This window comes from Muntiacus reevesi, chromosome X (genome assembly GCF_963930625.1).
Source record: "Muntiacus reevesi chromosome X, mMunRee1.1, whole genome shotgun sequence".
Classification (NCBI taxonomy): domain Eukaryota; kingdom Metazoa; phylum Chordata; class Mammalia; order Artiodactyla; family Cervidae; genus Muntiacus; species Muntiacus reevesi.
Genome location: NC_089271.1, coordinates 54,567,983 through 54,684,240, shown reverse-complemented (window position 1 = coordinate 54,684,240; position 116,258 = coordinate 54,567,983). Strand labels below are relative to the sequence as shown.

General features: G+C 39.6%; 1 protein-coding gene across 3 annotated transcripts; it reads right to left on the bottom strand.

The window, feature by feature from the left end:
• Positions 1-30,620: 30,620 nt before the first annotated feature.
• On the bottom strand, positions 30,621-106,022 carry MAGED1 (MAGE family member D1). 3 transcript variants are annotated; one of them, XM_065916043.1, is made up of 13 exons: positions 105,973-106,022; positions 36,691-36,764; positions 35,251-35,979; positions 33,933-34,601; positions 33,734-33,797; positions 33,438-33,517; positions 33,149-33,240; positions 32,824-32,903; positions 32,690-32,732; positions 32,347-32,409; positions 31,668-31,782; positions 31,039-31,424; positions 30,621-30,831 (listed from the first exon to the last, which is right to left on the bottom strand). In XM_065916043.1, the coding sequence occupies exons 2-12, from the start codon at positions 36,733-36,735 to the stop codon at positions 31,047-31,049; spliced, it is 2,358 nt and encodes a 785-aa protein (XP_065772115.1). In that variant the 5' UTR covers positions 36,736-36,764; positions 105,973-106,022; the 3' UTR covers positions 30,621-30,831; positions 31,039-31,046. The 3 variants fall into 3 exon arrangements, with proteins under 3 accessions (XP_065772115.1, XP_065772117.1, XP_065772116.1); XM_065916045.1 differs by lacking the exon at positions 105,973-106,022 and adding an exon at positions 71,225-71,248; XM_065916044.1 differs by lacking the exon at positions 105,973-106,022 and adding an exon at positions 37,287-37,435.
• Between the last annotated feature and the right edge of the window lie 10,236 nt (positions 106,023-116,258).

Here is a 116,258-nt window from a genome sequence, read left to right as displayed (position 1 = left end):
TTGCAACAAAGAGAATAAATACCTAGGAATAAACCTACCTAAAGTGACAAAAGACCTGTATGCTGAAAACCATAAGAAACTGATTAAAGAAATCAAAGATGACACAAAGAGATGGAGAGATAATATTCTTGGACTGGAAGAATCAATACTGTGAAAATGACTACACTACACAGGGCAAAGGCTAACAGAGTTTTGCCAAGAGAATCCACTGGTAATAGCAAACACCCTCTTCCAACAACATAAGAGACGACTCTATGCATGGATATCACCAAATGGTCAATATTTAAATCACACTGATTACATTCTTTGCAGCCGAAGATGGAGAAGCTCTTTATAGACAACAAAAATAAGACCAGGGGCTGACTGTGGCTCAGATAATGACATCTTTGTTGCAAAATTAAGACTTAAATTGAAGAAAGTAGGGAAAAACACTAGGCGATTCAGGTACAATCAAAATCAAATCTCTTACGATTATACAGTGGAAGTGACAAATAGATTCAAGGGGTTAGATCTGATAGAGTCATTTAAGAGCTATGGATGGAGGCTTGTAACAGTGTACAAGAGGTGGTAATCAAAACCATTCCCAAGGGGAAAAAAAGTACAAGAAGGCAAATGGTTGTCTGAGGAAACCTTACAAAATAGCTGAGAAAAGAAGAGAAGCAAAAGGCAAAGAAAAAAGGAAAGATATACACAGCTGAATGCGGAGTTCCAAAGAATAGCAAGGAGAGATAAGAAAGCCTACCTAAGTGAAAAATGCAGAAATAGAGGAAGACAATAGAATGGGAAAGACTAGAGATTGCTTCAAGAAAATTAAGAGATGCCAAGGGAACATTTCGTGCAAAGATGGGCAAAATAAAGGACAGAAATAGTATGGACCTAACAGAAGCAGAAGATATTAAGAAGAGGTGACAAGAATACACAGAAGAACTGTACCAAAAATATCTTAATAACCCAGATAACCATGATGATCTGATCACTCACCTAGAGCCAGATATCCTGGAATGTGAAGTCAAGTGGGCCTTAGGAAGCATCACTATGAACAAAGCTAGTGGAGGTGATAGGATTCCAGTTGAGCTATTTCAAATACTAAAAGGTGATGCTATCAAAGTGCTCTACTCAATACACCAGCAAATTTAGAAAACTCAGCAGTGGCCACAATACTCAAAAAGATCACTTTTCATTCCAGTCTCCAAGAAAGGCAATACCAAAGAACGTTCAAACTACCATACAATTGCACTGATTTCACATGCTAGCAAAGTAATGCTCAAAATTCTCCAAGCTAGTCTTTGACAATACATGAACCGTGAACTTCCAGACATTCAAGCTGGATTTAGAAAAGGCAGAGGAACCAGAGATCAAATTGCCAACAGCCATTGGATCATTTCAGAAAAAAAAAAATCTCCTTCTGCTTCATTGACTAAGCCGAAGCCTTTGTATGGATCACAACAAACTATGGAAAATTCTTAAAGAGATGGAAATACCAGACCACCTTACCTGCCTCCTGAAAAACCTGTATGCAGGTCAAGAAGCAACAGTTAGAATCAAACATGGAAGAATGGACTGGTTCCAAATCAGGAAAGGAGAACATCAATGCTGTATATTGTCACCTTGCTTATTTAACTTATATGCAGAGTATATCATGCAAAATACTGGGCTGGATGAAGCACAAGCTGGAATCAAGATTGTTGGGAGAAATGTCAAAAATCTCAGATATGCAAATGACATCAGCCTTATGGCAGAAAGTGAAGAGGAACTAAAGAGCCTCCTAATGAAGTTGAAAAGGAGAGTGAAAAAAACTGGCTTAAAACTCAACATTAAAAAGCTAAGAACATTGCATCTGATCCCATCACTTCATGGGAAATAGATGGGGAAACTATGGAAACCATGACAGACTTTATTTTCTTGGGCTCCAAAATCACTGCAGATTGTGGCTGCAGCCATGAAATTAAGACACCTGTTCCTTGGAAGAAAAGCTATGATCAGCCTAGACAGCATATTAAAAAGCAGAAACATTACTTTGCCAACAAAGGTTTGCCTAGTCAAAGCTATGGTTTTTCCAGTAGTCATGTATGGACGTTAGAGTTGGACCATAAAGAAAGCTGAGTGCTAAAGAATTGTTGCTTTTGAACTGTGGTTTTGAAGAAGACTCCTGAGAATCCCTTGGACGGCAAGGAAATCAAACCAGTCAACTCTAAAGGAAATCAATCCTAAGTATTCATTGGATGGACGGATGCTGAAGCTGAAGCTCCAAAACTTTGGCCACCTGATGCAAAGAGCCAACTCATTAGAAAAGACCCTGATGCTGGGAAAGATTGTAGGCAGGGGGTAAAGTGATGACAGAAATGAGATTTTTGGATGGCATCACTGACTCAATGGACATGAGTTTGAGCAAGCTCCGGGAGATGGTAAAGGACAAGGAAGCCTGGTGTCCATGAGGTTGCAAAGAGTCAGACACAACTGAGCAACTGAACAACAACCCAGAGGAACCTGTGCTTCTCTAGTGACTCAGATGAATCTGCTTGTAATGGGGAAGACCCAAGTTCAATCCCTGGGTCGGGAAGATCCCCTGGTTAAGGGAATTCTTACGCACTCTGGTATTCTTGCTTTGAGAATTCCAATGACAGAGGAGCCTGGCAGGCTACAGTCCTTGGGTTCCAAAGAGTCGGACATGACTGAATGACTAACATACACACACACCCAAAGCAATCTACAGATTCAATGCAATCCCTATCAAAATACCAATAGGATTTTTCAGAGAACTAGGGCAAAAAATTTAACAATTTGTATGGAAACACAAAAGACCTTGAATAGCCAAAGTAATCTTTAAAAAGAGAAACAGAACTGGAAGAATTAACTTTCAGGACTTCAGACTATACTACAAAGCTACAGTCATCAAAACAGTGTAGGACTGGCACAAAAACAGAAATACAGACCAATTGAACAAGATAGAAAGTCCAGAGATAAACCCATGCACCTATTGGAATCTTATCTTTGACAAAGTAGGCAAGAATATACAGTGGGAAAAGACAACCTCTTCAATAAGTGGTACTGGGAAAATTGGACAGATACATGTAAAGGAATGAAACTAGAACACTTCCTAACACCATACATGAAAAGAACTCAAATGGATTAAAGTTGTAAAGCCAGAAACTATAAAGTTCTTAGAGGAAATCATAGACAGTACACACTTTGACATAAATGACAGCAAGATACTCTTTGAGTAATCTCCTAGGGTAGTGGAAAAAAAAATAAAGAAATGGGACCTAATGAAACGTAAAAGCTTTTGCACAGCAGAGGAAACAGTGAACAAGATTAAAAGACAACCTTCAGAATGGGAGAAAATAATTGCATCTGAAACAATTGACAAAGAATTAATCTCCAAAATATGTAAGCAGCTGATATAGGTCAATATCAGAAAAACAAACAGCCCAATCAAAAAATGGGCAGAAGGCCTAAACAGATCTTTCTCCAAAGCAGATATACAGATGACTAATAAGCACATGAAAAGGTGTGCAATATCACTAATTATTAGAGAAATGCTAATCAACACTGGTCAGAATGGCCATCATCAAAAAGTCTACAAACACTAAATGGTAGAGAGAATGTGGAGAAAAGAGAGCCCTCTTGCACTGTTGGTGGGAATGTAAATTGATACAGTCACTGTGGAGAACAGTATGGAGACTCCTTACGAAACTAGGAATAAAACTCCCATATGACACAGCAATCCCACTACTGGGCATATACCCTGAGAAAACCATAATTGAAAAAGACACATGTACCCCAATGTTTATAGCAGCACTATTTTCAATAGCTAGGCCATGGAAGCAACCTAAATGTCCACTGACAAATGAATAGATAGAGAAAGTGTGGTACATATTACAATGGAATGCTACTCTGCCATTAAAAAAAGAATAAATTCGTGTCAGTTCTAGTGAGGTGGATGAACCTAGAGCCTTTTATACAGAATGAAGTGAGTAGAAAGAGAAAAATAAATATAGTATATTAACACATATATATGGAATCTAAAAATATGGTCTTGATGAACCTATTTGCCAGGAAGGAATGGATAGGCAGATATAGAGAAGGGACTTCTGGACACAGTGAGAGAAGGAGAGAGTGGGATGAATGGAGAAAGTAGCATTGACATATATACACTACCATGTGTGAAACAGAGAGCTGGTGAGAAGTGGCTGTTTAATATGGGGAGCCCAAGCATAATCTCTGTCATGATCTACAGGGATAGGAATGGGGGAGCAGAAGGAGGCTCAAGAGAGAGGTGATAAATGTATAATTATGACTAATTTGCAGTGTCTTATGGGCTTCCCTGATAGCTCAGTTGCTAAAGAATCCGCCTGCAATGTGGGAGACCTGGGTTTAATCCCTGGGTTGGGAAGATCCTGTGGAGAAGGGAAAGGTTACCCACTCCAGTATTCTGGCCTAGAGAATTCCAAGGACTGTATAGTCTATGGGATTGCAAAAAGTTGGACATGACTGAGTGACTTTCACTTCACTTTCACAGCAGAAACTATCACATTATTACAAAGCAATTTTCTTCTGATCAAAAACTAAATTTTAAAAAAAGAAAAGAAAGCAAAGAAACAAATATTAAGTGGCAAGAGTGTACATCCTTGTCTTATTCCTGACCTTAGAGGAAGTACTTTCATTTTTTCACCATTGAGAATGATGTTTGCTGTGGGTTTGCCATAGATGGCCTTTCTCATATACTTTCATAGATGAGTAAACTAAAACACAGAAAGGAGAAAACACTTGCCTCAAATCACACCATTGGTGTAAGCAGAATTAGAGGCTAGGGCTCTCTGATGGCAAAATCTAAGTTCTTTCTGCAACATCTTACTACCTCTGCCCTCCTAAAGCTCACACTATCCCAGCCCTTTTCCATGCACTCACACGTTTCACCATCTTAAGATTTTTATTATAAGCATGGTATGCTGGTAATGGTTAACAACTGGTTCTCAAAATGAAATAAAAAATATCCCTTATTGGTAGTCCTTGCCACTTTTCAGAGAGTACATAATCCCACCATAACCAATTTCAAGTTACCAGTTTCACTGAATGTAAAGACAGGATGAAGTACACACAGTGGAAAGCTGGCCCCAGCACATTATTGGTCATAAGCAATAGGAAGTTGACTTTATTAGAAAGATGTCAGAGACTCACAGAACTGGAGGAAGATTGGAAAAAAGAATCTGAGAGCTGGATGGGGAGCACAAAGCAGAAAAACAGGAATAGTCTGATCAGGATGCTGCTCCGGGGATAAAAATCACATAAACCATTTTTTCACTCTTGTGTCAAGTTAAGCTTCAAAGTCCAAGGGAAAGACATGTGATTGAGCAGAGTAGGTTGCATGCCTGTCCCTTTACAATAGCAGGACAGAGAGAGGAAGAATTTGGCTTATGACATTTCAATAGGATGAGGCACATATCTGAACATGTCATCCCACAAAGACTATGTGTGTTTTCTATTAATGAAAAACAACTGATTACAATTTGAGTTGAAAATAACATCCATTTATTATCTCATAGTAATTGTAGGTCAGAAGTCCAGGCACAACTTGACTGGGTTCTCTGTTCAGGTAAGCCTGAAATCAAAGTATTAGTAGGCCCACATTCCTTTATGGTGCCTCTAGGGGAAGAATCCAATTCCATGTACATTCAGACTATTGGCAGAACTCCTGTCCTTGTAGTTGTTGATCTGCAGTCCTTGTTTCTTTCCTGACTATCAGCTAAAGGCTTCATTTAGTTCATAGAGGCCACCCATATTCTTTGCCATATAGCCCCTCAATTTTCAAATCCAGGAATGGATAAGCTCCATGCACTAAATCCTTCCAACTCTTCAAATATCTTTTAACAGGAAGAGTATAGGTTCCCCTAAGACTTCATCTGATTAGGGCAGGCCCACTCAGGATGATCTTCCCAATTTAAGATCAACTGATTAGGGACCTTTATTACATGTGGAAAATCTCTTCACATCAGTGTCTAGATTGGTGCTTATTGAATAGCTGTGAGAAGCTGTATGTACACCAGAGGTGGGGATCTTGTGATTCATCCTAGAATCCTAACTACCATAGTTTTGTCTACTACAAAAGTGGAAGAACTATAATATTCTAAAAGGAAATTGAGTGCCATTAGGAAGGTGAATGGATACCAACTAGACAGATATTCCTTACATTCCATTTGTCCAATATCTACACATACTTTTGCCATCTCATACTTTGGGAAAATGACAACATGAAACTATTCTTCATACAAGCAGAAATGTATTCACTCATCCCCAAAGGGAGCCAAACCTGAAGTATTATCAATCATAGTATCCAGGTCCAAGTTCAGGATCTTCAGAGGGCATCAATTCTTCTTCTGGTTCAATACAAATATTGAATCAATGTTCTGTAATAAAATGGATAAATAAAAAATAAATCTACCACTAACTTATCATATATAAATGTTAGTCACTCAGCCGTGCCTGACTGTTTGTGACCCCATGGACTGCAGCCCACTAGGCTCCTCTGTCCATGGAATTCCCCAGGCAAGAATACTGGAGTGGGTTACAATTTCCTTCTCCAGGGGATCTTCCTGAACCGGGATTGAACCTGGATCTCCTGCATTGCAGAAAGATTCTTTATCATCTGAGTCACCAGGGAAACCCTCATCATATATAAAATAGTGGCTAAAAGAGAATGATAAAGGGGCATGCTAAAAATATATACTTATATGCATATTGTTGTAAAGAATCAAATATGGTTAACTATTGCAGTCTTCATTTCTAAAACTGGTTGCAAGGTCAAAGTTGATATAAACTTTCTTTTTTACTCTTTATGTCCTGTTTCCTCTTATCCAGTGAGCATTTCAGTTGGATGGTTTCTAGATCTAGAAGAATAATTCAAACATTTATTTATGTGGAGTCGGAGAGATTGGTAGCCTTGTCTCTATGGGGCTGCTGTAGTTGTGTAATAACTTTAGCCATGTTGGGACATGATAAGTTACCCTAGAAGATCTCCTAGTCTCCAGACACACTTCTTTCTGCCCCCATTATGTAGGATCAACCTTATTTCCTCTTGAAGATTGAAATCAGTCATCTTAGCACTTGACAACACCATTTGTCACTAATTTTATCCAGTAATTGGGGTGATAATATAGGTTAGCTAAATGATTTTATATAGAGGGAAAACAAACTTCTAATCTCTTTATGACTGAAGGTAGCTGTATAGCTTGGATCCAGGTGCCCACAGATGTTAGACTCCTACCCCTACTTCCCAGAAAATGGGAGTTAGGGGTGCTATCTGCCTTGACATTTGCGTTTTAAAGAGATGGGTTCTAGTCTTTGAGAAAGGCATTTCTGGGTTGTAAAGCTGACAAAAGACCTATCTACTTTTTGAAATGATTTGTCTACATTTCAAAGAAATGTAAAGAACTTACTAACAACTTTAAGCTTTAGCTTTCTAGAGGACATGAAAAAACAAAGGAGGGAAATCTTTTCCTTTACTTTCTACAGGGAACTCTAAACCTCTTATTTTACATAAAATCCTAACACTCTGAAAAGAAAAAGAAAAGAAATCAATCGTCTAGCCAGTTCAAAAGACCCAATTTTTGCCTATTTGTCTACTGGCTCGGAGATTCCAAAATTACCAGGTGGCCATCTAAACTTCCAAATCAATGGAGACATTGTTGAATAATCTGATAGGACTATGCCTTCCTTAGATACTAAAAACTTCTAACCCAGTAGAGTCCGAAGTTTCAGGGAACAAAAACATTTTGTGAATAGGTCTTTAGGAGCAACTCTAACTTCCATTCTTCCATTCTTAGACATAGGAATTCTAGTCGTTGAATGCAGGCATGCATGCTCAGTCCAGTCTGACTCTTTGCTACCCCATGGAGTGTAGCCCACCTGGCTCCTCTGTCCATGGGATTCTCCAGGCAAGAGTACTGGAGTGGGTTGCCATTGCCTCCTCCGACTGAGCCACAGATGACCTCATATATATTTGTGGCTACTTCAAGATATATAGCATATATTGTAGGGCAGCACCTCTAACACACAAGGTGTTGTCTCTCAACTAGTGGCATAACTGTCTTCAATACAGTCATTATTCCATTGGATAAGGACAATTTTTTAATTTCTGAGTGATGGAGTGCATGACAAAAGCAGTGAATTCCACAGGTATAAACCAATCACCACACTCTTTGGATTTAAAATAATCCCTTGATCAGAAGCAATTCTTCATGAAATTTCACATGGATGAAATTTCTGTAATATGGATGAAATGTTCTGTAAAATCACAAATGGTGGTATTGACAGAAGTACTGCAGGCAGTGAAGGTGAGTCCATGTCTAGGATACTCACTTATTCCAGAGAAATTACAAAGCTAACTAACTCTTCCATGATATATTGGGTTCAAATTAATTAACGTATGCCCTCGGTACCTGACTGACTGGTCCCCTTGAGATCAGTATAGTGTTGACAAGTTGGGTATCAGCCTTTGAGCAGGGAAATCATGTTCCTGAGACCATATATAACCTCAAAGAGTGCAACGGCAAGAAGTGTGTGTAGATGTTGGATAAGTGAACTTGAGCAATATTTGTTAAAAATAAAAATAATTTTTAAATTTTTATTTTATATAATTTAAGACTTACAAAAAAGTTGGAAGAATAATAAAAAGAATTACCATATATATTTAGCCTAGGTCCTCCAATGTTAATATTTTACTCTATTTGTATTATCCTCCCTCTATCTCTCACTCTCTACACACACACACACACACACGAAGACACAAATTTTAAAATATTTTGAGAGTAAGTTGCAGACATTCTCTTACAGAAAACAGTACAATAATCAAACCCAGACCAGTAACATTGATATTAATAGACCTTATTTGGATTTTGTCAGCTGTCCAAATTGCACCAGAATTTTGTGAGCCGAGAAGGGAAAGTATCGAATCTCTTCTGATGTGTTAACAGGGCAGATGGTATACTAAAGCCAGGATTAAGGTAAAATCCACAGAGATGAAGCCAAAGGGGCTTCCACAGGCATTGGGCCTCCTCTGCCAGCTCCAGGACCCAATGGCACCACCTTCCTCTTACTTCAGGCTCCCAAGAACTACCATGTGGCCTTCCACACCTATGATCCTGCAGTAATAACACTGTTTTGTTTAGTCGTTAAGTCATGTCCTTCTCATTTGACCCCATGAACTGCAGCAAACCAGGTTTCCCTGTCCTTTGCTATCTCCAGCAGTTTGCTCAAACTCATGTCACTGAGACGGTGATGCCAGCCAACCATCTCACCCTCTGCCACCCCCTTCTCTTCTTGCTCTCCATCTTTCCTGACATCAGGGGCTTTTTCTATGAGTCAGTTCTTCACATCATGTGGCCAAAGTATTAGACTTTCAGTTTCAGTATCAGTCTTTCCAATGAATACTCAGGGTGGATTTCCTTTAGAATCGACAGGTTTGACCTCCTTGCTATCCAAGGGACTGTCAAGAGTCTTCTCCAGTATCACAGTTTGAAAGCATCAATTTTTGGGTCCCCAGCCCTCTTTATTGTCCAACTCTCACATCTATGCATGACTACCAGAAAAACCATAGCTTTGACTATACAGGCCTTTGTTGGCAAAGTGATATCTTTGCTTTTTAATACACTGTCTAGGTTTGCCATAGCTCTTTCTCCAAGGAGCAAACATCTTTTAATTTCTTGGCTGCAGTCATCGTCCACAGTGATTTTAGAACCCAAGAATATAAAACTTGTCACTGTTTCCAATTACTTCCCTCCCCTTCTATTTGCCAAGAAGTGTTGGAACCAGATACCAAGACTTTGTTTTTTGAGAGGCTGGGTGCTATGATGCTCCTTTTTCACCCTCATTCTGAGGCTCTTTACTTCTTCTTTGCTGTCTGCCACTAGAGTGGTATCATGTGTGTATCTCAGGTTCTTGAGATTTCTCCTGGCAGTCTTGATTCCAGGTTGTCATCCACCCAGCTTGGCATTTTGCACCATGTACTCTGCATATAACTCAAATAAGCAGGGTGAAAATATATAGCCTTGATGTACTCCTGTCCCAAATTTGAACCAGTCTGCTGCTCCATGTCTTATTCTAACAGTTGCTTCATTGACCTGCATACAGGTTTCTCAGGCAGTAGGTAAGGGGGTCTGGTATTCCCATCTTTTTAAGAATTTTCCAGTTTGTTGTGATGAGAAATCTGTATGCATGTCAAGAAGCAACAGTAGGAACCAGACATGGAACAATGGACAAGTTTCAAATTGGGAAAGGAATACGTCAACACTGTATACTCTCATCCTGCTTATTTAACTTATATGCAGAGTACATCATGTGAAATGCTGGGCTGGATGAAGCACAAGCTCAAATCAAGATTGCAGAGAGAAATATCAATAACCTCAGATATGCAGATGACACCACCCTTATGGCAGAAAGTGAAGAGGCACTAAAGAGACTCTTGATGAAAGTGAAAGAGGAAGTGAGAAAGTTGGCTTAAAACTCAACATTCAAAAAACTAAGATCATGCCATCCGGTGTCATTCAGTTCAATTCAGTCACTCAGTCGTGTCTTGACTCTTTGCGACCCCATGAACCGCAGCACACGAGGCCTCACTATCCATCACCAACTGCCAGAGTATGCCCAAACCTATGTCCATTGAGTTGGTGATGCCATCCAACCATCTCATCCTCTGTTTTACCCTTCTCCTCCTCCCCTCAATCTTTCCCAGCATCAGGGTCTTTTCAAATAAGTCAGCTCTTCCCATCAGGTGGGAAAAGTACTGGAGTTTCAGCTTCAACATCATTTCTTCCAATGAACACTTAGGACTGATCTCCCTTAGGATGGACTGGTTGGATCTCCTTGCAGTCCAAGTGACTCTCAAGAGTCTTCTCCAACACCACAGTTCGAAAGCATTGATTCTTTGGTGCTCAAATTTCTTTATAGTCCAACTCTCACATCCATACATGATCACTGGAAAAACCATAGCATTGACTAGACGGATCTTTGTTGACAAAGTAATGTCTCTGCCTTTTAATATGCTATCTAGGTTGGTCATAGCTTTCCTTTCAAGGAGTAAACATCTTTTAATTTCATGGCTGCAATCACCATCTGCAGTGATTTTGGAGACCCCCAAAATAAAGTCAGCCACTGTTTCCCCATCTAGTTGCCATGAAGTGATGGGACCGGATGCCATGATCTTAGTTTTCTGAGTGTTGAGCTTTAAGCCAACTTCTTCACTCTCCTCTTTCACTTTCATCAAGAGGCTCTTTAGTTCTTCTTCACTTTGTGCCATAAGGGTGGTGTCATCTGCATATCTGAGGTTATTGATATTTCTCATGGCAATCTTGATTCCAGCTTGTGTTTCCTCCAGCCCAGCGTTTCTCATGATGTACTCTGCATAAAAGTTAAATAAGCAGGGTGACAATATACAAATAAGTAGGGTGACATACTCTTTTTCCTATTTGGAACCAGTCTATTGTTCCATGTCCAGTTCTAACTGTTGCTTCCTGACCTGCATATAGGTTTCTCAAGAGGCAGGTCAGGTGGTCTGGTATTCCCATCTCCTTCAGAATTTTCCACAGTTTATTGTGATCCACACAGTCAAAGGCTTTGGCATAGTCAATAAAGCAGAAGTAGATGATTTTCTGGAACTCTCTTGCTTTTTTGATGATCCAGCAGATGTTGGCAATTTTATCTCTGGTTCCTCTGCCTTTTCTAAAACCAGCTTGAACATCTGGAAGTTCATGGTTCATGTATTGCTGAAGCCTGGTTTGCAGAATTTTGAGCATTACTTTACTAGCATGTGAGATGAATGCAATTGTGTGGTAGTTTGAGCATTCTTTGGCATTGTCTTTATTTGGGATTGGAATGAAAACTGACCCATTACTTCATGGAAAATAGATGGGGAAACAATGAAAACAGTGAGAGACTTTATTTTGGGGGGCTCCAAAATCACTGCAGATGGTGACCACAGCCATGAAATTAAAAGGGTGCTTGCTCCTTGGAAGAAAAGCTATGACCAACCTAGACAGCATATTAAAAAGCAGAATCATTACCTTGTCAACAAAGGTCCATCTAGTCAAGGCTATGGTTTTTCTGGTAGTCATGTATGGATATGAGATTTGGGCCATAAAGAAAGCTGAATGCTGAAGAATTGATGTTTTTGAACTGTGGTGTTGGAGAAGACTCTTGAGAGTCTCTTTGGCTGCAATGAGATCAATCCAGTCAATCCAAAGGGAAATCAGTCCTGGATATTCACTGGAAGGACTGATGCTGAAGCTGAAGCTCTTGCACTTTGACCAACTCATGGGAAGAGCTGACTCATTGGAAAAGACCCTGATGCTGGGAAAGATTGAAGGGGAGAGGAGAAGGGGACAACAGAGGATGAGATGGTTGGATGGCATCACTGCCTCAATGGACATGAGTTTGAGCAAGCTCCAGGAGTTGGTGATGGGCAGGGAAGCCTGTTGTGCTGCAGTCCATGGGGTCACAAAAAGTTGGACATCACTGAGTGACTGAACTGAACTGACACAGTCACAGTCTTTAGCATAGTCAGTGAAGCAGAAGTTTTTTAGAATTCCCTTGCTTTTTATATGATCCAGGGGATGTTGGCAATTTGATCTCTGATCTCTGCATTTTCTAAATCCAGCTTGCACATCTGAAAGTTTTCAGTTCAAATACTGCTGAAGCCTAGCTTGAAGGATTTTGAACATAATCTTGCAAGCATGTGAAATTAGTGCAATGTATGGTAGTTTGCACAATGTTTACATTGTCTTTCTTTGGAATTGGAATGAAAACTGACCCTTTCCAGTCCTGTGCCCACTGCTGAGTTTTCCAAATTTGCTGGCATATTGAGTGCAACATTTTAACAGTATCATCCTTTAGGATTTGAAATAGCTCAGCTGAGATTCCATCACCTCCACTAGTTTTGTTCATAGTGATGCTTCTTAGGGCCACTTGACTTCACACTCCAGGATGTCTGGTTCTAGGTGAGTGATCATAGCATAGTGGTTATCTGGGTCATTAAGATCTTTTTTCCATAGTTCTTCTGTATATTCTTACCACCTCTTCTCAATCTCTTCTGCTTCTGTTAGATCCTTGTCATTTCTGTGCTTTATTGTGCCCATCTTTGCATGAAATGTTCCCTTAGTATCTCCAATGTTCTTGAAGAGATCTCTAGTCTTTCCCATTCTATTGTTTTCCTCTATTTCTTTGCATTATTCACGTAAGAAGGTTTTCTCATCTCTTCTTGCTAGTCTTTGGAACTCTGCATTTGGTTGGGTATATCCTTCCCTTTCTGCTTTGCCTTTCACTTCTCTTCTTTTCTCAGCTATTTGTAATACCTCCTTAGACAACCACTTTTCCTTCTTGTGTTTCTGTTTTCTTGGAGATGATTTTGGTCACTGCCTCCTGTACAATGTTAGGATCTCCATCCATAGTTATTCAGGCACTTTGTTTACCAGATCAATCCCTTGAATCTATTCATCACTTTCACTGTATAATCGTAAGGGAAATGATTTAGGTCATACCTGCATGACCTAGTGGTTTTCCCTACTTTCTTCAGTTTGAGCCTGAGTTTTGCAATAAGGAGCTGATGATCTTTGCCCGAGTTAGCTTCAAGTCTTGTTTTTGCTGACTGTATAGAGTTTCTCTATCTTTGACTGCAAAGAACATAATCGGTGTGATTTCAGTATTCACCATTTTGGTAATGTCCTTGTGTAGAGTCATTTCTTGGGTTGTGGGAACAGGATGTTTGCTATGACCAGTGTGTTCTCTTGGCAAAACTCTGTTAGCCTTTGCCCTGCTTCATTTTGTACTCCAAGGCCAAACTTGCCTGTTTCTCCAGGTATCTCTTGACTTCCTACTTTGCATTCCAGTCCCCTCTGATGAAAAGGACATCTTTTTTGAGTGTTAGTTCTAGAGAAGATCTTGCAGGTCTTGATAGAATCATTCAACTTTGGCTTCTTTGCCATTAGTAGTTGTGGCAGTCTTGGATTACTCTGATGTTGAATGGTTTGCCTTGGAAACAAACCAAGATCATTGTGTCGTTTTTGAGATTGCACCCAAGTACTACATTTCAAACCCTTTTGTTGACTTTGACAGCTACTCCATTTCTTCTAAGGCATTCTTGCCCCCACAAAATGGTCATCTGAATTAAATTCACCAATTCCTGTCCATTTTAGTTCATTGATTCCTAAAATGCTGATGTTTACTCTTGCAAAAAAAAAATTTGCTTGACCACTTCCAATTTACCTTGATACATGGACCTAACATTCCAGGTTCCTATACAATGAGAACCTGTTTATAGCACTGGACTTTAGTTTCACCACCAGACACATTTATAACTGAGCCAAGTTTCCTCTTTGGCCCAGCCTCTTCATTTTTTATGAAGATGTTCTTTGCTCTTCCCCAGTAGCATATTGGAGGCCTACTGACCTGGGGGGCTCATCTTCTAGTGTCGTTCTTTCTGTCTTTTCACTGAGTTAATGGGGTTCTGAAGGCAAGAATACTGAAGTGGTTTGCCATTTCCTTCTCCAGTGGACCATGTTTTGTCAGGCCCTGTCTAGCAGGGACATGCCCTTCAGCTGCTCCACATATCTGGATGACATGTATGGTGCCCTGGTTGTCTCACTGCTGGTCCTCACTGACCATGTAAACCTACACCAGCCACCAGGTGTTGGTCAGCATGCCACCTGGGGGCCTGGGCAAAGGCCCTGCTGGAGTCACTGGGAGGTCTGGGGAAGGCTGGAGTCAAGGTTGGAGGACATTCAGACCCTACTGCTGCTTCTGGCTGCCCCAGGGCCAACCTGCTGCCTGCATGGTCTGCCACCAGACAAGCTCTTTGCCTCTATATTACAGGTAGGAAAACTGGCTCGAGACTGAATATCTTGACCAGTATTACACTAAGAATAAGTGAAGGCTGGATTCAAATTCAGATCTCACACTAAAACCAGTTACCTTTTTGCTGCACATTTAAACATATTTATTTTCCAAAGGAGAGTGTGGGAGAGGTAAGAGAAGAATGAAAAGTTCCCCAAGTGCCCTCAGAGATGGAGAAAGTTCAGAGCCATCTGCACACTGCTGCTCTTCTTGCTGCAGTAATCACATAGTTCTTGAAATATAATTTACCTGGAATTAGTTGTCTGAAGGCAGTGACCCCAAGACTCTTCCAGCATTTCAGCACCTAACACAACTGGAAGGATCTACAGAGCTCCATCCTTATTACACAGATTAGGTTTCTGTCTCACAGACAAGAGCTGGGGATGGGGGAAGAGATCATCTCTTCTCATCTCTCATTTCCATTGACAACTGGGCAAGGGAGGCTCAAAGAACTCTAAGACTATTAGGGGGAGATCCTGCCTCTTAGGCCTGGTGTCATCCTCAGACATCACACAGCTGGTCTAAAGACAAGTTTTATAACATTGCCAAAAAGCCCAACAGCTCCCCTCCCTAAAGGTCAGCTATAATCTGCACACAAATTGGAGCTGGAGGTGTGGGTGTTGATGGGGAGAGGGAATGACAGCTCAGGGGAGACCTGTGCTTACCCAGGTGGCTTATGGATGCACACGTTGTTCTTTTCTGAGGCTGCAAAGTAGAGTCCATCTACCTGAACGTGGATGCTGTATACACGCATCAGGAGAAGCCTGGGGTAGGTGAGGGACTCTGTGGCCGAAGTTGGGATGTGGTGAAAGCACCCTCCCCTGCAGAAAGGCAGTCCCAGTCCAACAGAGCTTGGGTGTTTCCACCAACACGTAGAATAACCAGCACCCAAAAATGTAAGGATATCAATCCAGACCCAAGGTACCATAAGATGCAGGGCTAGAGTAACCCGGCCTGAAAGGCCTCTGGGTGAGGTTTCTGTTGTGGCAGTCCTAAAAGAGGTTGGAAAAGAATTTCCAGGTATAGAATACTGCAGATAGGAGTGAGTTTATCAAGAACAAATAGCAGAGATAAAGTGAGCACTGTGAGCACAGCAGGCTGACAACTCCTGACAGACCAGGGACAGTTTTGGTGAGTTAATAGCCAATTTTTATAGCCTCAAGACAAAGAAAATTTCTGCTGAAAGGTTGGCAGTAGGTGATCAGTTGGGGTGCAATAAGATGTTTACTGGAGTGAGTATCTTTGCCTACTTTGGAGTCAGGAAGTTTGTAGGTGAGGATCGGTGGCTTTTGGCAATGTTACAGAGGGTCTTAGTTAGCTTTGGAGGTGTCCTTGGTTCTGGGCTCTGCTTCTGTGGCCTTGGTACAAGGCTTCACACCTGTGGCCTTGGGCAACACTCTACATTCTCCTCTCTTCTTATCAATGTGCCAAATCTTTGGTCCCTTAACACCCTGCATATGTCTACCTGCTTATCCTCATCTTAGATCATGAGGACCCAGGTCATTGGGAAAGGGGCAGAGACCACTCTGGCTTCTTCCTTCTGGAGAGAGGCATTGTGGGGTCTTGCGTCCCAGTGCCCACTCTCTGCCAGGGTGCATTTGCAGAGGGAGATGAGAGTCTGCGGAATGATAAAGTGACTTATTCCACTGCAGTCTGTGTACTAACTGGCTGCTATCCTTGTTGTAGCAACAACTGGAGGTTTATTTATCACATTCTAGATGAAACAAATTCAACAAGAAGGCTAGAGATACATGGCCCAAAGATTAACAGAAGCAGAAAAGCTGCCATGGGGCCTAGAAAAGAGGCCAGTCAGGAGAGTCAGGACCAGACATTGGCCCGTGATGTATAAGTGTTTCTCTGGGTATGAGGAAGATGCAAGAATTGGGGCTCATGAAAACCTTTACTTGAAAATATCTATCTGAACGCCTGTCCTGCCAGTTTTCCCCAGAGCACAGGCTGCCTCATTCCTGAGTTATACCATGAACTCTTTTCAGGGAATGTTCAAAGTCAGCAGTTGCAGCAGCTTCTATTTTAATCTTTGCAGAGGTAGATAGCAAGTGCCAGTTTCCAGTTGGCAGGACTTCTTCATGGCCATTAATTTGACCATGATCTGGGGGTATTTTATGACCATTTTGTCCTATAGTGCTGTGAACACTCATTCCCAGGTCTGGTGAAGATTTTTCTGAAAGGTCACTCAATATGTTATTACTAGGCCATGAAAGTAGCAAAAGTCCTGGGTCATATCTGTCTAATTAGTAGTCTCATAGTCCAGAAAAGTATTCCCTCTTGTTGCTTCCCATATATAGAGTTACATTATTACAATCATTGACCTCATATGGAACTATATGTCATCATTTCATTAGAAACTCAGTCACACATTTAGTAATGTGAGAGACAACAATTCTGTAAAACAGTCAATATAGAAAACAATATAGTTAGCACTTATAGAAAGGTCATAAGTAAGAATTTAAGAACTTTCCTTAGGTGCAGCCTTGGAAACAAACAGAGATCATTCTATCAGTTTTGAGATAGCACCCCAGTACTGCATTTCAGAATCTTATGTTGATTATGAAGGCTACTCCATTTCTTCCAAGGGATTCTTGCCCACAGTAGTAGATAAAATGGTCATCTGAATTAAATTCACCCATTCCAGTCCATTTTAGTTCACTGATTACTAAAATGTTGATATTCACATCTCCTGTTTGACCACTTCTAATTTACCTTGAATCAGAGACCTAGCATTCCATGTTCCTATGCAATACTGTTCTTTACAGCATTGGATTTTACTTCCATCACCAGTCACATCCACAACTGGGAGCTATTTTTGCTTTGGCTCCGTCTCTTCATTCTTTCTGGAGTTATTTCTCCACTCTTCTCCTGTAGTATATTTGGCACCTACTGATCTGGGGAGTTTATCTTGCAGTGTCATATCTTTTTGCCTTTTCATACTGTTCATGGGGTTCTCAAGGCAATGCTGAAGTGGTTTGCCATTCCCTTCTCCAGTGGACAAAGTTTTGTCATAACTCTCCACCATGACCTGTCCATCTTGGGTGGCTCTACATGGCATGGCTCATAGTTTCATTGAGTTAAACAAGGCTGTGGTCCATGTGATCAGTTTGATTAGTTTTCTGTGATTGTGGTTTTCGTCCTGTCTGCCCTCTGACAGATAAGGATAAGTGGCTTATGGAAGCTTCCTGATGTGTGAGAGTGACTGTGGGGGAAACTGGGTCTTGTTTTCATGGGCAGGGCCATGCTCAGCAAATCTTTAATCCAATTTTCTGTTGATGAGCAGGGTTGTTGCTTGACCTGAGACCAAACTATAGTTGAGATAATGAAGATAATGGCAACCTCCTTCAAAAGGTCCCATGTACACACTGCCACACTCAGTGCCCCCGACCCTGAAGCAGGCCACCGCCAACCCACACCTCCACCGGAGACTCCTGGACACTCACTGGCAAGTCTGGGTCAGTCTCTTGTGGGGTCACTGCTCCTTTCTGCTGAGTCCCGGTGTGTACAAGGTTTTGTTTGTGTCCTCCAAGAGTCTGTTTCCCCAGTCCTGTGTAAGTTCTGTAATCAAATCCAACTGGCCTCCAAAGTCAAATTACCTGGGGGTTCTCAGTCCGTTTGCCAGATCCCCAGGTTGGGAATCTGCTGTGGGTCCTAGAACTTTCTTAACTGTGTGAGAATTTATTTGGTATAATAGTTCTGTGGTTTGTGGGTCATCTGCTCAGTGGCTCTATGGTGGTTTAATGGTGACCTCCTCCAAGAGGGCATATGGCACAAGCTGTGTGATACAGGTCTGCTGCACACAGAGTCCCTGCCCCTGTGGCAGGCCACTGATGACCCGTACCTCCACAGGAGACACTCAAACACTCAAACGCAGGTCTGGCTCAGTCTCTTTGGGGTCTCTGGGTCCTGGTGCACACAAGGTTTTGTTTGAGCCTTCAAGCATCTCTAGTGGGTATGGGGCTTCATTCAAAATGTGATTTGGCCCCTCCAACAGTTTTTTTTTTTTTTCTGAGCATCACTCAATGCCCAGAACAGCCTCTCATGAAGAATTATTCAGTTGAACATGCTAATAGAGTGCTAAGGGTAAGAACATTTACCCTCCAACAGTCTTGCTGGGGCTTCTCCTTTGCTCTTAGACATGGGGTATTGTTTTTTGGTGGAATACAACATTCTTTTATTGATGGTTGTACAGCAGTGAGTTGTAATTTTGGAGTTCAAACAGGAGAAGATGAGCGCACATCCTACTACTCTGCCATCTTGATTATATTTACTACTGTGGGAAATAATCCCTTAGAGTATCCCTCATAGTCAACAAAAGAGTCCTAAAGGCAGTACTTTGGGGCATTCTCGAATATGAAGAATGATCTTTGTTAATTTCCAAAGCAAACAAGTCAATAACAGAGTAATCCAAGCCTATGCTCCAATAAGTAATGCTGAAGAAGCTGAAGTTGAATGGTTCTATCAAGACCTACAAGATCTTCTAGAACTAACACCAAAAATGAAGTCCTTTTCATCATAGGGAACTAGAATGCAAAGTAAGAAGTCAAGAGATACATGGAGTAACAGGCAAATTTGGTCTTGGAGTATAAAATGAAGCAGGGCAAAGGCTAACAAGAGTTTTGCCAAGAGAATGCACTGGTCATAGGAAACACCCTCGTCCAACAACACAAGAGAAGACTCTACACATGGACATCACCAGATGGTCAACACCAAAATCAGATTGATTATATTCTTTGCAGCCAAAGACGGAGAAGCTCTATAGAGTCAGCAAAAACAAGACTGGGAGCTGACTGTGGCTCACATCATGAACTCCTATTTGCCAAATGCAGACTTAAATTGAAGAAAGTGGGGAAAACCACTAGACCATTCAGGTATGACCTAAATCAAATCCCTTATGACTATACAGTGGAAGTGAGAAATAGATTTAAGGGACTAGATCTGACAGGCAGAGAGCCTGATGAACTATGGATGGAGGTTCGTGATTGTACAGGAGACAGGGATCAAGAGCATCCCCAAGAAAAAGAAATACAAAAAAGCAAAATGGCTGTCTGAGGAGGCCTTACAAATAGCTGTGAAAAGAAGAGAAGTGAAAAGCAAAGGAGAAAAGCAAAGATAACCCATTTGAATGCAAAGCTCCAAAGAATAGCAAGGAGAGATTTTAAAAAAAGCTTTATTCAGTGATCAATGAAAAGAAATAGAGGAAAAAAATAGAATGGGAAAGACTTGAGATCTCTTCAAGAATATTAGAGATACCAAGGGAATACTTCATGTAAACATGGGCACAATAAAGGACAGAAATGGTACGGAGCTAACAGAAGCAGAAAATATTAAGAAGATGTGGTAAGAATACACAGAAGAACTGTACAAAAAAGATCTTCATGACCCAGATAACCAAAATGGTGTGATCACTCACCTAGAGCCAGACATCCTGGAATGTGAAGTCAAGTGGGTCTTAGGAAGCATCACTACGAAGAAAGCTAGTGGAGGTGATGGAATTCCAGTTGAGCTATTTCAAATCCTAAAAGACAATGCTGTGAAAGTGCTGCAGTCAATATGTCAGCAAATTTGGAAAATTCAGCAGTGTCCACAGGACTGGAAAAGGTCAGTTTTCATTTCAATCCCAAAGAAAGGCAATGCCAAAGAATGGTCAAACTACCACACAATTGCACTCATCTCACACACTAGCAAAGCAATGCTCAAAATTCTCCAAGCTAGGCTTCAACATTACGTGAACCATGAACTTCCAGACGTTCAAGTTGGATTTAGAAAGTGCAAAGACCAGAGATCAAATTGGCAACATCTGTTGGATAATAGAAAAATTAACAGAATTCCAGAAAAACATCTACTTCTGCTTTGTTGACTATGCCAAAGCCTTTGACTATGTGGATCACAACAAACTGTGAAAAATTCTTTAAAAGATGGGCATACCAGACCACCTGATCTGCCTCCTGAGAAACCTGTATGCAGGTCAGGAAGCAACAGTTAGAACCAGATATGGAATAACAGACTTGTTCCAAACTGGGAAAGGAATATGTCAATGCTGTATACTGTCACCCTGCTTATTTAAATTATATGCATAGTATATCATGTGAAATGTTGGACTGGATGAAGCACAAGCTAGAATCAAGATTTCTGAGAGAAATATCAATAACCTCAGATATGCAGATGACACCACCCTTATGGGAGAAAGCAAAGAACTAAAGAGCCTCTTGATGGAAGTGAAAGAGGAGAGTGAAAAAGTTGGCTTAAAACTCAACATTCAGAAAACTAAGATCATGGCATCCAGTCCCATTACTTCGTGGCAAATAGATGGGCAAACAGTGGAAACAGTGCCAGACTTTATTTTGGGGGGGCTCCAAAATCACTGCAGCTGGTGACTGCAGCCATGAAGTTAAAAGACTCTTGCTCCTTGGAAGAAAAGCTATGACCAACCTGGACAGCATATTAAAAAGAAGAGACGTTACTTTGCCAACAAAGGTCCATCTAGTCAAAGCTATGCTTTTTCCAGTAGTCATGTATGGATGTGAGAGCTGGACTATAAAGAAAGCTGAGCACTGAAGAATCGATGCTTTTGAACTGTGGTGTTGAAGAAGACTATTGAGAGTCCCTTGGACTGCAAGGAGAACCAACCAGTCAATTCTAAAGGAAATCAGTCCTGAATATTCATTGGAAGGACTGATGCTGAAGCTGAAACTCCAATAATTTGGCTACCTGATGCAAAGAACTGACTCATTGGAAAAGACCCTAATGCTGGGAAAGATTGAAGGCAAGAGGAGAAGGGGACGACAGAGGATGAAATGATTGGATGGCATCACTGACTCAATGGACATGAGTTTGAACAAGCTCCATGAGTTGGTGATAGACAGGGAAGCCTGGCATGCTGCAGTCCATGGGGGTCAGAAATACCTGGACACGACTACGCATTGAACTGAACTGATTAGGTGCAGCCCAGTATATCCCAGATCATCTCATTTAGTTTGTTAAATGATTGTAGCCTGGTGTGACTCTCCTTGTTGTAGATCATGGAGCATCTGATCCTTATCCAAAGACTGATTATGAAGTTAGGCTTCAGAAACAAACTTTGAAGGTCCTCTTATTAACTCAGTTAAATCTTGTAACCATATAACATAACAGCAAGGAACTAACTGGGAAGTGAGTCTTGATAAACAGACCTTAATTAACAAAACTAGAATTTAACATTTATTGAAAATAATTTTTTGACATTACCCCCATTTTTATTAAACACTGCAGAGACTAATTTGTTTTTAAAATAAGCTGGGTCCACTGAATATAGATACCATAGACCTGCCACCAGATTTTGCCTTAGTGTGTATTTCCTTCTTATAGAGGTCCTCATAATAATTTGATATTCCTGTACATGTCAGGATACAGTCTTTTATTTACCTGAAAAGGCTGTTCAGAACCCACGTGTCTCCAATTTCTGGAGGACCTAGGCAGAGAGAAAGGAAAAAAGTTTTAAATTTATCCACATGTGTAAATTACAAAGTTGCTTTGAACCATAAATAGATTGAGGAGAAGAGCTTCTTTATATCTGAAAACAAAGACTGGAGGCTAGTAATCCTCAGACAAAAAGTCATGAAAGTTATATCCATATTTAGCAGTTTATTTAATTTCGTGTAATTAAGCTTTGTCCTGTTGTCCTTGCCTGATGATTGAGGATGAAAGTGACAGTGATAGTTTTAAGAAGTTTGAAAAGATTTTGTTAAGGCATGTATGATTTGTCAAAGTAAAGTGGGTACCTTGATCACTGGGGATTGTAGAACCTACACCTAAGTGGAAGACACACTTTTAACCATTTTTCTCCATTGTGAGAGCATCAACCCTGTAGCCAGGAAAGGCTTTATCCTATCAAATAAAATTGAAGTTTGTCAGGGAGCCAGGAAAAGTCAAGTGACCATCTTATATTTTCCATAGCCCTGACTGATTTATAGCCATTGTTTACCCATTTTAAATTGCTTGATTTAGGAGTAGATGAGGGGTTAATTTTTGTAGAAGCAGAATGAACTTTGTCTACGTGTGCCTCAGTTTCCATAGATCATTGTGAAATAATATTTACTTTATCATAGTAACACTAAGTTTTAAAAACAAATATAGATCTTAAAGGTGAAGAAATCTACAGTCTTTTTACAAAAGCTACATTCCAAAAAAACCCTGTTCTTTTAACAGGGAGAAGAAACCAAATCCCAGTTTGGTACCAGCTTACATTTACTGTGAAACCAAAGTTATTTGCTCAGCCAAAGTAACAGGAAAATATTTCAAATGCAATTTAATTTCTTAAGAAACTTGTACCACAAACAAAGCTCTCTTCTCAGGGTCCAGTTCCCACAAACCTTTTTTTCACTTTCTGTATCCATCACTTATTAGCCCATTCAGAACCACCTGTAAAATCAGACTTACTGCCTTTTCACTTAATAAAGTGTAATTCCATTCCCTGTTCAGTTCAGTTCAGTCACTCAGTCGTGTCTGACTCTTTGGGACCCCATGAACCGCAGCATGCCAGGCCTCCCTGTCCATCACCAACTCCCGGAGTCTACCCAAATTCGTATCCACTGAGTCGGTGATGCCATCCAACCATCTCATCCTCTGTCATCCCCTTCTCCTCCTGCCTTCAATCTTTCCCAGCATCAGGGTCTCTTCAAATGAGTCAGCTTTCCCATCAGGTGGCCAAAGTTCTGGAGTTTCAGCTTCAACATCAGTCCTTCCAATGAACACCCAGGACCAATCTCCTTTAGGATGGACTGCTTGGATCTCCTTGCAGTCCAAGGGACTCTCAAGAGTCTTCTCCAACACCACAGTTCAAAAGCATCAATTCTTCAGTGCTCAGCTTTCTTTATAGTCCAAATCTCACATCCATACATGACTACTGGAAAAAACATAGCCTTGACTAGAAGGACTTTTGTTGACAAAGTAATGTCTCTGCTTTTTAATATGCTGTCTAGGTTGGTCATAACTTTCCTTCCAAGGAGTAAGCATCTTTTAATTTCATGACTGCAATCACCATCTGCAGTAATTTTGGAGCCCCCCAAAATAAAGTCAGCTACTGTTTCCACTGTTTCCCCATCTAGTTGCCATGAAGTGATGGGACTGGACGCCATGATCTTAGTTTTCTGAATGTTAAGCTTTAAGCCAACTTTTTCACTCTCCTCTTTCACGTTCATCAAGAGACTCTTTAGTTGTTCTTCACTTTCTGCCTTAAGGGTGGTGTCATCTACCTATCTGAGGTTATTGATATTTCTCCTGGCAATCTTGATTCCAGTTTGTGCTTCCTCCGGCCCATCATTTCTCATGATGTACTCTGCATATAAGTTAAATAAGCAGGGTGACAATATACAGCCTTGGTGTACTCCTTTTCCTATTTGGAACCAGTCTGTTGTTCCATGTTCAGTTCTAACTGTTGCTCCCTGACCTGCATACAGATTTCTCAAGAGGCAGGTCAGGTGGTCTGGTATGCCCATTCCTTTCAGAATTTTCCACAGTTTATTGTGATCCACAGAGTGAGAGGCTTTGGCATAGCGTAGTCAATAAAGCAAAAATAGATGTTTTTCTGGAACTCTTGCTTTTTCGATGATCCAGCAGATGTTGGCAATTTGATCGCTGGATCCTCTGCCTTTTCTAAAATCAGCTTGAACATCTGGAAGTTCCGGGTTCACATATTGCTGAAGCCCGGTTTGGAGAATTTTGAGCATTACTTTACTAGTGTGTGAGATGAGTGCAATTGTGGGGAAGTTTGACCATTCTTTGGCATTGCCTTTCTTTGGGATTGAAATGAAAACTGACCTTTTCCAGTCCTGTGGACACTGCTGAATTTTCCAAATTTGCTGACATATTGACTGCAGCACTTTCACAGCATTGTCTTTTAGGATTTGAAATAGCTCAACTGGAATTCCATCACCTCCACTAGCTATCTTCGTAGTGATGCTTCCTAAGGCCCACTTGACTTCACATTCCAGGATGTCTGGCTCTAGGTAAGTGATCACACCATCATGATTATCTGGGTCATGAAGATCTTTTCTGTACAGTTCTTCTGTGTATTCTTGCCACCTCTTTTTAATGTCTTCTGCTTCTGTTAGCTCTGTACCATTTCTGTTCTTTATTGAGCCCATCTTTGCATGAAATATTTCCTTGGTCTCTTTAATTTCCTTCTAGTCTTTCCCATTCTATTTTCCTCTATTTCTTTGTATTGATCACTGAGGAAGGCTTTTTTTTTTCATCTCTCCTTGCTATTCTTTGGAATTTTCCACTCAAATGGGTTATCTTTCCTTTTCTCCTTTGCTTTTCACTTCTCTTCTTTTCATCGCTATTTCTAAGGCCTCCTCAGACAGCCATTTTGCTTTTTTGCATTTCTTTTTCTTTGGGGTGCTCTTGATCCCTGTCTCCTGTACAATGTCACGAACCTCCGTCCATAGTTCATCAGGCACTCTATCAGATCTAGTCCCTTAAATCTATTTCTAACTTTCACTGTATAGTCATAAGGGATTTGATTTAGGTCATACCTGAATGGTCTAGTGGTTTTCCCCACTTTCTTCAATTTAAGTCTGCATTTGGCAAATAGGAGTTCATGATGTGAGCCACAGTCAGCTCCCAGTCTTGTTTTTGCTGACTCTATAGAGCTTCTCCATCTTTGGCTGCAAAGAATATAATCAATCTGATTTTGGTGTTGACCATCTGGTGATGTCCATGTGTAGAGTCTTCTCTTGTGTTGTTGGACGAGGGTGTTTCCTATGACCAGTGCATTCTCTTGGCAAAGCTCTATTAGCCTTTGCCCTGCTTCATTCTGTTCTCCAAGACCAAATTTGCCTGTTACTCCAGGTGTTTCTTGACTTCCTACTTTTTCATTCAAGTCCCCTATAATGAAAAGGACATCTTTTTTGGGTGTTAGTTCTAAAAGGTCTTGTAGGTCTTCATAGAACCGTTCAACTTCAGCTTCTTCAGCGTTAATGGTCAGGGCATAGACTTGGATGACCATGATATTGAATGGTTTGCCTTGGAAATAAACACGAGGTCATTCTGTCGTTTTTGAGATTGCATCCAAGTACTGAATTTCGGACCCTTTTGTTGACCATGATGGCTACTCCATTTCTTCTAAGGGATTCCTGCCCACAGTAGTAGATATAATGGTCATCTGAGTTAAATTCACCAATTCCAGTCCATCTTAGTTTGCTGATTTCTAGAATGTTGATGTTTACTCTTGCCATCTCCTGTTTGACCACTTCCAATTTGCCTTGATTTCATGGGCCTAGCATTCCAGGTTCCCATGCAATATTGCTCTTTATAGCATCAGACCTTGCTTCTATCACTAGTCACATCCACAACTGGGTGCTGTTTTTGCTTTGGCTCCATCCATTCATTCCCATTCCCTGTAACTTTTTAAAAAAACAAACATACATTTTACTTTACTTCAGCAACCATGAACTGTCCTTTATATTAGCATTCTGTAGATTGGTAAACATAAACCACCAAAGCTCTTATCTCATTTGCATTTTCTTTCTTAAAAGTTTCTTTACAGTGTCTATGTTAATTAGATTAACAAATAAACATTAATATCAGGTATTAGTTTAATAGTAAATATTCTCCAGTTCATGTGAATCTGAAATTCATTTAGTTTAATTTATTTTGAATTTAGGGTCATTTGGTTTGTAAGCACTTACATTTCTTTAGGCCAATTAAGTTAGAGCTTATCTGCAAATTAACCTCAGCAATATTACCCAGAGACAAAGACACACAGTGAGACATACATATATATCAAGACAGAAAGAGATCTCACAGTTTTCAGCTTGAGATTTAAAGTCACTTTGTCTTTTTTGTTGTTGTTGGCTTGAAGCTATACTAATTTGCCCAAGTGCTGAATTTTCAAGCAGAGTCGGTTGCGTATCTGAAGGACATTGTAAGAGTTAACTTAAGGCTTTTACCCAGGAGTGTTTCTGTTATATTAGGATCCGAGCTCCAAAAAAGTATTTTAACAAGCCAGCTTTTTTAATTGCACATGTGAAAAGAACCAGTTTTGCAGTTTCAAAAAAAATTCATTTTAATCAGTTTTCTCCAGAGTCTAACAATATCCTCGCTATATTGTCTTTTTCTTTTCTGTGGTCATGGTCTCATAGCTAAAAATTTTAAACCAGAGAGTGTTCAGATTGACTCTGATGACAGAGGCAGACTGACTGATAAGATGTTGTCCTAGCAAGTACTGTTTATCTGGGGAGGTGGGGTGTTAGTTTGATAAGAATCTGAAGGAGCAAGGGAACTTGCAGGAGTAGGGGAAGTTTGGTTCTTTTCCCATTTTCTTCTCCTCCCCCCACCCTCCGCTGCCCCAAGAGATAGGAGGAGTTAGAAGGGGATTCTGTAGAATGTTAGAAGAATTTTTCCCAAGCTTTTGATTATAGGAGAAAGTCCTGGGTTAAGAGATCTGATGGAAAGGGAGTGACAGAGGGAGTTGAGGAGATGGGGTGGCAACAGAAAGACATATGTGGCATGAGTCCCTCAAGTCCAGATTGTGACTAAATGCCATTAAGGTTTCAGCACAAGAAATGGTAAAAGAAATCAAGTTGGGGATTGTGTTAAAATTTAATGTGCCATTAAGAGGCCATTCTTCTTGGTTCTCCAATTTGTACCAGATCCAAGTTTTTCAAGATTTTCAGGGTCAAATTTTTCCAGTTACTGAGAATATAGCCTAGAGGTGAGTCTAGGGAAGGTTCTCAAGATGTACCTGAGTCCATTCTTAGAATGGGAGTTCTGAGAGCTCGCCAGCCACAAAAGGCATCCCAACTTTCCCAGTGAATCCTCCACGTGTGACAAGGCACCACATGTGACTAATGGCACAAATGGACAACTGTCCCAACAACCGCATCTGACAGTGAGAAGTGACCCCTGAGTGTCTGACAGAGAGTGGCACAAAACCATGCAGTTAGGCCCAAGCCTAGGCACAAACTGTGAAAATGTACCTTGTGGCTAAGGCCAGTAACAACAGAAAGGAGTCTCCTGGAACCAGCTGTGAATGCTTTTTGACGATTCCCTGAAATGTGGAAGGCACTCTTTGGGATGACTCAGAGGCTGCTTTTAGGCTCCTGTAAATTAATCTGGACAGATGGACAAAAAGTGAAAGTAGCGAGAAGACAGGCTGAGGAATCTGCCTTGTAGCCCTGCTGGAAAGGAGGCGACCTGGGGAGTGGGCTCAGTTTTGCTTGAAGCAATATGTGTCTGAGAGAGTGCACAAAGCAGACTTGCTGGGGGTAAATGCTCTGATAGCCTGGTCTGTTCTGTGATTCCCTTTATCCTGTCATGGGAGTCTTCAAGCAGCCGGTGCCCTAATGGTTTTTAAGTGCCTGACCCATGCCCACACAATTTTTATTGGCCTGGTCCTCAGCTTAAAGGAGAAGGAAGAGAAAGAGAAAACGAGAGCCCTCATCCACTTGCAGAGAAGGCAATGGCAACCCACTCTGGTACTCTCGCCTGGAAAATCCCGTGGACGGAGGAGCCTGGTAGGCTGCAGCCCATGGGGTGGTGAAGAGTCGGACACGACTGAGCAACTTCACTTTCACTTTCATGCATTGGGGAAGGAAATGGCAACCCACTCTAGTGTTTTTGCCTGGAGAATCCCAGGGACAGGGGAGCCTGGTGGGCTGCCATCTATGGGGTCGCACAGAGTCGGACATGACTGAAGAGACTTAGCAGCAGCATCCACTTGGGTGGCAGATACTGGGGCACAGTGGGCAGTGGAGCCTTTGGAACATGCCAGAGAGTAACCCTGGCCAGAGTTCCTCAATTGCTTCCACGGCCACTTGTCTGTTCACAGAGGGTTTGAGAAAAAAATAAAAGAGGAAAGGAGAGTGGGGTAGCGCTCCCTGAAAGTTGTCCCTGTACAGGCCACCAAATGTTAGGCCAGTCTGACCATGAGTTGGAAAAGAATTTCCGAATACAGAGTACCACAGATAGGAGTAAGTTTATCAAGAACAAAGATCAGAGATAAAGTGGGCACTGCAAGTGCAGCAGGCTGACAACTCCTGACAAGCCAGGGAGAGTCAACAATTTTCATGAGTTAATAGCCAATTTTATAACCTCAAGTCAAAGAAAAATCCTGCCGGAAGGTTGGCATTAGGGTGATTGGTTGGGGTGCTATAAGTGTTTACTGGAGTGGGCATCTTTGGATAAGTTGGAGTCAGGAAGCTTGTTAATGATGATCAGGGGCTTTTGGCAACATTACAAAGGGGTTCAGTTAGCTTTGGAGGTGTCCTTGGTTCTCGGCTCTGCTTCTATGGCCTTAGTAAAAGGGGACTGGGGCAGGATTCAACAGTTCCCCCAGGCTTGCCTAAGAAAATGGTCAGGACCCAGGCCTGGCTGAAAGAGGGAAGCCTGGCAGTGAGGACAAAAGTTAGGGAGGGGTGGGGGATCCAGACTACTGGCTCCTTCCTACTAACACTGGGTTCTTCCTCTCAGAATGTGGACATTACCCAGGAACCTGAAAGAAGCCTTGGACACTGTCCTTGCCCATTGCTGAGCCCTTCCCAGGAGGCTAAACTCTTTGCTCTTGCTTTCTTCAGCCCCAAGAGCTCCTACATCTGCCCTTGCCCATATGCTTAGGCACCACTAAGCCTTTGAGGAAGTTATGACCTCAGCCTAACTTGATCCTCAGCAAGAGAACTCTGCTTCCAGCAAGACCTCAGCAATTCAAGCCACTCCCATTCAACAGCCAAAAGGCTGACTGGCTCTGCATGGAACTTTACTTATTTTCTCAATTCTTGTTCCCTAAGCAATAAAGGGGGCTTCCCAGGTGGTGCTAGTGGTAAAGAACCCACCAGCCAATGCAGGAGATATGAGACCAGGGTTGAATCCCTGGTTGGGAAGACCCCCTGGAGGAGGGCATTACAACCCACTCCAGTATTCTTGCCTGAAGAATTCCTTAGACAGAGGAGCCTGGCAGACTAGTCTGTAGGGTCGGAGTCAGACACAACTTAAGTGACTTAGCATGCACGCATAAACAATAATTTCCTTTTTCTCCCTGCAGGAAGGGAGAAGCCATTGTGAGGCCTCCTTCACTATGCATAAAATGTTGTCTCTGTGATGAGAGCCTGTTCCTGTGGGGGTGGGGAATTGCAAAGGCTTTCTAGAGGCAGATTCCTGGGCAGCATTTCCAGAGATAGCAGTGGGGGTTGGGGTGGGGGGTGGGGGGGTCAGTGGGCCCACTCCTTTACAGGCAATGTGATTAGGTATGAGACTTTTCTTCTCACACAGGAAACTTCGGCACCTGGTTCATCATGTTCTCTGCTCCTATTCTTGCCCCGATCATGGAGTTATTTCACTTTCCACACGGATAACATAACCAACATCCTTGAGACCACAGAACATTATCTCCAGGAACAGCTATATTCCCTTCCCTTCAACCACCCACTCTCTGAATTATTATTACCTGGAGTTCTACCTTCTCTGTCTTCTTAAATGCAACTGTCTGACCACCTACACCCTCTCTCATTATTTCATCTTTCAATGTCACTCCAAAACACCTAGCAGCATATCTATCACATGATTCACTTAAGTGACATTTAATACCATACCTATTTTTAGACCTCTTTAACATTCATGCTCATCAATCACTCTTTTGTTTCCCTATCCATTAGCTAGGGAACTGATCTGCCCTTCAGGCTAGTACTGAGGCCCCATCTCTCCCATATAAACATGGTGACTTTTCATTAAACACAGAAAAAACAGGGAACACATCTAACTTACTTTGCAGTTTCAACGTTTATTTCTGATACCAAAACTTGACAGCACACAAGGGAGGGGGTAAGCAATAGACAAGGAACAGCAAATAAATTTTTTCCTGCATGCCACTTTCAGTCAACAGGATGTGGCTCTCTAGATAGCTGCGTTTAGAAGGACTCTGAGGCTTCATCCTCACTCAGGGGAAAGACAGTTGCAATGGATTAGCAATATCTGTAAACATAAAAAAGAAAAAAAATTAAAAATCAATGCATATACCAAGTAGTAAGGAATATAAATAACAAATACTGCTTCCCCATACTTCCTTCATCTCATCACCATGGGTTTCTTAGAACTCCCAGTTAGAGCACATAAATACATTCCCATGGATTCTATAACTCCCAGTGACCCTAAGTGCCCAATCCAAAGTGATATACCTACCCAAAATCTCACTCAACCCAGAAGAAACCGATGGCACCAAAGTTGGCAGCAAAGTTGGCACTGGCTGTACCACCAGGGCCAATAATGGGGCCGGCAAAGGTCTGAGGAAATCTGGAGCGAGCATTCTGGTGGTATCTGGCCCAGAAGGTAAATGGGATTCTGGACCAGGGATCTCCAAAATCTCCTTCCTCATCCCACGTCAGCAGCTCAAACTCAATGTCATCCCAGCTCCAGGGCCCAGATACGGCCTCATCTCCAATCCCCATGCGGGTTCTCGCCTCAGCCCGTGCCTCAGCCTCGGCTGCAGCAGCATCCAAAGCATCCAAGGCCTCATCTGCGGCCTCCATGAACTGTGCAGTCCAGTCACGAGGGTCTCTCTTCTGAACCTGAGATGAGGAGTAGAAAATAAAGCCCATGATAGTATTAGTTAATATTTATGAAGCACCCACTATATATTTAGCACCCTACTTTGTGCTACTGTTTACATAGTAACAACAAGAAATGCCACCAATAATGTGGTACCTACCATGTGCAATACCTAAGAAAGATCTCATTCCTGCTCTGGAATTTTCCCAGCCAGTCATACTTCATCCCTTAACCTATCAAGTCTAGAGCTGTTCCTCTATTACCTCTGCAATGAATCGCAGCACTTTCATCTTGCTAGTCTCATGGTAGGATCGGAGGCCCCAGAGGAACTCATACTCAGGAGGGTTGCTGTTGGGTACTCGTCTGTAGTCTAGGTACCTTAGAAAGAGGAGAAAGGCCTTTGTTTCCACCCAGCCAAAATGAGAGTCCATCAACGCATAATAATCCGAGATTCTGACACCTCAGATTTCAGGTAGCAACTCCTTCCAGTCTCATTCCTAAACACCGATTATTTACCCTCTAATAACCAGGCCTTTGAATTCCTGTGCTTCTATACCAAACAGTCACCTAGGACTGGAGGATGACTTATGGAGAGTCATAGAAAGGACAACACTTTTTCATCCCCTCTGCCACAGTTCTAACTCCAGGTTCTTACAGTCTTGTTACTGAACCACAGATAGGCCCATTGCAAAGCCTCTGCTAAGCCCAGCCTTGGGAATATCTACTGGGGGCGTGGTGGACAAGCTCCACTTGCAAGATAACTATACTGGAGGAAAATTCAGCCACAAGGAATATACTCAGTAAATACTCCTGTGTATATATGTGTGCATATGCATAGGTATAGTTAATATAAGAAATGAGCAGCATGGGAACAGCTTTCTGAGGCTGACCAGCACACAGAATTCACGAGGACAAAGACAAAGCCGCTTAGGCATCACTTACTTTTGTTTTACAAATTCGTAAGTGAGAAGCTTCCTCAGATCTCCAAGGAGGGGATGTCTTACCCTGAAAGCAAAAAGCAAAAAAAAAAAAAAAAAAAAGAAGATCCATAATTAGAGACTATGACATTGCCCAAAGGAAAGAAAAGAGTTTTCCAGCACAGAAGTCAGAGATAAGAAAAGAGACAGAGATTAGGACTATTTCCCCATCCACCCACGTCATATCCTTGGGCTCTGTACCTCCCCAAGCCAATTCCCTTAGACTACCAAGTTGATGCAATCCTGGAACCATCCTCTGTTGCCAAAGGATCATATAACAGGCAAGAGATGAGAGAGCCCAATCATACCCAGGACGCAGTCCCATCTTGCGTAGTGCCTCCCAGAGGACAGCTGCAATGGGAGGCAAGGGGAGACAAGGGATGGAAAATGAGCACGGAAATCAGGCGGTAGCCAACCCCCAGTTGTTGGTCCGGCCACTCACCTTCACTGGCACGGTTGCCATTCATGAAGATGACACCCAAAATCACTAAAAGGAGACCCAGTTTCGGTGTGTCTTTGGTCCTAAAGAAGTAAAAAAAAAAAAAAAATATATATATATATATATATATTTTCAGCAGCCATTTACACAGGCACCCCAGGCAGTTTACCCATCCAGCTTTCCTAGTATTCTCAGCTAGGAGACAACTCTACCCCAACTCTGCCCATGACCTGCTATGTGACCCTGAATCCTGAACCCTGATCTACTTGAAACTCTCAGGAATAAACCACCAGAGAACGGCAATGTTTCCCTTCCTTTCCCATCTTACGTTCCCAGTATGCCAGCCAGGGACTCAGGGGTGCTGATGAGAATATATAGGTGTTCGTCCTTGTCAATTTCTTTCAGTTGAATTCCAAATTTCTACAGGGGCAAGAAAACAGACTATGAAATTACAGAATCTAGGATAAGCATACCCATATTCACTCCCTGTGATCTGCACCAAACTCCCAATAGGAATCCCATGAATCTTTTAAATCAAGACTTTCTCATAATATCTATCAAAGCCCCTCCCCGCAAACCTTTCCCCATCATTCTGTCCTTCAGGGTTGCCTTCTCACCTTTTCCAGGACAAAGCACGCACGTTCAATGATTTCTGGATACACATCAGTGTATTCACGGATGATATCCCTCAGCATTTCTGCAGGTGAGAGGAGGGAGCATCTGAGCTGAGCAGGGGCCACAGAGCTGTGATATCTTTGCCAGCCCTGCCCAGCGGAGCACAGTAAGTGAAAAAGGAAGACTCAACCATGGAAGGAGAGGATTGAAGGGGAGGGAACATAGAAGCACAGAAATATCCACAGAGAATGGGGTGAGGGGAAGGGCAGATCTCTGGGAGAGGTTACTGGATGCCTACCTGAGCGCTTGATGGGCACCTTTGTGTAATCTTTAAGCATCAGGTACTTGACCAACTTATTTGCCTGAGAGAGAAAAAGGAAATCATTAAAGTTATAAGATACTGACAGAACACTTGGTTGAATTATAGATGGAAGTACAACAAAAAAAAAGAAGCGAGGGTGGGTAGGGACAAACAACTGGGGAGTTACAGTTCTTACTCTTTCCTGAAGAAGGGCCACATCTCGGGGCTGTGAGGCACCCAGGTTCTGTGAGGCACGCGAATTAGGAGAGGGGCGCAGGTTCGGTGAGGGGCGCAGGTTTTGCCAGTCTGGTGGAACTGGCCAATCAGTGGGGATCCAGTCAGGTGGGAGCGGCCAGTCAGTGGGGAGCGGCCAGTCAGGTGGCAGTGGCCAGTCAGGGGGTAGTGGCCAGTCGGGAGGGCCTTGCCAATCTGGAGGACCTTGCCAGCCTGGTGGAGTCTGCCATCCAGGTGGGGTCTGCCACCCAGGTGGATTCTGCCAGGCCAGTGGGTTTGGCCAGACAACCGGACCAGGCCAGACAATGGGGTTCGGCCAGATCACTGGGTTCTGCCAGATCACTGGGTTTGGCCAGATCACTGGGTTCTGCCAAGCAACTGGGTTTTGCCAGGCTGGTGGGGTCTGCCTAGCTGGGGGGCTCTGACGTGCTGGTGGGGTCTGCCTGGTTGGCTGATTTTGCCAGCCTGATGGATTCTGCCAGGCCAATGGGGTCTGCCAGAGCACATTGGGGGGTGCGCCAGGTGGGCTCTGAGTGGTAACTGGAACTGGTGCAGACCTCCAGGTTCCTGGAGCCAGTGGGGCCCGCCTCTGATCCCCACTGCTACTCTCTTCCACATTCAAGTTATTAATCTGCATCATCAAAGAAAAGGAAGGTCAGGGTTACCAAGTGTTTCTATATCCTTACCATATCTATTTCAAGAAGGCCCCCTAAAAACCCTCACCTGTAGTGACAGCCTGACCTACTAGCCAATGGTCACCCTGAGTCCTGGGCTTGTCTTTCACTGTCTTCCAGGCAGGAGTTTCATCTCTCTGAACCAGGCCAGGAGCAACCCAAGGGTGGGGCCTGAGGCTTCTCCTCTTCCTATGTCCATCACTGGCTCTGCTTGAACCACCCTGGACAAATCACTCAAGTCACTTCACCTCTCTGGGACTTAGTTTCCTTCTCTATAAAACTGAAACTATGACCCCTAGCTGGTATGAGGTACCTTGAAGATTTAGTGAGTGAGATAACCTGTATGAATGTGCCTAGGCCAAGATCTAACACATGGCTACTTTTAAAACGAAAATGAATTACATACAGACTGTATATATTACGTATCTCATCTCCCCATTAGTCTGTAGACTAACAAGGGTCATCATATATACCTTATCATCCCCTACAACGTAGGTGAATACAGACAATTATATATATTTAGTTTTGTCTTGTTTAGAACAAATGAACCACCTCAGAGAAGAAAGGAGAGAGCCCAAAGCAAAGTAGAACTAGCAGGGATCTCACCTTACGGGTCCTCTTGCCCCGAATTATAGTCCTGGACTCCAGATTCTGAGCCTGGGAACCATCTGCAGATGTCTGTGCAGCTGCACCATCAGATTCACAGATACCTGGGCTTGGGTCAGCCTCTGTGTCAGCGTGGGAAGTGGCCATCTTGGCTTGGTTAACATTCTGGGTCTGGGTATCAGGAGTTGGGGCCGTAGTGGTGTCATTCCAGGCCTTGAAGGCTGTCTTGGGCTGAGTGTTGACCATCTCACTGGCATTGAGAGACTGAGAGAAATTGTAGGCCGCATTTGGGACCACTTTAGTAGTGGTATTCTGGGCCTTAAAGGCCATCTCCGACTTGTTGGCAGTTAACTCACTGGTAGGGGCTGCCTGGGAAAAATCATAGGCAGTATTTGGGCCCTTTGGGGGGGCATTCTGGGACTTAAAGGGTGCTGGAGGCAGCATATTGGAAGTCTCCTTGGCATTAAATGCCTGGGAGAAATCATAGGCAGCATTTGGACCTTTTGTGGTGGCATTCTGGACCTTAAAGGCTGTCTTAGGCTTAGTGGCAGTTGCTAAAGCCTGCGTATCAGCCATCTCACTGACTGCTGGGGGCTGTGAACTCTGAGGACTAGCATTCGGTGCACTGGCAGCTGCTGTGGCCTGGTTGGTAGGCGGAGCCTCCGAGATCTGGATGGCCTCCATCAGGGTCTGCATAAGCAAGGTGCTGTCTTCTACGGAGGCCTCAGCCTGCAAATAAGGGGTAAAAATTAAATCTCTGGGCTTCCAAAGTGGGGTTGGTGGGGTGAGGTGGGGGGCAGAATGTGTAGGGGAGGTGAGGCTGGTTGGTGCAAAAAGAGAAGGTTGAGTAAGACATCTAGAGGCCTGAGTGGCGTGAAGGGGTAACAAAACATCTGATACGGGTTGAGTGAAGCAGGGGCTAAACAAGGAGTGGGGTCAAATGAACAGAGGGGACAAGTGTGGAGGGAGGCTGCTGATCTAAGAGTGAAGTTAGAGCAGAGCAATGCAGCCTGGAGTAGGAGCCAGAACAAGAGTGCCGCCTTGAGGAGTTGAGGAAAATAAGGGGGTCGCAGGGGGTGGGGAATGCAGGAGAAAGGGAAGGTGGAGGCAGGAGGTTGGGGGAGGGGGTGGCAAAGAGCTCCATAAGCGTCAGGACTATGGGGGGCGGGGGGGGGGGGGAGAGGTTCCTTACTCAATCGGCATTCTCTGGGCAGATTGCCCTTACTATTAACAGGGTCTCCCCCTTATCTTAAGGGGAACTGATGGCTGAAAAGGGATGACACCCCTCCCCACACACACACCTTAAACCATGGGAATTTGAAAAATGACGGAATCTAGGCATCAAGAAGGCAACATCAGATCCAAGCGTCTGGACAGCCAAAGGAGCCCCGGGGGAACTGTCGGCTAGGGAAACGGTGGGGTGGGGAGTGGAGATCTCACCTGGAAGCCGAGGAGGCCCGCACCACAGTCCATTTTCTGAGACATGATTCTTGTCCCTCTGGCAAGAGCAGAGCCTGGGGGGTGTGGAGGAGGAGTTGGGCGTTATACTAGAGGGCAAACGGGAAGGAACAAATTTGGGGAAATGGTGGTGTTTCAGGTTTGATTGTGGGGGCGGATGAGGGGCTGAATATGAGAGGAATGGGCCAGATTGGAGTGGGAAAAGTGAATGGGTGTCCGGATGGAGGTTCTGAATCCTGAGAAGCTACGAAGAGAAGCTTCAAGTCGGGATTCAGATAAGAATTCTGAATCCAGGCAGATTGAGTTGGGGTTCGCATTTAGGAAATTGAATGGAGTTTTTGAATAAGGAGAATCGTATAACAGTACAGACCGAAGTCGAGAAATCTGCGGAGGTTTTGAACGATGGGAGGGGTTTAGAGAGCGAACAGGGATTCTGAATAAGGGAGAATCGGGTGAGGGGTGTAAATCGGGGCTTGGGGAGTGGAAGAGGGATAAGAATCCGGGATAAAGGGATCGGGATGAAAAATAGGGGGCCCGCACCAGGGGGCAAGATGCCCTATCTGGGGGCTAAATCTCACCTTGCCTCAGGCCCCAACCCCAACCCCCTCGTAGCCTCCCTTCTTCACGACTCAGAGGATCGGGATTGCAGTTTTCGGCTCTCAGCAGCCGCACCCTCTCCTTGTCCAGGAGAAAATGCCAGCGCGGCAGCTAAGACGACCCCGCCTCTTCTCCTAATATACCACCCACCACCTCAGATAGTTGTACGCATGCGCAAGAACTGATCGACCAAATAAGAGTCCCGCCCGCTTCCCCAACAAAAGCTTCGCCCTGAAGGCTATGCTGAGCATGTGCAGTGGGAGGCAGTCCCGCCCCTTTGCCAACACACCATCCCATCACCAACCAGGTTGACAGTATGCTGCGGCCCCTCCCCCAAACAGATGCGCTGTGCCTCTAGATCCCACCCCTTGCCCCACGCATCGGCCCCCCTACCTTTTCCGCAATGCGTCTCTGTTCTTTCCCTCCCCTCTCATGGCCCCTCCTGTCAGTCAGCATACATTAACCACTCGCTTGTCTAACAGCATTTAGGTCACTATTAAAGAGGTCTCTGTGTAGGGTCTCTAATTGCAACAAGTGCCAGGCTCCTGCTAAAAATAATCTCATCCATTTAGGGACCTAGGAAAATGGCCAGAGAGGGATACATTAATGGAGGTAGAAAAAGTCTGTGCCTGCCACGTGACCCTACAAGATCTCCTCCCCACTCAACAGCTTCCAGACTCAAACATTAGTTACTTTCTTGCCCTTTGTGCAGCTCCAGCTATTTATTTTGTGTGGGGAGGTGGGGAGGGATGGGCACAGCTTGTACTTCACAGCAGGATCTATGCTGGGGCTTGTTTTCCTCTCACAGAAGCCCTGAGAAGTGGATATCAGCATCTCCATTTTACAGATTAAGATAATGAGGTACAGACATATTGCATGAGCTAGACAAGGACAGTCAGTAAACGGAAAATGAAAAATGTGGGCCTGGTTTTCCAGACCCTAAAACCCAATTTGCACCATTGCTGGCTCAGGGACTGAGGCACCCTCACTTCTTCAGTTTGAGCAAAGATTCACCCAACCTCCCCTGCTCTGTCAACATCTGTCCCAAACTTGAGCTCATGCTCTGCATCCTGGAGAACACAGGTGGGGCCCCAGCACCCCCTCCCCACCCCTGCCTGCTCTATGTGGGTCCACCCAGGTGAGCGAATTGCTCTTTGGGGTCCACTCTCTGATCCGACTGTCAGGCATCTTTTGATCTGAGTGGCACAAATGTCCCTGAGGCCTTCTTGGTGCCCTCCAGAGTGGCCAGGACACTTAGGTACTTGTGTGTCTGAATCATGGCAAGCCTTGACTGAGAGTAAAATGTTTGCCCTGGTTCCTTCCAGGGCTGGGCCTCAGTTCCTGGGATGGTAGTGCTGGGCCAGTTTGTCACTAGCTGTGTGAGCCCACTCAAGCCACTGGAATTCTGAGTCTGGCTTCTCAACATGCAAAATGGGAAAGACAATTAGCACTTACTGGGGTCCTATGCAACGACACAAACTGTGCTTCAAGAATAAAGAGGCTCAAAAAGGCAGAAAATGTTATATAGATGTGAAATGACTCAAACTGAACTGATACTTTCCAAAAATCCAAGGTACATCTTTGTACCTTTCAATTTATTCTGCCATCAGCTCCTGCCAGGAGCCAACATACAAAAGGAAGCTAATGATGGGAAGTACTGCAGCATTTGGTCCCCAAGGGCCAACATCAATTCTGCCTGGCTGGATAACTTTCCCCATCTGTTGCATAGCAACCTCCTCTGTCAGCTGCCTGTTTTTTCTCAGCACTTCCTCTGAAAAGTGTCTGCAGTGGGACGTGATCAGACTCAGGAAAGGAGGCCTAAAACACCATTTTATATGCTTTCTGTTCCCATATCTATTATCTCTAGTCTTGACTTCTGAATTCTAAATCTGGAATCTGACAACCTACCCCACTCTTGGCAATTGTCTCTGTATTTTCACAATTAACAGGTCCCATATATCCTCTTCCTCACCAACACTGTGTTTGTCCTGTCATGCCCTTCTCTCTCCATTAGAATCCTTTTAGGGAGATGGATTTTTGTTTTATTCATTGTTTTATTCATTTTGTTTTATTCATTCATTCATTTTAAACATTGGATTTTGTTTATTCATTTTATTCATTTTATCCTTAGAACTTAAAATGATGCCTAGTGTATTTTATATGCTCAAAAAATACTTGTTTAATGAATGAATGAATACCACCACCCACTCTGCTGTTTATACAAGAAACCTCAGAGGCATTCTTGTTTCTTTCCTGTGATGAATTCACTTACTTATCCTCGTTACACAAATGTATATCTGTCATTAAAAATTCAAACATTACCTTAGTATTACAGAAATTAAATAGTCATCACTCCAGATTTCACCACTTTGAGGTAACTTAAGGTTTTGTTGCTAATTTCTCATACAACACTTTATGTACATATATTCTTACATAAATGGGATTACATTATATATGCCATACTTTGAATTGCATTCTTTAATTAATACTTACTGCCTCCCACTTTCTTTTACCCCTACCCTCATCTGAGACATGCATTTTAAAAACCATTTTTTTTTTATATTCTATCATGTTCAAAAAGTCCTTTTTTTATTGTTTTACAAAAATGAAGATCATATTATATATATTTTAATCTATCTTATTTATCTCAGTTAATGTTAATCCACCTCTGATTCATTCTTTTGCATTGCTGCATACTATTCCATGATAGGGATGGACCACAATATATTGAATCATTTCCTCATTGATGGTAATTCATTTTGGTTTCAGGTGTTTTGGTGTGTGGAGGGAGCACATACTGACAACACTGCAATAAAATACTTTTACATATATCCTTTATGTTTAATATCCTGAGACATCAGATGCCCAGAAGTAAGATCAATACACTCTATAGTGTTTGGTATCATAAGCCTTTTCCAATTTTTTTCCCAACCTGATGTGTGTTTTATTGGTATCTCCTTGTGGTTTTAATTTACATTTTTGTTAAGTAATGGGATACATATTCATATGTCAATGGACCTACTGGATTTCTTTTGTGAAGTGCTTGTGCAAGTCTTTTGCCTATTTTTCTTGTGTTGTCTTTGTCTTAATTGGAGATTTCTTTGAGCAGTCTTACAGATGCTAATTGAAATCCCGTAGGGCTAGATATATTGCAAATATTTTTTTTCACATTTTGGTAAGGTAATGCAGTGTGTATACTCTATATTACATAACAGCTGCAAGAGCCACCTTAGCAGCTAAAAAACTGTGACCTAGGATTTACCAGTGGTAGGGTCCTGAAAACCACCCTTGCGTTCAATGATTCACTAGAAGCACTCACAGAACTCAGGATAGGTGTTACATTCAAGGCTATAGTTTATTACAATGCAAGGATACCAATTTAAATCCACAAAGCTAAAAGGTGCCTAACTCACATGTCCAGGAGAGAACAGGGGTGAGCTTCCATTTGTTCCCTTTCAGTGGAATTGTATGGCCAGTGCTTAATTCTCCCAGCAAGATGTGTGACAAACCTGATCCCTTGTGCCTGGGATTTACTGGAGTTTAGTCACGTAGGCATGGAACACCTGGGTGGCTAACCTTAGCTACTCAGTCACCAGCCTGTTCCGAGGTCAAACTAATGCCACAAGGCTCAAGGCCCCACTATAAATCACACTCTTAACATAAACCATCTGTTGACCCAAAGCCCCGGCTGAACAAAAAGATTCTAATCAGGCATAATATGCCAAAGGTTTAGAGGTTATCTCCCAGGAGCTTTTCAAGAGCTGGATCTTTCTTTGGAATGTGCAGACATTTTTTTTGGAATGCTCAGGGTCTGAACACCTCAGACCTGCCGAGTCAAGTCTTCTATTGCACAAACATTCATAATTCCAACCTAACATTTGAACCTAAAAGGAGGGATTCAAAGATGGAATTCAATGCCATATCCATGATGCTGAGAGCAGGAACTGCAAGAAAATCCAGTTTCTAGGTGCACCATTAGGTAGCAGGGCCAAGGCAGCACCCAAAATCCCGTGTTGAGTGGTGGCAGTAATGGTATCCAAACAGCTAATTTTTATGGCATGATTTTTGAAATATAGCTGGGCCAGCTGCTTTTAGCAAATTACTTTATTTAATTCTATTATTTTGACATATTTAAGAATTTTTAAAAATTAAAATTAATTACAGATATGCAGAAAATTGCAAAGATAGTAGAGAGAGGCCTTTTGCACCCTTCAGTTGCTTCCCCCAGTGGGCACATCTATAAAACAGTGGGCACATCTATAAAACAGTGGGCACATCTATAATACAGTATCAAAACCAGGAAACTGACATTGTTGTCACGTGTATATCACTCTATGTTACTTTATCACATGTGGAGGTTTCCACAGTAATCACCACAACCATCAAGATACAGAACTATTCTGTCACCACAAAGATTTCCCTGTACTATATCCCTTTATAGTCACACTTAATCCCATTTCCTCCACTATCCCTAACCCTTGGAAGCCATTAACATGTTCTTTCTCCATTTCTATAATTTTACCGTTTTAGGGAGGTTATAAAATTGAAATCATACGTATCACATTTTGAGTGACTTCTTTGACTCAGTGTAATGCCTGTGAGATATATCCAAGTTGTGTGTCTTTTCCTTTTTATTACTGAGTACTATTTGGTGGGGCTTCCCAGGTGGCACTAGTGGTAAAGAACCTGCCTGCCAATACAGAAGACATAAGAGATCCAGGTTTGATCCCTGGGCTGGGAAGACACCCTGGAGGAGGGCATGGCAACCCACACCAGTATTCTTGCCTGGAGAATCCTCATGGACAGAGGAGCCTAGAGAACTACAGTTCATAGGGTCGAAAAGAATCAGACACGACTGAAGCTACTTAGCATGCATACATGCATTATTCAATGGTATAGATGTGCTGCAGTTGGTTTAACCATTCACCCACTTAAGTACATCTAGGTGGTTTCCAGTGTGGGCTATTAGAATAAAGCTGCTGTAAACATTTGTGTACAATTTCTTCTGTGAACATAAGTTCTTATTTCTCTGGGATAAATGCCCAAGAGGGCAATTGTTGGATTGTGTAATAAGAGCATGTTAGGTTTATAAGAATCTTGCCAAACTTTCCCAGTGGTTGTATCATTTTACATTCCCAGCATCAATGTGTGAGTGGATCTATTTTCTCCAAATCCTTGCCAGCACCCATTGTTATTTTTTTAGGCATTCTGATAGATGTGAAATAATAACTCATTGTGGTTATAACTTACATTTTCCTAATGGTTAATGATGTTGAATATTTTTAACATGCCTATTTTCCATTGATATATCCTTTTTGGTGCAATGTTTCTTCATGTCTTTTACCCAGTTTTCTAATTTAATTGCTTGTGTTTTTTTTTTTTTTAAGTGTTGAGCCTTGAGAATTTATATATTTTATGTATAAGTCCCCTGCCAGATATATGGATTGCAAACTGGTTTCTCCCAGTTTGTAACTTTTGTCTTCATCCTATTTAAGAGAGTCACATGGCACATTTTTTAGAAAGTCCAGTTTATTGACTTTTTTCTCTTCTAAAGATCTGTGTCATTTCTAAGAACTCTTCAACAAGCCCTAAAGATCTGGAGATTTTATCCTATATTATATTCCAGAAGTCTTGTGGTTTTAACTTTTGTATGGAAATCTATCTTCCATTTGGATTTAAATTTTGAATGAGATGTGAGGTCTACATTGAGTTTTATTTGGGGGGATGGGAGAGGAGGAGCTATAAAAATCCATCTTATCATTCCAGCACAATTTGTTGAAAAGATAATCCTCCCATTGAGTAATTTTTGCACGTTTGTAAAAGCTCAGTTGACCATCCTTGTGTAAGGCTATTTCTCAAGTTCTCTATCCTGCTCCATCAATACCGCAATGGTTTTGATTACGGTGGCTATACAATAGTCCTGAAGTTGAACAGAATTTTGTTCTTTTTCAGAATTATTTTATCTGTTATTCTAGTTCTTCTGCTTTCCCATACATTTTGGAATAATTTATATCTACAAAGTATCTTGGGTTCAATCCTTGGGTTGGAAAGATCCCCTGGAGAAGGAAATTTCAACTCGCTCCAGTATTCTTGCCTGTGAAATCCCATGAGCAGAGAAGCCTGGTGGGCTACAGTCCATGGGGGTCACAAAGAGTAGGACATGACAGGGCACGCACACACAAAGCATCTTACTGTAATTTTGATAGCAACTGCACTCAACCTGCGGGCATTCTCTCCTTTTATTTTGATTCTCTTTCATTTCCTCATCACAGTTTTTTTGTATTCTGCCATTGTTGGGGGGAGTGTTCTATAAATATCTATTAGACCCTGTTGGTTGATGATGTTGGGTCTATCCAGTTATGCTTTTTCCCAAACATGGGAAGTTTTCAGACATTTTTCAGCCCCTCCTCCTCTCTTTCTGTGACTATGATGACACCTATGTTAGATCTTTTGCAGTAGTCCAACAAATACTTGAAGCTCTGTTTATTTTTTGTTTTCAGTCTATTTTTCCCTGTCAGATATGATACTTTCTGTCATTCCACCTTAAGTTCACTAATTCATTTTTTTATTTATTCTACTTCTGAGTTCAACTATTATTAGTTAAGTTCATTTATTGGATTTTGGATTTATCAGTTCCTAAATTTCTTTTTGATTGCTCCTTATACCTTCTATTTCTTTTGGAGATTTTCTATTTCTTTGCTGAGACTTTCTGTATTGTATGAACAGTTGCTCATTGAAACATCTTTATAATGGCTGTTTAAAAACCCTTGGAGATGATTCTAGTATCTGTATCATCTTGATGTTGGTGTGTATTGACTGTCTTCTCTCATTCAAGCTGTGATTATCATATTTCTTGATATGACAAGTGATTTTCAATTGTATCCAAGATATTTTGCATCTTGTAAGGATCTGAATCTTTTTTAATCTTCTGGCTTATCACATGTGAGCAGAAGTTCATGTTCCCACTCATCCTCCATTGACACCTGGGAGAGAGGGGCTCCTTGTTACTGAGGGATAAATGAGAATTCCAGCTCCATATTAAGCTTGTAGGCATACTGCCCTGACTGGAAGAGACCTGGGCTCCTAATTACATAGCCAGAGAACTCACACCACGCCATTGTTTGGGATCTAAGCTCCCTAGAAAGCACACCATCTTATCTTCTACTTTCAGGGTGATTTCATGTTTAGATTATATAGAATGCACCCAAACATGGACAAACATGGAAGAGTACATCTACACCATTTATTCCTTCTTGCTGGAAGTCTAAGTCCCCAGTTCAAGTATTTTTTAAAAAATTATAACTATTGAGATCTTTAATGCAAAATCATACTATAAAAATAATTTGATCACTTAATTTACCTTAAAAATTACACTACATTTTCCTTAAAGGAAATCAGTCCTGAATATTCATTGGAAGACTGATGTTGAAGCTGAAACTCCAATGCTTTGGCCACCTGATGCGAAGAACTGACTCATTTGAAAAGACCCTGATGCTGGGAAAGACTGAAGGCGGGAGGAGAAGGGGATGACAGAGGATTAAATGACTGGATGGCATCACCAACTCAATGGACATGAGTTTGAGTAAACTCTGGGAGTTGGTGATGGACAGGGAGGCCTGGCATGCTGCAGTCCATGGGGTCACAAAGAGTCGGACACGACTGAGTGACTGAACTGAACTGAATTTACATTATATATTACAGTTATTCTGATGACTTGGTGAAACATCAAAAAAGATATTAAGTAATAATCTCAGTAAGTAATATCCCTTTCTTTTTCTTGAAATGATTTTACCATTTCACTCTTTAGAATGCTTGTTGCTTTTTTATAAGTAGTTTTAAAACATCATATTTAGTAGTTTATTCCTCTTATTTTACTTATAGTTTTTCATGTTTCTTTCTGCCTTGTTCCCAAATCCTATTCCTGTTGATTGTACCATTTTAAGTACACCTTGGTTCCATTCTATTCTCTTACTTTTTATCATCTTGTTGTTAGAAACATGAAGAGAGGGAAGAATGAAGACAGAAAAGTTGAAAAGAGAGGGTATAAGAGAAAGAAAAGGGAGGAAGGAAAAAAGAAAAAGGAAAACTAATAAAAGAAAGAATTAATGACAATAGCAACTGCAAGTAAATGGAATTATTAAGATAATGAGAAATAAGAGAATGGATAAACAATGGATACTAAGTTGAAATGGAAAAAGCAGGAAGAGAATAAGGAAGTAGAATGCAGAAGGGAGAAGGGACGGGATGGAAGAGTGTGTAAAAAAAATGGAAGGAGATAAAACAGGTTAGGGATAAATGAAAAAGAAAGGAAAATAAACAAGAGGAAAGAAGAAAAAGAAGAAGAATGTAGAGAAAATAACTAGGGAGAAAAGAGAAGTGTTTGAAGTAAGAGGGAAAAGGTGGAGGAGGAGGAGTGATGTGGAATCACACTTCATTAATGGCAGCTTTCACTCTGCAGAAAGAAGAATGCTTAATATTAGAAGTTCTTTCTTTTTGCTCCTCAAATACCTAGTTCCCTTTATATTTGATACTCATCAAAGTATCAGGGGTCATTTCTCACATGATATCACTCTTGCCTGGAGGTGAGACCACTGTGGTTTTCAATCAATAAGAGCCACGTGGCCCATGTTTTGAATAGATAAATTTGTCTGTGATACTCAGCATATATAGGGCTTCCCAGCTGGTGCTAGTAGTAAAGTAACCTCCTGCCAATGCAGGAGACATAGAGAGATATGGGTTTGATCCCTGGGTCAGGAAGATCCCCTGGAGGAGGACATGGCAATAAAATCCAGTATTCTTGCCTGGAGAATGCGTTGGACAGAGGAGCCTGACAGGCTATATAGTCCATAGGATCACAAAGAATTGGACACAACTGAAGTGACTTAGCATGCACACACTCAGCATTTATCACATACTTTCTGCTGCTGGTTCTTCATCAGGTATGGATATCATCTGACAAATTCAGGTATGCAAGAAATGCAAATTTTTTCTCTGCAATTTAGCTTGAATTCTGTCAAGTTCCTAATCTACTGAGTGACTGAAACTCAACTCCAGCAGTGTGAAGTTCTCCTCACCTCATTTATTGGGGTTGTGTCTAAATTATGGTATCTCACTGTCAAAACATCAGGATGGGTGATATATGTTGGGTATCATATACACATGCCGGCATGATATGATGTCGTATTTGGTTTGCCATTGTTTGTCCAAACAGGTAGCTGTTCAGTTGGGCCTCAATTTCTACCACAAAGCCCTGATGGGGTCTCACCCTCTCTGAGGGTGTCATATTCCGCTCATATATATGGGAAATACCCTGCTACTCCTATCATATGCTCAGGATTTTTCATCTCTATGAGGCTGTCTTTGATGAACATACTCTTCTTATACTTCCATGATATCCTGAGCTGAGAGAAACTATGTGAGGAGACCCAAAGCTCAGAATGCCTACAGACACCACACAACCATTTCTATTTTGTAGTCTTGTTCTCATCCTCTTCCTGGCCTTTCCCAGGAAGTGAGACACAAGGCCACACTGCTAGAGAATCTTACAAACCTATCTGGGGTTTCTTCCCATCGCTAGAATACAAGGTCTAGGGTTCTCCTTTTTTTTCAGGAACCCACAATATCAACTGACTCTTTCTTTATTTGCATTTCTTCACAAAACAATGATTGTGAGGCTAGAGACAGTCTTGAAAATAAGTGCTAACAACAAAAAAGCTAAACAAACTAACAGTCAATGACTTTTCTTGTACTCAACAGAAAAATGAGGTTTCAGAGCAAATCACCATCCTGAAATACTGAAGAACAGGCAAATCAAGGGTCAGAAATAAGATCTACTTACCTAAGGCAGAAGACACTAGAGCCATAAACTTGTAGGAACTCGTAAATGAAAATGTGACAAACTCCTAGTGGCTGAATGTGGACTAAAACGAGAGTGAGAAACACTTGGGAGTGGTAGTCCTGTTGGGGAAGCATACTTTCATGGGCTTTATTTCAGGAATCTCACCAGGTTCTCATAGTCAAGATCTGAGAATGACCCTCCCCCCCCGCCACTGCTATGGCCCCAGCAGAAGCAGGGGAAGAGTCTTTATGATTATACTTGTGAAATATGCCCAGATCCTCCTCCGTAACAAAGTCCTACTTTTCAAGAGGAAAAACTACCAGAGCCTTGTTCCAGCCCCTCTCTACCTTTCTTGTCTCACCTAAGGTGTGTGTGTGGCAAAGAAGGGATGGTAGGGGTGGGGGCAGGGTAGGACTAAACAAATAGAAATACTTATAAAGGCCATAGGCCAGAGTCACAGGCCCACTAAAACACTGAAATATAATTGGAATATTACAAAACACTCCCTTTCCCCCATACCATACCATACCTTGGGCTTCACAGGTGGCTCAGTAGTAAAGAATCCACCTGCCAATGCAGGAGATTTAAGAGATGTGGGTTTGATCCCTGGGTTGGGAAGATCCCCTAGAGTAGGAAATGGCACCCCACTCTAGTATTCTTGCCTGGAAAATTCCATGGGCAGAGGACCCTGCCAGGCTACAGTTCATGGGACTGTAAAGAGTTGGACACAACTGAGCAAGAGAGCACCTACCACCATACCAACAGGACTCAAGTATATTATAATGGATTATATCTGAATGAGCTGCAAGCAGAGACTTTATAAGGAGCCCAAAGTCAAGACGGGAGACAAAATCAAGGACACAAAAGGAATATGAAGCCTCTGCCACCTATTGCTAAACAAACAAAGCCCAACTCCTAGTAAGAGGAACATGAATCTTCACAATAGAGGCCCGCTTCTCTAAGTTACTATTACTTGTCCAGCTTTCAACAAAAATTACAAGGCACACCAAAAGGCAAGAAGAAAAAGTTTGAAGAGACAAAGCAAGCATCAGACTCAAATATGATAGAACTATTGGAATTTCTAGGGAATTTAATACATTATAATCAATATGTCAAAGAAATATCAGTAACCTCAGATATGCAGATGATACCACCCTTATGGCAGAAAGTGAAGAAGAACTAAAGAGCCTCTTGATGAAAGTGAAAGAGGAGAGTGAAAATGTTGACTTAAAACTCAATATTCAGAAAGCTAAGATCATGGCATCCAGTCCAATCATTTCATGGCAAATGGATGGGGAAACAATGTACACAGTGAGAAACTATTTTTGGGGGCTCCAAAAATCACTGCAGATAGTGACTGCAGCCATGAAATTAAAAGATGCTTGCTCATTGGATGGAAAGCTATGATCAACTTAGACAGCATATTAAAAAGCAGAAACATTACTTGACCAACAAAGGTCCATCTAGTCAAAGCTATTGTTTTTCCAGTAGTCATGTATGGATGTGAAAGTTGGACTACAAAGTAAGCTGAGTGCCAAAGAATTGATGCTTTTAAACTATGGTGTTGCAGACGACTCTTGAGAGTCCCTTGGACTGCAAGGAGATCCAACCAATCTACCCTAAAGGAAATCATTCCTGAATATTCATTGGAAGGACTGATACTGAAGCTGAAATTCCAATACTTTGGCCACCTGATACGAAAACTGACTCACTAGAAAAGACCCTGATGCTGGGAAAGACTGAAGGCAGGGGAAGGGGACGATAGAGGATGAGGTGGTTGGATGGCATCACTGACTCGATGGACATGAGTTTGAGTAATCTCCAGGAGTTGGTGATGGACAGGGAAGCCTGGCATGCTGCAGTCCATGGGTTTGCAAAGAGTCAGACACAACTGAGCAACTGAACTGAACTGATGGCTAGCGATCCTGAGTAACATCTGAACTCTGGGCAAAAGATCAGCCATGATCACTACATTCATAAGGTTTATTTCTGCTGATGAATTTTCTGGTGTTAGCAATATCTGAGGTCTGGTTAAAGGCTCTTCAATGCTATTTGTACATGTTTTCTCACCATCATGACCTTCTTGGTAACTTATGATCTCCGCAGTTGGACTGAAGCTATAATCATGTGACCCACATCATGGACTCTCTGTCTTATGTATGGATTTATCCTAATGTAAGACAGTGTTTGAAATTAGAGCACAGTTACTCTAACACTTATTATAGTCTTGGATGCTCTCTGGTTGGGAGCCAATTCTGTATCTATTCCAAGGCTTAAACATCTATCCTTTGACAGGAGGTTAATCTGCCTCTTTAACCTGTCTTTACACTCAGAAGCTCCTTAAATTCAGAGTCATGAATATGACTCTGAAATATGTGGTCACATTCCCTATGATCCAAAATCTTCCTCCAATCCTTGATTTTGAATAAAGTTCTTTTTCTTGATCAGGCTCTTTCTCTTTATCTGATAACACAAATTTTAAAGTACAGCCATCACTTATATCTGAAACATGGCAGCAGTGAAGAAATCAACCAGTTTAAAGGAGAAGAGCGGAAGAATAATGAAGAAGAGCGAAAGGAAATGGAAACAAAAATGGAAAGAAAGTAAAGAATTCTTTAACAAGTCTCCTCCACATAGCTTCCTGGGAGGCAAGCTGGAGACTCCATTTACACTCCAACCTGACAAAAACACTTAAAAAGACAGGACTAAAAATGTGAAATATATATTTTTTAAGACACTAGACATCGGGAAGTGAAAAACAGTGATCCCTAAGAGATAAAGGAAAATGAGGTAAACCTTTACAATTTGGGGGAGTTTCCAGTTTGTGGTACAATGAGGGAGAATGCAGTCAAGCCTCAGAGGATTCTATTAGGTGACAAGGATAAGACCAGAAAAGACCAAGGTGGCTGGAGTTCAGAGAATACTAAAAAGGAAAGCTGCACTTAGAGAGCACTCAAAAAACCTTTAAAGGATTGCCATAAAATATTCAGGAGAGTACTGATTAGTGAATGCACTTAAAGAAATCATACAAGGCTAGGAGAAGAACCACCTGAAAGTATTAGAGGGAACAAGTATCAGAAGCTCAAACAGGTCTGTGGATCATACCTGTTCCCACCATTCAGAGCAGAAAAATTCATAATTCCTGAGGCATGGGTTATTCAAATGGATCTTGCTTCAGTACACTAGGATAATTTAGCAAACACTGTCATGGTCCTGCCTAATCAATCTTAAAAGCATGGCTTGAAAAAGATTTAACTGCTTCGAAGTAACTGCTTCTTGTAATAAAGCTCAAGAAGATGTGTAATAATACAAAAATAGCACCCAAAAATAAAACATTTATACTACAATTTTATCAAAAAGTGAAGTTCATTATGTCTGGCATCCAATTAAAAAAAAATCCAGGCATGTGAAGAAACAAAATAACATGATCCATCATGAGGAGGAAAAAAAAATCAATCCAAACTGATGCAGAACTTATATAGATGCTATATTTAGCAGATAACATATATTTGTTCCACATGACCAAAAGGCTAGAGCAAACAATGGTCATGTTAAGTAGAGAAATGATATATAATTAATAAGATGCATATCACAGGTTTAGTGGTTAAAACCATAATAACTGAAATTTTAAAATATACTGGATGATTCATTTCAATGTATGGCAAAAACCACTACAATATTGTAAAGTAATTAGCCTCCAACTAATAAAAATAAATGGAGAAAAATACACTGGATGGAATTAACCAGAAAAAGATTAGTGAACTTGAAGACATAACAATAGCAAATATTCTAAATTAAAGTTAATTTTTTTTAAAAAACAGTGCACAAATGCCCTTGTTTACCCTGTTTCCTCTTTTGGGAACACTTTCCCCCCATCCCAAACATCCATCATCCTTCATCCAGTTAACTCTGACTCTGCCTTCAGATCTCGACTCAATCATCACTTCCTCTGTCTTTGACCTCCCTGAGTAGATCAGCCTCTCTTTAAACCCATTCACAGAACCATGTACTTCCCCTCCACAGGAGTATCAACTTCACAAAATTTTGGTTTGTGATTAATGTCTGCCTTCTTCACAAGATAGTAAAATTCAATGACGACAGAGAAAACATGTTTATTTTTGCCTACCACAACATCATCCCAAGCATCTCAAATTATACCAATTATATAGCGTCCCTGTACCCTAAATCCTGCATCTCTCACATCTGATATTTTAGTCTATTAATTATACCTTCTCTTCTATATCTTCAACCTCTCTTTGTCTACCGGCTGTATCCTACCCAACATCTTTTCTTATTTAGATAAACCTTTTTTTATTATGGGTGATAATGTTCCCAATGCTAAACTTATATTTCCCAGACAGCCTTGCAGATACTGTTGGTCATGTGTCACAGATCTGTCCACTGGACACTGGATGTAGGTGGAAATTGTTGGGTAGGATTTGGGGGAAAGCTTTGTATAAAGGAGATAACTCTACTGACAAGATGTTTTGCCTTCTCCTCTTCCTCATCTTCCTACCTGAAACATAGAGTTGCAGCAGTCATTGGGCAACTATGATGGGAACAACATGCTAAGTAAAGGTCATGGAACAACAAACAATAAAATATGTAGTAGCTAAGATATTGATGAAAATCATGGAAATCTTGGACTTTATACCATTGGATTTGTTTTGAGTAAGATAAAGCTATCCCCTATAAGCAACTTATTTTTCAGATCACTGTTACTCATACCCAAATGCAGTTTCAATGCCTATCACAAAACATGAAATCTCTCTCTGACAAACATACACAGTCTTTAACATACTATCTCATTCATACATTATTCCTTCTATGACTTATATGATAATGACTGTAATTTATGATCTCCATATACTATCCCAATTCTCTAAACTCTCATACTAACACACAACTGTCATTACTACTCCCATTTCTGCACATACATTGTTCTGTCCTGTATTATCATGCACACAAGAGTCCATACAGTATCACAATACCCACTGTCAAATACGACTACCTCTAATCAACTTACATTATCACACACACCATCTCCATCACTCACAGTCACATCTACCATTACTCAATCCCTACACTATCACACAGTGCCTATCCACACCTACTATCACACATACAGTCCACATCCCCACTATAAAACCTCCATCATCCTCCAAAACTCCTTTCCCACATGCTCACGTCATCTCCATATCATACACACTCACAATGAATATCCACATCACCTCCATCCTCACACACATACTTGTGCCATTCCTCACTGACAGTCAGAAACTGCATTTTCCCAACATACACTTTATTCAACAACCCCACTCAGACACTCATGACTTCCATGCTCCAAATGATCACGTTATCATTCTCCGCTGTCAGGCATGCTCACTATCTGCCCCCACAAATTGGTAACACTTCTCATTGCCCCCAGCATCACATACAAGCACACAAATGCCCTAACCGCATCATTTCCACCATGTACCTATCTTCTACCATCACACTACATTTTCCCCATTCCATCCACTGTCTACATTCTCTTATTATTGCTTGAAATGCCCCCATCCACATTTTCAAACACACAAAGGTCTCAATGTCTCATTAACTTCATGTCCTTTCTCATTATTGTCTCTCCTACCCTACTCTTTCACACATCCATTCACATGCACAATTCTCATCTTCCACAGTATGACATACACTGTGTCCCTAACTATCATTATCACATACATTCTGATCTTGTCCTGTCACTATCATTCACATTGCCCAACTTCATTTCCAGTGATTTCATACCATCCTCCACTATTATTCACATTGTCCCCACTGCTACCATGATCACACAAACCCTGGCACTGCACCACCACACTATCCCACTGTCACTCAATACTTTTCCCATTTCTGCATCAAATACACAGCTCAGATCATTCACAATTTTATACATGGTGCCAATCCACTGCAAACTTTCTCATTTCTTCTTTTTTCCCCTTCCTTTCTCTTCTCTCCTGCCCCCATACCACAACTCTCCCAATATGAGGATATTATATGAATGCAAATATAATAGGGAAATTTCTTACTTGAAGCCTCATTTCAGAGCTTTAGTAACCAGAAGAACATATCTTGCTCAAAAGTTAAAGTATTTAGAGTTCCCACTTGATAGTTGTGAATGGATTTTTTTCAGTACATTTGCCTTTAAGAAGCATTTCTTCATGTTTTGTTACTGCGTTTAGATGAAGTTTTGAAATGTTCCATTGACATGACTTTAATATGATACTATGCAATTATTTGCACTATACTTTAGTCTTCCCAAAATATCCTAATAGCTTTTTTTGTGTGAACCTAAAAGCAAAATTGTGATATTTTTGGTACTGAAGAGGATAGACAGTTTCAAGTAAATGGAAATACTGAATATATCACTGAGCTATGTTAGATGGGACACTTAACCTTTACTTCTCATGTTTCCATGTGGAAGAACTTCAACTAGACTAACACTCCTGCTTTTCTGCCCATGGGAGAAGAAATGAGTTATATGTCTAGTGTGTTTAGGAGAAATATCTGAATAGATTTGCCTTCGGCCCTTGTTCTCTGCTTCCCTTTCAGTAATCTGTGTGTCTACAGTGAACATGCATTCTGACTGGCTCCTTGCCATGCAAGAAGGGGATTACTTTTGGCCTGGAGTCTTGTGGTTTTGCAGTTGTCTAAGTCTGCCTAACTCTGGGGTCCACACTAATTTGAAGTTCACACTAAAACCATCTTCTCCAAGCAGCTTTATCAGTAATGAAGATAATGTTTTGATTTCCATCTATGTGATTCTTACATTTATATTTCAATTGATTCTGAACCTGGGCAAGGAATACAAGTGTTATTTACTTCAGTTCAGTTCAATTCAGTCGCTCAATCATGTCCAACTCTTTGTGACTCCATAGCTGCAGCACGTCAGGCCTCCCTGTCCATCACCAACTCACGGAGTTTACTCAAACTCAAGTCCATCAAGTTGGTGATGCCATCCACCCATCTCATCCTCTGTCATCCCCTTCTCCTCCCGACTTCAATCTTTCCCAGCATTAGGGTTTTTTCAAATGAATTAGCTCTTCACATCAGGTAGCCAAAATATTGGAGTTTCAACTTCAACATCAGTCCTTCCAATGAATATTCAGGACTGATTTCCTTTAGGATGGACTGGCTGAATCTCCCTGCAGTCCAAGGGACTCTCAAGAGTCTTCTCCAACACCACAGTTCACAATTCTTTGGCACTCAGCTTTCTTTATAGTCTAACTCTTACATCCATACATGACCACTGGAAAAAACATAGCCTTGACTAGACAGACCTTTGTTGGCAAAGTGATGTCTCTGCTTTTTAATATGCTGTCTAGGTTGATCATAACTTTCCTTCCAAGGAGTAAGCATCTTTTAATTTCATGGCTGCAGTCACCACCTGCAGTGATTTTGGAGCCCAAAAAATTAAGTCTGTCACTGTTTCTCCATCTATTTGCCACAAAGTGATGGGACTGGATGCCATGTACTGATCCCTTACAATTCCTACATGATGCAGACCACTGAAAACACATAAATTCTCTTTACTTGCTTTATCCATCTTTTAACATGAACAAGTTTCTAGGTGCAGTTTGTTTTTGATTAGCACTTAAGACAAATACTTGGCAGCAATTAAAGGTCTATCTAGCCAAGAGAATGGTTTATCCAGTGGTCATGTATAGATGTGAGAGTTGGACTATAAAGAAAGCTGAGTGCCGAAGAATTGATGCTTTTGAACTGTGGTGTTGGAGAAGACTCTTGAGAGTCCCTTGGACTGCAAGGAGATCCAACCAGTCCATCCTAAAGGAGATCAGTCCTGGGTGTTCATTGGAAGGACTGATGTTGAAGCTGAAATTCCAATACTTTGGCCACCTGATGCGAAGAGCTGACTCATTTGAAAAGACCCTGATGCTAGGAAGGATTAAGGGCAGGAGGAGAAGGGGACGACAGAGGATGAGATGGTTGGATGGCATCACCGACTCAATGGACATGGGTTTGTGTGAACTCCGGGAGTTGGTGATGGGCAGGGAGGCCTGGAGTGCTGCGTTCATGGGGTCACAAAGAGTCGGACATGACTGAGCGACTGAACTGAACTGAACTGAAGATTAAATCTAAACATGAAACTTTACGCCCACCACCACTAGACTTCCAATTGCCCTGGACTAGGGAGTTCAAATTCTTAAGGGATAGAGATACTATAGTACAGTAGGTGTTAATTAATCAGGATGGTGGGAACTAAGCACCAACTGGATCTATGTTCCTTGGCCACACTGATAAGTCTTACTAGAGCATAACCAAAATAACTCTTTCCTGGGATAGGATGACAAACCTTTATGTGAGATATTAGAAATAAAGCTAATATTCATCTAAATGTATGGAAGCCTTGTTAAAGTAAGACAGATTGTACATCAGTGAATCATTTCTTAAGGCGTAAAAAAACCTTTTAATAAACAACTAGAATTTACTCTGATAGGATGTTCTTGTTAACAAGTTCTCTGGAAATTCAGACCTAACAGTCATTTTGGCTATTTTTCCCCCTTTTGCTAGCTAGCTTTGTGTTAGCTTTCAAGCCCTTGCATACAAACTTAAATACTGTGTTTGTCTTCTATTACTGAAACAACACCATTTCAGAGTACAATTTGTGTCCAAGGTAAGTAGGGCCAAATAATGGAATTTTCACAGTTTTTGCCCTACGACAATTTGTGTTGTAAAGAACTGCTCTCTGGAAATAAAGCAGACTGGACTTTACATGTGATCTCTTTTGCATAGGAACATTTTTCATACTTGTACATAGCTGGGTGCTCTAGTGGTACTGACCTAAATATACGCTCTACAGCCTACATTGGAGCCAATAGTGATCATAAAAACAAATACACATATAAAATATGTCTCAGCAAACAAAGAAAAAATAAAACAAAACTGCTGAACAAGATATGTGAAAACCTAACTGAAGAGTAATAAGAATACCTAAGGAAAGTCAAGCACAGCACATATACCAAAACCTTTCTGAAGCTCAAAGCTTAAAAAAATTCCAATTATATAATAAAATGACAGTCACTGATGAGCCCTGAAATGAGTAAAATACTTAGGAATAAACATAACTATGAAAGTGAAAGACCTATACTCTAAACTAGAAAGCACTATGGCTTTGAGATGGTGGAGTAGAAGGATGTGTGCTTATCTTCTGTGAAAGCACCAAAATCTCAACTAGTTGTTGAACTACCATTGATGAGAAGACAATGGAACCCACCAAAAAGATACCCCACATCCAAAGACAAAGAAGAAGCCTCAACAAGATGGTTGGAGGGGCGCAATCATGATATAATCAAATTCTGTACCTACCAGGTGGCAACCCACAAACTGGAGAATAATAATACCAAAGTAGTTCTCCCATTGTTGTGAAAGTTCTGAGCCCCAAGTCAGGCTTCCCAGACTGGAGATCCAGAAAAGGGGCTTGGAATTCCCAGGGAATCTGACTTTGAAGGCCAGTGGGATTTGATTACAGGACTTCCACAGGATTGGGAGAACAAAAGACTCCACTCTTAGAGGGCACAAACAAAATCTTGTATGCACCAAGACCCAAGGGAAAGGAGCAATGATCCCACAGGGGACTGAACCAGACTTACCTGCTAGTGTTGGAGGGTCTTCTGTGGAAGCATAGGTCGGTAGGGTCTCACTGTGGGGATGGGAAAACTGGCAGCAGCAGTCCTAGAAGGTGTCCCTTGGTGTAATCCCTCTGGATGTCACCATGAACCCAACCATAGAACCCTGGACCCAGGGCTGGGTCACCTCAAGCCAAACAACTAACAGGGAGGGAACACAATTCAATCCATCATCAAATAATTGGATTAAAGTTTTACTGAGCATGCCATCAGAGCAAGATCCAGTTTTTTCTACTGCCAGTCCCTCCCATTAAGAAGCTTACATAAGAATCTTAGCCTCATCCACCAGAAGGCAGACAGAAGAAGCAAGAACTATATTCCTGCAGCTGTTAGAATTAAAACCACATCAAAGAAAGCTAATCAGAATGAAAAAGCAGAGGGTTATGTCCCAGCTCAAGGGACAAAAGATAAAATCCCAGAAAAACAACTAAAAAAGTGGAGAGAGGCAACCTTCCAGAAAAATGATTCAAAGTAATGATAGTGAAGATGATCCAGGATCTTGGAAAAAGAATGGAGAAAGTGCAAGAAACGTTTATCAAAGACCTAGAAGAACTAAAGAACAAGCAAACAGATGAGCAACACGCCAGAAGGAATCAATAGCAGAATAACTGAGGCAGAAGAATGGATAAGTGACCTGGAAGACGGAATGGTGGAAATCACAGCCTGGAAGACATAATAGTAGAAATCACTGCTGAAGAACAGAATACAGCAAAAAGAATGAAAGAAAATGAAGACAGCCTAAGAGACCTCTGGTACATTATTACACCAACAATACATTTTAGAGGTCCCAGAAGGAGAAGAGAGAAAGAAAGGACTCGAGAACATATTTGAAGAGATAATAGCTGAAAACTTGCCTAACATGGGAAGAAATGGTCAACCAAGTCCAGGAGGCACAGAGTCCCAGACAGGATAAATCCAAGGAGGAACACACCAAGACACATAGTAATCAAACTAATGAAAAGTAAAGACAAAAATTAAACACTAAAAGGAACAAGGGAAAAACAACAAATAACCTACAAGGGAACTTCCATAAGGTTATCAGCTGATTTCTCAACAGAAACTATACAGAAGGGAAAGGCATGATATATTTCAAGTGATGAAAGAGAAGAACCTACAACCAAGAATACTCTAACCAGCAAGACTCTCATTCAGATTGGACAGACAAATCAAAAGCTTTCCAGACAAGCAAAAGTTAAGAGAATTCAGCATCATCAAACCAGCTTTACAACAAATGCTAAAGGAACTTCTCTAGGCAGGAAACACAAGAGAAGGAAAAGACCAACACAAAATAAACCCAAAATAATAAAGTGGTAATAGGATCATGCGTATATAAAATTACCTTAAATGTGCATGGATTAAATGCATCAACCAAAAGACAAAGACAGGCTGAGTAGATGAAAACAGGTGCATGTATGTACTTCCACTTATCACATCACTTAACCCACCAAGTTGTATATAATTATTTTATATTCATGCATGCTAAGTTGCTTCAGTCTTGACTCTGTGTGACCCTATGGACTGTAGCCTGCCAGGCTCCTCTGTCCATGGGATGTTAGTTTAATCATATCTCCATTATGACTTGCAATTATAATTATCTTTTATTTTTTGTCTGGCTATTGAATGTGAAAGTTGATAAACATCTTTTACTATTGTAATTATGTAAGTATTATTTGCTAAATACCATCGTATCATGACTGGTCAACAGAAAAAAATGTAATTCTATATCATTTAAACCACCATTTAATAGAAAAGCCCATAATCACTTTTTAAATTCCAGATGTATATCAAAATTATCTTGGAAATTTCTGAAAAACACAAATGCCCAGGTATTGCTTTTTTCTCCAAAGCTCCAAATGTGTTTTTAATGAGCAGCCATGTTTAAAAACAATTAGTCTATATGATGATCTTTTACTTTGAATTTTTTAACTTTTTCTATTTCTTATTCAGTGCTCCCATTTCACCTAGTTTATGTTTTCCAGTTTCTCCATCTTTGTTGTTGTTCTTTCTCAAGCCCTTCTTTAAAAAAATTATTTATTTTAATTGGAGTATAATTACTTTACAATATTGAATATTGTAGTGGTTTTTGCCATACAACAAACATGAATCAGCTATGGGTGTACATGTGTTCCCCATCCTGAACCCCTCTCCCACCTCCCTCCCCATCCCATCCCTCAGGGTCATCCCAGTGCACCAGCCCTGAGGACCCTGTCTCATGCATTAAACCTGGATTGGTGATCTATTTCATATATGATAATATACATGTTTCAATGCTATTCTCCCAAATCATCCCACCCTCGCATTCTCCCACAGAATCCAAAAGTCTGTTCTTTACATCTGTGTCTCTTTTGCTGTCTCGCTTACAGGGTCATCATGACCATCTTTCTAAATTCCATACATATGCGTTAATATACCGTGTTGGTGTTTTTCTTTCTGACTTACTTCACTCCATATAATAGGCTCCAGTTTCATCCACCTCATCAGAACTGATTCAAATGCATTCTTTTTAATAGCTGAGTAATATCCTATTGTGTATATGTACCACAGCTTTCTTATGCATTCGTCTGCCTATGGACATCTAAGTTGCTTCCATGTCCTGGCTATTATAAATAGTGCTGTGATGAACATTGGGGTACATGTGTCTCTTTCAATTCTGGTTTCCTTGGTGTGTATTCCCAGCAGTAGGATTGCTGGGTCGTATGGCAGTTCTATTTCCAGTTTTCTAAGGAATCTCCACACTGTTCTCCATTGTGGCTGTACTAGTTTGCATTCCCAGCAACAGTGTAAGAGGGTTCCCTTTTTTCCACACCCTCTCCAGCATTTGTTTGTAGACTTTTTGATTACAGCCATTCTGACTGGTGTGTGATGGTATCTCATTGTGGTATTGATTTGCATTTCTCTATAATGAGTGATGTTGAGCATCTTTTCATGTGTTTTTAGCCATCTATGTATGTCTTCTTTGAAGAAATGTGTTTAGTTGTTTGGCTCATTTTTTGATTGGGTCATTTATTTTTCTGGGATTGAGCTACAGAAGCTGCTTCTCAAGCCCTTTTTAAGCATAGTAGAAAAGCTTTTGTATACACACACACACATATATATAGCATGTATAATATATATTTTAGAAAACTCATTAATTTTTGCCTAGCTAAAAAGTTTTTGACATCTTGATTCCACTTGTTTGAATTAATATGAATAGAATGCTAAATCTGTAATTTATATTCACTCAAAACTTTGATATAGTACCATGTACTTTAGCATCTAGTATTACGGCTAAATGTCTAGAAAGTTTATTACCTTAGTGATTAAAAAAATTTGTTAATGAGGCTTGAAATTTCTAATTCAATTCTGAGAATATAAATAAATACTATATTGTTTTAATAAAACAGAAAATTAACATGTGATACCATATTATTAACTAAAGTGCAGATTTTGTTCAAACTTCACAAAATTTTATGCTAGTGTCCACTATTTTCTTTCATACCTCATTCCAGATACCACATTGTATTTAGTTGCATTGAGCAGCTTCAGCTGCCTGCAACAAATTCTGGTAAATTCTCTCTTCATTTTTATTCTGTTACAAGTATTTTCTAATTTCCCTTGTTATGGCTTCTTCACACCCATCATTTAAAAGTGGACAGTTAATTTCAAAATACATGAGGTTTTAAAAAATCTCTGATATTAATTTCTCATTTCCTCTTTGCAATCACCCTCTGTGTGTTTTCAGTCTTCTAATTTTACTGAGGCTTTCAGTGGCTAAGTCAAAGATCTCTCTTGGTAAATGTCACATTGCACTTGAAAGTATGTGGGCTATTTTCAAATATCTTTTGATATTGGTTTCTAAAATAATTCCACAGTGATAAAGGCACAGACTCTGTAGGACTTCAACACATTTAGACCATGAAACTTTTGCAGCTTGTTTTATGTCCCTGGATATGTTCCAGTGTCTCCTAACTTATAGTCTATGGGAACTTGAAAAGAATTTGTATTCTACTGTTGTGTGAAAATTGTATAAGTATTAATCATGCAAAAAAATGAAAACTATGAAACACTGATGAAAGAAATTGGAGATGATACCAAAAAAGGAAAGATATTCCATGCTTTTGGATTAGAAGAATTAATCTGTTGAAATGACTGTTCTATCCAAAGCAATTTATAGATTTAATGCAATTCCTATCAAAATACCCATGACATATTTCATACTACTGGAACAAATAATCCTAAATTTTACATGGAACCACAAAAGACCCCAAACTGTCAAACAAATCTTGAGAAAAAAAGAGTACTGTAGGTATCATCCTCTAAGACTTCAGACTATACTACAAATCTATAGTACAAATCTAATCAAAACAGTATGGTACTGGCATGGATCAATGGAACAGATAGAAAGCCCAGACACAAACCCAAGCATCTATCTTCAATTATTCTATGACAAAAGAGACCAGAATATACACTGGAGAATAGATAGTCTCATCAACAAGTAGTACTGGGAACACTAGACACCTACATGTAAAATAATCAGATCAGAACATTTTCTCACACCATAGACAAAGTAAACTCAAAATGGATTAAAAACCTGAAACCAAAAAACTCCTGGAAGAGAACATAGAACATTCTTTGATATAAATCATAAATAATGTTTTCTTGGATCTGTCTCCTAAAGAAAAAAGAAAAAGCAAAAATAAACAAATGGAACCTAATTAACTTAAAAGCTTTTGCACAGCAAAGGAAACCATAAATGAAACCAAAAGAAAACCTACAGAACCAGAGAAAATATTTGCAAATGACTCAACCAACAAGGGGCTAATATCCAAACTGTAAAAAGCTCATACAACTCAGTATCAAAAACAAACAACTCAATAAAAAACAGGCTGAAGACCTGAACAGGCATTCTTCTGACGAAGACACACAGGTGGCCAACAGGCACATGAAAATATGTTCAGCACTGCTAATCACCAGAGAAATGCAAATCAAAACTACAATGAGATATCACATTCAGGTCTATCACCTCACACCTGTCAGAACAGCTATCATGAAAAAGAATACAAGTAAAAAATGTAGGTGAGGATGTAGAGAAAAGGGAACCTTCTCACACTGTTGGTGGAAATGTATATTGGTGCAGTCACTATGGAAAACACTATGGAAGCTCCTCAAAAAAAACTAAACCCAAGAACTACCATGTGATTCAGGAACTCTATTCCTGTGTACATATCCAAAGAAAATGGAAACATTCATTCAAAAAGGTACATGGACCTCAATGTTCATAGCAGCATTATTTATTTTTATTAATTTTTTCAATTTATTTTTTATTGAAGTATAGTTAATTTACAATGCTAATTTCTGCTGCACAAAAAGTGATTCAGTTATACAAATATAAACATTCTTTTAAAAATATTTTCTTCCATTATGGTTTATCACAAGATATTGAACATAGTTCCCTGTGCTATACAGTAGGATCTTGTTGTTATTCATTCTATATATAATAGTTTTTATCCATAGCAGTATTATTTACAATTACCAAAATATAGAAGCAACCTAAGTGTTCATCAGCAAAGAAGTTTTATATATATATATATATACACAGACATATATATATATACACACACACATATATAAATATTCATATATATATATATACATATATTCAACAGAATATTACTCAAAGAAAAGCATGAAACCTTGCCATTTGCAGCAACATGAATAGACTTGGTGTATACTGTGCTAAGTGAAGTTAGAAAGACAAATACTCTATGATATCACTTATACATGGAATCTAAAAGCTAAAACAAACTTGTGACTGTAGCAAAAAAGAAACAAACTCACAGATATAGAGAACAAACCAGTGATTACTGGTGGGGAGAGGGAAAGGGGAGGGGCAAGATAGAGGTAGGGATTTAAGAGGTTGAAACTAACCCTAAAGTGAATAAGATACAAGGATATATTGTAAAACACAGGGAATACAGCAAAGGGTAACAGAGTTTTGTCAAGAGAATATGCTGATCACAGCAAAGACTTTTCCAACAACACTTTTCCAACTTTTCCAAAAGATGACTCTATACATGGATGGTCAATACTGAAATCAGATTGATTATGTTATTTTCAGTTGAAAATGGAGAAGCTCTATACAGTCAGCAAAAACAAGACCTGGAGTGACTGTGGCTCAGTTCATGAGTTCCTTATTATTCAGGCTTAAATTGAAGAATTTAGGGAATACCATTAGGCCATTCAGGTATGACCTAAATCAAATGCAGAAGAGATTAAGAAGAGGTGGCAAGAATACACAGAAGAACTATACAAGAAAAGTCTTAACAACCTGGATAACCACGATAGTGTGGTCACTCACCTAGAGCTGGACAGTAGACATCCTGGAGTGTGAAGTGGGCCTTAGGAAGCATTACTACAAACAAAGCTAGTGGAGTTGACAGCTGAACTATTTCCTAAAAGATGATGCTGTTAAAGTGCTATTCTCAATATGTCAATAAATTTGGAAAACTCAGCAGTGGCCACAGGACTGGAAAAAGTCAGTTTTCATTCAATCCCAAAAAAGGACAATGCCAAAAAATGTTCAAACTACTGTACAATTGCACTCATTTCACATGTTAGCAAGTTATGCTCAAAATACTTCAAGATAGGCTTCAGCAGTACGTGAACCAAGAACTTCCAGATGTACAAGCTGGGTTTTGAAGAGGCAGAGTAAACAAAGATCAATTGCGAACATTTATTGGATCACGGAGAAAGCAAAGGAGTTCCAGAAAAACATTTACTTCTGCTTCATTGACTACCTGAAAGCCTTTGACGATGTGGATCACAACAAACCGTGGAAAATTCTTAAACAGATAGGTGTACCAGACCACCTTTCCTGTCTCTTGAGAAACCTGTACGTGAGCCAAGCAGCAAAAGTTAGAACCGGACACGGAACAATGGACTGGTTGCAAATTGGGAAAGGAGTACGTCAAGGCTGTATACTGTCACCCTGCTTATTTAACTTCTATGCAGAGTACATCATGTGAAATGCCAGGCTAGATGAATCACAAGGTGAACCACCACACGACTTGGTAGCCCCAGTCACAGATAGAGTGGAGCTGGAAATTACTGGTCCAAAACAGTCAGGGACAGAGGAGACTGAAGACAGGAGAGGGGAAATTTATTCTGAGAGAGAAACTCATACCGCCACAAGAGGGCACAACAAGAATGCAGTATTTCCGCTAGTTCCCCTCCATCTTTCCTGCTGCTCATCTTTTTTGCCCCCACCCTTCACCCTCACATGTGTGTATTTCTGAGATTCTGTCCTGCTCCCCCTTCTCACTCCACATATTCTCCTGGGGCAGTCTCACTCATACCTTAATTAAAACCACCACCTCTGCACTTGATGCCCTCTGAAACTATCTAACCCTACTTTCTTCACAGCAGCAGAATAAAATTACTGGTTGCTTATTGAGTAATTCCTCTTGGACATTCCAAAGGTGCTTCAGATTTCAACTGTTCAAAATCAAACTCATCATTTTCCCCCTCAAACCTGTTCCTCATTCTGATTTCTCCAGCTCAGGGAATGGCTTTTAAATCTCAACCATCCAAGGCAGTAAGAAAACTGAGGATCATCCTAGATTCCTTCTTCTCATCAGCCTTCATATCCTCCAGTCAGGCACCAAGTTCTTAATTCCTTATATACATGTATTCTAATTTCATTCCCACTGCCTTAACTCAGGCATCAACATCTCTCCTCTTTTGTAATAGCCTCTGAAATGGTTTCCCTGTACCCAGTTCTGTCTTCTTCAGAGTATCCATCACAATCTCATCCACTGGATATTTCTAAATTGCAAATCTTATCCTGTTAATTCTTTGACTGAAATCCCCAAATATCTTCCCAATGTTCTTAGCATAGCATTCAAGGTTCTCCATGATCCAGCCACTATCTCCTTCTCATTAAATACCCTCTCACTCTCTATGTTCCAAGTATACTAATGATCTTGAATATATCATAAATATACTGTAAACACTGAATTATTTCATATAATGTGTCTTTGCTCATACCACCACTGCTTGAAATGACTCTTTATTTCTCAGATCCAACAGTTAAAATTGACAACACACCTTTCAAGATGTATGCATAAATTTTTTTCTGGAACCCTCTCCCACCCAGCAGAATTAACTATTTCTTCCTTTGTGTCTCTAATGCATTCTATATAGACTTTTTATCAAGCATCTGTGATATGTTGCTGTGTAGATTTGTTTACATGTCTCTTTTTACTAATATCAGTTTCTCTATGACAAGGAACATATCTTTTTCTTATCTCTATCAAACTATTTATCAGAGTGCCTGGTATAGAGAAGAAACTTAAAATATTTCTTTAAAAAATCATCAGGATGTAGTATGTGAGGCCAGCCTGATGTCAGTCTCCAATCTCTGGCCAATATCAATAATCTACCAAACAACTGCCCCCTTGCACCTCAGAATCACTGTCAAGACAGCATAGTATGAAAACTTATTTCAATCAGTTGGAATAGGCACAAGACATTTATTTCTTATCTTGGAATGTTGGCTGTCACAATGGAGTGCCTAAGCAATAAGTGGAGTTGATCTAAGAGAACTAACATGGGAGAAGTAACATAACTAATGGCAGGGTATCTCCTAAATACTCTTTCAACAGTATGTTGTAGCAAAAATTGGCATTGGGAGGTCAATTCTGTCCATGTGCATCCAGCACTGCCCATTGAAGAAACAGAAACATCTTGTCATCAGAAGAAACAAAACCCCATATATTGGTATTCTGATTTATACTTCAATTTTGTCCCAACTCATTCAGAAAATATTCCTCTCTGACTAAAGGACCAGAAATCTGGTAACAAGCAAAGTGCTGCACCTGAGCTAACAAGCATATCACACCTGGAGAAACAATGGATCGACATATCTTCATTCCTTCTGCATCCAGGACCTCTGGGAAAAGTACAGAAAAGGGTAAAAGCTCTTTTCTTAAACAGACGATTTATTGGAGCACTGTTTCCAAATCTTAAGACCATAACATATATATAAAATGATGACATGTATAGACACAGGGCTATACTGGACAAGACTTTTCATGGCCAGAAGTAACTGGCCTGGAACCTCCAGGCAAACTGGGCTACCTGTACAGTGTATTAGTTTCCTATCGTCAGTACAAATTACCACAAACTTAGTGGCTTAAAGCAGCATTACATTTATTCTTTTATAATTCTAGAAGTTGAAAGTCTAAAATGAGTTCACAAGGTTGCATTCCTTCTGGAAGTTCTAGGGGAGAATCCATTTTCTTGCTTTTTCCAGCTTCCAGAGAGTGTATACATTTCTTAGTTCATGACCCTTTTATTCATTATCAAAGCCAGCAACTTAGTATCTTCTTTCCTCCCTGCAGCCCATGGGGTCACAGAGTCAGACATGACTTAGCAACTGAAAAACAACAACAAAACTGTCTTTGCCAATTTCAGAGTCTACACCATGAGAAGTGGTTATGGAGAACATCTGAGAAGAGAATCAGGCTATTAATGAAATCTTTCAAAATTGGAGGTGATCCCTATTCAAAGGAGCTATAGGATAAACTCTTTATAACCTTTACTCCATTTTTGGGAGCCTAATGTGCAGTTTCTAGGAGTATTTAGGATTCCAAAATCGACTGAATGCTACAAAAACTCACTGCACTGAACAATGAATTGTGATTCCTGGAATGAATCCCATAGTGATAAATAAAGACTAACACATCTCTGAAGATTTGCACATTGCCATTATAAACTCAGAAGAATTAAACTCTCTGGGATTCAAATCCTAGCTCTTCCAGTGATAGCTCTGTGACCTTGGGGAAATTCTTTCATCTCTTTTTCTCAGTTTCTTCATGTGCAAAAAAAGAATCAGAGTTCCTCTACTATGACTGCTGCAAGAATTAGATGATTAAACAAACTATGTAAAGTTCTTATAGTGCTTAGGATGTGACTGTTGTTCAGTTGCTAAGTTATATCCAACTCTTTATGACCTCATGTATGGCAGCAAGCCAGGCTTCCCTGTACTTGACCATCTCCCAGAGTTTCTCAAACTCATATCCATTGAGTCAGTGATACCATCCAACCATCTCATCCTCTGTCGCCCCCTTTTCCTCTGCCTTCAATCTTTCCCAGCATCAGGGTCTTTTCCAAAGAGTTGGCTCTTCGCATAAGGTGGCCAAATTACTGGAGCTTCAGCTTCAGCATCAGTCCTTCCAATGAATATTCAGGGTTTATTTCCTTTAGGATTGACTGGTTTGATCTCCCTGCAGTCCAAGGGATTCTCAAGAGTCTTCAGCACCACAATTCAAAAGCATCAGTTCTTTGGTGCTCAGTCTGCTTTACATGGTCCAACTCTCACACGTGGTAGGTGCATAATTATATGCAATAATTGGAAAGTATTTTAATTAACTTTTATTATAAACCTTCTTTTCATTTCTACAAAAATTCGATTTTTCTCACAAAGACCTTTCCACAACATTACATTAATACGATTCCTGTATTGTCTAATGCTGAGTAAAATTACACTTCAAACTGAAGGCCTTTCTACATTTACTGCAATGTGAACTCACTGATATCAAATAAGGCTAAATCCTGCTGAAAGCATACTTATAATTTTTATTTACACAGAGGGTCTTGCCTTTATGAATCATTTAATGATAGATAAGACAGCGTCTAATTTAAGCCTTCTTCATTCTAGTAGTTTCTTTTCACCATGAATTTGCCGATGATAAAGAAGGATCTCTTTCCATCTCCACTATGAATTTTCTGATGTTCTATAGGGCTGATAACAGCAAAATCTCTTTTCCACATTCATTACATGCATAAGGTTTCTTTGCACCATGAATTCTTCCATGCTTAGTAAGCACTGAACTGGATCTGAAAAGCTTTCCACACAGGCATTACAAGCATGGAGGATTTTTTTTTCCATCAGATTTTCTCTTCTCTCTCTCATGTTTCAAAAGAAAATCTCTGAGCTTGTCCTAAAGTCTTTTCCAGTTAATACATTCACAGGGTTTCTTTTCACTATGCTTCTTCATATGCTGGAAAAAGCTTGATTATTCACTGCAATTTCTTTCACATTGGGAATGTTTCCTCACCCTATGAAATTTATGGTGTTGAAAGAGAATTGAGCTCTGCCTGAAGGCCTTCCCACATTTTTACAGTCATATGAATGAATAAGTTCTCAGGAGTGAATCCTCAGATGTCAAATAAAACCAACCTCAATGACTAAAAATTACTTTATATTCATTACCTTCATAGGATTTCTCTCTACTAGAGTATTCTGAGGCATCAACCATGAACACTAATAACAACATCAAAAAGCTTTCAGACACTAATCATAAACATAGGATTTCTGTGCATCAAAATTTCTCCATGTCTCACACATTCTAAAAATTTTGCAGAGTGATAGTCCTAGGAACTGTTAACTCTATGCTCTTTCTTCTAGAGGTTTTCCTCATATAGCAGACATCTAGCTCAGCCTATTCTCAGCCATCGCACTCTCAGCCTTTCTCTTCAGTAGGATTATCTTTATAAGTGGCAGGCAGTGTTGCGCCTGCAACAGACCTCCCTGGAAAAGGGAACATGTTAGATTCTTTCCTGCCAAGCTTTCTTGAAGCCTATGTCATCACATGCTAGTCTTCTCCACAAAAGAGACTCTGACCAATTGGTCTTGGATTCTGGATCCATAATATTCTCTGAAATTTGGCTTTTTCTGAAATTTCCCTCTTTCGAGTAGATCGTACTCTTAGTTATAAATGATAGATCCTCAAACATAAATGGGTAAAAAATATGTGTAAACCATTCACAAAAAGGAAATACAAACAGATAATAAACACATGATATATTTCACCTTAATAGTCATCAATAACTGTAAATTGAAACAACCATGTGAGGTTAACTGTTCCTCTTTCATTCTCACCAAGCAGTTTATATGAGTGCATGTTTGACTGTTGTCTTTGCTGGTATGAATGTAAATTGGTACCAATTTCTAGAAAACAACTTCCCAGTGTGTAATTATGAGTCAGAAAATAGTTGTACCTTTTGAGCCACTCTTTAGAAAATCTATCCAACAGAATGGTCAGATATGCAAATAAAAATTCACGCACAAAATGACTCATTGAAGCATTAATATTAGTGAAAAAACTGGGAACACAAAATATCCAAAAACATGGAAACTGCAGTATATTCAACAAATTGCGGTATACTCTTCTGATGGGATATTATGCAGACATCAAAAATGTTGCCAAAAATTGTTACTGACAAGGGAGATTCTCATGAGATAATTTTTAAAGAAAGCAGGTTTTAGAGGAGAAAGCATGAGCTGATTGCATCCCTTCAAAATTCTCATGTTGAAGTCCTAACCTCCAATACCTCAGAATGTGACTATCTGGATATAGGACCTTTAAAGAGGTAATTCAGTTAAAATGAGGTCATTAGGGCAGGCCTTTATCCAATATGACTGGTGTCCTTACAAGAATAAGTTAGAACACAGAGACACATAGCAGGAAGAACATGTAAAGACATGACACAGAGGAAAAGATAGTTATCTACAAGTCAAGGATAGAGGACTGAGAAGAAACCAACCCTATCAACACCCTGTATTTCATTATGGCAGTACTGGCAAACTAATACAGCAGGATACAAAACTGTATATACTGAAAGAAAATATATCAATTAATTAATAGGATTTATAGCTGGGTAATGAAATAAACAAGTTTATTTCCTTCCTTATAAAGTTTTATTAGTCTCCAAAACTCCTCATGATGAGCATATCTCTACCTTAATAATACAAAATATGTTAAAAAGGTAAAGATATCCATAAGCAAACAATTAAAAAAGAACAGACAGGAAAAAAATCATATAACTTTTACTTGATGAAGCTGCCAAAATGAGGTAGAAAGAAAATTGGTCAGAAAAGTAAGACCAAGGAACTTCTTGGCTTTATCTCATTTTTAGGTAGCTGCTCAACTCAGGAAGGCTTGGAGAAGCAAAGTAATGTCAGGATGACTGGTTTGTTTGGAAGGTAGTGGCAGAGACAGTGAAGGAGATTCAACTGAGTAGAGAAATAAGAAGATGACCTGAACAAAGGAGGTGCTAAGAGTGAAAAGCAAGGATTTGGAAGAAGGGAGACAGCAAGAGATTCATTTTCAGGGTACTGAAAATGGGGAAGCAATAGAGAAGTAAGAAGTAACTGGGCATGCTAACAAAAAGGTAGCCACAAAGAAAATAAGAAAAGATTCTCCTTTGCCTGGTCTTGTGGCAACCACCAGATGGAGAGTTTGAGAGCGGTACAAGGGTTCAGAATGTCACCCCAAAATATGCCATGTTGGCATATTGATTATTTTGAATTATTTTGAATTAAAGGTACTTGAGAAATAGCTGGTACAAGGATACTCTGGACCTCCTTTGTCTCCCTGAAAGCAGGAGAAAAGTTTCTCAAGGGAAAGATATCTTCCCTGTACCAGAAGGGTAGAAGGCATCGTTATCACAGGAGACAGGTAATTTAGAGCCCAAGAAGGCTGGACAAAAAACCTTATTAATTCTTTACTATTTACTACTTCTAGCCCCAAACCCTCTATGCCTTGTTGATACTTCATAAATTTATTGGGTTTTGTTTTGTCTAAAAGGTATAACAGCTCTACTCTGGTCACTTGAGTTTCACATTTTTGTAGGACTCCTGTATATACAAAATTAAATTAGCTTTTCTGATTTGAGAGAATAGCATTGAAACATGTACACCACCATATGTAAAACACATGACCAGTGCAAATTCGGTGCATGAAGCGGGGTGCTCAAAGCTGGTGCTCTGGGACAACACAACCCAGAGGGATAGGGTGGGGGGATTCAGGATGGGGGAACACGTGTGTACCTGTGTGTACCTGTGGCTGATTTATGTTGATATATGGCAAAAACATCACAATATGTGAAGCAATCATCCTCCAATTAAAATAAATTAATTTAAAAAATTAAATTAGTTTTTCTCCTGTTAATCTGTCACATGTCAATTATTAGACCAGTCAAAGAACCTAGAAAGGAAGAAGGAAAAAGTCTCCTGCCCCTACAGTTGCAACAATAAACATAACAAAAGCACAAGGACTTCACTGAAAGGCTGTACTTCACATGGAAAACCTTGAGAGATAGATATTAGTATTTCAAATGTATAGATGAAGAAACTGATGATCAGAGAGGGGAACTGACTTCAGTATTTTAGAATTAGTAAGTATAGGAACTGACAGCCAATTCAAGTATGCCAGGCTCTTAACCTGTGTTTTCCCACCATGCCAAGGGGCCTGTGGGCATTCACCAACCAAAATTCCAAAATTACCCTAACACTACCTAATAAAGGTATAAGTTCACAAGCCCCTTCCTGCCTCAGTTTCCTTTCTGTGCTCACCTAAGAGAACTTCTTTCTGGGTTTCTTTGTCCTCAGCTCTTTCAAAATTCAGCTGGGAATTTATTTTGGTCTTTTGATGTGGAAAATTCTGCAGTTGAAAAGGAAACAAAACTTCGTGGTTAGAACTGGGGTACTTCATGTCCCTAAATTCAGTTCTGAAAGGTATAGGGAGGGCGGTGGAAGGGGGTTTCTTACTCAGGAAGTTTCAGAGCCAGGCAAAGGTCTTACGAAAGAGGCATGGAAATGGTTGTGTTTCCAAGGGCCAGGGAGAGGGTACTGACCTTGATCGATAAAACCTGATAAAAAAAAAATGTCATTTACTCTTCATGGATTTGTTCCATAATCCACAAACAAAAAACATTGGAATCCAAAGGTTAGAGTGCACTGAACTGGTTAAGCACACAGGCTTCAGGGTTAAACAGAGCAAGGCTAAACATGCTGTTTCTTCCTTGCTATTGGACTTTGGACAAGTATCTTTACTTTTTTGAGCACAGGATGTGTGGAAACAGAATGTTGCCTGCCATTCCAGTAAACAACAAATGCTGCCCACCATCAAGTCAACAACCACTGGAGCCGCCCCCTGCCGCCTCCACATGGTTCATTCTGAAGGGAATTCACTATAGAGAAAAACAGGAAGCATTCTATGCTGGGGATACTTGCTCTAGACAGTCATAAGATGCATATGTAAGAAATAAATTGATCCCAGACTCTTGCATCTTCCCAAACATAAACACTAAAATCATTAACTAGAGATGTATATCTTTGTGATTAGCAATAATATTTTGATGTCTGAGTACATTTTTTCCCCAGGAAAAAAAAAAAAAAAAACCTCCTGTCTCCTCCCTCAGTAAGGTTCCTGAATCAAACTTAATTCCCAACTTTTAGGTTGCACATTTTAATTCAGCCAACAGATCTTTCCTTTCTAAAATGAAGAAAATAAAACCCAAAAGATAATGAAACATCCTGAGCCTAAATCTTATCTCAAAAAAAAAAAGGTAGGAAAGAGTTCAAGGAAAATTTTCCAGTTCTGGTAATTGCCCCCCAGCTTGTTTGGACAAATTCTCATAATAAGACAACTGAAAAAAATCTTGGTAAAAAAGAAGTAACAACTACCTGAAAACAACAAAAAAGGCAATAAAAATATGGCAACAGAGCAACACCATGAGAAAAGGGGAACCTAGAGAAGTAAATATAAGCAGAGGTAATTTCTGCCCTGAGGGCAATCCCCACAAATTTAACTTCTATTTCAGCTGTCTTGAAAGGCAAAGGAAACAGATTAAAGCCCACAACTACTTAGAGTAGGAAAACTATCAGGACACCCTCCCTACAACCAGCTGGATAGACGAGAAGGAGGTCATTTTGCAGCTCAAGTTGAACTACAGGACTTGCCCTGGGATCCTTGAACCTTGAATTAGACAAAGAAGCAAATCAACAGGATCAGCTGATAACAGAAAAGATTTCAAACACTGGGATTAGCGAACACAAGCCATAAAATAAGTATTTTTCACAGATAAATAACAAACTTAAAGATATTTCCAAGCAACAGGAAATTACAACTAGTATATCATAATTAAACCTAATCAAACTTAAAAAAAATACAATACCCCAAATGAAAAGCTCAAGGAATAGCTTCAGTCAGGAGACTAGGAAAATAATTTGGAAAATTTAAGTCAGAGGAAATTAATAAGAGTCAAAAGGTGGAAAGAAGAATGTAAGTATAGGTGTGTGCACACTAAATCGCTTCACTCATGTCCGATTCTGTGCAACCCTATGGACTGTGGCCTGCCAGGCTCCTTTGTCCATGTAATTTTCCAGCAAGAATACTGGAGTAAGTTGCTATTTCTCCCTCCAGGGGATCTTCCTGATCCAGGGATTGAACCTGCGTTTCCTACAACTCCTATATTGGCAGGTGGGTTCTTTACCACTAGCGCCATCTGGAAAGCCCCAGAAAACTGTAAAAGACTCAAATTGTTCTTACTCACCAAGCAGGTATAAGAACTCTGCAAAAGTGATCACACTAAATCTTAACAACTACTTGATGAGACACAAAATAAATCTTAACAACTACTTTATGAGACACAAAATACAGAATTTCATTGATAATAAATAAAATCCTTTTCATATATTTTTTCCATTTCTAAAAGCAAAATTGGGTTCCAGACCTGCTTTTTCTTTAAAATATAGCTAGTAAAAGTCCAGAACCTAATTTTACAAATGCAAATGTTCACAATCAACAAAAGGAAACTCAAAAAGAGATGTGGGCTCTGTACTCACTCCCCTACAGCCTTGGAGGGGTGGAAATCATTTTGCTTCACAATTATTTCAAATATTCTAAATTTGAAAGGTGTTAAATTGAGAATTTTAATAAGATGTCAATCTTGTGCTCTTTTACAATACGAAGACTTATGAATATTCATAACTTCTACCAACTAATTCTATTCTCTGTTAATACAAATCTTTCCAGGGATAAGACTTCTACAACTTTAGAAATTGATGTTTCGTTCTATGAAAATAACCCACAAAAGACATGTATAATTCTTACTTGGTAATTCATTAACCTGGTATGGTAGACAGAATAATGGCCTTCCCAAGATGTCCACATCCTGATCCTGTGAATTTGTCACCTTACATAGTAAATGGAACTTTGCATTTGTGATTAAGGATCTTGAGATGAAGAGATTATCCTGAATTATCCTGGTGAACTCAATGTAATTACAAGAGTCTTTATAACGAAGCAGGAGGATCAGAGTCAGAGAAGGAACTATGAACGTGAAAGTAGAAGGTCAGAGTCAGAGGGATGAAGATGATATACAGGTAGATCTGAAGATGGAGAAAAAGACTATGAACCAAGGGAATGCTGGCAGCCTCTAGGAAGCTGGAAAAAGCAAGGAAAAAGATTTCCCCTCAGAACCTTTGGCGGGAGCTCAACTCTGATAATACATTGATTTTAGGACTGCTGACCTCCAGAACTGCAAGACAGTAAATTTATGCTTACTAAATTTGTGTTTATTATCTATGCCACAATTTTTTTTACAGCAGCGATAGGTAACTAATACGTCTGGTGATAAAGTTGAAATTGCCATCTCTCCATTTAAAAACAGATTAATACTTCTAAGATCATTCTGACAATTTGGGTATGGATCATTGGCACTTTCTTCTCTACCCATAGGCATCGGTAAACAAACATAAAGCCATGATTCTAGTGGACTCACTATGTAAGAAATACTTTGAGAGGATATATTTGTAGTGATTTTTATTTCACTAGTGAGAAAAATGAAACATCTAAGGTCAGTACACAAAGAACTAGGATTCAAATCCCTAATTGCTGGCTACAAAGTCCAATATTTTTTCACTACATCTTGCTGCCTCTCAAACTACTTGGGATGTGATGAAGAGAGGGTAGAACATCTAAATGTATTCCTCAGACAAATCATAGCTGCACAAAAAACTCCATGTTTGTGAGATACTCTATTTTCTTTAATTCCATGCTTATAATGAGCAACATGATGTTTTCTTAGTTTGACTTTCCAAGTACCCCAAATGACATGCCCTAGAGAGAGGACCTGAGTATTCTGGCTATCAGAAAGAAAATATTAGTGTAAGACGTGTGCTTTTCTTTCTGTATCTTTCTTAGTCTCAGTAAATTAATTTGTATTTGTTTATCACCAAGTTTCTTTTTTTTTTCACTTTAGCATTTCACAAATGCTAAAGACCAAATCCTGGATGTGCGTGTGTGCTAAGTCGCTTCAGTTGTGTCTGACTCCACAATTCCATGGACTGTAGCCTGCCAGGCTCCTCTGTTCATGGGATTCTCCAGGCAAGAATACTGGAGTGGGTTGCCATGCCCTCCCTCCAGGGGATCTTCCTGACCCAAGGATCGAACACCAGGTCTCTTACATCTCCTGCATTGGCAGGCAGGTTCTTTACCACTAGCACCACCCAGATAGTAGTCACTTAACTGAAATACTACCACCTGGTGGCTCAGTGGTAAAGAATTTACCTGCAATGTGGGAGATGTGGTTTGATCCCTGGGTTGAGAAGATATCCTGGAGAAGGAAATGGCAACTCACTCCAGTATTCTTCCCTGGGAAATCCCACGGTCAGAAGAGCCTGGCAGGCTATAGCCCATGGGGTCGCAGAGTCAGACACAACTTAGCAACTAAACAACAATAGGGTTTTTTATTTAGTACTGGTAAAATTTCCAAATAAAGGTAATTTCCTTTCTTTGATGAATTTTGCAGTATTTACACATCAAACACAGCTCGTTAGAGCAGGAAGCCTCAGAGATGCTCAAGTGAAACTGTTTCACAAAAGAATTAATTTAAAAAAAGAATTCTACTTTACTTTATCTACAATGACATCAACTTACAGAGGTATAAGGACTGAATGGGAAAAACAATTGCAGTTATTCACAAATTACATTAACAAACCAAAAACACTTTGTAATGATTGAACTGTATAATTCATGTATAAAACACACTTCTTTTTTTTTATTTTTTATTTTTCAGTGGGTTTTGTCATACACTGATATGAATCAGCCATAGAGTTACACGTATTCCCCATCCCGATCCCCCCTCCCGCCTCCCTCTCCACCCGATTCCTCTGGGTCTTCCCAGCGCACCAGGCCCGAGCACTTGACTCATGCATCCCACCTGGGCTGGTGATCTGTTTCACCATAGATAATATACATGCTGTTCTTTTGAAACATCCCACCCTCACCTTCTCCCTTCTATGTATGTTTTATATAAATGTTATGTAAAAACTCAATAAAATTTGCAAATGAACAACTGGGCCTGGAGAAAGGTTAGTAAGGTGAATGGATCTAAAAACCATACACTATAAACAAGCATTCCCATACTCTAGTCACAACAAATTACAAAGTATAATTTAAAAATATTAACTAGAGCAACAAAAACTATCAGTGCAAAGAAACAAAGCAGATATGAGACCCTTACAGAGAAAATTATAAAACTTTTTTCAAAGACATTAAAATACCTAGATAAAAGAGAGAAACTACATTCTTTGTTGTAAAGATGCCATTTCTGTATCTATAATCTATAACCAAAATGTAGTTCTAATCAAAATTTCGGTTTCTTAGAGACCATATTAACCTTATCTCAAAATTCACATGAAAAGGTAAACAGCAAAGAACATACTTATGAGGGAGAGGAATAAGGAAGGGGTCTTTCCCTATCAAATATCAGATACATTATGAAACTACAGTAATTAACAGTGTAATACTAGTATAGAAGAGACAAATAGGCCGGTAGAACAGAACAGAAAATCTAAAAACAGATATATAAATATATACATACATAACGACTTGGTATATTATAGAGATAGCATTATAAATCTGTGGAGAAAGAACAGACAACACAATAAACAGTCCTTGAACTACTGATTAATCATTCAGAAAAAAATTAAGATCTCTACATAATACAATACATAAAAATGAATTCAAAGTGAGTCATAAATCTAATTCTGAAGATTACAAAAATTTTATAGGAAGATATACTAGAACACCTTTATGAGATCAAGATGAGGGCATATAGAGAAACTGATAATTTCATAGGGAAATGGAAGTGGCTGCTCTTCCATGAAGGCTGAGGTGATCAATCAGTTCAGTTCAGTTGCTTAGTTGTGTCCTCTTTGCAACCCCATGAACCACAGCACACCAGGCCTCCCTATCCATCACCAACTGCCGAAGTCTACCCAAACCTATATCCATTGAGTCAGTGATGCCATCCAACCATCTCATCCTCTGTTGTCCCCTTCTCCTCCTGCCCTCAATCTTTCCCAGCATCAGGGTCTTTTCAAATAAGTCAGCTCTTCGCATCAAGTGGCCAAAGTACTGGAGTTTCAGCTTCAACATCAGTCCTTCCAAGGAACACCCAGGACTGATCTCCTTTAGGATGGACTAGTTGGATCTCTTTGAAGTTCAAGGGACTCTCAAGAGTCTTCTCCAACACCACAGTTCAAAAGCATCAATTTTTTGGTGCTCAGCTTTCTTTATAGTCCAACTCTCACATCATACATGACTACTGGAAAAACCATAGCCTTGACTAGACGGAACTTTGTTGACAAAGTAATGTCTCTGCTTTTTAAGGTGATCAATATAGCATAAATTGAACCATTTATGAAACTATTTCTATTTGCCCAGCTTTTCTAGTTCTTCTAGACCAGAGTGGCCTCCAACTCTCCATTTCTTCAGGTAGTTGCCAAGCTCAAGACTAGATGACCTACATGGTCTAGATGACCACCTGCTCTCTGGTCCCAACACCCAGAGGATTCTCATCCACTGCCAGGTTAACTGCTACTTCTATAGAAAATTAAGTTCTTCCCATGGGCCGTTCCAGGAGGTCTTCTCTGAGCCTTGCCCCTGGGTTAGAGATACCCTCCTCCGTATTGCTACTGAAAGTATCACACCCTGGTCTCACCATCAGAATATTCCCTGTTGCAATGTCTGTGTCTATCTCACCCACCAGACTCAGTAGAAAATACATCTAATTCAACTACACCTGCTTATTTGGCAGCAAAGAGTCTATCTATATCACTATATTTTTACTTATTTTCTTCATTGATTAATTAACAGTTTCTAGCTAACTTTTCTAAGGTTTGCAATCAACTGATCTTCTCCACTGGTATCCTAGCACTTCTGACATTCTCAGACTATGTATGCTTTCCTCTCTCACCTACTATGACTTCCCCCTTTGTTCATTCACATTTTTTGTCTACCAGGGCCTTGGGAAAATATTTTTCTAATAACCAAGAAAACAAATAGAGGTAATGAAAAGTAGAAAGGCATGCTCATTGCCACCTGAAGTTACCTGTTGACTATTTTCCTTCCCACATAGAATCTCTCCTTTGTGACCTCCAGGATCCCCTCCTCCTTGAAAAATAAGTTCAAAACATCCTTCAGTGATGTATAGAACACACCCTTCACCTCCAAGCCATAAACAGAGCCTAAGCCCGCTGGATCTCCCACATCCCTGGTCACAAAATTCCGAACTGGTAAACCACACACACTGGTATATGAAACTTCTGCATAACAGACTACTCAAGCAATATCTGTCAAATGGACATTCTCAGGTGGCTCGCCCTGTGATATAGAGCAAAGCCCAAGGTGTTGTAAAAGATAACAGGGTCCTACACTAACTGTATTGTAGGACTACACTGTAGTGTACAACTGGTAATAAATAGGATGTTTTCTAGATAACAGAATAATAAAAGTTATTCTAGAATACCTTTTCCATGTGAGTATGTATGAAAATGCAGCCAGAGCATTAAACAGACTGACACAAATAGAAGCCAAAGGATGAAAGGACATCAAGTGGAGAACCACAATAAATATGCCACTGCTTTCAATATCTTGAAAATTCTAATTCTCAACATGCATAGAGAAAACAAAAATAATAACAATAGTAAAAAGTAAAGAAACAGTGAACTAAAATATGAAATAAGCACCTCCTAATTTTAAATATGCTCTCAGGATCTACCCGACCCAGGGATTGAACCTGTGTCTCTTACATCTCCTACACTGTCAAGTGAGTTCTTTACCACTAGTGGAACCTGGGAAGCCCAATTTTAAATATGCTGTAATATTAGTGAAATAACTTATATATAGTCAGATCCAAGAAGTACATTAAATACTAATTTTAATTAAGGTTTAGAACTATTTATTATTCTATTATTGGTTTTAAGATTAAAAAAGTCAATAATACAGATGCATAATATTTCACATCTTCATATAAAACATTTTGTCAATTTTCTGAAAGTCGATAAACTCAAACAATTTTTGACCACTATAAGTGTATCTCCACTAAATTCAGGTAATTAAAGGTGTGCCATAAACAAACAAGCATAAAAAATGAGACTCTGGACAGGAGGACCTGACCAGTGGGAAGGAATATAAAGAGCCATGCAAAACTCAGTAGAACAAAGGAACTAGGGGGAAAAATAGGAGTATGAGTAGGAGTGGACCTACCCTCGGCGGGTGGGGGACCTGAAGCAGGGATCCCATCCCCACAGTGGAGCAACTGTCTGAGTCAGAGGGAAAACATTTAAGGCTGAGAGTGAAACAGCTGATCTGTGGCAGCCTAAATGGAATGAGAATCAGAGAGTCCTTGCCTCAGCCATACATATGCTGGGCAGGAATGCGGGTCTCCTGGAAGCGGCAGCAGCTGCGAGCTGGAGTTTAGGGACTGTGGAGCAATCCCAGGGCAAGGGCTGCTGTTGACTGCAGCAAGACGGATCAAGGGGATGTGAGGGAGGAGATCATGGTGGGAAATGCCTGTGGAGGAAAGCCAGGCAGCCATCGAAGCAAAGTGATACTGCTGAGTCACACGTAGCCTCTCTCTCTCCACACACCAGCATCAGCAGCTGAATAATAGAGAGGCTGGCCAATCAAACGCTTGACACACTGAACTAGAGTAGGACCCCAGTCAGAGTGATCCTTTAAGTGACTGATGTGCTGAACTACAGAGTAGGACCCCCGTCAGGGGGACCCCTCTATGTGCCTGATGTGCTGAACAACAAAGAAGGACCCCAGACAAGGGATCCCTTTAAGTGCCTGAACAGGTAGAGCTACTGAGAAAGACTGGCCAAAGAGGCCTTCTGATTGCCAGCTACAAGAGGGTCGAAAAAAGACTCTGATAGGGCCATAACTCCTGCTGTGGAGGCAGTTTGTGTCCCTGAACATTTGGCTCCGCCAGGGTCCCTGCAAGCCAAGCAGCTGTACTACCCTCACGCTCAAATCTCACTGGGGCAGAGCTGCCACTGGCAAAAAAATGTCTTGTGTTTAGGCGCTCAGGGTCGCTTCAGGCTTGTCTGACTCTGTGGTTCTGTAGACTGTGGCCTGAGAGGCTTCTCTATTAGAGAAGGGGTTCTCCAGGCAAGAATACTGGAGCGTATTGGCAAACACTGGGTGTCATACTCTTCTTGAGCATGGTATTTCCTGCTGCCCTAGCCGCCAACGCCCCTGAGTACCTGGTGCTGCCAGAACCCCTGTGACCCAAGCAGCTGCACCACTTCCACACCTGGCCCTCAAAGGGACAAACTCAAGCCCTTTAGGGCAGCCTCAGGAGCTAAACCCCAGTGGACAACCCACATGTAGAAGTGGAAATAAAACCACAATTGAAACACAGGGGCAGTGTGGCTAAGGAAGAAGACCCAAACCTTCCCACCAGCTATACAAACTGCAGATTAAATCCACATGATAACTAAGCAGACTCTGTGTCTATGGAATATATAAAAGGCCATTGAGAGCTCCCACAAAAGAAAACGCACTAGCTCTGATAGCTGTGGACGTTGGAGGCAAGAACACACAAGAGTAGGACCAGATTAGAATCTGAACAGCCCCGACAGCAGGTCCAGAGATCAGTACACAATTGGAGAGCATCCTAAGGAGGTAAAGTGGATGGTGATTCCCAGCACAGGAAAGGACTCTGACAATAAAGACTCAAAACAACATTTGTTATTCTTATTTTTTTGACTTGTTCTGTAGATTCTTTTGGAATAAGCATACAGAGACAAACAAAACACACCTACTGAAATTAAAAATACTCTAGAAGGAATCAATAGCAGAATATCTGAAGCAAAAGAACAAATCAGTGAGCTGGAAGATAAAAAGGTGGAAATAACTTCTGAAGAGCAAAATAAAGTAATAAGAATGAAAAGAGCTAAGGACAGTCTCAAAGACCTCTGGGACCATATCAAATGCACCAACATATGAATTATACAAGTCCCAGAAGAAGAGAAAAAGAAAGGGTATAAGAAAATTTTTGAAGAGATTATACTTGAAAATTGCCCCAACATGGAAAAGGAAAGAGTCAATCAAGTCCAAGAGGCACAAAGAGTCCCATACAGGATAAACTCAAGGAGAAACAGGCCAAGACACATACTAATCAAACTAACAAAGACTAAACACAAAGAAAGAGTATTAAAAACAGCAAGGGAGAAGCAACAAGTAACATACAAGGGAAACCCCATATGCTTAACAGCTGATTTTTCAGCAGAAACTCTGCAGGCCAGAAGAGAGTGGCAGGATATATTTAAAGTATTGAAATGGAAAAATCTACAACCAAGATTACTGTACCCAGCAAGGATCTCATTCAAAATTGATGGAGAAATAAAAAGCTTTTCAGACAAGCAAAAGTTAAGACAATTCAGTACCACCAAACTGGCTTCACAACAAATGTTAAACGGACTTATATAGTCAAGAAATACAACAGAAGAAAAAAGATCTACAAAATCAACCCCAAACAATTAGAAAATGGCAACAGGAACATATACGTCAATAATTACTTTAAATGTAAATGGATTAAATGCTCTGACTAAAAGACACAGACTTGCTGCATGGATACAAAAACAAGACCCAATACATGCTGTCTACAAGAAACCCACTTCAGACCATAAGACACATATAGACTGAAAGTGAGAGGATGGAAAAGTAGATTCCATGGAAATGGGAAGCAAAAAAAAGCTGGAGCAGCAATCCTCATATCAGACAAAATAGGCCTTAAAATAAAGATTACAAGAAATAAGGAAGGATACTACATAATGATCAAGGGATCAATCCAAGAGGAAGACATAACAATTGTAAATATCTATGCACCCAACATAGGAGCACCTCAATACCTAAGACAAACACTAAAAGACACAAAAGGAGAAATTGACAGTAACACAATAAAAATAGGACACTTTAACACCCCACTCACACCAATGGACAGATCATCAAAACAGAAACAAAAGTCTTAAATGATACATTATGAGATGGATTTCACGGATATCTTCAGGATATGCAGAAGAATGCATCCAAATGCAGAAGAATACACCTTCTTCTCAAGGGCACATGGAACATTCTCCAGGATAGACTACATCTTGGCTCACAAATCAGAAGTGAAGTGAAGTGAAGTCGCTCAGTCGTGTCCAACTCTTTGTGACCCCATGGACTGTAGCCTACCAGGATCCTCAGTCCATGGGATTTTCCAGGCAAGAATACTGGAGTGGGTTGCCATTTCCTTCTGCAGGGGATCTTCCCGACCCAGGGATCAAACCCAGGTCTCTGGCATTGTACGCAGACACTTAACTGTCTGAGCTACCAGGGAAGCCCCAAATCAAAGCTCAGTAAGTTTAAAAAATCTGAAATTGTATCAAGCATTTTCTCCGACCACAGTGCTATGAAACTAGATATCAATTACAAGACAAAAACTGTAAGAAACCCAAACAAGTGGAGACTAAACAACACGTTTCTAAATAACCAACAGGTTACTGAAGAAATTGAAATGGAAATCAAAAAATTTCTAGAAACAAATGACAATGAATACATGACAACTCAAAACCAATGGGATGCAGCAAAAGCAGTTCTAACAGGTAAGTTTATAGCAATACAATCCTACCTCAAGAAACAAGAAAAACATTGAATAGACAATCTAACTTTACACCTAAAGCAACTGGAAAAAGAAGTAGAAAAAACCCCAAAATTAGTAGAAGGAAAGAAATCATAAAGATCTGAGCAGAAATAAAAGAAAAAGAAATGAAAGAAAAAATAGTAAAAATTAATAAAACTAAAAGTTGGCTCTTTGAGAAGATTAACAAAATTAACAAACCCTTAGCCAGACTCATAAAGAAAGAAAGAGAGAAGAATCAAATCAACAAAACTAGAAATGAAAAAGGAAAGGTTACAACAGACAATGCAGAAACACAAAGGACTAAAAGAGACTATTATGAAAAACTATATGGCAATAAAATGGATAACCTGGAAGAAATGGACACATTCTTTGAAAAGTTCAATCTTCCAATACTGAACCAGGAAGAAATAGAAATTACGAACAACCCAATTACAAGCACTGAAATTGAGGCTGTGATCCAAAATCTCCCAAAAATCAAAAGCCCAGGACCAGATGGCTTCACAGGAGAATTCTATCAAACATTTAGAGAAGAGCTAATGCCTATCCTAAAACTCTTTCAAAAATGGCAGAGGAAGGATCACTTCCAAATTCTTTCTATGAGGCCACCATCACCCTGATACCAAAATCAAACAAAGACAACACAGAAAAAGAAAACTAAAGACCAATATCACTGATGAACATAGATGCAAAAATCCTGAACAAAATTTTAGCAAACAGAATTCAGCAGCACATCAAAAAGCTCACACACCATGATCAAGTTGGATTTATTCCAGGGATGTAAGGATTCTTCAATATATGGAAATCAATCAATGTGATACACCATATTAACAAATTGAAAGATAAAAACCATATGATCATCTCAATAGATGCAGAAGAAGTCTTTGACAAAATTCAGCACACATTTATGATTAAAACTCTTCAAAAATGAGCATAGAAGGAACCTAACTCAACATAGTAAAGACCATATATGATAGCCTACAACAAACATTATTCTCAATGGTGAAAAACTGAAAGCATTCCCCCTACTATCAGGAACAAGACAAGGGCGTCCACTTTTGCCACTATTATTCAACATAGTTTTGGAATCAGAGCAGAAAAAGAAATAAAAAGGAATCCAGATCAGAAAAGAAGAAGTAAAGCTCTCACTGTTTGCAGATGACATCACTTGCATTTCTATATACTAACAATGAAAAATCAAAAAGAGAAATTAAAGAACCAATCCCATTCACCACTGCAAAAGAAAAAAGAATTAAATATCTAGGAATAAACTTACCTAAGGAGACAAAAGAACTGTATGCAGAAAATTATAAGACACTAAAGAAAGAAATCAAAGAGGACATAAACAGATGGAGAGATATTCCATGTTCCTGGGTAGGAAGAATCAATATTGTGAAAATGACTACACTACCAAATGGAATCTACAGATTTAATGCAATCCCTATCAAATTACCAGTGGCATTTTTCACAGAACTAGAATAAAAAATTTCACAGTTCATATGGAAACACAAAAGACCCCGAATAGCCAAAGCAGTCTTGAGAAAGAAGAATGGAGCCAGAAAAGCTTCCTGACTTCAGGTTATACTACAAAGCTACAGTCATCAAAATAGTATGGTACTGGCACAAACACAGAAATATAGACCAATGGAACAAGATAGAAAGCCCAGAAATAAACCCATACACCTATGGGCACCTTACTTCTGAAAATGGAGGCAAGACTATACAATGGGGCAAAGACAGCCTCGTCAATAAATGGTGCTGGGAAAAAATGGACAGCTACATGTAAAAGAATGAAATTAGAATACTTCCTAACACCATACACAAAGATAAACTCAAAATGGATTAAAGACCTAAATGTAAGATCAGAAATTATAAAACTCTTAGAGGACAACATAGGCAGACCACTCAATGAAATAAATCAAAGCAAGATCCTCTATGACCCACCTCCTAGAGTAATGAAAATAAAAACAAAAGTAAAGAAGTGGGACCTGATTAAACTTAAAAGCATTTGCACAGCAAAGGAAACTATAAGCAAGGTGAAAAGACAACCCTCAGAGTGGGAGAAAATAATAGCAAATCAAACAACCGACAAAGGATTCATTCCCAAAATATACAAGCAGCTCATACAACTCAATACCAGGAAAACAAACAACCCAATTAAAAACTGGGAAAAAGACCTAAACACACAATTCTCCAAAGAAGACATACAGATGGCTAACAAACACATGAAAAGATGCTCAACATCCCTCATTATTAGAGAAATGCAAATCAAAACTACAATGAGATATCACCTCACACCAGTCAGAATGGCCCTCATCAAAAAGTTTACAAACAATAAATGCTGGAAAGGAAGTGGAGAAAAGGGAACACTCTTGCACTGTTGGTGCGCATGTAAACCGATACAGCCACTATGCAAGACAATATGGAGATTCCTTTGAAAACTAGGAAGAAAACAACCATATAATCCAGGATCCCACTCCTAGGCATATACCCTGAGGAAACCAAAATTGAAAGAGACATATGTATCCAATTGTTCATTGCAGCACTATTTACAATAGCTAGAACATGGAAGCAACCTAGATATACATCGATAGATGAATAGATAAAGAAGTTGTGGTATATATGCACAATGGAATATTATTCAGCCATAAAAAATGCATTTTAGTCAGTTCTAATGAGGTGGATGAACCTAAAATCTATTATACAGAGTGAAGTGAGTCAGAAAGAGAAATATACATACCATATTCTAACACATATATATGGAATCTAAAAACTGGAACTGAAGAATTTACTTACAGGGCAACAATGGAGAAACAGACAAAGAGAATTGACTTATGGACATGGGGAGAGGGGAGAAGAGGGTGAGATGTATGGAAAGAGTAACATGGAAACTTATATTACCATATGTAAAATAGACAGACAACAGGAATTTCCTGTATGGCTCAGGAAACTCAAACAGGGGCTCTGTATCAACCTAGAGAGCTGGGAGGGGAGGGAGATGGGAGGGAGCTTCAAAAGGGAGGGGATATATGTATACCTATGGCTGATTCATGCTGAGGTTTGACAGAAGACAGCAAAATTCTGTAAAGCAATTATCTTTCAATAAAAAATAAATTAATTAAAAATGTAATAAGTTTTAAAAACAAATAAAAATTTAAAAACAACTTTCTAGACCCCGAGACAATTTATAATACAATGCCTTCCCCAGTATTAGAAATGTAAAGCATTTTAAAGCTGAATATGCATCCTCCAGAGAGTTTGGTTTCTGTTGAACATGACTGTATGAAAAGATCAAGCCCCAAATAAATAAGAGAAAAAACGGAAAAAAAAAAATGAGACTCTTGTAAGCAGACATTATAAGCAATCCAAATGCTTACCCAGCCAGCTTCACTTCACACTGGCCACAGAAATAAACCAACCAAGGTTCTCAACAGTTGAGACGTTGGGAAAGAAACAGCAAGCCATGGCCCTACCTAAGGCAAAGATTCCCTAAGGGACAGACTATGGGAAAGAAAGGAAAAAGTCAGCTCCCTCCTTGGAGTTGCTAAAGATGGTTATTAAAGGATCTTCCAAAGACACAGGGTCATCTAAGTCTTTATATCTTGCTATCCACAGATGCTAATTATCTCTGATCACTTCCTGGTTTCAGTTCTTGAGCCCTGAGTATGAGGAAGAGTTAACTGAGTTAGAGTCCACACAAAGAACCCCTGGCTAATTGCTAAGATCACTGTTTGGACCATCCAAGAAAGAGGAGCACTGTAGGATGGTAACCCATGTTATCTTCATTCTCAAATGGCCTCAAAGGCTGAGCAACCACACTGAATTCTAGGGCCAATTCTTGGGCCTAGAAATTCTGGGAAAGATAGGACCAAACCAAGGTTCTCTACTGAAGCAGTTAAGGGCAACTGTTCCAGGAGAAAGGTGAAACTGTAATCAAGTCCCCATTCACAGCAAATCACGAGTCCTTGGCTATCTCTGATCACCTCCAAGCCATAGTATTCTGGCCTCAAAACTAGGGGAGAAAAGAACCAAAGTATGAATCCTCATATACTTTTAGTGCGAGTCAAAACCAGTGCAATCCTTTTGAAAATCAATTTTCCATTATCTTTTAATTATCTGTTAAAGTTATCTTTTAAAGTTAAAGAGCAATGACATCACTTTGCCAACAAAGGTCCATATAGTCAAAATTATGGTTTTTCTAGTAGTCATGTACAGATGTGAGAGTTGGACCATAAAGAAGGCTGAGCACAGAAGAAGTGATGCTTTCGAACTGTGGTTTTGGAGAAGACTCTTGAGAGACCCTTGGACAGCAAGGAGATCAAACCAGTCAATCCTAAAGGAAATCAACCCTGAATATTCATTGGAAGGACTGATGCTGAAGCTGAATTTCCAATATTTTGGTCACCTGATGCAAAGAGCCAACTCACTGGAAAAGACCCTGATGCTGAGAAAGACTGAGGGCAGGAGGAGAAGGGGGAAAATGATGAGATGGTTAGATAGTATCACCAACTCAATGGGCATGAGTTTGAGCAAACTCCCGGAGACAATGAAGGACAGGGAAGCCTGGCTTGCTGCAGTCCATGGGGTTACAAAGAGTCAGACATGACTGAGCGACTGAAGAACAACAACAAAGTAAAGTTGAAGATATGCATAAACTATTACTAGCAAATCCCTCTCCCAGATATGTATCTCAAGCACATGTGGAACAGGAGCAGCACTGTTCACAACAGCCAAAAACTGAAAGCAATCCCAGTGTTTATAAGCAGTAGAATGTACAAGTAGGTGCGCATGTGCACACGTGTCTATATACACATGTGAAGAAATGATTACCATAAAAGGCAAGTCAGGATAAATGGTTACCTCTGGGAGAGAACCATTACCTCTGGGAGAGAATTGAGGCTTCTAGATAACTTGCAATGTTTTATATTTGGTGTTGGAAGGTTCTTTTATGAGTGTTTACTTTATAATTATTCATTTCAGTGTACTTTTACACTTTATGCAACTTTTGGTATTTTTATTATATTACACAATTTGAAAAACATTAAAAAAAAGAATCCAGGGCCTTCATATGGAACTCCTTTAAAGCATCCCCTAAGAGTATGTGTTCTCAAACTTCTGAGATAAGGGATGATATAAAAAGCATCCACCCCTTTGTGAAAGCTATAGGCACTGGTTATCCACATTCATTTATAGTAGGATTCTTGAAATGGGAAGCCCGGGCAGGCTAGGGTCCTACCAGCAGTGCCATTTCCCTGAAAGTTGCTAAGGGCAGTTGTTCAAGTCCCTCCAAGCACAGGATATCAGTGAACAGAATGCTATCTTAGCTTCCCTTCAAGATTTTACCACCAGTTCTTCCCTAGTCCTGATTTTTGGCCAAAAGAAAAAAGTTTGTGAAGCAAAGACAAAGGTGAAACAAAGCCAGGACCATCCAAGGGATCTGGTGCAAAGCTGCTTCCATTCCCTAACTCCTCCTCCCTTCTGTAAAAATCTCCATTCCTATCAAAGGATAGGAATGTCCTATCCTTTGTCCAATCAATGTCCAATCCATGTCATATCCAATGTCCAATCAATGTCATACCATGTGCTTCTCAGCCACAGTCACCCCTTCTTCTACAAAATAGACCATCTTTCTCACCTTCCTCTCCACTCTTAAACCCTGTATCTTTTCCCATCTTCGATGATCCCATGGCTAGCTTGTTCATCCCCCAGTTTCACAGTTCCTTGACCTCCTCCACTCCAATTCACCCACCCACAGAACCTTCTCATCATTCAGAACTACTTTTCCTCTGAAATCTTAAACTCCAATATCCTACTGTGACCACAATTTCTTATTTGCTGTTCCACCTTTTAAACATCTACTCTTTGAGCTTTGAAGTCGCCATACAGCTTCACCGACAGCCACCCACCTATCTACCCAGCTTCTCTACATAATCCTACTGAGAATACACTCTTTCCTGATGGGACTAGACCCCATGGTCTATAACCTAAACAAACCTCATCAGTAGCCTCAACAACCCACTTAGCCCTTCAAACTTCCCACCACCCAAAATCATCATCATACATTCACAAGTCTAAAATCAAATCCAATGTTTGCCTTCCTCACTCCCACTTCTTGGCAGCTGAATACACCTGGAAAAAAGGACAAGACTAAAATCACTTTATTTTCAGCTCAGATATGCATTTATTACTTACTGCCCAACAATCTTCTCTCATTCCCCAGAGAAGGGTGCAACCTTACTCCTCCTCCCCCTGGCTCCTGTTCATCCTCTCTCACACTCCAGAAAGCCCTTACTACCTTATCACAGAGAATGTATCAGGGCAAGAAAGCAACACTCAATCTCTTACCTCTCCACAACCTCACAAACAAGCCTTTCTTACCCTCTTTAACTCTGATATTAGAAGTGATGCCCCTTCTCTTGCTCATGGCCAGTTCTTCCACATATTCACTATACCACATCTTTTCCACACCTGTTTCTCCAGTTAGCCCATTTCTCTCCTCTTCAACAACCTCTTTGACTTTATTAGCTCTTCCACTACAGAACATAGAAACATGCTCAAATTTCTCATTGTAAATATATACATATACCACTTGTTATCTATTCTAGTTTTCACAGACAAGCGTCTACATTCACTTCATCAACGCCTTTGCTAACTACATTACTGATCCTCTGTGCCTTCACCAATACAGATCAATACGCACTCACTGCCCTGACTTCCCCTAAATCCTTAACCTAACAGAACCATCTCAAGTCTGTATCTTATATATCCACGTAGATGAATTTCACATTATATACTTTTAAAAGTTTAAGATAGTAGTTTTAAAAGAGAAGTGCAATACACGTTCTTTAGTATACAACAATACCTGGCACAGAGAAACATATAAAAGGAGATAAGCATCTTCAATCATCATTTCACTCTCCCAGAGATAACTGTTAGAGTGAAATACTAACCTCTGGGAGAAACTGAAAAAAAATGACCTCACTCCCTCCCTCTCCATATCCTTAAATCCCAAAGAGAGGAGGAAGAGGAATTCTCAAGATTACTCAAGGATACACAACTGGGCCTCAGTGCCAACTGGTGGAGCTTTGAAGAGGAAAAGCACAATAGGCCAAAGTTTTGGTGTGGCCTGTTAAATAAAAAATCATTCTGACACTTGTTAAAATGGTAAGAAACACTTTATTAAAGACTACTGTGATAGGTGTCAAGACTACTGCAATACAGGGGAGAGACTGGACTCAACTATGAATACAGTTAAAGACAGCTGGGGATCTACAGGCATGGAGCTATAGAAAATTACTAAATGGAGACATCAAGACTAAGTTGATCCTTGCTAAACTGACTTGGGATTCTCGCTGAAGGCAGACCAGAGTGCTAAAATATCAAGCAAGGGTGGGGGGGATTCTTGCTAAACTAACTTGGCAGGATTCTTTCTAAAACTGAGCTAAGTAAGTGAAGACAATGCCCAGGGATAAAGTTTAGTTGAAAAAAGGGCTCAAAGGGGCATGACTAAAGTTAGGTCAAGGAGAATCTTTATTGTGGTTTCCCTCCCCTCCGCCTTCCTTGGGAAATGCTTCTCCACTGAAATATTCTAAAGTCTAGATCCATGGCAATGAGACAGTCCCTGGATATACATGCACATACAGAACTATAAACATATAACACTACATCCATGTGTGTATGCACAGATCTATTTTATATATATATTATTCTATATATATATGTGTGGTGTGTGGGACAGTCATGTGTGTGTATATATATACATTATATATTAAACATTTTATATATACCTGTTGTATATAGTTCTATATGTAATAAGTATTATTTATTGTGTGTATATATAATCTATAGTATATGTATTATAACCTATTGTAATGTACACATACTTCTCCCACATACTACACACATACCTGAGGTGCACTGTAACATGACATTCTTTCTCTTCTGTTTCTCCTCCTTACTACTCTCCTACTGCCCCATTCCTCCCCACCCAGCCAGTGCATTATCAGTACATCACAGGGGTGATTATATATCTCATTTGCTTAAGACAATTTCATTACTTCTCCTTCATAGCCTTCAGAGTGAAATCTCAGTTCTCTGATCTGACTTTGGGGATTCTCAACATCTTGGACCCCATCCATGTCTCCAATTTTGTCTCTCCTCCCCTACATAAAACATATGTTTCAGTTATGACCAACTGTACACATACCTTTCCTTGAATACATCAAGATCCATCTGCCTCTTTCAGTTTCCTCTGACTGAAACCCTTCATAGCTCCTCTACCTTCATACTTCTTCAACTCATCCAGTATCAAGCATTATCTCCTCTTTCCAAGGCATTTTCAGATGCCCATTCTGTGCTGCCACAGATTGTCAATCCCACTTGCCTATGCCCACCAGAGTACTGATCATACTCTTTAGTCACTGCTTGTTTATTCATATTACCACTATAATGAAACTTCATCAAGGACAGGAAACTAGTCAGATTTACCTTCACATCTCCTATACCAAACATAACACCATATATATCGTTGTAAGGGAATTTTTGCTGAATGAATGAAAGACTACATAAATAAAGTCATTCAAATGTATTCAAAATAGAGAGGAAAAGAGCACAACAAAAGGTCAGGTAGCAATGACAAAAAAAAAATCTCCTGAGCATTCACATCTTGTTTTCTTTTTTCTTTTTTTCACATCTTGTTTTCTAAGTACCAATCCTTACTGAAAGAATACACGATTCCTTGCAAAATGACTGATTCCAGCACTGGGGCAGACAGTGTACATGATGAACCTAAAATGTATCAGAGAGCAGTGAAGTCAAGATCTAATGAAATCTTGTCAAATGATACAGGAAACAATTGAAAACTACTTCTGATTTCTAAAATGGCACAATTTGAGCATCAAAAAAAAAAATCACAATACTACAAATAATAGATGCTAGATAGGGTATGGAGAAAAGGGAACCCTCCTACACGATTGGGTGGGAATGTAAACTGGTACAGGAACTATGTAACAGTATGGAGATTTCTTTAAAAGCTATTAATAAAAATAGACTACCCTAAGATCGAGCAATCCCATTCCTGGTCATAGATCCAAAAGACAAAAACTAATTTGAAAAAATATATGCATCCCAATGTTCATATCAGCACTATTTACAACAGCCAAGACATAGAAGCAACCCAAGTGCCCATCAACAGACTACTTGCTAAAGAGATATGGTATTTATATACAATGGAATAATACTCAGCCATAAAAAATAACAAAGTATTGCCTTTGCAGCAATATGAACTGACCTAGAGAATATTGTGCTTAGTTAAATAAGACAGAGAAAGACAAATACTATCACATATCACTTATGTGTGGAATCTAAAAACTAATGCAAATGAATCTATTTACAAAACAGAAACAGACTTACAGATATAGAAAACAAATGTATAGTTACCAAAGGGGGAGTATGAGTTTAATGGGGATTATTCAAGATGGTGGAGTTGAAGGACGAAGAACTCCAAAACTTCAACTCATTGCTGAACAACCATTGACAGGAGAACGTTGGATCCCACCAAAAAAGATACCCCATGTCCAAGGGCAAAGGAAAAGCCCCAACAAGGCAGTAGGGAGGCAAAATCAGGTTTAAAATCACACCCCACATCCGCCAGAGATGCTCAGAGGGATCAAACAAAACCTGTGTGCACCAGGACCCAGAGACCCCACAGAGACTAAGCCAGACCTGCCTTTGAGTGTTTGAATGTCTCCTGAGGAGGAACGGGTCAGCAGTGGCCTGCCATGGGGCAATAAGCCTCTTATTTTCATTCATCAGAGGGCAGACAGAATGAAAACCACAATCACAGCAAAGTAAACAAACTGATCACATGGACCACAGCCTTGTCGAACTCAATGAAACTATGAGCCATGTCGTGTAGGGCCACCCAAGACAGACGGGTCATGGTGGAGAGTTCTGACAAAATGTGGTCCACTGAAGAAGGCGATGGCAAACTACTTCAGTATTCCTGCCTTGAGAATCCCATGAACAGTATGAAAAGGCAAAGAGATAGGACACTGAAAGATTAACCCCCCAGGTCAGTAGGTGCCCAATATGCTATTGGCGAAGTGTAGAGAAGTTAACTCCAGAAAGAATGAAGACATGGAGCCAAAGCACAAACAAAGGCCAGGTGTAGATTTGATTGATGATGGAAATAAAAGTCCAATGTTATAAGAACAATATTGCATAGGAACCTGGAATGTTAGGTCCATCAATCAAGGTAAATCGGAAGTGGTCAAACAGGAGATGGCAACAGTGAACAGCAACATTTTAGGAATCACTGAACTAAAATGGACTGGAATGGGCGAATTTAATTCAGGAGACCATTGTATCTACTACTGTGGGCAAGAATCCCTTAGAAGAAATGGACTAGCCATCATACTCAACAAAGGAGTCCAAAATGCAGTATTTGGGTACAATGTCAAAAATGACAGATTGATCTCTGTTCGTTTCCAAGGCAAAACATTCAATACCACAGTAATGCAAGTCTATGCCCCAACCACTAATGCCAAATAAACTGAAGTTGAACAGTTCTATGGTAAGCTACAAGACCTTCTAGAACTAACACCAAAAAAAAAGATGTCTTTTTCATCATAGGCGACTGGAATGCAAAACCAGGAAGTCAAGAGATACCTAGAGTAACAGGCAAGTGTGGCCTTGGAGTACAAAATGAAGCAGGGCAAAGACTAACAGACATCCTGGAGTGTGAAGTCAAGTAGGCCTTGGGAAGTATCACTATGAACAAAGCTAGTGGAGGTGATGGAATTCCAATTGAGCTATTTCAAGTCCTAAAGAAAGATCCTGTTAAAGTGCTGCACTCAAAATACCAACAAATTTGGAAAACTCAACAGTGGCCACAGGACTGAAAAAGGTCAATTTTCATTCCAATCCCAAAGAAAGGCAATGCCAAAGAATGTTTAAAACTTCTGCACAACTACACTCATCTTACATGATAGCAAAGTAAAGTTCAAAATTCTCCAAGCTAGGCTTCAACAGTATGTGAACTGCGAAATTCCAGATGTTCAAGCTGGATTTAGAAAAGGCAGGGGAACCAGAGATCAAATTGCCAACATCTGTTGGAGCATCGAAAAAGCAAGAGAGTTCCGGAAAAACATCTACTTCTGCTTTATTGACTACGCCAAAGCCTTTGACTGGGTAGATCATAACAAACTGTGGAAAATTCCCAAAGAGATGGGAATATCAGACCACCTGACCTGCCTCCTGACAGATCTGTATGCAGGTCAAGAAGCAACAGTTAGAACTGGACATGGAACAACAGACTGGTTCCAAACTGGGAAAGGAAGTAAATCAAGGCTGTATATTTCACTCTGCTTATTTAGTTTATATGCAGAGTACATCATGCAATATACCGGGCTGGATGATGCACAAGCTGGAATCAAGATTGCCGGGAGAAATATCAATTACCTCAGATATGCAGATGACACCGCCCTTATGACAGAAAGCAAAGAACTGAGGACCCTCTTGATGAAAGTGAAAGAGGAGAGTGAAAAACTTGGCTTAAAACTCAACATTCAGAAAACTAAGATCATGGCATCCGGTCCCATCACTTCATGGCAAATAGATGGAGAAACAATGGAAACAGTGCCAGACTTTATTTTCTTGGTCTCCAAAATCACTGCAGACCATGACTGCAGCCATGAAATTAAAAGACACTTGCTCCTTGGAAGAAAAGCTATGACCAACCTAGACAGCGTATTAAAAAGCAGTCATTTCCTTGCCGAGAAAGGTCCGTTTAGTCAAAACTATGGTTTTTCCAGTAGTCACGTATGGATGTGAGAGTTGGACCATAAAGAAGGCTGAGTGCCAAAATTTGATGCTTTTGAACTGTGGTGTTGGAGAAGACTCTTGAGAGTCCCTTGGACTGCAAGGAGATCAAACCAGTCAATCCTAAAGGAAATCAGTCCAGAATATTCACTGGAAGGACTGATGCTGAAGCTGAAGCTCCAATACTTTATTCACCTGATGGGAAGAACTGACTCACTGGAAAAGACCCTGATGCTGGGAAAGACTGAAGGCAGGAGAAGAAGGGGATGACAGAGGATGAGATGTTTGGATGGCATCACCAATTCGATAGACATGAGTTGTAGCAGGCTCCGAGAGTTGGTGATGTACCAGGAAGCCTGGCGTGCTGCAGTCCATGGCATCACAAAGTGTCATACATGAATGAGCGACTGAACCGAACTGAACTGATGGGTTTAATATACACACTACTATACATATAAAATAGATAAGCAACAAGGATTTACTGTATAGCATAGGATACTATATTCAATATCTTATAATAACTTCTAATGGAAAATAATCAGAATATATATATGTCTGTAACTGAATCACTTTGCTGTAGACCTGAAACTAAGAAAGCATTGTAAACCAACTATACCTCAGTGAAAAATTTTAATCACCATGGATACACATTAAATACATAAAAATCCATGAATTCTTAATGATATTAAACAATAAAGGTCTCTAGGAAATCAATTCTGAAAACTGATATATGGGGGAAAAAAGCATTTACCCTTTCTGTTTTAAATACAGTTAATTTATAATGTCATGTTAGTTTCAAGTGTATGGTAAAGTGACTCAGTTATACACACATATGTGTATGTATATATAGTTTTTCACATTCTTTTCTATTATAGGTTATTATGAGATATTAAGCACAGTTCCCGGTACTATAAAATAGGGTCTTGCTGTTTATCTGTTTTATAAATAATAGTGTATATTTTAATCCCAAACTTCTAATTTATCTCTCCCTCCCCTAATCCTACTATCCCATTTGGTAAATGTCAGCTTGTTTTCCATGTCTGAGTCTTTTTCTGTTCATAAATCCTGAGTTTCGAAACATAAATTAGAACAAAAAACGTAGCTGGCAAGGAAAAGGTCTCCTTTATAAAATAATCCCAGCTAATAAATGCAGAATAACTGGTAGAATTCTACCACTACTTTACAGCCACTATTGAAATACTGAATTTAGACAGTTATCTCCAATGGCTGTGAAAATCAACAGGAGAAAGGTTCGGAGGAAACGCTACAATAGAGGGATCAACCCCAGCATCAGTTAAAAAGAGAAAACCACCCATGAGGTAATGCAATAAAAAGTGCATTACACTGCCTGAGATGATTCTTACCTTTAAAAAGTAATTAAACCAAAGCTAATCAAGCCTCTAGCTCTAAATTCCAGTGAAGAGGAAATATAGGAAGGAGAATACAATAAAAACCATGTCAAAGAAGCAATCATCTAAATCCATTTGTCAATCAGACAAATGACTTAGTTTCTCCAATAAATCAACAGTCTTTAAAATTGGCAGGGAATGGGGGTGGGGGCTTTAGAGGATTTACAGGAAAAGAGGCTCAAGAGAAAAACAGCCAGTAGCAATAAATGGTCTTTCTTTGGATATAGATTTAACAAAGCTACTGTAAATAGACATTTTTCCAACACTCATGGAAATCTGAATATGAACTGAATATTAGATGATATAAAGAATTACTGTGTTAATCTTATTAAGTATAATGGCCTGAAGTGAAGTGAAGTTGCTCAGTCGTGTCCAACTCTTTGCAACTCCATGGATTGTAGGCTACTAGGCTCCTCCATCCACGGGATTTTCAAGGCAAGAATGCTGGAGTGGGTTACCATTTCCTTCTCCAGGGGATCTTCTCAACCCAGGGATCGAACCCAGGTCTCATGCATTGTAGGCAGATGCTTTACCGTCTGAGCCACCAGGGAAATGTTCATAATGGCCGAGTGGTTCCTTATTTAACACACCTATGACTTAGGGATCCATTATGAGTTATTTATCTGTGCAATGACACACTGGCTGAGCGCCATTTTCTCAAATGTCCCAGTGAGAAGAGTGGGTGAGGAGAAAAAAAATCAAACGAAATTGATTAAATGGTATTAATTGTTGAAACTTGGGAAAGGATTTATGCATGGTTATGTGTGTGTGTGTGTGTGTGTGTTTACTACTTTCTTCTTTAAAACTATTTGAAAATTTCAGGAATAAAAGGAAAAAAACAGAAGCCAATGTGAAGGAGTTTCATATAGCTACTTCCAAACTGGACAGTTTGAGCAACAGAAGTAATGACCTGAAAAGTACTAGATATATAACAAGTTTAATAAAATATAAAAAATAACAATAAAATCTTAAGAAATATAAAAACACATTAGGTTGGATAACAGTTTTAAATAAAAGACTAGTTTGAAAAAAATCTGAAAATGCAGTAGGTAGGTATATGATATTAGGGAATTACTGTTAAGTTTTCTTAGTAAGATAATGGCAATTAAATTATTTACAAAATGCTCCTAATATTAGGAGATGAACACTGAGATATTTATGGGGAAAGTATCAAATTGATCTATTAAAGTGGTATCTGAATCAAAATGCCAAGAAGGATTTTTGTGAAAACTGACAAGCTGATTCTAAAATGTGTACATGCTAAGTCACTTCTGGTGTGTCCAACTCTTGGTGACCCTAGAGACCACAGCCCTCCAGTCTCCCCTGTCCATGGGATTCTCCAGGCATGAATACTGAAGTGGGTTGCCATGCCCTCCTCCAGTGGATGTTCCTGATGGATCAAACCCACATCTCTTAAGTCTTCTGCACTGGCAGGCGGGTTCTTTACCACTAGTGCCACGTGGGAAGCTCTCTAAAAAATGTATATGGGTGAAAATGAGTATAATACCCATAGCGATCTATAGATTCAGTGCAATCCCTATCAAGCTACCAACGGTATTTCTCACAGAAGTAGAACAAATAATTTCACAATTTGTATGGAAATACAAAAAACCTTGAATAGCCAAAGCAATCTTGAGAAAGAAGAATGGAACTGCCAAAGCAATCTTGAGAAAGAAGAATGGAACTGGAGCAATCAACCCGCCTGAATTCAGACTATACTACAAAGCTACAGTCATCAACACAGTATGGTACTGGCACAAAGACAGAATTACAGATCAATGGAACAAAATAGAAAGCCCAGACACGAATCCACGAACCTATGGGCACCTTATCTTTGACAAAGGAGGCAAAAATACACAATGGAGAAAAGACAATCTCTTTAACAAGTGGTGCTGGGAAAACTGGTCAACCACCTGTAAAAGAATGAAACTAGAACACTTTCTAACACCATCCACAAAAATAAACTCAAAATGGATTAAAGGTCTCAATGTAAGACCAGAAACTATAAAACTCCTAGAGGAAAACATAGGCAAAACATTCTCCGACATAAATCACAGCAGGATCCTCCATGACCCACCTCCTAGAGTAATAGAAATAAAAGCAAAAATAAACAAATGGGACCTAATTAAACTTAAAATCTTTTGCACAATGAAGGAAACTATAAGCAAGGTGAAAAGACAGCCTTCAGAATGGGAGAAAAGAATAGCAAATGAAGCAGTTGACAAACAATCTCAAAAATATTCAAGCAGCTCATGCAGCTCAATACCAGAAAAATAAACGACTCATTCAAAAAATGGGCCAAAGAACTAATCAGATATTTCTCCAAAGAAAACACACAGATGGCTAACAAACACATGAAAAGATGCTCAACTTTACTATATTCATTGATTAGCTCTAGTAATTTTCTGGTGGAGTCTTTAGGGTTTTCTATGTAGAGGATCATGTCATCTGCAAACAGCAAGAGTTTCACTTCTTCTTTTCCTATCTGGATTCCTTTTACTTCTTTTTTTGCTCTGACTGCTGTGGCCAAAACTTCCAAAACTATGTTGAATAGTAGTGGTGAGAGTGGGCACCCTTGTCTTGTTCCTGATTTTAGGGGAAATGCTTTCAATTTTTCGCCATTGACGGTAATGCTTTCTGTGGGTTTGTCATATACAGCTTTTATATGTTGAGGTATGTTCCTTCTATTTCTGCGAACTAAACAGACATTTCTCCAAAGAAGACATACAGATGGCTAACAAACACATGAAACGATGCTCAACATCACTCATTATCAGAGAAATGGAAATCAAAACCACAATGAGGTACCATTACATGCAAGTCAGTATGGCTGCTATCCAAAAGTCTACAAGCAATAAATGCTAGAGAGGGTGTGGAGAAAAGGGAACCCTCTTACACTGCTGGTGGGAATGCAAACTAGTACAGCCACTATGGAGAACAGTTTGGAGATTTCTTTAAAAACTGGAAATAGAACTGCCATATGACCCAGCAATCCCACTGCTGGGCATACACACCGAGGAAACCAGATCTGAAAGAGACACGTGCACCCCAATGTTCATTGCAGCACTGTTTATAATACCCAGGACATGGAAGCAATCTAGATGCCCATCAGCAGACGAATGGATAAGGAAGCTGTGGTACATAAATACTAGGGAATATTACTCAGCCATTAAAAAGAATTCATTTGAACCAGTTCTAATGAGATGGATGAAACTGGAGCCCATTATACAGAGTGAAGTAAGCCAGAAAGATAAAGACCATTATAGTATACTAACACATACATATGGAATTTAGAAAGATGGTAACGATAACCCTATATGCAAAACAGAAAAATAGACACAGATGTACAGAACAGAATTTTGGACTCTGTGGGAGAAGGCGAGGGTGGGATGTTTCGAGAGAACAGCATCGAAACATGTATATTATCAAGGGTGAAACAGATCACCAGCCCAGGTTGGATGCATGAGACAAGTGCTCGGGCCTGGTGCACTGGGAAGACCCAGAGGGATCAGGTAGAGAGGGAAGTGGGAGGGGGGATCGGGATGGGGAACACACGTAAATCCATGGCTGGTTCATGTCAATGTATGACAAAACCCACTTCAATACTGTAAAGTAATTAGCCTCCAACTAATAAAAATAAATGGAAAAAAAAAGATGCTCAATATCACTCATTATCAGGGAAATGCAAATCAAAACCACAATGAGGTACCATCTCATGCCGGTCAGAATGGCTGCTATGAAAAAGTCTACAAACAATAAATGCTGGAGAGGGTGTGGAAAAAAGGGAACCCTCCTACACTGTTGGTGGGCATGCAAACTAGTACAGCCATTATGGAGAACAGTGTGGAGATTCCTTTAAAAACCGGAAATAGAACTGCCATTTGACCTAGCAATCCCACTGCTGGGTATACACAACAAGGAAACTAGAGTTGAAGGAGACACGTATACCCCACTGTTCATGACAGCACTGTTTACTATAGCTAGGACATGGAAGCAACCTAGAAGTCCATCGGCAGACAAATGGATAAGAAAGCTGTTGTGCATATACACAATGGGATATTACTCAGTTATTAAAAAGAATGCATTTGAATCAGTTCTAATGAGGTGGATGAAATAGGTGGAGCCTATTATACAGAATGAAGTAAGTCAGAAAGAAAAACACCAATATAGTATATTAATGCATATATATGGAATTTAGAAAGATGGCAACAATGACCCTATATGTGAGACAGCAAAAGAGACACAGATATAAAGAACAGACTTTTGGACTCGGTGGGAGAAGGTGAGAGTGGGATGATTTTAGAGAATAGCATTGAAACATGTATATTACCATATGTGAAATAGATCACCAGTCCAAGTTCAATGCATGAAACAGGGCACTCAAAGACAGTGCACTGGGACAACCCAGAGGGCTCTGACGGGGAGGGAGGTGGGAGGGGGTTCGGGATGAGGGACACATGTACACCTGTGGCTGACTCATGTCAATGTATGGCAAAAACCACTACAATATTGCAGAGTAATTAGCCTCCAATTAAAATAATACATTAATTAATTATTTAAAATGTATATGGGAACTCAAAAGCCCAAGAATAACCAAAGCATTATTAAAGAAAAAAGAGCAAAATTGTAGGACTTACTGACCATATATAAGATACATTATAAAGTTACATTAATTATGACAGTGGTACTCATACAAGAAAAGAAAAACCAAGATGAAAAGAATCCAGAAACAAACCCACATATATAACTTAATTATCTGATTTATGAAAAAGATGATGACACTAGAGGGAAAGGATGATCTTTCCAATAAATGGTATTGAATTGCTGGATGTCTGTTTCAAAACAACAACAAAAACAATGGGCCTTTATCCATATCTCATACTGGCAACATACAATAAAATCAGTATCAAATGAATTAGAAATATAAATGAGATTAAACAATAACATCACATAGAAAAATATCTCCATGACTTTGAGAAAGGCAAAGATTTCTTAACCAGGACAAACAAACATATAGAGGAAAAATTATGAACACAACAATATTAAAATTGAGATACAAGCATATCTTGTTTTACTGCACTTCACAAATACTGCATTTTTTACAAATAAAAGGTCTGTGGCAACCCTGTGTGATGATGGCTAACATTGGTGCACTGGGAAGACCCAGAGGGATTGGGTAGAGAGGGAGGTGGGAGGGGGGATCGGGATGGGAAATACATGTAAATCCATGGCTGATTCATGTCAATGTATGACAAGACCCACTGCGGTATTGTAAAGTGATTAGCCTCCAATTAATAAACATAAATGAAAAAAAAACAGAAATAAAGTAATTTTTAATTAAGGTATATTCTTTGTTTTTTAGACAGTGCTACTGCACACTTGGAGTTTCCCAGGTGGCCAATGCAGGAGACACAGGTTTGGGTTGGGAAGATCCCCTGGAGGAAGAAACAGCAACCCACTCCAGTAGCCTTGCCTGAAATCTGGCGGGTTACAGTCCATGGGGTCGCAAAGAGTTGGACAAGACTTAACGACTGAGCATGCATGCATTGCACACTTACTTGACTACAGCATAGTGCAAAATTAACTTTTAAATGCACTTGAAACCAAAAAATTTGTATGACTTGTTTCATTGTGATATTCACTTTACTGCAATGGTAGAAGCAAACCTGCAATATCTCCAAAATGTGGCTGTATTCAGTTCATCAAAAGACACCATTAAGAGTTTGAAAGTGCAAGCAATTGAAATTTGCAATAAACAGATCTAACATAGTATTCACATCCTTACTAAAGAAAGATCTTCTACAGAACAAAAGGATAGTCCAGGAGAAAAAGTGATCAAAATACTTGAACAGGCACCTTGAAAAAAAGATATCCAGGCCAACAAACAGGAAAAGATGCACATTTATCAGCAGAGATATGCAAACTAAAACCACAAGATACCATTAATAGCCACTAGAATGGTTACATATTTTTTCCTTAAAAAGACAACACAGTAAGTGTTGGTAATATTCTAGAACACTGGAACTCTTAAAATTTTCTATTAGGAGTTTCTTTAGTACAACTGCTTTGGAAAACTGGTTGGCAACACTTACTAAAGCTAATTTTATCCATAACCTATGAACTCATCAACTCTACTCTTAGGTATATGTTCAACAGAAATCTTGTGTACATATCACCAAAAGACATGTTCTAGAATGTTTATAGTACTATTTGCAGATCAAAGATGTAAACAACCAAAATGCCTATCAGTTGTGGCATATTCACACAATGGAATACAGAGCTATAAGAATGAAGGAATTACTACTACACTGATAACTTGGATCAGTATCAAAAACAAAATCTTAAGCCAAAGTCAAACACACACAAAAACATACTATACTATATTTTTATAAAGTCCCAAAACGGGAAAATTATTATACAGTGATAGAAGCCAAGATGTGGTTAATTTGGGGCTTAGATTGTAACTGGTAGGGAAATATATTCAAGGGATTTCAGATACTGATAATTTCTTTAATGAAGTATGCTGTTGTTTAGTCGTTAAGTCATGTCCCACTCTTTTGCAATCTCCTCTATCCATAGGATTTTCCAGGCAAGAATACTGAAGCGAGGTGCCATTTCCTTCTTCAGGGGATCTTCCAGGACCAAGCATCGAATCTGCGTTTCCTGCACTGGCAGGCAGATTCTTTAACAATGACCACCAGGGAAGCCCAACATGAATTTACAGTTGATTTACAATATTATATTAGTTTCAGGTGTATAGCATGGTGACTCAGTGTTTTTACAGATTATATTCCATTAAAAATTATTATAAGATAATGGCTATAAATCCATGTGCTATACAATATATCCTTATTGCTTATCTATTTTATACATAGTAGTTTGTATCTCTTAATCCCATACTGCTATTTGCCCCTCTCTCTGCTGGTAACCACTAGTTTGTTTTCTATATCACCAAGTCTGTTCCTGTTTTGCTATATATATTCATTTGTATTATTTTTTAGATTCCAAATATAAGTGATACCATAAAGTATTTGTATTTCTCTGTTTCACTAAGCATAATATGCTCTAGGTCCATACAACACTGCTACAAATGGCAGAATTTCATTCTTTTTTATAGCTGATAATTGCGAGGCTTCCCTGCTGGCTCAGTGGTAAAGAATCTGCCTGCCAATGTAGGAGATGCGAGTTGGATCCCTGGGTCAGGAAGATCCCCTTGAGAAGGAAATGGCAACCTACTCCAGTATTCTTGCTGGGAAATTCCACAGACTGAGGAGCCTGGCGAGCTACAGTACAGGGGGTAGCAAAAGAGTTGGACATGACTTAGCGACTAAACAGCAATACTCCATTGTACATATACACCATATCTTTATCCATTCATCTGCTGATGGACACTTGGGTCGTTTCCATATCCTGGCCATTGTAAATAGTGCTGCTAAGAACATTGGAGTGCACACATCTTTTCAAATTAGTGTTTTCACTTTTTCCAGATATATGCCATGAGTGGAATTGCTGGATCATGTGGTAGGTTACACAGTGGTGACAATGCTTTCAGTTGTACCCTTATGAATTCATACCCCAATAAAAATTAAAAAGGAAAAAAAGAAAGTTTGAAAATGGGAAAAAAATCAGGTAAAATGTCATCACACTTTTCAGCTCTTAACATTTATAACTAGGAAGTAAATCAAGTACCTGATATAATCAGACTTGTGAAAGAAAGCTTACAAAATGAAATTTTTATATCCAGACTATGTCTAATAAAATATTGTGCATTTTCTACTTCTCATTAATAAACAGAGACAGAGAGAGAGAAAGAGATGATCAGGCCAGGACTGAGTATCTGACAGACTTGAACTCCATTAACTCCACTACCATTTAGCAAGTTACTAACCACCTGAGTCTGGGTTTTGTCATCAGGAAAATGACAATGATGATACTGACTTTAAACAGCGGTTCTGAACATTAACTAGGGAGCCAACTACATTAAAAAGGTTGTATATAAAAGACAGGCACTAAATTCATTTCAATTTACCACACCAAACATTTATGGACAACATTATGAACACACAGTGAAAAGAGCAGTGAGAGAGGAAAGCAAATACGCTGTAGGATAGCATGCACCACAAATAAACACATTGAGGAAGAGGTGAGGATAGAGGCAGATGTGTCTTCCCAGGGGGGCTGGTAACTGACAATTCACCTAAATGGTAACAAGAAGCTAGCCAGGAGAAAGACAATATGGGGAACTTACATGGACAGATTAGATCATTGGAGTAGGCAGAGTGGTGCATTAATGCTATGCAGGCTAGTGACCACAGGCAGAGGAGAGAAGAGGGAATGTTGGAAGCAAAGTGACCAACAAATGCAAAGCCACTGGCATAAATATATCCCGGCTTCCCACTCATATCTGTATAGTCTGTGCCCTCTTTTTCTTTAGATTTCTGCTCAAATGTCACAATACCAGGGAGGCCTTCCTGCCTTTCCTATCTAACACAGTACAACCCTCTCTATCACAACCTATTATATATTTATTATATATTCACTCATTGTCTCTCAACTATACTTAATCATCCCTTATTTTGGCAAGTCTAACACATTACAGAAGAGGGAATAAGTTGCTTGTTCAAGGAGACTGCTAGTTAAATTCCTCTTTATAACCTGAAATACCCCCTCACCCTCATTATAAATTTAATTATCTCTCTCTTGGAATTGAAATAATAAATTGTGATAATTAATGGTCTTGCAAGACAGATTACACATGATAAATGGTGCAAAAACATAATTTCACATTGCAACAAATGAAAAAGACAAAATTCATATTGCACCAAATAGATAATACATGCATAGCTCCAAAAAAAAATCTTTGTCTGAAAAATGTCAACTTGTTCTTCAATGTTGCTACATTAAACAGATAATACATGCATAACTCCTAAAAAAAAACCTTGTCTGAAAAATCTGTCAACTTGCTCTTCAATGTTGCTACTGAACACCAGGTAAAGATTTACATAATAAATCCAACTCATATGAATTAATAAATTTGTGATTGGATGTCATATCTGTCAACCATTTCTGCCCTGTGAGAAATTCTAAAGGAGATGGGAAAGCTTCCACCCTCTAAAGCTGACACCAAGTTATAAGCAAAACTATGTTTGTCACTCAAAATTTGGAGATTCAGTTGTATACCAAATTTTTTTTATGTCATGGGCTGAAACCAGTGCAATATCTGATATGTGATTTCATTTAGGGTAATAAATAAATACAAGTACATAATCTGCACAAGTTCATACGTCTCTGAGAGCTCCAAAAATCTTCTGCTCCTTTGCTTATTTTTAAAAACAACAAAAACAGCCTTGCCCTTGAAATTGAAGTCACACCTGATTTTATAAAGTATTAATAAATAATTCACTGTCCTCTGCAGAAGCAGGACCAAAGAGAATCAGAAGTCTTCAGGGGAAGTAAAATACTGAGGTCGAAAGGGGAAAAAGGGAAGAATGTAGGCTCAGACTGGGGGAAAGAAAGAAAGAGAAGTCTCTCAGTCGTTTCCGACTCTTTGCAACCCCATGGACTGTATGTAGCCTACCAGGTTCCTCCGTCCATGGCATATTCCAGGTAAGAGTACAGGAGTGGGTTGCCATTTCCTTCTCCAGGGGATCTTCCCGACCCAGGGATCGAACCTAGGTCTCCCGCATTGCAGGTATACACTTTATCGTCTAAGCCACCAGGGAAGCCAGAGTCGGGGAAGAAGGTAACAAAAGTTCTGAAGCTAAGAGGAGGGCGGGGTGGAAGGTGGGAGTAAGAGCTAGGAAAGAAATCGATGGTACAGGGAATGATTCAAATTCAGAAAGACCGGGAAGAGAATTCGAGATAAAGAGGTGAAGTGAAGAATAATCAGGGATAAAAGGACCATGAGAATCAGAAGGAGGAGGGGATATCGGCCAGCCATCTCCCGAGGAGTGAGAGAGTGGAGCTAGAGATCAGAACCACAGCGTTAGAAACATCCTTCAATGCACCCTGGAGATGAATTCTTTCCACCTCGAGGTAAAACAAAGAGGAAAGCGTTCCTGAAGTGTTTGGGGATTCACTTGTGGAAATTATCAGTCCCTTTCCTTTCACTCACCTTGGTGAAGAACGCCGCGACAAGATGAAGGCGTGACCGGAAGTGCCAATTTCTTTTGTTTGGCGGAAGCTTTTGCCCAGGACGCCACACCCTCACCCCCGCCCCCTACTCCCCGCCCCCACCTCCGCCTTCACTCCAGACAACTTCCTGTGCCTCTCTAGCAAGCTTTTGAAATACTGTATCTCAATGGCTCTCTCACCAGATGCGCACCTGGATAGTGACGTAGAATGTCTGGAAGAAGGATCAGTAACTTTTTACAAATCCTACTAGCCCTAGTCATCCCAGGAACTGCAGCATCTCTGCCAAACTCTATGTATCCTATTTGTCACCTCACCTTGCTGATTCAGACTTTCAAGTACTGTTACTTCCTTAACTTTCGGATGTCTACAGTAACATATTTACCATACTGATTAACTGCTTTCTGGAATTAAAAAATAAGTTCATTTTAATTACTGGTATAAAAATTTCAAGATCTTTAAAAAGTCTTAAATCAGAATCATTTCTGTCTTGGAATGTTATCCAGAGAGCAACATTCCATACTCAAATTTGCAAATGAAAGTGAACTCATTTAGAAAGCATTCTTGTGTACTTGTATACCCCCCACCCAAACGAGGACAATGATAATTGACAAAAAGTTTCAATAATAAGAATAAGCCAAAAAAAAAAAAGAATAAGCCTTACTTTGGTTAAAAGTTCAATATTGAGTTACCTATTGCTATTACCTCCAGAAAACTCCTCTAGGGCCAAAATCTGTACCCCAGTTCTCTTTGTGGTTATTTTCAGCCAGTTCGCTAGTGTACCAAATACCATGCTAGACCCAGAGACATGGCACTAGAAGCCCACAGCGTAGGGGCTAAGGTAACATTTAAACACATAAGAGTCTAGCATAAAATAGGTGATTATAGATGCTTGTGGAGTGAATAAATGACCAAAATGTGGTCAGGGCAATGACAAGGGCTAGCACAAGGTCTTTACTTTTGCTAATATTTGTATAGTTCATTTCAGCATTTGACTCATGTTTTGTCATTCAACCAACAGATTTTGAACAACCACTTGGTGTAAGGGTCTGTTCCTGATATTATCCATATGAAGAAGATTAAGATATAATCCTGAATTTCAAGACCCTCCAACCAGTGAGGGAAATGAACACATAAACAACTAATAGCACTATAATGTGACAATAATAATAGGTGAAGAGAAGACAGTATTGAAACTATGGCTACTCCATCAACTGGTGAATAATTAAAATCTAAAATACTCCTTATATCCTAGAGGGTGCTCAATGAAGACTTGTTTAATGTTGAATAAATGATGGAATGGATGAATGGAAAGGAAGAAAGATAGTAGATTTGAAGTATAGTGTGAAAGAAACAGTGATGAGAGATGAAGGCTGAATGTAAGAGACCAGACAAGGAAGAACCTTGCATGCCATTTTATGGAGTTTTAGCTTAATTATGAGGAAAACAGAAAATCAAAGACAATTTTAAGCAAGAAAAAATGTAGTAATGTTTCAAATCAAAATATAGAAAATGGGTTGTACCAGTGCAACCTTGTTGAAACTTGGGAAAGGAGTACATCAAGGCTGTATATTGTCACCCTGTTTATTTAATTTATATGAAGAGTACATCATGGGAAATGCAAGGCTGGATTAGCTCAAGCTCAAATCACCATTGCCTGAAGAGATATCAATAACCTCAGATAGGCAGATCACACCACCCTAATGCCAGAAAGTGAAGAGGAACTAAAAAGCCTCTTGATGAAGGTGAAAGAGGAGCTGGCTTAAAAAAAAAGCTGGCTTAAAACTTTACATTCAAAAAGCTAAGATCATGGCATCTGGTCCCATAACTTCATGGCAAATAGATGGGGAGAGAAATGGAAACACTGACAGACTTTATTTTCTTGGGCTCCAGAATCTCTGCAGATGGTGACTGCAGCCATGAAATTAAGACAGTTGCTCCTTGGAAGAAAAGCTATAACTTACTTAGACAGCATGTTAAAAGCAAAGACATCACTTTGCTGACAAAAACATCTGTCTGGTTTTTCCAGTAGTCGTATATGGATGGGAGAGTTGAACCATAAAGAAGGTTGAGCACTGAAGAATTGATACTTTCAAGCTTTGGTGCTGGAGAAGACTTTTAAGAGTCCCTTGGACAGCAAAGAGATCAAATCAGTCAATCCTAAGGGACAACCCCAAATATTCATTGGAAGGACTGATGTTGAGGCTGAAGCTCCAATAATTCAGCCACGTGATGCGAAGAGCCGACTCACTGGAAAAGACCCTGATGCTGGGAAAAATTGAAGGCATGAGGAGATGGGGATGACAGAGGAAGAGATGGTTGGATGGCGTCACTGACTCAGTGGACCTGAATTTGAGTAAACTCTGAGAGATAGTGAAGGACAAGGAAGCCTGGCATGCTGCAGTACATGGGTTGCAAAGAGTAGGACATGACTGAGTAGCTGAACAGCAACAAGTGCAACCTTGAGGCAGAGAGGTTGGTTTAGAGACTATTGTGGTGATCAGTGACCAAATACAGAAAACGAGGGGGTTTATGATATTAAGATTAACTGTGTTTGGAATTGAGCTGGAAAGAAAAAAAAAAACAACAATGGATTATTATAAATCCAGAGGCAGTGAAACTTGAGCATTTTCCTTGGTGACCTCCACAATCAAAATTTTGATTACTTCATGCAAAAAAAATTTACTTAATATGCACCAGGCCCTGATGATAGAACTGTGACTAAAATGGGCAAAGTTTCTGCTCTAACAGAAGTTTCATTCTTGTGTCATGAATAATAAAATATTTTAGAAAATACATACTAAAAGGTGACAAGTACTGTGTAGAAATAAACCAAGTAAGTGGAATAGTGGGGCTTCCCTGGTGGCTCAGTAGTAAAGAACCCTGCCTGCCAATGCAGGAGATGAGGGTTTGATTCCTGGGTTGGGAAGATCCCCTGAAGAAGGAAATGGCAACCTTCTCCAATATTTTTTCCTGGGAAATCCCATGGACAGAGGAGCCTGGAAGGCTACAGTTCATCAGGGTCACAAAAGAGACAGACACTCAACAACAATAAAGTGAGATAGAAATGTACTATCGGGGTTACACTACATAGTGAAAAGGGAGAAGGTTGCCATTATAGAAGAACTCACTGAACATTTATAGACTTCATCCACTTCTCATTTATCAGGATCACTTAGCTCAGACCTTCCATGTTTCTCCCCCAAATGCTAACCATGATATACAAAAGTCTTGACAAAAAAAAGTCTTGACAGTCTAACTCTGACTCTCTCTCACTCCATCTCTCATCACACAGCATCTCCCTAAATCCAAGTCTCATGCAGCTGCTTATAATTTGGAAAGTGCACGAAGATCTCAGTTCTCTGTGCTTTCACATACTGCTAACTCATATTCATCTTTCAAAGGTCAGCTCAAAACCTTGCTGATGCTTTGTTTCACTCCTTAAACAGAACCAGACAACTGGTCCCCTTCTCTGCTTCTGCCATGTATACTATTCTTAGTACTTTCATTCACTCAACAAACATTTGATGGTCAACTTTCGTGTGATAGCCACTGTTCCAGGCAGTAGAGATAAAAGCATAAATAAAGGAGTGGAGAAAAGTCCTTTCACTGTTGTAATTTACATTTTAGTGAGGAAGGCAAGCAATAAACAACATAAGTATGAACTTTATAAAGCAGTAGTTCTCAACTCAGGATGCCCACTAAAATAACTAGGAGAGCTTTCATCTTTCTTCTTTTTAAAATGCCAATCCCTCTGGGAGGACCCTGAGGAGTCGGGTGGGGAGGGAGGTGGGAGGGGGGAACGGGATGGGGAATACTTGTAACTATATGGCTGATTCATGTCAATGTATGACAAAACCCACTGAAATGTTGTAAAGTGATTGGCCTCCAACTAATAAAATAATATTTAAAAAAAATAAAATAAAATAAAATGCCAATCCCTGATCCCCATCCCAGCTAATGTTAATCTGAAGCTTAGGAGTGAGGTCAGGCATTTATGTATATTTTTAAAGCTCCTTAAAGTGTTTCTGATGGACAGAGAAGATAGAAAACTACCGCACTTCAGGATATGGAAAATGATACCAGAAGGACAGTCTAAAAAGCTAAAAGGAATTAAGAGTAAATAACATAATAAACATGTATGTCAATTTAAAAAACATGGTGTGTATTAAAAACATAATCATACTGAGTGGTGGGTTGAAAAAATGGTGGTTCAAAGATTCTAAACAAAAATATACAACTCAGGAAGGGATAGAGATCGGAATAAAATTGCTTGGTAGAGAAGTTAATATATTTTTGAAGTTCAGACATTGTTAAGTTAAATAATTAAGAAATATTCAGAAGTTACCACTAAAATAACAGTAGCACAGTGACAGCGAAAAGTACAATAAGGAAAAATGCATACATTTAAATTTGCAGAGGAATTAAATGGAATAGTTAATTCAGTTGCTCAGTCTTTGAGACCCCATGGACTGCAGCATGCCAGGCTTCCCTGTCGTTTACCGTCTCCCAGAGCTTGCTCAAACTCATGTCTGTTGAGTGGGAGATGCCACCCAACCATTTTGTCCTCTGTCACCCCCTTCTCCTCCTGCCTTCAATCTTTCCTAGTATCGGGGGTCTTTTCTAATGAGTCAGCTCTTTGCATCAGGTGGCCAAAGTTTTGGAACTTCAGCATCAGTCGTTCCAATTAATATTTAGGATTGATGGACTGATTTGATCTCCTTGCAGTCCAAGAGAATCTTTGTCTTCACCAACACCACAGCTTTTTGAACGTTGAGTTTTAAGCCAACTTTTTCACTCTCCTCTTTCACCTTCATCAAGAGGTTCTTTAGTTCCTCTTCACTCTCTGCCATAAGAGTGGTGTCATCTGTGTATCTGAGGTTATTGATATTTCTCCCGGCAATCTTGATTCCAGCTTGTGCTTCATCCAGCCTGGCATTTCACGTGATGTACTCTGCATAAAAGTTAAATAAGCAGAGTGACAATATACAGCCTTGACATACTCCTTTCCCAATTTGGAACCAGTCTGTTGTTCCATGTCCGGTTCTAACTGTTGCTTCTTGACCTATAGACAGATTTCTCAGGAGGCAGCTAAGGTGGTCTGGTAGTTCCATTTCCTAGAGAATTTTCCACAGTTTGTTGTGATCCACACAGTCAAAGGCTTTAGCCTAGTCCATGAAGCAGAAGTAGATGTTTTTCTGGAATTCTCTTGTTTTTTCAATGCTCCCATGGATGCTGGCAATTTGATCTCTGGTTACTCTGCCTTTTCTAAATCCAGCTTGAACATCTGGAAGTTCTCAGTTCACATACTGTTGAAGCCTAGCTTGGAGAATTTTGAGCATTACTTTGCTAGTGTGTGAAATGAGTGCAATTGTGTAGTAGTTTGAAACATTTTTGGCATTACCTTTCTTTTGGATTGGAATGAAAACTGACCTTTTCCAATCCCGTGGCCACTGCTGAGTTTTCCAAATTTGCTGTCATATTGAGTGCAACACTTTAACAGCATCACCTTTGAGGATTTGAAATAGCTCATCCGGAATTCCATCACCTCCACTAGCTTTGTTGGTAGTGATGCTTCCTAAGGCCCACTTGACTTCACACTCCAGGATGTCTGACTGTAGGTGAGTGATCACACCATTTTGGTTATCTGGGTCATTAAGATCTTTTTTGCATAGTTCTTCTGTGTATTCTTGCCACCTTTTCTTAATATCTTCTGCTTCTGTTAGGTCCATACTGTTTCGGTCCTTTATTGTGCCATCTTTGCATGAAATGTTCTCTTGCTGTCTCTAAGTTTCTTGAGATCTCTAGTCTTCCCCATTCTATTGTTTAGAATGAGAAATATATTAGATGCACTATTTTCTATATATCACATATTTTAATAAAGATGTAAAGAATAATTTTAAATTGCCATAAAAGAGACAAAATGATATATGATAAAAAAAAAAAACTCTCCATCTATTTATTTATTTAAATTTGACTGCACTAGGTCTTCATTGCTGTGCATGGGCTTTCTCTAGTTGTACACAGTGGGTTTCTCATTGTGGTGGCTCCTCTTGTTGTGGAGCATGGACTTCAGAAGATGCAACACATGGGCTCAGTAGTTGTGGCTTGTGGGTTCTAGTCGTCCAGACTCATGGTTGTGGCAATTGGGCTTTGTTGCCCTGTGACATGTGGCATCTTCCCAGACCAGGAATCTAACTCATGTCCCCTGTATCAGTAGGCTGTTTCTTTACCATTGAACCACCAGGGAAGTCCAACTCTCCATCATATACCTGGCCATTAGCTACCTAGTGAATTTCTTAATTATTCTTCCAAAGATATGCTATACATATGCAAATAAACACACACACACACATATATTTACGTTTTTACCAAACAACACATGTGATACAACGTATTTTGCACCATGATTGTTTCAGTTAACTATATTTCATGGGCATTAATTTCACCTTGGTACATAGACAATTGTCATTTTAAAAAATTACATATAGTAGGCTGAGTCCCTTCATTGTTCTGCTGAAACCATCACACCATTGTTTGTTATTCAGCTATACTCCAAAGCAAAATTAAAAGTTTTTTTAAATTACATACAGTAAATTGCTTTTTATGGTATGTACAGCATAGATCATGTAACCAAATCACAGTCAGGATACAGAATAATCCCATAACTCCCAAAATTTCCTATGATACCCTAAGTCACACAGCCTTCCCACTCCTAATGTTCTCTTTCAATCTAGTTTATTCTTTTCTAAAATATCATCAAAATGGAAGTATAGAATATGTGACCTTTTGAGACAGGCTTTTTTTTTTTTACTTCAGATAACACCTTTGAGATTCATCCAAGTTGATGCATATATCATCCATTCATTAGTCTTTATTTATGAAGGGCATTTCATCATATGGATGTATTGCAAACTGTTTACCTATTCACCAATTGAAAAATATTTGGGTAGTTTCCACTTTTGAAGATGATGAATTAAGCAGCTATAACAGTCATATCAGTCTTTTGGGTGAACATAAATTTTAATTTCTCAAAAGAAATGCCTAGGAATAGGATTGCTTATAAATGGTTATGATGTATAGATGTTTATAAGAAACTGCCAAAATGTTTTCCAAAGTGATTATAATATTTTGTGTTCCCACCAGCAGTGTGTGAGAGTTATAATTGCTCTACATCTTTGCCAGGACTTGGTATTGTTTATACTACTTTTATGTTAACCATTCTAACAGATATGTAGTAGAATCTCTTAATGATTTTAGTATGCATATCATTTGTTAAAAGGACAATTATTTCTCCATTGAATCTGTATCTTCGCTTTAAAAATCTATTCATTGTATTTGTATTGGTCTATTTCTGAATGCTCTATTCTTTTTCACTGATCTGTTTGTTACTCCTTCACCAGTATCATACTGTCCTGATAACTCTGCATGTGTGCTTATTCACTCAGTTGTGTCCAACTCTTTTCAACCCCATGGACTGTGGCCTGCCAGGCTCCTTTGTCCATGGGATTTTCCAGGCAAGAATACTGGAGTGGATTGCCATTTCCTCCTCCAGGGGATCTTCCTGACCAAGAGATCAAACCCAAGTTTCCTGCATCTTCTGCATTGGCGGGCAGATTCTTTAACACTGAGCCACCTGGGAAGTCCCCCTAATAACTGTAGTTTTAAAGTAAATCTTAATGGCTGATTCATGTCAGTGTATGGCAAAAATCACTACGATATTGTAAAGTAATTAGCCTCCAACTAATAAAAATAAATGAAAAAAATAAAGTAAATCTTTATCTCAAGTAGTGTGATTCCTCCAAATATATTTTTTGTTTTCAAAATTGATTTGATGATTCTAATTGCTTTGACTTTCCCTATAAATTATGGAATCAGCTTTTCTATAACTATCAATAATCCTGTTGTGATTTTGATTGAAGTTATGTTAAATCTATAGATTAACTTGGGATAATTGTTATCTTATTAATAGGACTCTACAAATCTATGAGCACTAGATCATCTCCATTTCTTTATATCTTCTTAGTTTCCTTTAATTGGTGTCCTATAGTTTTCAACCTTCAGATCCAGATTTGGTTTATTTTGTTGTTGTTGTTAAATTCACACCTAACTGTTTTCCTTTTTGAGTTATCATAAATTGTATTGTTTCTTCAATTTTGCTTAAATGTTGGAGCTAGTACAATTTTTAAAAATTTCACTATTGTGTGCTGACCTATATCCTGAGTTTTTGTTAAACTCACTTGATACTTCTAGGGGTTTTGATTTTGTAGATTCCTGGCAACTTTTCTAGACAATATGTTTTCTGAAAATAAGTAATCTTTTTATTCCCCTTTCCAATTGAGGTAAATTTTATTTCTTTTTCATGCATAATTGCACTGTTTAGGACTTACAATACAATATTGAATAGAAGTGGTGAGAATAGCCTCTTTGCAGAAATTAGGGAGAAAGCATTCAGCTTTTCACTATTAAGTATAAAAGCTGGAGTGGCTACAATAATATTAGAAAAAATAGACTTTAAAACAAAAATGTTTACTATGCATAAAGAAAAACATTTAAAATGATAAGAGTGTTTTTGTAAGATATTAAATTTGTAAATATATATGCACCCCAAAGCAGAGCATTAAATGAAAGGAGAAAGTTGTAGAATTGAAGAGAGTTACGGAGAAAGACAGGGAAGCCTGGCATGCTACAGTCCATGGGATCACAAAGAGTCATATGTGACTGAGTGACTGAACTGAACTGATGGAGAATTCAACACTCTACTTTCAGGATATTCAGAACAATAAAGCAGAAGATCAACAAGGAATTAGAAGACTTGAACAACACTATAAAGAACATAAGTTTAATAAACATCTATAGAACACTCCACTTAAAAAGACAGAATAGATATTCTTGACAAATACACACAGAACTTTCTCCAGGTTAGACAATTATGCTAGGTCATAAAACAACAAATTGAAAATCAAGAGAACAAAAAAATCAATTCTCTGAAAATACCAACAAAATTCATAACTCTTTAGCTAGAAGGACCAAGAGAATAAAGGCAGAAAACTCAAATTACTAAAGTAAGGAATGAGAGAGTGGGTGTTACTACTGACAGTAAAGAAACAAGAAAGTTTATGAGAATGCTATGAGCAACTGTTGCCAATAAATTATAATACTTAGATGAAATGGAAAATTCCTAGAAAGAATCAAACTATCGAAACTAATTCAAGAAGTGGAGAATCAAAATAAACCTATAACAACTATAGAGATTGAATTTGTAATTTAAAAAGCTTCCTACAAGAAAAAGTACACGTTCAGATTCACTGATAAATTCTACCAAACTTTTAAATGATTAATTAGAATCAATAATAATTCTTTTCAAACTGTTATAGAAAATAGAAAAAGAGAAATATTTCCCAAATTCTACAAGGCCAATATTTTCCTACTAACAAAAGCAGACAAAGGAGTGACAAGAAAAGAAAACTACAGGTTTTTACACAAAAATCTTTGAAAAATATATACTACTACCAAACCAAACCTACCAGCATATATAAGGGATCATATTATGACCAATTAGAATATGTCCTATAAATGTAAAATTGGTACAAAATCATAAAATCTATTAAAATAAGTCACCATATCAATAGGATAAAAGACAAAAACCATGACTTATTTGAATAGACACAGAAAGAGCATTTGACAAAATCCAATCCTCCTTCAAGATTTTTTTTTAAAAAGGACAAACTAGAAATTGAGCAGAACTTCCTCAATCATATAAAGGTCTTCTGTGAGAAATGCACAGCTATTATCATACTTAATAATTAAAGAATGCATGCTTTCTCCCTAAGATAAACAATAAGGCAATGATAGACATGTCCACATTTTTTAAACACTGTACTAGAGCATTGTGCTAGAGGTTCTAGAGAGAGCAGTTAGGCAACAAGATTAAAAAAGCAAATCTTGATTGAAAAGAAAAGGTAAAACTATCTCTATTTGCAGAAGACATGATCTTATTTAGGGAAAATCCTAAGAATCTCCAAAAGAAACCCTATTAGAACTAACAAATGAGTTTAATAAATTTGCAAAATACAAGATCAATATACAAACTCAAATTATATTTTATACATTAGCATTAAACAATCCAAAAATGAAATCAAGGAAGTGATTCCAGTTACCATAGAATTAGAAAACATAATTAGGAGTAAATTTAATAAAAGAAGTTTAAAAAGTATACTTTTAGGCTAGAAAACATTATTAAAAGTAATTCAAGAAGACCTATATAAA

Bases quoted from the DNA above. Each gene is read 5' to 3' on its own strand.
- MAGED1 (XM_065916043.1), bottom strand. From the start codon at position 36,735: ATGTCTCAGAAAATGGACTGTGGTGCGGGCCTCCTCGGCTTCCAG. The intron at 35,980-36,690 runs GTGAGATCTCCA...CCTTATTTGCAG, and splicing joins CGGGCCTCCTCGGCTTCCAG to GCTGAGGCCTCCGTAGAAGA. The intron at 33,798-33,932 runs GTAAGAACTGTA...TTTCTCTCTCAG, and splicing joins TGGCCCTTCTTCAGGAAAGA to GCAAATAAGTTGGTCAAGTA.